Source organism: Geotrypetes seraphini, chromosome 2 (genome assembly GCF_902459505.1).
Source record: "Geotrypetes seraphini chromosome 2, aGeoSer1.1, whole genome shotgun sequence".
NCBI lineage: Eukaryota > Metazoa > Chordata > Amphibia > Gymnophiona > Dermophiidae > Geotrypetes > Geotrypetes seraphini.
In genome coordinates this window covers 458,868,020-459,012,198 of record NC_047085.1, presented here as the reverse complement: position 1 = coordinate 459,012,198, position 144,179 = coordinate 458,868,020, and positions in this window count along the sequence as shown.

Genomic DNA, 144,179 nt, shown 5'->3' with positions numbered 1-144,179 from the left:
TCAGTGAATAGCTATCTTCTGAGCAGTGGAAGGGAAGAAGTCCCACTGGGCCAGCAGTAGGAAATGTTACCCCCTAATAGTATGGTGAAAGTTAAAACTCTGCCCATAAGTGTGTTTCCACCAGTGAAACATGATATGCAATTTTACAGAAGAACCCACTTTTATGCCACAAGAGCTGTTTGAAAAATTTGGTTAAAAATTCGGACTGCCCTTCCATACTGATTGATGCCATGATTGTAACAGCTATTATGCACTTTCTAAAAAATTGGAAATGAGCCTCCCTGCTGGACTACACCTTTTGGTGGAACTCACTGTGTCTTTATCACAAATATGAATCCTATGCTTTTGAAAAATGATGTATCTCCAGACTTTCCCTACAGATACCTCGCTATGATTCTCCTTGGATTTTCCTTGATCGTTTTATACAATCTGGTCAGTAGATCACTCCTGCCTCCCTCCTTCCTCTTCTCCCCTTTCTTCTCTCTCTTTGAACTCTAGCCTTCTCTTTTGTGACTTAGGTCGCTACTTGGGGCTAATTGTACAGTGGAATGTATACATAAGAACATAAGAAATGGCTTCGCCGAACAAGATATGAATGCAATTATGCGTTTATATTTCCGAAATCCTCAACAAATGTTTCTTGGAAAGAAAGTATGGATTTTTCCAGACGTCACGAGAACAACGCAGGAGCGAAAAAAATTATTCTTAGCAATGAGAGTAGAGACTTTGACCCTTGGAGCGACATTCTTATTAGCATATCCATGCAAATGTTTAATCAAATATCAAGGTGTTAAATATGTCTACTATGCACCAGAACAGTTATGCACCTTTTTAGATTTAAAGAATCTTGCTACCCGGAATGTTTAAGAGTAGGAAGAAAAGAGGGGGTTAAAGACTGTTAAGCCTTTCAAGAATATAGTTATTACTTATGCTTGTTATCTCTTCAATATATTCATCTCCTCTCCCTCCTGAGTTAGTGGTCTAAGAAAGAATGAATTTTTTTCTGATAGCAGTAATTGTGAGTTTATTTAATTTGTTTCTTTTCTGCTTTACTTGTACAAGAGGAATATTCTTGTGAATTATGTAAAATTTCAATAAATAAATAAAGAAAAAAAAAGAAATGGCTTCGCCGGATCAGACCCTAGGTCCATCCAGTCTGGCGACCCACACTCGCGGAGGCCAAGCCAGGTGTTCCCTGTTGAGAAACCTTGTTTACTCGTATCCCTCAATGTGATTTGCGAGAAGGTGTGCATCCAACTTGCCCTTGAATCCCTGATTTTGACTCTCTTGTGTTGATTGCCATCACTGTTTGGTGACTTATGTTCTTTGTTATTATACCCAAATTTTCAATAAAAAATTTGAACTATAAAAAAACAAAACCCTCTTTTACTAATATAATGGACACGTTATCATTTAGTGCACACTAAATCGGCTAGTGCGCCTTAGTAAAAGGACCCACAAGTTAAGCAAATTTCTTTTTTTTTTAATTTGACAAAACCTATTTTCCTGACGGGATGGAAAAACTGTATTGCTTTCAATGGAGACTATTCACCTCTTCTATCAAACTGCGCTGAATGGCCCGCGCTGCTCCTGATGCTCATAGGAACTCAATGAGCGTCGGGAGCAGCACGGGCCATTCAGCGCAGCTCGCTGAGCTAAAAACTGCTATTGCAGTTTGATAGAACAGGACCTATGTTGAGAAATATAACTCTTTTTTTTTTTTACCAAACTTTTCAAACCACCCTCATATATTAGTAAATTGTTATAAAAGTTGTAATTGTATATTTATGAAAATAATATCCACGCTATGGGACCCATTTAATAAACATTAGTGCCCATTAATCAGAGATAAAACACTGATCTAATGGGCTCCTCCAGGGACAGGGCTTACTAGCTGTTGCCACAAAACAAATATTTTGGCTTCTGCCTTGACTATGTCACTCCTTTGGCTTCAGTTGGCTTCAGTTAATTTCTAGCCAACAAACCCAACATTCATGGATATAATCAATAGTGTAATAAAAGAAAACAAAATAAGTGCTGTTTCTTTGGTACCGTAATCAAAAAGTATGTTTTTAAAAAAAATCATTCAGACCATTTGGTTTGTTTAAAACAGGGGTGTCAATTGGCCTCAAGGGCCGCAATCCAGTAGGGTTTTCAGGATTTCCCCAATGAATATGCATGAGATCTATTTGCATGCACAGCTTTCATTGTATGCTAATAGATCTCATGCAAATTCATTGATACACAAACACCAATGGGACTTATAAAATATCTTCAATAGCTCTGGTGAATTTACAATAATTCAATACATATTATAATAAATATTTATATTTTATTAAATCATATTTTATTACTCCATATACTTTAAAAATCAATTAAATAACATCTTTCATACAATTCATTCACACCATAATAATACATGAGAAACCCTCCCAATCTACCCTATTTATCCCATAACTTAAAAGTCCATTCATTATATGAAATACAGTAAAACCTTGGATTGCAAGTAACTTGGTTTGCAAGTGTTTTGCAAGACAAGCAAAACATTTTATTAAATCTTAACTTGATATACAAGCAATGTCTTGCAATACAAGTACTTACAGTATACACACATCACAACTGAACCGATGGCTCTTCTTTCTCTGACAATGCAAAAGTGTAGTGATTTTACAGTCTACAGCCCAGAAATATCAAAGAAGAGACAAGTTAATCTAATCATGTATTTTTTAATAAGTATAACTTATGGGCAGGTTCAGGTCTTTATTTGCCATCATTTACTATGTTACTATGACTGTTCTAATCAAGCAAAGTCTTGCAATACGAGTACATACAGTCAGTGATGTACCTAGCATAGGTGACACCCGGGGCCCATCATTTTTTGACTCCCGCCCCATCTGTATGAAAAACGTGATTTTTAGTAACAATCCACATGCCACACAAGAGTGTACCTAGGAAAAGGCAGCATATTACATACATCAATAAACCCATTGTAAAACTAAACGAGCCATACTAGTACATATCAATCCTACACAGTCAATCCTAACAGAAAACCATGTCTTTTCGAACACACCGAATACAGAAAACACCTTCGCTTAGTATGGAATATGTAATCACAAACTAACCCCTCCCCCTTTTACAAAACTGTAGTGTGGTTTTTAGCCATGGTAGTAACAGCTAATGCTAAAAAATGTTCTACTGTTTTGTAAATGGGGAGATAGAATAAAAATACGTAGACAAAGGTTAAACTGAAGCACCAAGAAGCTGGACTCTGCATACAATGCAACATCACAGAAACAGCAATGCATCTCCCCTAAAGCAAAAAATAAATAAATAAATAAAAATTTTTTCTACCTTGTCTTCTCTGGTTTCTGCTTTCCTCATCTTCTTAGCACTATCTTCCTTTCATTCACTGTCTACTGTCTCTCTGCCCCTTCTATATGGCATCTTCTCTCCTTCTATTCCCCTTCCAGAAACTTTATGCCTCCCCCTTCCATCTCTCCCATCACCCCCATTGGTCTGGCATCCATCTTCTTCCCTTCTCTCTTCCAATAGTCTGGCATCTCTCTCCTCTACTCTCCTTCCCTCCCCCACACCCCCATGGTCTGGTATTTCACTCTCTCCTCTCCCTTTGCCCCACTTCCATCAGCATCTGCTCCCTTTGTCACCCTTCACCATGCTTCCATACCGCCCTGACCCCCTTTTTCACCCTTCACACCCTTCCTTACCATCCTGATCCCATTTCTCTCCCTTCACCACCCTTCCATACCACCCTGACCCCCTTTCTCACCCTTCACCATGCTTCCATACCGCCCTGACCCCCTTTTTCACCCTTCACACCCTTCCTTACCATCCTGATCCCATTTCTCTCCCTTCACCACCCTTCCATACCACCCTGACCCCCTTTCTCTCCCTTCACCACCCTTCCATACCACCCTGACTCCCTTTCTCACAATTCACCATGCTTCCACACCACCCTGACCCCCTTTCTCACCCTCCACCCCCTTCCTTACCATCCTGACCCCATTTCTCTCCCTTCACCACCCTTCCATACCACCCTGACCCCCTTTCTCACCCTTCACCATGCTTCCATACCGCCCTGACCCCCTTTTTCACCCTTCACACCCTTCCTTACCATCCTGATCCCATTTCTCTCCCTTCACCACCCTTCCATACCACCCTGACCCCCTTTCTCTCCCTTCACCACCCTTCCATACCACCCTGACCCCCTTTCTCACAATTCACCATGCTTCCACACCACCCTGACCCCCTTTCTCACCCTCCACCCCCTTCCTTACCATCCTGACCCCATTTCTCTCCCTTCACCACCCTTCCATACCACCCTGACCCCCTTTTTCTCCTACCACCCTGCTATGCTCCTTTCTCTCTCCATCGAAATCAGCAAGGTCCCGCGTTGACTACTTCTGCTGCCTCTGCTCTGGAAGAGGTAAGTGACGTCGGAGGGGGGCTGGGCCGGCAGACAAAGGGATTTGTGGCAAGGTCCTGTTATTACTGCGGCTGCCGGTTCACTCCCCCCCCCCCCAACATCACTTACCTCTTCTGGAGCAGAGGCAGCAGAAGTAGTCATCGCAAGACCTTGCTGCACTTCAGCGCGGCTGCCGACTCATATTTCAGAGCAGAGTCGGCAGCCGCGTTGAGGTACCGTTTTGAGCAGCGCGGGAACTTCCGGACCCGGCCGGCTGTGCACCCCCTTGAAGTGTGCATCTGGGGCGGACTGCCCCCCTCCGCCCTCCCCTTGGTACGCCACTGCATACAGTATAAACGCGTCACATCTGAGCCAATGGTTCTCTCTCTGATGCTGCAGGAGTGTAGTGACTGTTCTAAATGAGCGAGGTTTTGCAATACAAGTATGTATAGTATTTTGTATTAAAGTTTTTGGGTTGTAGAACGAATCATCTGAATTTCCATTATTTCCTATGGGGAAATTTGCTTTGATATGCGAGTGCTTTGGATTACAAACATACTTCTGGAACGAATTATGCTCGCAAACCAAAGTTTTACTGTACTGTCCAATTAGAAAATCATTAGAAATCTTCATCACTGTGCCAACTTTCACTTTTCTTGTCTTTTCATTCCATTGTTAGCTGTTCACCATCTTACATCCTACTTGATCATATTGAGCAGTTAAGCCCAACACAGTTCTGTGTTTCGCCCTTCAGCGTCATCAGGGGCTTTAGTTTACTGACGGCTTCACTTCTTCACAACCTCTTATCCTTCATAATACTTTGTATTTTAGCAATCCTGAAATCCTGAAAACCCGATGGGATTGCGGCCCTCGAGAACCATATAACATCCCTAATTTAGAAGGAACAAACTCGAAACTCATTCATTGCAATTTACCACCGATTTTCAAACACATCCTTCCTTTTTCCCCAGAGTTTTTGAATTAAAACAGCAATACAAACCTATTTTCTGTAATTTGTAGCCTTGCTTTTTATCTTTTTGTTTAAATCGCAACATAAGGTTTCCTGTTCTGCTTAAGCGTGCTTTCATCTGCTAGTTAATACAATGCTTTGGTGGAATCCCATACTCTGGAGACTATTTGACTGTCAGGTTACATTTAAAATGTTTAATGAAAATTTAATGTACTTACAATTGTTTTTATTCTCAGTGGCACTGAATTACTTATGAATAACCTGAATCTATTCAAACAAAACATTGTTCATCTAATGAGGTACAGAACAGAGAGATCAAAATATACCTGCGATGCAATTACTAGGTGATAAATTGAATTTTACTTTGTGCTAATGTACAAGCTAGTGAGAGAGAGAGAGAGAGAGAGAGAGAGTGTGTGTGTGTGTGGGGTGGGGAGTTGGGAGGGGGGGGCTGGTTAGCCCTTCAGCTTCTTCTCTATAGTCTTTAGCATTTGTAGACATAAATGCAGCAACAGAAGCTTACCATTTTGGGAACTTTAGTTACACACATTGCTTGGAAATAAGATATGAATGTCAGACCTCATTAGTTGAATGCATTCAAGTTTTTCATAAAATCTTTAAATCCACAAGATCCCTTACCCCTACGTAGGGGTCCTTTTACTACGCTGCGCTTAAAAGTGGTCAGCGCTTTCACTAGCGTGGGGCTTCCCTATGTACTGAGGCCACTTTTAGTGCAGCTGTAAAATGCCCCCATTTTCCATTTACTCTATTAATGGCCATGCACTAATTTTCCCATTAGTATGTGGCTATTATTGTGAGAGCACTTACAGACATCTATTTTCTAGAGGGGATATGGGTCCCACACCAGCCAGGCCCTAATCGATTGGTGTGCCAGTCTAGCTGCTAACCAATTGCACTGGACACGCCTACTCTCCACCCCTAGTGGTAAAAAAAATATTTTCTGTTTTTTAGCACATGGGAAGTGCATGCCAAACCCCAGACTACAGCAGGACACCTGAGAGAACTCGAGGCACTGTTTCTTAATCTGTAGTAAGCATGTGTTAGTGTTTACCGCAGCTTAATAAAAGGATCCCAAAATGGTTTATACCTTCTGACCTTCTCTGCCACAGCATCTGCACACCTATAGATGTTGGCAAATATAGCGCATCATAAATGAATATCTATTAACCCACGATTTACCAGTGACAAGATTATTTTTTGAATCCTGGAAATCAGGATATATAAAAAAAAAAAATAAATAAAAATCTATTACTGACGCCAGAAAATGAATCAGGCTGATAGATTTCATGTAATAGTTAATTGAAGGTAGATGTTTGCATTGATATTGAAAAGATCGTTTATTATCCTCAATAACAACCCTAATAAGAACATAAGAATTGCCGCTGCTGGGTCAGACCAGTGGCCCATCGTGCCCAGCAGTCCGCTCATGCGGCGGCCCTTAGGTCAAAGACCAGTGCCCTAACTGAGACTAGCCCTACCTGCGTACGTTCTGGTTCAGCAGGAACTTGTCTAACTTTACCCCCTCTTTTACTAAGCTGCACTAGCATTTTTTAGTGTGCACAGAATATTAGTGCGCGCAAACCCCTGCGCTACGTGGGGGAAACTAATGCCAGCATTGAGCTGGCATTAGTTTCCCCCACGTAGCGCAGCTACAATGCTGGCATTAGTGTGTAGCGCGTGTGGCAATTCTGCACGTGCTAAGCGCACGCTAAAACCACTATCACAGCTTAGGAAAAGGAACCCTTTGTCTTGAAACCCTGGAGAGTATCTTCTCCTATAACAGCCTCCAGAAGAGCATTCCAGTTTTCTATCACTCTCTGGGTGAAGAAGAACTTCCTTACATTTGTACGTAATCTATCCCCTTTTAACTTTAGAGAGTGCCCTCTCATTCTCTCTACCTTGGAGAGAGTAAACAACCTGTCTTAATCGACTAAGTCTATTCCCTTCATTATCTTGAATGTTTCGATCATGTCCCCTCTCAGTCTCTTCTTTTCAAGGGAGAAGAGGCCCAGTTTCTCTAATCTCTCACTGTATGGCAACTCCTCCAGCCCCTTAACCATTTTATTCGCTCTTCTCTGGACCCTTTTGAGTAGTACTGTGTCCTTCTTCATGTACGGCGACCAGTGCTGGACACAGTATTCCAGGTGAGGGCGTTCCATGGCCTGGTACAGTGGCATGATAATATTCTCCGATCTGTTCATGATCCCCTTAATCATTCCTAGCATTCTGTTTGCCCTTTTCGCCACCATTGCGTGGACGGCTTCATTGACTTGTCAACCAGTACTCCCAAGTCTCTATCCTGAGGGGTCTCTCCAAGTACTGCACTGGACATCCTGTATTCGTGTATAAGATTTTTGTTGCTGACATGAATCACCTTACACTTATCCACGTTAAACCTCATTTGCAATGTCGTGGCCCATTTCTCAAGCGTGTTTATATCACGTTGCAGATCTTCGCAATCCTCCCACGTCTTCACTGCTCTGAATAACTTTGTATCGTCTGCAAATTTAATCACCTCACTCATCGTACCAATTTCCAGGTCATTTATAAATATGTTGATGAACACGGGTCCAAGCACTGAACCCTGCGGCACTCCACTCATGACGCTTTTCCAGTCCAAGTATTGTCCATTTACCCCCCACTCTCTGTTTCCTATCTGCAAGCCAGCTTTTAATCCACATGAGTATTTCACCCTCGATTCCACGGTGTCTTTAGATATTAGTAACCTCCTTCATATGCAAATTTTGTACCCAGGCAAATTGGAATAGGTAAAATCTTGCAAATGAACTTGGTACCAAGGAATACAAGTTGCCAGATTTGTGTATAGTTTTGATAATTGATTGTTTACATGCAATGATTGCTTGTTAATGGTCAATAACTAATTAAGTTGAGCATGCATCTCAGGAGTGCACCAAAATTTGGGCACCTTTTATAGAATCCAGGGGTAAGTGCTTTGCATTGTTTATAGAAGCCAATAGTTGACATTTACTTGCATAAGAGCTATGTTTTAGAATCAGCTCCGATCCCCATAGGGAGGAGCAATGGCAAATCGGCCGAAAGCCGTTGCCAAGAGTAGGCAGGGGGAGGGGGGGGCGGAGAAAGGGGGGGTAGATAAAAGAGGAGTGGGAGGGAGGCCGCCCCCCTTTTCAGCACGGCAAGAGCTTGGAGAAGGAGGCGGCATATCCTTTCTCACAGCTCCACCGCAATCTCTTCTGATTCCTGTCGGCTATATCGGCCTTTGGAGCCCCTCACCACCCTCCTGATTCACTTTAATTGTAAGTTATTCTACTTGGTTGCCGGGTGGGGGTAATTGCTCCCGCCGCGCGTCGGCCGCGGTCCTCTTCCGGCGCCGGCCGCGCGGTGCCCCCCTCCCCCCCGATTGTCACCTTTACCTCGTCGCCGTGGTCCGCCGCTGGTGCCTCATCCGCCTTCGTGCGGCGGCCAGCCACGTGCGCCGACTCGACCGCCGCCTTCCACCTCCGAGGGTCGCCTCCGTTTCGTCGGCTGCCCGGCCACAGGCTGATTCGATGGGGCGGACCGCCCCACCACCGCCCCCTGCTTGTTAATGGTCAATAATTAATTAAGTTGAGCATGCATCTCAGGAGTGCACCAAAATTTGGGCACCTTTTATAGAATCCAGGGGTAAGTGCTTTGCATTGTTTATAGAAGCCAATAGTTGACATTTACTTGCATAAGAGCTATGTTTTACACTATATGGTATGTACCAAAGTTATGGCATCTAACTTCAGAGGTATATACTATGGTATGGTCTGGGCTCACTCCTTCAAAGTTTGGGAAAAACCCTCACAGAACCTTACCTGGTTCCTGTACCAGTCTTAGGGCTAGATTCACTAAGCCCACTGATCATGTCCCTACCACTTAGTGACCCCTTTGTGACACGGACCCGATTCACTAAACTCTGTGCCAATCATCATCCGATCAGTGCATGCAAATGAGGGGAAATGGCATGCAAAGTAGGAAGGACGTGATTCACTAAACTAAAGAAGGAACACCGACTGAACTGGCCGATCCAAAAACAAGCAACTGGTGGGGAGCAGTCACTTGTGCAAAAACCCTGCTCAGACCGCCCTGCTTTCTGCCCAGACTCTCATGTTCCTGCTAGTTTCAGAAGCCGTGCGGGCTGAGGCAAAAATTTAGAAGCCGTGTGGGCTGCTACTGCTCTGCCTTTCTGCGAGCCTGTGTCCTGGAGCGTCTTTAAATAAGTGCCTTTTATTTGAACAGAGCTCGCTGCTGTCTTCTACTGCCTCGTCATCGAGGGCTCCTAGGAGGAGGAGGAAGGGGGGAACCCTAGTGTCGAGTCGGCGAAGGGGAAGAGGCTGCTGCCGCCGGGGATCGCCCTTCCCTAAAGTGTGAGTCCATGGTTTTAACCTGCTTTAAACCCGCGGGTTAAAACCACGGGCTCGCATTTCAGGGAAGGACAGCAGTGAGCAGGAGAGCTGGGGCCAGTAAAAAAAAAAGTTTTAAAAAACGGACAGCAAACGCATGCGCAGACCATCTACAGGCAAAGTAGATGGTCTGTGCATGCGTTGGGATCGTTACCCAGCAATCCTTGTCGTCGGATGGGGGCGTGCCTCTGATCACCCTCATTTACATGCAGAGGGTTGGAGAATTGGTTGGCCTGCCACGGATCACCCACGGATCGGGTAAGATTGGTGGGCTTAGTAAATCTAGGCCTTAATGGGGTGAAGGGTATCAGGACCTTTCCTGACCTTGTACTGGCTCAGCCACTTCCCCAAACCAGTAGGCATTACTGGTCAGCCATTTATTGAAAGAGTCCTTGTCTCAGAGACAAGCTTTGTTAGCACTGTTGTATTTATCAGAGGTCTTTATCTTCCGGTACTAATACATTCAGGGTGAGTACATTGTAGTACACTGTATACTGTTAAAATTCATTTTCTTTTGAGAGGAGGCTTTCTCCTGAGCAACACCAGCTCACTCATTCACTTGTTCCCCATTTCAAGTTTGAGAACAAAGCTTTGTAAGAATAGTCCACTTAAGCCCTCTTTTACTAAGGTACGCCAACCGATTAGTGCGCACTAAACGCTAATGCGTGCATGGTAGTGTAAGGACGAATTAACATTTAGCACGCGCTAATTCGATTGGCGCGTGCTAATCCGTTAGCGCACCATAGTAAAAGAGGGGGGTTAGTCTCATTACCATATGCAAATGAACTCTCTTAACTTTCCTCTCAGGTTCAAGGCAAAGGGGTTTCTGTTTGATTATCTGCCTCCACATCCTGGATGACACTCTTCATAACATTTTTTCATATGTCATCCTGCACCTCAGCTGATAGTCAAAGGAAACGTTTAACAGAAAAGATTGCTGGGCTTTCACTCTTCCCTTAGCCCTATTGCATTAATCTTGACCCCTCCCCCCCCCCAAGCCCCCCCACACACAAATTCATCAACCACATGTAAGTTAACATTCTCCTCATTGATTATAGGTGTGTCTCCCACCAATGAAATATGATGTGTAATTTCTAAGAAGAAACTGCTTTTTTTTATATTTAAATCTTTTATTATTTTTCAATTTAAATTCCAAGTATTACAATTGTACAGAAAGCAAGAATAGAATAGATATCGAATACAATACAAATGTATATCCTAAATTAACAAATATACTATTTATGCTCAAGTCCTCAAATTAAGATCCAAGAATTAAAGAAAATTGGCGAAATAATAAAGAAAAATAGTAATAATACATAAGAAACTGAGAGCTATAGCAGTGAGATGAGGTCATCAATATCCAAATTATAGGGCTCAAATTTGTCAATTGTGATGGTTCAAAAAACACATATTTGAGAGTACGGTAACACACAATACATTTACACGGGTGTCTCAAATAAAAAGAAGAAACTGCTTTTATTCCATTTCTATATAATTTAATTGTAGGCTTGTGTAGTTATGAAAGTAATATCCACCCTTTGGGGCCTGTTTATTGATGCCAGATGAAGATCATACTCCCATTTCTTACCAAAGTACTGCTATCAACTACCTCCTAATATCAAATCCCTTGATGGGCTTCTGAGCTTTAGAAAAGCAATAAAACCTACCTGCTCACCTAATTCTTCAGGATAAACTAGCATACAGACTGTAACTCCCAAACCACTGTATTCCTCATATATATTCAACTGACTCTCTCCTTGTGCATGCTTCTTACGGCTACTAGTCCAGAACAATTGAACTAGATGCATTTCACTGTAGCCGTATTGACTTAGTCTTCTGTGCTTTGTTTGTTAATTATTATGTATGTTACTAAACTAAACTTAACCTTATATACCGGGCCTTCAACCAAAGGAAACTCTAAGCGGTTAACAATAAATTTAAAAAAATAATAAAGTACAGTGAAATACAAGAGTTAGTTTTCAAAATGTTTAGCGAATAAAAAAGTTTTTAGAAGTTTACGGAAGAGTTGGAAGGAACTGGGACACCTCAAAATTAGGGGAAGTTCTTTCCATAATTGGGGAAATTTAAACACCAGAGAGCTGCTAAAATTCTTAACTCCTTGAATTCCTTTCCTAGAGGGAAAAGAAAGTTTAAATCGCTGAATGCCTCTCGCATATGAAAATCTATAAACATTCCACAGCAGAGGAACAAGAGGAGCAAAGATACCATGTACGATCTTAAAAACAATACATAAACACTTAAACTGAATTCTAAAATAAACCGGGAGCCAATGGAGAGAGAAAAGCAAAGGAGTCACATGGTCGAATTTGCTCTTTCCATAGATCAACCCATTCTGAGCTCTCTGGGGAAGACGAGGTAAATAAATGAGCATTTGCATGTGTTATCTGCTGCTGTACTCGTAGGAATTAGAGAATGACATGGTGACAAAATTCATCACCGTTCCCGTCCCCGCGGATAACTGCGGGAAATAATCCCATGTCATTTTCTAGTGTCTATTTCAACCTCAGTCCTTCTACACCAGCATTCTTCAAAGCAAAGCTTGCGGGTCAGTGGTTGTGGCCATTCATACTCTAATTCTTATGTGAGCCAAGGATAATGAAGCCACTGTGACATCACTGATGTGATTGGCTCTTAGGCACTGGTGGAATGAGGCATTATGACATCACAATATCTGCTCTGGATACCAGAGACTGTCATTCTGTAGTGTCTATTTCAACCTCAGTCCTTCTACATCAGCATTCTTCAGAGCAAAGCTTGCAGGGCAGTGGTTGTGGCCATTCATACTCTGATTCTTCCCGCACCCATGTTATTCCTATGAGTGCAGCAGCAAACACATGCAAATGCCTATTATTTATTTATTTATCCTGTCCTCCCCAGAGAGCTCAGAACGGGTTACATGATAACATGCATGATAACAAACAGAGCATAGAAGACTAAGGCAATACAGCTACAGTGAGATGCGTCCAGTTCAATTGTTCTGGATTAGCAGACACAAGAAGCATGCACAGGGAGAGAGTTGTGCGATCAGATCCCAGTGTGCTCCTTTTGACCCTGGGGAAGTCACCCAATCCTCCAAAGCAACAAAAAGGCTGCATACAAGTCTCTCATTCCCTTTCCCTATATTTCTTATTTATAGTAATGGAAATAGCACAGACCTTTACCCAACTTCTTTTGAAGTCTTTATCTTCTGTAATAAGGCCAATAGAGTTTTACATTTCTTAAGGTGACCCAAAATCATCTCTCTGGGGTTTGTTTGTTTTTTTTTTTGGGGGGGGGGTTTGGGGGGGTTAGGAGGATTTATCCTTTTAATGCCAGTGAAAACATGTTATTCTTCAAATTGCACATGATATAGGAAAATTTACAACTTGTTCATATTAGAAACATAGAAACATAGAAATTGACGGCAGAAAAGGGCTATAGCCCATCGAGTCTGCCCATACCAATGACCCACTCCCTGATTCTTACTCTCCTAGAGATCCCACATGAATATCCCATTTTCTCTTGAAATCTAACACGCTGCTGGCCTCAATCACCCGCTGAGGCAGCTCGTTCCAATGATCTACCACCCTTTCAGTGAAGAAGTACTTCCTAGCATCACCCTGAAATTTCCCTCCCCTGATTTTCAGCGAGTGTCCTCTGGTTACCGAGGGCCCTGTAAGACTGAAGATATCATCTTTCACCTCTATACGCCCAGTAATATACTTAAAGGTCTCAATCATGTCCCCTCTCTCTCTTCGCTCCTCCAGTGAGTACATCCGCAGTTTTTTTAGCCTTTCTTCATACGTGAGTTCCCTGAGCCCCAAAACCATCCTGGTAGCCATTCGCTGAACCGACTCAATTCTCAACACATCTTTTCGGTAGTGTGGTCTCCAGAATTGAACACAATACTCGAGATGAGGTCTCACCATGGATCTGTACAGTGGCATTATGACTTCAGGTTTTCTGCTGACAAAACCCCTACGGATACAGCCCATCATTTGTCTTGCCTTGGACGATGCCTTCTCTACTTGATTGGCAGCCTTCATATCGTCGCTAATGATCACTCCTAAATCACGTTCCACTGTGGTCCTGGACAAGGTTTCACCATTTAGTGTGTAAGTTCTGTGTGGATTTTTTTTGCCTAGGTGCATTACTTTACATTTTTTAGCATTGAAGCCCAGCTGCCAAGTTGATGACCACTGTTCAAGCTGTCTTAGGTCCTGCGTCATAAAGTCAGGCACACTGCTTTTGCCAACTATGTTGCATAGTTTGGCATCGTCGGCAAACAGTGATACTTTTCCTCTAAGTCCTTGGGTCAAATCTCCTATGAATAAATTGAATAGAATCGGCCCTAAGACGGAGCCCTGAGGTACTCCACTCATCACTGCTGACGTTTTGGAGGGGGTACCGTTTACCATCACCCTTTGAAGCCTACCATCTAGCCAATCCCTTACCCATGTTGTGAATGTATCCCCTAATCCCATCGATTTTAGTTTGTTCAACAGCCTGCGGTGTGGGACGCTATCAAAAGCTTTGCTGAAGTCCAAATATATCACGTCAAGGGACTCACCGGCATCCAGATGACTGGTCACCCAATCAAAGAAGTCAATCAGATTAGATTGGCAGGACCTTCCCCTGGTAAATCCGTGTTGATGTGGATCACGTAAATTTTCTTCGTCTAGAATTTTGTCAAGTTCCTGTTTGATCAGTGTTTCCATGAGTTTGCACACTATGGATGTAAGACTCACCGGTCTGTAATTTCCTGTCTCCGTTCTGCAGCCCTTTTTGTGGAGTGGAATTACGTTAGCTGTTTTCCAGTCTAGGGGTACTTTTCCCGTGCGCATGGAAAGATTGAAGAGTACGGATAGTGGTTCAGCCAGAACTTCACTCAGCTCTCTGAGTACCCTGGGGTGTAGATTGTCTGGCCCCATAGCTTTGTCTACTTTGAGTCTTGAAAGTTCGTGGTAGACATTACTAGGTGTAAACTCGTAATCACGAAACAGGTCATTTTGGCTGTTTCTTATTTGTAGTTGCGGACCATCTCCCGGTGCTTCACAGGTGAATACTGAGCAGAAGTATTCGTTTAGCAGTTCTGCCTTGGTAGTATCAGATTCTGCGTAGTTTCCATCTGATTTCCTAAGGCGTTCTATTCCATTTTTGTTTCTCTTCCTGTCGCTAATGTACCTAAAGAAGGATTTGTCCCCCTTTTTTAATGTTCCGTGCTAGATCTTCCTCTGTTTGAAGTTTGGCTTCCCTGACTGCCTTTTTGACAGCCTTAGATCTGGCCAGATAGTCTTCTTTTGCCTCCCTTTTCCCAAGATGTTTGTAGGTAATAAATGTTTCTTTTTTCATTTTAATGAGGTCCGAAATTTCCTTGTTGAACCATTGTGGTTTTTTGTTTCTCCGGCGTTTGCTTACTGTTTTTACGTAGCGGCTAGATGCTTCGTTCAGGATGGATTTTAGGTTTGACCACATAGTTTCCGGATTGTCAGTTTTTGCATGGTTTTGCAGCTTTTGATGGACAAAGTCTCTCATGTGTATATATTGAAGCCAATATATACAAAAAGATCAGTTTGGAAGTCAGAACTGAAAGAACCCAGTATGAAAAAAAAAAGCTATGAAAGAGATAATCTTTGCATTATATGGACACCCTTGCAGATGAAAGAACATCTTCCACAGCCACAGAAGCAAACAAAGCTGGCCTAATGTTCTGAAAACAAACGATATTATATATTTAGGGGTTTACAAAAAAATTACTAATTTTTGGACTAAAAAAATGGGAGCACATTACCCCTTTTTATCAAAAACTTCGCTGGTTGCCAGTAGAGTCCAGAGTTCTGTTCAAGTTTTCCTGCATTTGTTACAAAGCAGTTTTTGGGATGTTACCAGATTATCTTGCTTCTCAGTTTTCTTTGAACTATTCTAATTAGAGTACACGTAGAATAAATCTATTTAACTACCCTTCTCTAAAATCATGTCAATATAAGAAGTTTTTTGATAGAATTTTATCATTCCAGGCCACTAAATTGAATACATGGCTTGGAAAACCTATATTAGAGGCTACTTCTTATTCTGATTTTAGAAAATCACTAAAGACACGCCTGTTTGACATGTTTACATCTTAGTTGTGGCACTGTTTAACTTCTCCTTGCTTTTTAACTTTTAATTGATGCATTTTTTGACTGTTTTAATGTACCCTATATATATTGATTGTATGTGGGTTTTTTTTTTACTTTGTTGTGAACTGCTTTGAACTTTTGGTATAGCAGTATACAAAAAAATAAATTATTATTATTATTATGAGGTGGACTTTTGTCCTGAAAAGAACAACCAAATGCTTGATCATATGATTCAAGTAAAGCATAAAGGTGAAAAAAGTATTTGTCAAGGTCCTTTTTCAAGAGTTGTCATCTATCATGAGCATGAGCAGTTGCTATGACAAAAGTGAAGTTCCTTATCAGGATGCAACTCAGATTCAACGTGTATTGACATCAAGCAGGAAAAAGGGGATTTTAATTACCCAAAGCACCTGAAGAGTAAATTGATGAATATCTATTACTCTCATATGCATCTTTTTAGACAATGCCAGAGCCTCACATCACATAGATACAAAGATAACAAAACATATCTTTAACAGTTCACTCATGTGTTTTGTATATCCATTTTGCTAGGGAGGACATTACCAAATATTTGCATTTATGAAGAACAGAGTCCAAAGACAATGTCAAAAAGCATCAATTCACTGAAAGAAACATTTTCTTGTGAAAGCATATCTGAAGGCAAATATTTTCCAATGCAACTCTCCACACCAAAGATGGGACAAATGAAGAAAACTACAGTATGTACTAATAAATAAGAAATCAATGTAAAGGGGAAAGAGTCCAAGAGTATAACGAACTGTCTAAAATGTTGTGGGTTTTTTTTAACTAATGAGTTCCCAAGCCAGAAGGTGGTGGTTAATGGAATTTGCTTGGAAGAAGGAAAAGTGAGTAGTGGAGTGCCTCAAGGATTGGTGCCAGGGCTGATCTTGTTCATTATTTTTGTGAGTGACATTGCCGAAGGGTAAGAAGGAAAGGTTTGTCTTTTTGCGAATGATACCAAGATTTGTAAGAGTAGACACCAAGGAGGGAGTGGAAAACATGAAAAAGGATCTGCAAAAGTTAGAGGAATGGTCTAATATTAAAATTCAATGTAAAGAAGTGCAGAGTAATGCATTTGGGGATTAGAAATCCAAGGGAGGCATATGTGCTGGGAGGCGAGAGGCTGATATGCACGGATGGGGAGAGGGACCTTGGAGTGATAGTGTCTGAAGATCTAAAGGCAAAGAAACAGTGTGACAAGTGTAACCTCACCCTCTTGAGTGACAAGTCTCACAGCTTTAACCCTTATAGTTGGCCTGAATTTGGGTACCTTAATGAGAAATGTCCCTCAAAAGGAGAAGAGATCACATAAAATATAATACCTCACCCTAACTTAAATTTACCGGGTGAAGACAAACAACACTTTGAGTAAACAAAATGCTGATTAAATAATATAGGTGAATTTATTAAAACAAATTTCAATCTAACAAAATTGTGTGTACAAATTTTGCAATAAATCTAAACACTAATTCTAAGCTTTCTTTTTCTCTTTACAGACATTTATCTAAACACTTTGGGGCTCATAATTGAAATGGAAATACGTCTAAAAACCAGCCTAAATCAGCACTTGGACGATCAGTAAGACAAATCGTCCAAGTGCCAATAATCCAACTGGGTTTTAGATGTATCTGAAAATGACTTAGGCCTTTTTAGTGCTGCTGTACGACCAGAGCTAAAAGGGGCATTTTAGGAAGAGTGGTGAGGGTGGGATTTAGGAGGGACATGGGATGATCTAAACTTAGTCGTATAACCGAAAGTATAACCAAAAGTTTAATGAGGACACCTGAACAGAACTTGTACATTGTGATTTAGGCCATGTAAAACCAGATCTAAGTGTCAAAAAGGTATTCAAAGTGACCAGATAAGCACTGCACATACAATGCCCCCCCCCCCTCACACACACACCATAAAAATTGGAATAAAAACATACATATCTGTTTCCAAAACATAAGCACCTGGCATAGCAAAGCCTAGTAGAGCAGCACAGAGATGGCTAAGTAGTGTGTGGGGTGGGCTAGTGACCCATAGAGAGGAGGACCCAGGCCCATAAGCCACTCTAACTACTGCATTTATGGTAGAACATGTGAAACCCCCCAACCCCCAACCCCCCAAACCCTACTGTACTGCCATATAGGTGCCACCTGCAGCCATGAGGACTATTGGGTTGGTAGACAGGTGGGTCTAGTAGGTTTTGGGGGGGCTCAACACTACTCTGTTGCCATGACTAGGTGTCCAGTCCATTACTTTGCTGGCCCCTCCCATGTCCAAAAGGTTATTTTCTAGGCGTTTTTGACTTGGACGAATTTTGGGACGAGAATGGGGTATAAAGATAGACGACCTAGTGGTCAGGGTGATCAAACGGCTGGATGTACAGTTAGACGACAATCGAAAAAAACAAAATATTTTGGATGTATTTTTCGAGAATGGACTTTAGACACTGCCGACTTTGGGCGACTAGCGACTTAGGCCCAAAACGGACTTAGACGTTTCTTTCAATTATGCCCCTCCACCTCACTAATCTTCAATAACATCAGATAAGTAAAAGTTTTTATTATTCTTTCAATATAATCTAATCTAGTGATTCAGGAAAATAGCAGTTCTTTTTGTGTGCATTTTGTTCTTACAGAAATCCTGTAGAAGATATCTTCAAAGACTATACTGGACTTCTTTGGATCCCGAGACAGGTAAGGTAGGTCGGTATGCCTATTGGATTCTTCTGGCAGCATCATACTGTCTCTCTCTTACACTCTCCATTAAAGTCATTAGTAGCACTTTTCTCCTGTCAGTCCCTCTCTTCCTTCAGTCCATCTGCACCACACTCGGTTCCCCCCATTTAAAAAAAAAATTCCCCAAATTTATTTTCCCCCCTCACTCCTCCTGGTCTTTTTCCCCCTCCCTAATATGTATAATTTGACATTTTATATTTGGGGACAAGGAGTTTAATAGCTCTCTTCCTTCTTCATTTCCTAAATGTTTTTAGCCTGTTCTGTTTCTCATTTTCTCTTCCACTGCCAAGCAAGTTCCAATGCATTTTTCCCTCAACAGCTGCTGTTTGATGCAGGATTGGCTCACCTATCTCTTTACTGATTCCCACTTCTCACTCTCTTCTTAAGGCAAGACTTTATAATGTTTGTAGATTTAACTCATCTTCAGTTTGTGACTCCCTATTAACAACATACTTGGCTAATTCCCCTGCTTTGACCTCCCTGGCTCTGGGCACATTCCTGTTTTCTGGGACTGATCCCCCTATCCCCTTTTGCAGTACTGCTGCACTTCCCCTGGCACTCACAGATTCCAGGCCAATGGCCATCTTCTGCCTGCAGGGTTCATCTCAGATTCATTGCCAAATGCTCACCCTGAGTCTGGGAAGCCCAGCAAGGATCACAGTTTGAAACCTCAAAGACTACATGCTGAGTGGGAGAGCATGTTCTAAAAGCCCAAGGCATAGGAGCATTCGCTTCAGCTCAATGAGCCGAGTTTTACCAAAAGCACCCGGGAGGTGGTTGTAGAGTTTTACCAAAAGCAAAAAGGGGAGCAAGGATTCAGCAATTACGCAAAAAAAGAAAATCAGGGAGCCAAACCAGGAAACATACAGAGTCTGCGAGATAGCATGTCCCATCTTCCCCATCCCCAATACTGCCAACGGCCTCCAGCCACTCTTCCTGCTGCATCTGCTATGCTACTTTAGGCTCACATAGCCCAGTTCCCCCACCATTTTTAACTCCTGTGGAATGTGTTAAGGGGATAATATAAGAACATAAGAACATAAGCAATGCCTCTGCTGGGTCAGACCTGAGGTCTATCGTGCCCAGCAGTCCGCTCACGCGGCGGCCCAACAGGTCCAAGACCTGTGCAGTAATCCTCTATCTATACCCTCTATCCCTTTTTCCAGCAGGAAATTGTCCAATCCTTTCTTGAACCCCAGTACTGTGCTCTGCCCTATTACGCCCTCTGTAAGCGCATTCCAGGTGTCCACCACACACTGGGTAAAGAAAAACTTCCTAGCATTCATTTTGAATCTGTCCCCTTTCAACTTTTCAGAATGCCCTCTTGTTCTTTTATGTTCTGAAAGTTTGAAGAATCTGTCCCTCTCTACTCTCTCTATGCCCTTCATGATCTTGTAGGTCTCTATCATGTCTCCTCTGAGTCTCCGCTTTTCCAGGGAGAAGAGCCCCAGAGTCTCCAATCTTTCAGTGTACGAAAGGTTTTCCAAGCCCTTAATCATTCATGTCGCTCTCCTCTGGACACTCTCAAGTATTGCCATATCCTTCTTAAGGTACCGTGACCAATACTGGACACAATACTGCAGGTGCGGGCGCACCATTGCCTGATACAACGGCAGGATGACTTCTTTCGTTCTGGTCGTAATACCCTTCTTAATAATACCCAAGATTCTGTTTGCCTTCTTCGAGGCTGCTGCGCATTGTGCCGTTGGCTTCATTGTTGTGTCCACCAGCACACCCAAATCTCTTTCAAGGTTACTTCCCTCTAATACTAAACCCCCCCCCCCCCCATTTGGTAGCTGAACATCGGGTTCTTTTTCCCTTGCATTTCCCCACATTGAAGTTCATCTGCCATTTATTCGCCCACTCCTCCAGTTTCTTTAGGTCCCTTTGTAGGTCCTCACACTCTTCCGCAGTTCTAACCCTGTATTTTAATTTGTGTATGGAATGGAAATAGTGCTACTCTCCATTCTCTCTTGGTTTTCTTCTTCTTCTTTTTTCCATTCTTTCTTGGTTTCATCTCTGTCTGTAGCTCCTCTCAATATCAGAGCTTCCAAGAGAAGTTTTGAAAGGGAGATTTTCAGTTCATGGCATTCCATCCTTCCACAACATTCTCCTTTATCCCCATCCTTCTAATGAAATACCTTATTTGACCCAGTTACAACAAGGTTGGTACAAAAGAGCAGATCCCCAGAACAGACCAGTTAGAAATATTATATCACCACCCAGTAATTCTTGGGCTCAGTTATGAGGAGCAATTGATAGTTTCAAACCATGAGCACAAAAATTTAAAAATGTTTGGGGTTTCAGGGGTCAGGGGGTCCAGCGGCAGGAGGGAGTGGGCATCCCTCCTGCTAAACTATTATATATAAAGAAATAAGAAAAGCAATTAGAAGGAATTGCATTTGAAGTTGCGTATGTTACATCCAGTTGCCATCAAAATGGATCTGTCCCTAACTCCTCAGTTAGATGTTAAGACAACAAGGCAGAAAAAAAGTACTTGCAAAAGCCAGTAGGTCAAACCACCGTAGGACAGTAAATAGTGGCTGAAGTGCTAATGCCTCTGGAGCAGGTCTGCTTTTCAGCTTCCCAGTTCGATGTAACTTCCAATTGCCACAGGAACGGATCTGTTCCTACCTCCTCAGTTAGATGTTAAGACAACAAGGTGGAAAAAAAAGTACTTGCAAACCACAGTAACACAGTAAGTAGTAGCTGAAATACCAATGTCTCTGAAGCAGGTCTGCAGGTTGTACTGGTGTTAGGTTAACCTATCTACCTCTTGGAGCAGGAGTTGTCCTGATGTAACTCAGGAAATCTCCTTAATGTGACTTGGGGGTGGGTGGAGAAGGTAATTCAAATATAGGGAAATTTCATCATATTTTCAAACATATAACATATGTCACAATTCTGTAGCTACCATCTCAAAGCTTAATAGTAAGCAAGGACTTCATAATGTAAATTTAAAAATGTCAGTGTATGCACATACCTAATTCACATAGATATTCAGAAACTTAGGTAGCAGGTATGGTGATAAAATAAGCATTTCCTTATTTAAGTATCTTATATCTGCCTATAAGCAATATTCATCCAGTGTTGAATATCTGTATATTTGCACTATCTGCTGATAACTATCTGGGCAATTGTGGTATTCCAAGGCATTCCAGGGGTGTGACCACAAGTTTAGTGAATAACACCGATTTTCAATGCTGCCATGTCAGATGAATAATGATGAATGGCTGGTTATATACAGGACAGCATTTTTGGCAGGTATCTTGTGGTGCTTTTAATATCCAAGGATGACTTTGGCATAACTCCTGCCATATTAAGCTGGCTCGATGAGAATCTGCTTTTCACTGGTGCAGTGTGGTTGAACTGTTTGGCCATTCAACAGAGAGTGATACTGTTGAGGAGGAGCAGGCACAGGAGACAGCAACAGGCTAATGCACAGCTCCTGACCCTGTGCAGGAGATATTGGTATAGGGCCCATTATGTCTACAGGCCAAGAGTGAGGTTTCTTTTTACAGCTCACAGAGAAAGAGGTACCACTTTAGTAAAACCTCTATCATCAACCTCTGTGAGCTGCTAAAAGATGACCCTAAAGCCTCGACCCTAAGGAGCCAGGTACATGGCTGGGTGCATAATGCTTCACTTAACACAAGACTATCCCTACTTCAGGAAGCAGGCAAAAGCTTGACTCTTCACCCAGGCCTTTAATGGAAGAAGTGACACGCCACATAGCAGGACATATTCTACATAATTTATTTTTTTAAAATTTTTATACCACTGATAATCCCAGCAGTTTCCAGATTAACACTCATAAAAACATATACAGTAATATAAACAAACTGTTACACAAAGACCCGATAGGGCATCATAAATTTATCTTTTAACATAACAGTAATACTCAGAGTATTTTCAACATCTTCTCATTAACCGTACTACAAAGAAAAATAGCATGATTTCAAAAAGGACAGTTCACATACTATATCATAAGTAGGCATCCACAAATAACTTAGTTTTAAGCAATTTTTTTTAAAGTAGAATGTTCCACACATTCCAGAATGTTCCAATGCACCAGCTAGATTATTCCACAGGAATATCCCAGCAGTCATAAACATTTTCATTCTAGTAGACATGTGGAGGGCCATAATAATAATAAAAAAGTCTAAGTCCCCTTTTGGCCTAGGCCCTAAACGCTGAAAGTAGAAGCAGGAAAAATGTCCATTCTCAAAAAAAAAAACAAAAAAAAAACAACGTTTCAAAGGGGGTTTCTTTTATAACGGCCTGCCTCTACATTCAGCTTTTAAACATCCACACCACCACTACGTCTACACTAACAACATATAATCAACCAAAAAAATGCCTAAGTTCCAAACGCCCAACACAAGAGCTTTTAGGCAAAAGAGGAGCCAGTCCTTTGCCTAAAAGCTGGATTCTGTAACCGATGTCTGTCAAAAAAAACACCGGTTACAGAATCCACACACCTTCCCTCCAGCAACGATCGCGGCACACATACACCCTCCCAGCCTGAGCAACATCTGTTCTTCCCTGCCATCCCACCTGCCCTCCCATGCCATATCTCTCCCTTTCCAACTATCCTATCCTCCTATTACATGCATCTCCCTCTATACCACCCCCAGGTCCACCATCTCTGCCTTTTTCTTTCCGTCTTCCCTTCACGTATCTCATTCCCCTTTCTTTCACAGCACCCCACATCCAACTACTCTCTTTTTCTATCCCTTCAGGCCATTGCTTACTTGTTCCTCCCCCCCCCCCCCCTGTTTCTGGCCGTATAAGTCCTTCCCCTTCAATCCTCACCTGGCACATCTTTGCAACTCATCCCCAATTCTACTTAAAAACAAACAAACACCCCCCTCCCCCAGTCCTGGGGGCTTCCTGACCTGGCATAGGTTCATAGACAAAACTGCGGAAGACAAAGGCGCGCGCCGACAACTGAGCGCAAGATGGAGGCGCGCGTCGAATAAAATGACAGTTTTTAGGGGCTCCGACGGGGGTTTTTGTTGGGGAGCCCCCCCCCACTTTACTTAATACAGATCTCGGCGGCGTTGTGGGTGGTTTGGGGGGTTGTAACCCCCCTCATTATACTGTAAACTTAACTTTTTCCCTGTTTTTAGGAAAAAAGTAAAGTTTTCAGTAAAATGTGGGGGGTTACAACCCCCCAAACCCCCCACAATGCCCCCACAACGCGGCACGATCTGTATAAAGTAAAGTGGGGGGGTTCCCCCCACACCCTCCATCGGAGCCCCTAAAAACAGTTATTTTCTTCGGCGCGCACCTCCGCGCTGCACTCAGTTGTCAGTTTGACCTGACACCCCTGGCATGTCCTCCCCCTTCACCTCCACTCACGTTTTTTGTTACAGAGGAATTGTTTAACCCAGCCTGCAGCCTTCCTCACAGCGTTCCTTTTGCCACGGTCTGTCCAGGCTGAAAAAGGAAGTTGCATCATTGGGGGCGGAACACAGCACAAGGAACCGAGGAGAGAGACCGCAGGCTGCGTTTCACAGCCAGTGTTGAAGGCGACGTTAGACCGGCACACTTAGCTGCCCTGCTCTCACTCCCCCTAACGCTGGCTCCGCAGCTCTGGACTTCCCCACACCTACTCCCTTCCCCCCCGGGCCACTATTATTTTTAAATGTTATGGCAGCCGCGGCGCTGTATCCATCAGAGGAGACTTCTACCATCGGCCTGCCCTGGAACTCTTCCAGCAGCAACCGCCCGCCTAGGCGGGAATAGGAAGTCGCTGCTGCTGGAAGAGTTCTGGGACAGGCCGATGGCAGAAGTCTCATCTGGTGGACGCTGTGCCACGGCTGCCGGAACATTTAAAATAATAGCGACAGGGGGTGGGAGAGAACAGGTGTGGGAAGTCCGGAGCTGCAGGGCCGGCATTAGAGGGAGTGAGAGCTGATGGTGCTGCATGGTCCCGCTGGGAAGAGGGAGGGAGGAAGGAAAGAAAAGGAACCGAAGCACTGCAAATTTTTGGGGAGCCATGGCCCCTGTGCGCCCCCCCCCCCCCGTTCCGACGCTTAAGTCTAGTATTCTATAATGGAAACTGGTGTCCAGTTATAGAAAGCATACTAATTTTAGAAATTGTCATGAGGTAATTGTGAAACTTTTCCACAGTTTACTACATATGGGCCTTAGAATTTGGAATGTATTTTCCGTAAAGAACGTGAAATACTAAGAGCCTGAAGTTCATCTATCACAATATAGAGTTAGTGGATATTAATATTGTATTTAGAAATTGACAGGTCTCAAGCCTCATCTGCTTTATAATTTTTTTGACAAGTGGAAGAATAAATAAGAAAGCTTTTCAGAGACTTTTGACATCTTGCCAATCTTGGTGTGACAAATGTAGCTCTATTTAAGAAACAGTGTAGAGTAAATGCAAAATATCAAAGCCATACAATCTGGTAGCTGCTCCAATTTTCTTTTGCCTGTTTCCTTTTCCTCTTGCTTTTCATAGCCATCAAAGGTATCCTTGGCCAGCTCTGAGTCATTTTAATGGTATTCTTATTGACTGTTATCAAGGATATTCAATAAATGGTTCTTTTGGGCAATTGGGCTTGTATGGTATCAGTATAACTTCTAAGCAACTTATTTAGTACCAAATGAAGAGTATCATTTTTGTCTGCTATTCAGGACCTAGAGTAGCCTCGTTTTTGCCTACAGATAAACAGCCTTAGCCACAATAATGGATATAGACGATCTCTCTCTTCTATTCTTACATCTAACACTTACAATTAATACAAAACACTGCCATAAAAATTATAACGCACAAGAAAAAATTTGATCACGTCACTCCTTTGTTAAAAAGTGCACACTGGTTACCAATCCACCACCGTATTACTTATAAAATTGCTTTAATCTCCTTTAAAACTATGAACACCAAGGAACCTGCTTTTATTCGTAAGTATCTTATTCCTCATGATCCTTTGAGAACTTTAAGATCCGCATCACAATACCTTCATGTCCCATCCTTAAAAATCATTAGTACCCGTAGAGCTTCTTCATTCACAACTATAGCCCCCTACAATATGGAATTCGTTACCATCACATTTAAGGGCTGAGAAAAATTTAGAGAAATTTTAAGGGCAACCTTAAAAGCTTCTTATTTCAAGATGCTTATGATTGCTAATTGATCTCTGGGTCCTTCCTTGTCAAATTCAGTTTTACTTATAGTCAACATTAATATGATTCCTCCCATTTCCCTCTTGTTTTTAACCTTAATTGTACTCTCTTCTTTTAAAATTGTATTTCTCCCTGCTATCCTGTTGTTTTCATGTAAGTAATGTTGTATCACTAATAAATCTGTTAATTGTTCAACATTTTTATTTTTAATTGTCAAACACTTAGAGCTCCTTTTCACGCGCTAACCCCCGCACTAGCCTAAAAACTACCGCCTGCTCAAGAGGAGGCAGTAGCGGCTAGCACGGCCGGCGGTTTAGCTTACTTCGATGTCTCATCATTTCGAATTCTGGTACAATCCCTTACACTGAGTCGACTCGATTATTGTAACATCGCCTACTTGGCACTCCCCCAGAAGAATATGCGGCGATTGCAACTGGTACAAAATGCAGCTGTCAGACTACTTAGTGGACTGAAGAAGTTTGACCACATAACACCTTCCTATCGACTTCTACACTGGCACGTGTGAAATTCAAATTTGGTTGTTTTTGCTTCAAGGTACTTTATGGCTTAGCCCCTAAATATATAACAGACCTTTTCTCTTTCTCAACCAACAAACATAGGCGAAGCTCACACCCGAACTTTGTTTCCCCACTGGTCAGAGGCTGTAAATTAAAAAGTCATCACCAACATCTTTTCTCACATCAAGCCGCTCTGTGGAGTAAAAACCTAGAACAATTACTCGCGCCCACTACCTATAGGGAATTCAGAAAACGTCTAAAAACACATCTGTTCCTGAAATACTTAGGAAACCAACCTATACAATCCTAGCCCTCAACAAATGATCTCTAGAACTGTCAATCACCAAGTCTATACTTTGTTGATCTGTAACATCTTTAATCATTGTAAACCGCATAGAACTTCGCGGTCCTGCGGTATATAAAAAAACTGTTATTATTATTATTTTAGCGTGCAGTATTACGCGCGTTAAACCGCTACCGCGCCTTCGTAAAAGGAGCCCTTAGAATTTATGATTAGCGTTTTATCAAATTTTAATAAAACTTGAAACTTGATTCTTCATGCTCTCTAATGCTACTCTTGTGTTGAAAACTTGATACACAAACTGGCAAAAACCATATATTCTCATAAAACATACCAGAAAAACAAACTATAAAATTGATAAAAGCAAAGGAAACGAGAACAAGACACTCCAAAGTAAATTTTTCCCTCTCAATCAAAACTTCTATACCCAATTGCAGCTGCTCTCTTTGCCCTTCATGCAGCACTGTCAGAGTACATGCTAACATCTTTTTAATAAGATTTTGAAGAGAGAGAGAGGAGCTTGGAGAAAAGTTTCACTGTGCAAATTTAAGCTAGCAAAAAGTGGTAAATAATTTTGGGGTTTAGTTACTAACCTCCTAATACTAAAGTTGTGTATCCAACTTTGCATCTATAGAATAGGGTCAATTATACAATGGGGTGATGAAAAGTTCTCAGCCCAAGAAGGGAAAGATGTGGAGCCATAAAACTTACACGTTATTCTACATAATCACCCCTAAGTTCAACATACTTGGCACATCACGTCTGAAGTTTATGTAACCCTTCCAAAAAATACTCTATCTGGTCACTGAAATACTGCTCCACTGTTGCAATCACCTCTGAATCACTCCAAAATAGTCAGAGCATGATCTGGTGAATAGGGTGGATGGTCTATGCACTGAAACGCCAACTGTGTCAAAACATCCATCATTTCGCCAACCTTACATTGTCCTGCAAAAAGAGAACTCCTTTCTGCAGCTTCCCTCTCTCTTTTTTTTTTTCTTTAAGAGGAACAGCCCCTTGCAAGATAGTCAGTCATTATATCACCTTCCTGATCTGAAAACACTGTAGCCATGACCTTTCCTTCAGATTTTTGAGTCTTGAATTTTCTTGGCCTTGAAAAACCTGAGTGCCACCATTGCATAGACTGTTGTCTCATGATAAGAACATAAGAATTGCCATACTGAGAGAGAGACCAAAGGTCCATCAAGCCCAGTATCCTGTTTCCAACAGTGGGCAACCCAGGTCCCAAGTACTTAGATAGATCCCAAGTAGTAAAACAGAGTTTATGCTGCTTATCTTAGGAATAAGCAATGGATTTCTCCAAGCCATCTCAATAATAGCCTACATGGACTTCTCTTTTAGGAAGTTATCTAAGCCTTTTTTAAACCATAGTGGTGTAGCCATGTTTCATCAACAGTAACTAGTAATTCCAAAAGGTTGGCACTAGCTCACTGAAAATGCTGTAAAATCAACTTAGAGGTATCCACTCAACATCGTTTCTCATCAGTATTCAAACATTTGGGTACTCACTTGGCTGACAGCTTCTGCATACCCAGCTGCTTGTGGATTATACAGTATACCCATCACATTCACTAGATATCTGTAGTGTCTAAGCAATTGTTTTAGCAGATATTTGCTGATATTCCAAAATCAGGTCATAGATATGATCAACAATTTCAGGAGTTGACACCGTTTAAGGCCTTCCAGACTTTACTGCATCTTTGGTCTCAAACGTTTGCACACCAGTTCTTTACGGTGGAGTATGATGGGCATTTGTCACTCAATGTTTGTATTATACATTCATGGATGTCCTTTGGAATTTTCTTCTGCAGGTATAGGAACTTCATGATGGCTCAGAGTTCTAAACTTAAAAATTACATACTTTTAATTAGCATGGTTCAATCAATGACCTGAAACAATGTCAAAACATAGCATTACAATTCTACAAATTGACAGTTTATAAAATAAAATAACATTCTTTTCGGCTACGATGGCAAAATAATGCTCAGAATTTAGGACATTGGTTGGACTGAACTTATCAGTACCCCCTCATACCCATAACTTCAGAGGTTCAAAGACAATCAGATACTATCATAGTTCCAACCATAAATGTTGGTGACTAGCAATAGGCGACTAGCAGCAGCATTATTTTCATGACCTGCCAAGCAGCTTCTGGGAAACCGAAGTTTTGGGTTCTGGGATGAATATGGTTGCAGAACTGAAACTTAAATAAATTGATGGAAGAGCATGACCAGGAGTGAAGCCTGCAGCTTAATTTGACTCAATACAGGAAACCTCAATAAGCCTTGACACTGAAAGGATTGACAGACTGATAGCTTTTTTTTGAATCTATGCGTGGTTGTGTGTGTCTGTTAGGCCCTGATGTTCAAAAGCTAATGCCAGCACTAAAGGTGATTAGAATTAACTGGATAAATGTCACATTAGGAAATGCTATGGAGTTAAAATTTGTAAATGACTGCTTAACAGAACAGCTTGTTAAGGAGCTAACAAGAAGGTAAGCTATTTTAGATCTAATCTTTAGCAGAATGCACGACTTGGAGCAAGAGGTAATAGGGCTGGTTCCACTTGGCCACAGTGTTAGGCTAGTGCTCACAGACTAGTGCTCACATTAGTGTATCCAAAGCACCCCACACTAATTTCCTCCCCCCCACCTAAAAAATAGTTTCTCAGGCATGTTTAGCACAAAAAAATCAATGCCAGATTCAGATCAGTGTACAATGGTTGGATAAGAGGAGCTGGTATCTAGTGGACCCCTTCTCTCCCTCTGACCAAACTATGTCAACATGTCATGACTTGACCCGACTCCCTCTCTCCCCTAAATAAAAAAATATTACCCAGTGGTTCGATGCCCCCTCCCTGACTTTACCTCCCTCTTGACCAAAAATACCTTGGTAGACTGTCAGCCTCCCCCACCTGGCATCCCCAGAAACAGGTCTGGGGGGGGTCTATTTGAAATAGAAATTTGTTAGTGACAATGGGTAGCGGGGAGATGTTTTGCGGCAGAAATGAAAACGTCTCAATTTAGACCTGCTATAAATGCAAATAGCTCGAGGTACTACCTGTCTTTGGACCTATTCTTGCTTTTGCTGATTTGGAGAGCAGAGAGGTGGATTTTATTGTGCTCTGAAGGAGAGTGGAGAGTTGCCGAGTGGTCTGTTATCTTTATTTGACTACCACAGCGGTGCGTGCGCTAAGAACATTAGCGCACCTTTGTAAAAGGAGCCCCAAGTTTCCCTGGGTACTATGCAAGTATTTTCTGAACAAAATTACAGACAAAAGCCATAGAGTAGCAAGAACATTCAAAATTTGCAAGTTTTTATTTATTTTATTTTTAATATTTATGTACCATTTCTAGCCTAACGTGGTTTATATTCAGGTACTCAAGTATTTTTCCCTATTTGTCCTGATGGGTTCACACTCTATCTAATGTACCTGGGGCAATGGGGCATTAAGTGATTTGCCTCCAATACCCCTCTCTTGTTCTTTCACAAATATAAATTTGCTTAGAATTATGAAGAAGACTCTTTCTTTTTTATACTGTCTCAAAATAATAATTTTGCTAATTAAAGGGGGAAAGAGCCTCAGATCCCCGTGTGCTGTAAGTGCCAAATTGAACAGATACACTCGCTAAAAGGCATTTCCCACACAGGAAAGCTAGGGACCTTCCTCCACTTCAAAATCACTGAGCTCTGGAACAACCTTACCTCCCCTCTTCGGAACTTGAGCTCCCTCCAAGTTTTCCGCAAACATTTGAAAACCTGGCTTTTCTCAAAAAATGTAAGTCTCCCTCCAACTTAGGAATCAAGGAAATTCTTATATCTTGGCATCCCAAGTCCTCTAAATTTTCTTCACACTTCTACCTCTAACCCTCTGTTGCAGTTCCTTCCTATTTCTCCTACTGTAAACCGCGTCGAGCTCTACGAACGTGGAGATGATGCGGTATACAAACCTAAGGATTAGATTAGATTAGATTAGATACACTAGAAAGGGTAACTACCTCATTGGCTCAAAAAAACCCTGTCCCGTCCAATATCTATGTGATTCAATATGTATGCGACGAAAAATTCTTATTCAAAGCAATAAGCAAAGTAAAGTGCAAACACTTAGGGATCCTTTTACGAAGGCGCGTTAGCGGTTTAACATGCGTAATAGCGCGCACTAAACCGCCGGCCACGCTAGCCGCTACCGCCTCCTCTTGAGCAGGCGGTAGTTTTTCAGCTAGCGCGGGGGTTAGCGCAATGTGAAAAGTCACGCACGTTAAACCCGCTAACGTGCCTTCGTAAAAGGAACCTTTAGCACGGTCAGGGCTCAGATGTTATGCGCAGGCATTCTGCTTTCCTGTTGTGTGCTATCTCTGCCGGTCCCTTCTAGCTGTTGCCTTGACACAGTTATTAAGCGAAACGCCAGCTAGCTAACGTCACATTTCTTCCCTTCACGTATAGAATTTCTATCCAAATGGATTCCACACTGCTATCTACAGTATGTCATACAGAATGTTGATTTAATTTGATTCAATTCTCTCTTTAACATATAGCATAAACCCTCCTGCCCCTTCCAATTTTATCTACTCGGTACTTGTGATATAATTAATGTGACCATTTATTTTTTTCATCAAAAGGGGACATCTATTAATTGTCAGTTCCGCCCCCAATCCCACCTTAGCTCCACCCCAAACCTGCCCTAGCCCCACCCCAATCCCTTCCATTCATTTTTCATGTACACGTGGAGAGGCATAATCGAAAGGGACGTCTAAGTCCGTTTACGTCTAACTTGCAAGTCGTCCAAAGTAAAAAAACAGCTTAAGACACATTTTCGAAAAATATAGCCAAAATTTTTTTTGTTTCGAAAATTGTCTAATTACATGTCCTGCAGATTTGATCGTCCAAGCCGCTAGATCGTCCATCTTTATATCACATTTCCATCCAACTTTTCAGCCAAGTCTAAAACACCTAGAACAAGCCCTGTTAGACATGGGAGGGGTCTGCAAAGTGATGGACTGAGCACCCAGACATGCTACCTAAATAGTGTGGTACCTTACAGGGCACTGCTGTGAACTTCACAAAAAGGGTGCCATGTCTTCATCTCACTACAGCTCCCTTATAGATAATGGTGAGCCCCCCAAACCACCTCCAGAATCCCCTAGACTCACCTATCTACCTCCTCAATAGCCCTTATGGCTGCAGGAGCCACTTATAAGCCAGTACAAAAGGGTTTTGGGGGTGTATAGGGGAGTGTACATTTTAAGTATCAATGCAGTGATTACAGGGGCTTATGGGCATGGGTCCTCCTCTCCATGAGCCCCTAACCCAGCCCCAAGATGTCTTAAGCTGCCTCTGTGCTGGACGACTAAGCTTTCCTATGCCAGGCGGCCAGGTGATGATGGTCTGGAGGCTGAATATTAAAGGTGTGATCAATATTTTTATGGGGGGGTTTCGGTGATCACTGGGGTAGTGTGTGTGGGTCTTTACTATGTGTTTGCAGTGCTTATCTGGTGACTTTAGGTGGGTTTTTGTGACTTAGACCATGTTTTACATGGCCTGAATCACAACGTCCAAGTTCCGTCAATCATGGGCTTATAACTTTCGGTTATACATGCTGTACAATTAAGTCTAAGCCGACCCACGTCCCACCCAACTCCAGCTTTCGACACTCCTCCCGAAATGCCCCATTTAGCGGCACTATGAAGGTCTAGGTCGTTCAGAAATACGTCCAAAACCCGTTTTTAGTATCGGCACTTGGACGTATTTGAGAAATGTTCGTCCAAGTGCCGACTTAGGCCGGATTTTGGACGTTTTTCTCTTTCGATTATGAGCCCCATAATATCTTACTAATTCATAATGGTAACCATAAAATTTTTTTAAAAACTACAAAGCACACTATATGCAGAGAAAATGTTAATATTCATTTTTATTTGGGGGGTTTCAAAGTTGTCAAGACAGATGACTTTAAAATATTCAATGTCATCTCAGTAACTAATAGAAAAATAGACAAAAATAGTGCAAAATATAGACAGCATATATAAATTCTCAAAACTGACACATCTTGATCACTAAATTAAAAATAAAATCATTTTTCCTACATTGCTGTCTGGTGATTTGTTGAGTCTCTGGTTGCATTTCCTTCTGACTGCGTATCCTTTCTTTCATTTCTTTCTTTCTGCACTCAGACCCAACAATTGTCCCTTTCTATTCCCTCCCTCCTTCTTTCCTATGTCCTTAGTGCCGCCAGTGCCTCTTCCCTATGTCTTTAGTGTCCCCCATCCTATGTCCTTAGTGCCCCCAGTGCCTCCTTCCCATGTCCTTAGTGCCCCCAGTGCCTCCTTCCCATGTCCTTAGTGCCCCCAGTGTCTCCTTCCCATGTCCCCCTCACTGCCTTCCATACTTTGTCCCACCTCCACCCTGAAGCCAGCCTGCCTGCCTACCTACCTCCCTCCCTGCCACGCCAAAGCCAGCCTGCCTACCTCCTTCCCTTACTGCCGCGCCAAAAAAAAGCCTTCCTCCTTCCTTTTCCCCTTCCCCCCAGTCCACCACCACTGTTGCTGATTGCCAGCTGATTGTCCTTACCTCCCTGCTGCTAATCACCACCCAGAAGCCTTCTTCCAGACATCAATTCTGACGTTGGAGAGGGAGTTCCAGGCCTGGCAATCGCTGCCTGGCTACCCCAGAATGTACTCTCCGACGTTAGAATTGACGTCGGGAAGAAGGCTTCTGAGTGGTGATTAGCAGCAGGGAGGTAAGGACAGCAGCAGTGGTAGCGGACCGGGGGGGTTTCAATCGGGCACTGGAGGGAGGCTTTTTTTTTTGCGTGGCAGGGAGGGTCAGGAAGCGATCGCCTGTCCCGTTGTCCCCGCGCACAGCTTTGGCACGCTGTCCCTTAAAACGGGACATTTCGGCATCCTGAAGCTGTGTGTGGGGACAACGGGACAGGGGATCTGAAAAAGGGACGGTCTCGTTCAAAACGGAACATATGGTTATCTTAGATATAATTTGTATCATGGCAAACCAGTGTCTCATTGATTGTCCTCCTTCCACCAGGTCATCTTTCAGTGCTTTATACTCTAACTCTCCTATTTTATTTTTTAGGCTTATAGCATTTGTATACAGACACTTCAAATTGTGGTTTTTTTTTCCCCTTGTATTTGCAGACTGCTGAGAAGATTACAGGGATAATTTAAGTCTCCTTTACTCTGCCTTCCTCTTAAACTATCCTGGCTTTCTTTTACCATTATTGAAACCTCTCTATTGGGACTTCCTAAATATCCTGTTTTAATAGTGTCCTTCAAGGGTACTCCACACCAAACCATCTGCTCCTGGGTGGCTGTTGGCTTCCCCCCATCTTAGTTTAAAAGCTGCTCTCTCTCCTTTTTACTGAGTCTGGTCCCAGTAGTGCAATTCAACACCAATGCTTGAAACACAGTCATGCGGGGTTTATTTTTTTATAAAACCTATTTATTCAATTCATTTACTGGATCATTTTGTTTTTATTGATGCACCTTCTTCCTCATTATTATATAAATTTCTTACAATAATAAAGCATACAGTTTCCTTTTCACACCTACCATTTTATGTAATAATCATGCTTTTCCCATCTTTTAACAAAATCATACATTTTTATTTCTTTCAAAAGTCACAAGGATGCCTATTTATGTGTCATATCTCCTATATTTTGTGGATGTTTATTATAACCACTCATATCTTTTATATTTCAAAAAATGCATATAATATAAAAAAAGGAAAAGGAGATAAAATTTCAGGCTTCAACAAAATGATATCCATTACCTTTTATTTTCTGAAGCATGTTTCAATAAAGCCATTTCTAAGCATACAATTTTTGTTTAATACATAAAGAATTTCTTTCTTTCTCCAGCTAAATGTTGGAATAAGAAGGAGGAGGTGTCTGTATGGTTCTGTGGCTGTGGGAGAGAGTTGTTCAAGACCATATTGGGTTCTATTTTATAAACATTTTTTATTTATGGAATAGTATTTTTACATTTTACCAAATGATAAACTTCTACAGCAAAGGAAAATAAAAGGAAAAAGGAAATAAAGTTCCATGTAGAAAGAAAATGTTTTTCAAATCTACAATATTGGAGGAGTATCAAGTGAATAAGGAGCTAAAAGAAGAACTATTCATAAAGGTGACTAAAGAATCCTGCATAGACAGAGACAAATAATACAATGGAGAATTATGGAACATTCTCAAGAATCCTAGTTGAAGGATCTACTGTCATTCTTCTGACTGACCAAAATGCTGATAATTGAGAGGACTCAAGAAATACATTTTTCTAAAATTGATATTTAGGCCCACTTTTATTAAACCACGCTAGCAATTTTTTAGCGCAGGGAGCCACGCTTAATGCCCCGCGCCGCGCTGCTCCCGACGCTCATAGAGTTTGTATGAGTGTTGGGAGCAGCACGCAGAATTCAGCTTGGCTCCCGGTGCTAAAAACCGTTAGTGTGGTTTAGTAAAAGGGGGCCTTAATTATACACTGGCAAGGAATTTTTTTTTTTTAATATCTTTATTCATTTTAAAGCCGAAAATAAGTGCAACATATTATACAGACATTTTACACTTTAACAGCACTTAAATTCTATCAAATTCTATTTTATGACAAATACATATATCATCCCCTCCCCCCCTTTCTACATATCCAACAATTGCACTCAAATTAAAAGTAGAAGCAGGGAAATTTAAAAAAGAAAAGTGCAACTAATTTAACACTTCAGGTTGCATGAGCAGAAATTGTTTCCTTTGCTGTGGGTCTCTCTTGCCCACATTTTAAAATTACAAAACAACTTCTGCTGTTTGTGAAAGTACAATCACAATAACCATTCTCAGTGAACCACCAAAGCATGTCGTTAGGAGCCATCGACTCGTGCTCGAGTCCTAGCGACTTGATGAATTGCGGATCTAAAAAGAAATCGGTTTTGTCCAGCGTCATCCCCATAGTTGTTTTCAACGTGTCCAATGCAAAGGTCACTAATAAAATTGCAAAAGTTAAAATAGGGCTCATTCTCAGAAAAGAAAAAAATGTGCAAAAGTGACAGATGAGGCAGATGGACGTTTTTCTCACCAAACCTTCTCATTTGCTATTTTCAAAACTCATTTTGCTGACTGATTTCTATGCTATTCATCGGCAGTGCACATGAATCTCAAAGGGGCATGTAGGAGGTGTCGTTTGTATGGTACTAGGGTGGGCTTAAGATTTCCCTCCTCTTTTACAAAGCCGCGCCAGTGGCTGCCGCACGGCATCAGCCCCAAAGCCCTTTAAATCTCCATGGGTTTCGGGGCCATTACCGCAGCGGCCCGCGCTAAACAGCTTCGTTAACCCTTTCAGGACCAAGGGACATATTTGTCCCATAACTTTAAAATCCTATAAATTTTGATTGGGATAGTCTACAGTTCTAAATTTGATATGTACGGATTCCATATGATACTGCCTTTATGTAAACAAACTGGTTCCGACATTCATTCATTAGCGTCGTTGCCAGATTGACAAGAAGATTCACTTGCCACACTGTCCATAAGCCAGAAGTTTGATTTTTTTTAAAAAAATAATGATATTTCACAAAAAAAATCAATTTTTTGGCATCTGCAAGCCCTTTTTACCATAAAAATGTCGTCAAAACCACAAAAATTGGCCTACGATCCTTATGGTCCTGAAAGGGTTAAAGAGGCCTTTAGACGTTTTCACAAAAATTGAACACTTTAGAAAACGTTCAGGGCACAATTTGAATATTTGTGGCCAGGCCTGTTTTAACAATTAATAAGTGCCAAAAAGGTGTCCAAACTAACCAGATGACCCCCCTCCCTCCCCAATACACACACACACTCCCCCAGTGATCGCGGAACCCCTCCCACCACCAAAGATATAAATGAACCCAAAAATGCCTGCCTGTATGACAGGTTCAGATGAAAAGGGCAGTCCTATTACAGTAGCTCCCGTTATCCCACTCTTCTGGAACTCCTCTAACCCTAATTCCATTAGATCCTTCCAAAAACTGAAACTATCATTCCCCTCTACAAAAGGTATATCCCGCGTAGGAAAACTAGGAACATCCCTCCCCTTTAGAACCACAGAACTCTGGAACAACCTCACATCCCTGCTCAGAATTTCAAGTTCCCTCCAATCCTTCCGCAAACACCTGAAAACTTGGCTCTTTTCAAAAATTTAACACCTCCCGCTCTTTGGTACCCTGTCCCTCTTTATCTTCCTAGCTCCTTTCCTATAACCCTTCATTATAGCTCCTTTTCAACCTAACCCTGTAAACCGTGCCGAGCTCTATGCTTGTGGAGATGGCGCGGTATACAAACCTAAGGTTTAGTTTAGTTTAGTTTAGTAGCTAGCAGATTCCTGAAGTAGCCTAGTACGTGGTATATTGACAGGGTTACCAGGCTTACGGATTTCCCCGGACATGTCTTTTTGAGCAGGCAGTGGGGGAGTGGGACTAGGGCAGGACTGGGGGTGTGATTAGGGCGTTACAGGGCAGGGATGGGTGGGCCTGAGAGTGGGTCTAGATGTCTGGATTTTCTGATTGGAAAATCTGGCAACCCTTTGTAGTGAACCATATAAATGGGGGTTCAGGCCCATATTCCACTCTAACTACCACACGTATGGTGGAATGTGTGTGCCTTCCAAACCCCATCCTAATCTCTTTGTAGCTATACTGTATATAGGTGATACCTGCAAGCATAAGGGCTATTGGTGTGGTGTACAGTTGGATCCAGTAGGTTTGAGGTGGGTTTTGGAGGGCTCACCATACACTGTAAGGAGGTTATGGTGAGATGACTACCTGGCACTTTTATGTGAAGTTCACTGCAGTGCCCCTGAGAAAAGACGAAGAAGGCAGGAGATACACAACGGCAGAAGGAAGTTAGAAGACATACAACGCTGGTGTCGTGTATATGCGGCAGCAGAAGGAAGTTGGAAGACATACAGCACTGGCGCCATGTACCCTCTGACAATGGTGCGCGTACCCCCTGGGGTACACATACTGAGTGTTGAGAACCTCTGACTTTGATCGCTTTCCAGAGAACCTTAAGCGAAGAGCAAGGTGAAAGATTTCACCAAAACATAAAAACAATGGAAACCAGATACCAAGGAAGGTGTGGTGCACACATGATGGCAGATTATTGTTGGAATTTTATGTTGGATTGTCCTGGCAGATCCCACTCTCAGAAGTCTTACAAAAGGAGCTTCGTGTTTAAAAGATATAAATTTAAACACTACATTAAAATATCCTGATTGTTTAATGGGCGAGCATAGTGAAGAGTGGTAAATGGCACATGTTCTATATCTCAAAACCTAGAGCTGATAGGAGAAAACTGGTAACATTTTTGGAATCAGCAGGTCAAATATACCCAGAAACAGGTCTAACATTTGAGGCACCAAAATGAGTGTTGACAAGTGTAATTTTTCCACTTTTGAATCATAGGCGCAAGTGGTCACTTTGAAGTTGTTTAAATTGCTATGGAAATTTAGAAGAATAAGATCTAATTTTGAAAAGGAATCATTTCAACTTATTGTTCAAGCAATAATTTTGAAACACATTGATTATTGCAATGGTATTTTTGTAGGCTGTAAGCAGACAATATTAAGGAGATTGCAGAATTTAAAAAATATGGCAGCCTGTTTGATATGCTAGGTGCTGAAGTTTGATAGGGTGACTCTATTAATTGAGGAGCCAACCCAGTTTAACTGGGTAAGTGATAACATTGTATAAGCCTGGCACCTGAAGGGTTAGGGATGAAGAGGTTAATTTTGGTAAGGAATGGGGGGTAAGATTTACAGGGGATTGTTGGGAAGGGGGAAGAAGATAGGCAGGGCCCGTTTTAGACCTGCTGGGGCCCCGGGCAGAAATTAAGGAGGGGCCACAATCCTTTGCACCTTCTTTCCCCAATCTTCCCATCTGCCATTTCTACCACACATAAAACAACTTTAAAATACTTCTTCACATACAAAATACAGATAGACCTTTACGAAATACAGAACCAGGGATCACAAATAGAAATGGGAACCCTAAGAAATTAAACTCTGCAAGTATTACAACAATGGAGAAATAAAAACAGATAAACACTTTTTTTGTACTAAACACACAGGTGTCCCAGGTCAAGGTTCACCAATAATTAGCCACCTCACTTGCTGTGATTGGTAGAGATCCCGAAGCCCTGAAGTTGAAGACTACCTCCTTCAGTGTGTCCCTGAGCTGCCACCAGCTGTAGAGCTTAGAGAGTTATGGCTGTCGGACTGGAGGAAGAAGTCTTCAGCTGGCATGGCTTTAGGATCTCCAACAGTTTAGTTATTTCAATTTAGCATTTTTGACAGGAAGCATAGGGAAAGGGTGGGAAGAAAATTGAATGTCCAACCACTTTGGGTTCAGGGCCATCTGTCTGATAAGCCATTGAACACAATACAAAAATCTGTTATGCACATATCCCAAAGCTAACATATTCCAGAGAAAGGAAAATTGGAAAACCAGAGGACATAATTTGAGGTTGAGGGGTGATAGACTCACGAGTAATATAAGGAAATTCTTCTTTAGGGAGAGGGTGGTTGATGCCTGGAATGTGCCCTGAGGGAGGTGGTGTAAAGGAAAACAGTGACAGAATTTAAAAAAAACATGAGATAAACACAGAGGATCTCGAATCAGAAAATAATGGTCTATGTCCATATATGGCCATTTGGTTGAGGATGGGCTGGGAAGGGCTTCAACGGCTGAGATGGTTTAAATGGGCTGGAGTGAGCTTTGACGGAGACTTCAGTAGATGGAACCTAAGCATAGTATCAGCCTGAGCTTTGGGTTCTGGCCCAGAAATAGCTAAGAAAAAGGAAAATTTAAATTAAATCAGTAATTTAAAGAGAGGGTAAGGATGAACCATTCAGGTCTTTTTATCTGCTGTCATTTACTGTGTTATTATGTAATAAATTTAAAATAAAACACTTTTTTCTACCTTTGTTGTCTGGACATTTTATTTTTCCATCATGTTGGTCCCATTTTGTCTTTTCTACTTCCCAGTGGTCCATCGTGCCCAGCAGTCCACTCACATGGCGATCCTTAGGTTAAAGACCAGTGCCCTAACTGAGACTAGCTTTACCTGCCTATGTTCTGGTTTAGTAGAAACTTATTTAACTTTATTTGAATCCCTGGAGGGTGTTTTCCCCTTTAACAGCCTCTGGAAGAGCATTCCAGTTTTCCACCACTCTCGGTGAAGAAGACTTCCTTACATTTGTACGGAATCTATTCCCTTTTAACTTTAGACAGTGCCCTCTCATTCTCTCTACCTTGGAGAGGGTGAACAACCCATCTCTATCTACTAAGTCTATTCCCTTCATTATCTTGAATATTTCAATCATGTCCCCTTTCAGCTTCCTCTTTTCAAGGGAGAAGAGGCCCAGTTTCTCTAATCTCTCACTGTACAGCAACTCTTCCAGCCCCTTAACCATTTTAGTCGCTCTTCTCTGGACCCTTTCGAGTAGTACCATGTCCTTCTTCATGTACGGTGATTAGTGCTGGATGCAGTATACTAGGTGGGGGCGTACCATGGCCCGGTCCAGCGGCATGATAACCTTCTCCAATCTGCTTGTGATCCCCTTCTTAATCATTCCTAACATTCTGTTAGCCCTTTTCACAGCCGCCGCTCTTTGCACAGACGGTTTCATTGACTTGTCGACCAGTACTCCTTGGGGGTGTGGGGGTCCTCTCCCGAGTACCGCACCAGACATCCTGTATTTGTGTATAAGATTTTTGTTACCGACATGTATCACCTTACACTTATCCAGGTTAAACCTCATTTGCCATGTTGAAGCCCATTTTTCAAGCATGTTTATATCACGTTGCAGGTCTTCACAATCCTTCTGCGTCTTCACCACTCTGAAAAACTTTGTATCATCCGCAAATTTAATTACTTTGCTCGTCGTACCAATTTCCAGGTCATTTATAAATATGTTGAAGAGCACGGGTCCAAGCACCGAACCCTGCGGCACTCTACTCATGACGCTTTTCCAGTCCGAGTATTGTCCATTTACCCCCACTCTCTGTTTCCTATCTGCCAACCAGTTAATAATCCACATGAGTATTTCACCCTCGATTCCATGGCTCACAATTTTTCAAAGTAGTCGTTCATGCAGGACCTTGTCGAATGCCTACTGAAAATCCAGATATACAATGTCGACCGGCTCACCCTTATCTATCTGCCTGTTTATTCCCTCGAAGAAGTGCAGCAAGTTCGTCAAGCAAGATCTTCCATTATGTGTTATCTCCTTTCTATTGTCTCATTCCCTCTCTAAACCTTTCCAGTGGTGTACCGGGGGGGGGGGGGGGGGAGGAGCAGAAGGGGCAGCAAACTTTAAATTCAGTCACCACGGGACCTTCCTGTACCTCCCCGTGGCTGCCAATCCACCCCCTCCAGTGTCACTTCCTGGTTTCAGAGCAGAACAGGCAGCTGCGGGGCATGGGAGAGAAGAAAGAGAGGGAATATGGTACACATGGATAGAGGGGAAGGGAAGGGCGGAGAGAGGGAGGAGATGGTGCACATAGATAGATGGAAGGGAAGAAATGGAATAGTAGATAGAATTGAAAAGAAGAAGAAAAATTGAAGAAAGTTGAATATTGAAAGTAAATGCCAAAGATGGATGTAGGGCAGAAACTGAAGGAGAGAGAAACAGCAAATTGATAAAAAGGTCCTGGAAATAGAGTTAAGGGCACAGACAGAAGGAAGTGCAACAAGAGACTGGGAAAAAATAATTAGAAAAATTAAATCTCCAGACAACAAAGGTAGGAAAAAAATGTTTTATTTTCAATTTAATGATTGAAATATGTTGGTTTTGAGAATTTATAACTGCTGTCTATGCATTTGTTTCTAATTCTCTGGTATTGTAATACATGCATGCAGAGACTGGCACTAGAATTTTGTTTGTGTATATTAGGACTTTTAGTTTGTGGTCCTGTATTTGCACAGGGTTGATCTGTATTCTTTATGTGTGATTGAGACCAGGTGTTCTGGTAGGAATGAATGATGAGAAACGTTATTGGTGTCATGGCCCAAAGTAGGAACATATTTGTTAGCTCTCTTTCATCCCTTTGGACTCAAAATGGCCCTCGCTTTATGGAGAGAGGGGGCAGAGGCAGGATGATATTTTGCACAGTACATTACAGGGGGACATATATTGCTTTCTATTTTTATGGTGTCAAAAACCATTCTGTGCAGTGTGGCACATTTATATACAGGTTTTTAAATATTTTCTTTTTAGTTCAATAGAAATAATTTATTTTCTCAACTTTTTTTTATATAATTTGACATAATTTTATTGGACTAATTGTAATACATTTTTGACTAATTCAGAGGCCAAAACCCCTTTCCTCAGGTCAGAACAGGATACCGTAACAGCAATATATTGACCTGAGAAAAGAGGTTTTGGCCTCAGAAAGTAAATTGAAAAATGTATTAGTCCAATAAAACAATATTATCTTATTTTGCATTTTTCATTTAATCCCCCCCCCCTTTTTGGTCGCGGCGATATTAGCTCCGATGCTCATAGGAATTTTATGAGTGTTGGAGATTTTACTGCCATGGCTTGCAATAAAAAACTCTAATGCAGCTTCATAAAGGGGGAGGGGAGAGGAGGGTTTATTTATTAATTTGTAAAGTTATGATTGCTATTTCTCTGTTCTTATCCTTCATTTCTGCCCTGGGCCCCAGCAGGTCTAAAGCATCACTGTTTCTGTTTTTGTGGTGTCACATTGTATGCAGATTCCAGCTTCTTGGTGATTGATTCAGTTTAACTTTTGTCTAAATATTTCTATTTTTTTTTAAATCTTTATTCATTTTTAAACTTATAATAAGTGTGATAACATATCCATAAAAATAACCATAAATATATCACTTAATAATCAACAATAATACATATAATATTTCTATTTTAATTTCCCCCCCTTTTTTTTTTTACAAAACTGTAGCGCAGTTTTTAGTGCCTGCCACAGCAGTAACAGCTCCGACACTCATAGAAATTCTGTGAACGCTGAAGCTGTTACGACTGGGCGAAGGTGTTTTCTATGTGTACAAAAGACGTGGTTCTCTATTAGCATTGACTGTGCAGGATCAATCTGTACTAATCGGGCTTGTTTATTTTTTATATTGGGTGTAATGATGTTCTGCTTACTTCAGTATGTAAAATGCTGCCTTTTCCTAGGTACGCTCTTGTTGTGTAATGTGTAGATTGTTACTAAAAATCATGTTTTTGTTTAGATGAAAGGGGGTGTCAAAAAGTGATGGGCCCTGGGTGTCACATATGCTAGGTACAAAAACACAGATGTGTTGAAAACCAATGTATGTAAAACAACACTTTCAATTGGAGACTAATGTGGTCATAAGACGTTATGGTAATAAAGTTTTGCAGAAACTATGTGGAGCAGGTGACAGCTCTAAATTCACTCAAAAAGAAGGAAAAAGCCTCAGAAAAGGCCCTCCCACCGCCACAAAGGTGGATATAAAGGTGGTTAGACGGTAACCTCACAGGCAAAACCTTCATTTAGAAATGAGCATTTGAGCAAAAAACTATGCTTCACATATGCAAAAACAGATTGAGGAAAAACCACTTATCTTAAGCTGATCGGCACACCGACGGAGGCCAGCGTTTCACCGACAGGCTACATCAGGGTGTGACCCGACCGATCAGACTGCAAAACAAAGAAGAAAACAAAAGGAACTTTAGCAGTTTCACATTGAGTTTCAACTTCTTAATATTACAAAACTAACATGTACCTTAAGAGAGCGAAAACAAACGCTTCAAAAGAGTCCAGAAGATGGCTTCCATGGGGCGGCTCCGGAGTTCTGAAATTTAAATGCTCCCGGTGGAAAACGTCACAACCGGAAGTGTGTCAAAAAATGACGTAGAGGCTGAGAGAAAGGGAATCTGACAGAGTCAGCCGGCAAAAACAAAACATAAAAGTGGATTACTAATGGAAAGAGTAAAAGGGAAAATAAAAAGTGTAAAAAACAAAAGAGAAAAACCAAAAATTTTTGAAAGAAAAAGTACATGCATTTTTTATTTGATTTTAAACATGTTAAAATCAAATCTTTCCATTAGTAATCCACTCTTTCCATTAGTAATCCACTAGTATTCCATTATTTTCCCTTTTATTTTCCCTTTTACTCTTTCCATTTTCTTTCAAAAATTTTTGAAAGAAAAAGTACATGCATTTTTTATTTGATTTTAAACATGTTAAAATCAAATAAAAAATGCATGTACTTTTTCTTTCAAAAATTTTTGGTTTTTCTCTTGTTTTTTACACTTTTTATTTTCCCTTTTACTCTTTCCATTAGTAATCCACTTTTATGTCTTGTTTTTGCCGGCTGACTCTGTCAGATTCCCTTTCTCTCAGCCTCTACGTCATTTTTTGACACACTTCCGGTTGTGACGTTTTCCACCGGGAGCATTTAAATTTCAGAACTCCGGAGCCGCCCCATGGAAGCCATCTTCTGGACTCTTTTGAAGCGTTTGTTTTCGCTCTCTTAAGGTACATGTTAGTTTTGTAATATTAAGAAGTTGAAACTCAATGTGAAACTGCTAAAGTTCCTTTTGTTTTCTTCTTTGTTTTGCAGTCTGATCGGTCGGGTCACACCCTGATGTAGCCTGTCGGTGAAACGCTGGCCTCCGTCGGTGTGCCGATCAGCTTAAGATAAGTGGTTTTTCCTCAATCTGTTTTTGCATATGTGAAGCATAGTTTTTTGCTCAAATGCTCATTTCTAAATGAAGGTTTTGCCTGTGAGGTTACCGTCTAACCACCTTTATATCCACCTTTGTGGCGGTGGGAGGGCCTTTTCTGAGGCTTTTTCCTTCTTTTTGAGTGAATTTAGAGCTGTCACCTGCTCCACATAGTTTCTGCAAAACTTTATTACCATAACGTCTTATGACCACATTAGTCTCCAATTGAAAGTGTTGTTTTACATATGCTAGGTACGCCACTGCACCTGTCTGATATACTGATCTTTCCTTTATAACTGTTTGTGCTTTTATTTTCTTGCATCTCCACCCACCTATACTCTTTGGCACCTACAAGTTAGGTGTCATTCATACAATCAGGGTCATAGTGTTTGTCTAGGTCTCTAGGATCTAACTCGTAGTATTATTCAGCCCTGGGGAGAGAGAGTACATGTCAGAATTTAAATTCTTAAAGCCTTGAACATAGTTTTCTACATGTACTTTTAAATTTGCTTTACGTACCTGCATTCATACAGTTTGAATTTTTAGAGGAAAACTCTTCTGGGAGTTTCTAGTTGAAAACTAGCTTGTAGGCTTTTTGCCCCCATAATACTCCTATTTATTTTTTGCTTGTATTTTGTTCATAACTATCATTAGAGGGTCAAGTTGAGTTACATTCAAGTACCCAAGGTAATATACTGTTCATTATTTGTATGAATTATAAATGCTTCAATCCTAACAGTGTATATTTTAAAAAAACTAAACTAAACTAAAACTTAATTTTACAGACTGAGTCATCAACCAAGAGGAGCTCAACTCGGTTAATATAAGAACATAAGAATATAAGAAGTTGCCTCCGCTGAGGCAGACCAGAGGTCCTTCTCGCCCAGCGGTCTGCTCCCGTGGCGGCCCATCAGGCCTATTGCCTGAGCAGTGGTCCCTGACAATTTCTATAACTACCTCTTGCTCCTATCCCTATAACCCACCTCTACTCCTATCTGTACCCCTCAATAACAATAATGTAAAACATAATACATAAATTTGACAAGAAAAAGTAGACTGAAATAGTTAATTTCCCATATGTTTAGCAAACAAAAAAGTTTTCAGAACTTTCTGGAATAAAGCAAAAGAACCTAAACTTCTTAATGTAAACGGTAAAGCATTCCAGAATTCAGTTAATTTAAAAGCAAAAGAATAACTAGGGGCTCCTTTTACTATGGTGCGCTAGCATTTTTAGCACACGCAAGAAATTACCATGCGCTATACCGCATGCTACATTTCTAGAACTAACACCAGCTCAATGCTGGCGTTAAGGCCTAGCGTGCACGGCAATGTAGCGCATGCTATTCTGAGCGTTAAAGCCCTAGCGCACCTTAGTAAAAGGAGCCCTAAATCTCTTAAAGGTTCTGTTTTTACCACTGAGAGAGGGAAATGTAAGTTTTAATTTTTGAGAACTTCTGGCAAGATGAGATCAATGAACATTCCAGTCTAAAGGAATCAAAGTGGCAAAAATGCCAAATAGGATCTTAAATGCAATACAAATGCACTTAAATTGAATTCTGAGATACACTGGAAGCCAATGTAATTCCTTGAGCAGAGGGGTTACGTGATCAGCCAAGGTGGACTGCAAGCAGCACGTGGTGACTGGAGAGTGAGGCTGCTTGCAGGGACAGTGAAGGGAGCAGGCTGAGATAGCGGCAAGGGCAGAGAGAGGAGCGTGAAGGCAGTTAAGCAACAGAGCTTGCAGAGAGGTGGAGGCAGTGGGAAAGAGGAGCAGAAAGCAGTCGGGGAGGCAGAGGACTGCTGTAGAGAGGAGCGGAGAGAAGCACAGCAGATCGGGACACAGAGAGGGAAGAGGCGGGTTGTAACTCCGCCCACCTCCCGACGTCACAGCCGATCTCCCCCTTAAAAGGGGGCGAGCCACCGGAGACTTCCCAGCGCTAGGCCAGCCAAGGGGGACTGCAAGCAGCACGTGGTGACTGGAGAGTGAGGCTGCTTGCAGGGACAGTGAAGGGAGCAGGCTGAGATAGCGGCAAGGGCAGGGAGAGGAGTGTGAAGGCAGTTAAGCAACAGAGCTTGCAGAGAGGCGGAGGCAGTGGGAAAGAGGAGCAGAAAGCAGTCGGGGAGGCAGAGGACTGCTGTAGAGAGGAGCGGAGAGAAGCGCAGCAGATCGGGACACAGAGAGGGAAGAGGCGGGTTGTAACTCCGCCCACCTCCCGACGTCACAGCCGATCTCCCCTTTAAAAGGGGGCGAGCCAACGGCGCGCAGCCATTCGGCACGCGGCAAAGGCGAGCGGCAAAGGCGCTCGCCTTAGCGAGAGCGCCTTTGCGAAGGAGCCTTGAGAAGGAGCCCAGGCAGCCCAGCAGCAGAAAAATCTAACTAAGGTACTTTTCTTCTCTTCTCACTCTTTTCTCTCTCTCTACTCTTTCAGCTAGCTGCACGCCAGGCACCGTGGGACATAGGAACCGGTAGAAGAAATTGAGGCAGTAGGAGCCCAGCAGAGCTACCCAGTATACTGCATCGAATGTCATATGTATGACTACCTCCCCTCCGGGAGGCGGGCATACATATGCAGTCGATGCCAGGAGCTGGATAGCCTAAAGAAGGAGGTCGGGAGACTGCAGGTTCGAGTACAGGAACTGGAGGGACTCTGCACCATAGAGGAGCAGTGCTGGGCAACGGAAGACACCGCCAGAGAGGACCACATCACAGAACAAGTAAGGGAACTCGAGAAGTTCATCGAGGAGGCCTGCAGGATGGTGGAGGCACAGGACCACAAGCACATCAGGAGGGAACAAACAGACGGACGACAAAATCCACCAGACGCCATGGGAGCAGGACCTTGCGGAGAATCTGGACAGGCAGATGAGGAGGAGACCCGACAGAACCCGGAGGAGGGACTAGAGGACTGCACCACTGACACAGACCTGAGACCAGAGAGACAGTTGAGGAAGGGGAGATCTGCTGTCATAGTGGGAGACTCAATCCTGAGAGGAGTGGACAGTCACATAGCTGGAGGGAGAGAGGACCGACTAGTGACATGTCTCCTGGGGGCAAGAGCGAAGGACGTCACAGACAGAATCGAGAGGATCCTGGAAGGGGCCGAGATGGAGGAGACAGCTGTAGTAATCCATGTTGGAACCAATGACGTCAGCAGGAGGGACTACAACAGGACTGCACTAACAGATCAGTTCAGGATCCTGGGGAGGAAACTGAAACTGAGGACAAGGAAGATAGCCTTCTCAGAGATTCTGCCAGTACCGAGAGCGGACGCAAGGAGGCAGAGCGAACTACAAGCAATAAACGGCTGGCTCAGGAGATGGTGCGAAGAGGAGGGCTTCCTTTTTGTACGGAACTGGACAACTTTCCTGGGAAAGAATAAGCTCTACAGGAGAGATGGACTGCACCTGAGCATGACTGGGACGAGGATGCTGGCACGCAATGTCCAGAGCGTCATAGATTTGACTTTAAACTGAGGAAGAGGGGAAAGCCGACAGTCGATCTGACACATCGGACAAAAGTATCAAGTAAGGATACTGAGCAGGGACATTGTAAAAGAGGGCTGGGGACTGAGTGGGAACTTTTGGGAAAAGGACCTAAGGATACAACACAGGGGCCCAGGGCCATGGACATAGAGCAAGGACATTGTAAAAAAGGGATCGGGACTGAGAGGGAACTTTTGGAAAAAGAACCTAAGGACGCAATGCAGGGGACCCGGGCCAAAGATATTGAGCAAGGACACTGTAAAAGAGGGCTCAGGTCTGAGGTCTGAGTGGGAACTTTTTGAAAAAGGACCTAAGGGAGAATTGCAGGGGTCTTGTGCACAAATAAAACTGGCAAGCAGCACTAATAGAGAACAACGGAATCCAGAGGGACAACCAAAAACAGGGGAACAGGCTGAGGACGAAACAGACACACCACAGGAGGAGGCTGACCGAGACGAGGCTTGGGGTCTGGCAACTCACAAGGGGGCCAGGAGCACCAAACCACGAGGAAAAACAGCAAGAAAGGTGAACAAACGGGACTTACTTTGCCTATACACTAATGCTAGGAGCCTAAGGGCTAAAATGGGAGAGCTGGAAATCCTAGCCAGCAAAAAGGGCCTAGACATAATTGGAGTCAAAGAAACGTGGTGGACAAATGACAATGAATGGGATGTGGCATTACCAGGTTTCAAACTCTACAGGAGAGACAGATCACACAAAAAGGGTGGAGGAATAGCGCTATATATAAAAGATTCCATACCTTCAACCAGGATGGAAACAACAGTAAGGGCGGAAGACTTGGAATCACTATGGGTTAAGCTACCAGGAGGAACTGGAGCAGACATAAAATTGGGTCTGTACTATCGCCCACCTGGACAAACGGAAGAAATCGATCAGGATCTGGAGGCTGAACTGAGGCAGGTATGTAACAGCGGAAGGGTGGTGGTGATGGGGGACTTCAACTACCTGGGAATAGACTGGAGTATCGGGCACTCAAACTGCATGAGGGAGACCAAATTCCTGGAGGTAACGAGGGACTGTTTTATGGAACAGCTGGTCACGGAACCAACACGGGGTGATGCCACTCTTGACCTAATCCTCAACGGACTAGGGGGACCCGCTAAGGAGGTGGCGGTGCTAGCCCCACTAGGAAACAGCGATCACAACACGATCCAGTACAGGCTAGAAATTGGACCATCAAAGGTGAAAAGATCTAAGACGATGGCACTCAACTTCAAGAAAGGGAACTATGAAGCCATGAGGAAAATGGTGGGACAGAAACTCAAAAACAACGCAAAGAAGATGGAGTCCGTAGAAAAAGCCTGGACCCTACTCAAGGGCACAGTGCATGGAGCACAGAACCTGTGCGTTCCCAGGTTCAGGAAAGGGTGCAAAAAAAATATAACAAAAAACCCAGTGTGGATAACAAATGCAGTGAAAAAGGCGATAAGTGATAAGAAAGCATCATTCAAAAAATGGAAAAAAGACAAAACAGAGGACAACCAAAAGGAGCATAAAATACACCAAAAGGAGTGTCACCGAGTGGTTAGAAAAGCAAAAAGAGAATATGAAGAGAGACTGGCGTGGGAAGCAACAAACTTCAAATCTTTCTTCAGGTACGTTAAGGGGAAGCAACCAGCAAGGGAGGAAGTGGGACCCTTGGATGATGGGGACAGAAAGGGAGTGGTAAAAGAGGAAAAAGAGATAGCCGACAGGTTAAATGAGTTCTTTACGTCAGTTTTCACGAGGGAGGACACAACCAACATTCCAGAACCCGAGGAGATCGTAAAAGGAGATCAGGATGAAAATCTGGTCAAACTAGAGGTGAGCAAGGAGGATGTCCTCAGGCAGATAGACAGGCTAAGGAGCGACAAATCACCAGGGCCGGACGGCATTCACCCAAGGGTACTCAAGGAACTAAGAAATGAAATAGCTGAGACACTTCGACAAATATGCAACCTATCCTTACAAACTGGTGAGATTCCGGAGGACTGGAAAATAGCAAATGTCACGCCCATCTTCAAAAAAGGCTCAAGGGGAGACCCAGGAAACTACAGGCCGGTGAGCTTGACCTCGGTCCCGGGTAAGATGATGGAAGCGCTGATTAAAGACAGCATCTGGGAACACATCGAAAAAAATGGGCAGCTAAAGTCGAGCCAGCATGGCTTCTGCAAGGGCAGGTCATGCCTCACAAACTTATTATACTTCTTTGAGGGGGTAACAAGCCAGGTGGATAAAGGGGAATCCATAGACATCATTTACCTTGACTTCCAAAAAGCCTTCGACAAGGTACCACATGAAAGACTGCTAAGGAAGCTATGGAACCACGGGGTGCAAGGGGAGGTCCACCGATGGATCAAAAACTGGCTGGCAGACAGGAAACAGAGGGTTGGAGTAAAGGGCCATTACTCAGACTGGCAATGGGTCATGAGTGGAGTTCCGCAGGGGTCAGTACTGGGACCGCTCCTGGTCAATATATTCATTAACAACCTGGAGGCAGGAACAAAATGTGAGGTTATCAAAATTGCGGATGACACCAAGCTATATAGCAGGGTAAATAACATGGAGGACTGCGAAGATCTCCAAAAGGATCTGACAACACTAGAACAATGGGCCAAAAAGTGGCAAATGAGCTTCAACATAGGGAAATGCAAGGTCATGCATATAGGGAAAAAGAACCCGATGTTCACTTACAAAATGGGGGGATCACCGCTAGGGGTGAGCAACCTTGAAAGAGACCTGGGAGTATTGGTGGACACAACATTAAAAGTGTCGGAGCAGTGCGCCTCAGCCTCAAGAAAAGCAAACAAAATGTTGGGTATCATTAAAAAGGGTATCACGACCAGGACGAAGGAAGTCATCCTGCCACTGTATCGCGCAATGGTGCGACCGCACCTGGAGTACTGTGTTCAGTACTGGTCACCGTACCTCAAGAAAGACATGGCAGTACTTGAGAAAGTCCAGAGAAGAGCAACTAAACTAATAAAGGGCATGGAGGATCTCTCATATACTGACAGACTGAAAAAGCTGGGGCTCTTCTCCCTGGAAAAGCGGAGACTTAGAGGAGACATGATAGAAACCTTCAAAATCATGAAAGGTATAGAAAAAATAGACAGGGACAGATTTTTCAAATTAAGGGGGACCACAAGTACAAGGGGGCACTCAGAGAAATTGAAAGGGGAGAGGTTTAGAACAAACGCCAGGAAGTTCTTCTTCACACAGAGGGTGGTGGATACATGGAATGCGCTGCCGGAGGATGTGATAAGCAGGAGCACGCTACAGGGCTTCAAAGAAGCCTTGGATAGGCACTTGGAGGACAAAGGGATAGAAGGGTATAGATAAGAATAGAGGTAGATTATAGGGATAGATTTAAATGGTAAGCTATAAAATTAGTCAGGGACCACTGCTCATGCAGTGGGCCTGATGGGCCGCCGCGGGTGCGGACCGCTGGGCGGCATGGACCTATGGTCTGCCTCAGCGGAGGCAACTCTTATGTCTTATGTTCTTATGAATTTACTCTTACCGAAGATTTGTTTAGCTGCAGTGTTCTATATTAATTGAAAGACCCAAATGCACTGAATTGCAGTAATCCAGCCTTGGCAAAATGATTGATTGAATCAATATAGAGAAGTGTTGGTGAAAAAGTGCTCTCACTCTTCTCAGAGCACAGAGGCTGAAAAAACACTTTTTAATAAGCGAGTTTAGTTGGTCCTTAAATGTAAGTAAAGAATTGATAACTATACCCAATATTAATGAGGAAAATAATAATAATAATAATCAGTTTATATAGCACAAGGCTGTAAAGTTCTATGTGGTTTACAATAGTTAAAAACAAACAAACAATAAAAGAAGTTGAACAGAGCTAAAAAAGTTAAAAGCCAATAATTAGAGACACTAAAATGATCAAAATAGTACATAATAAAATTGTTACGAATTAGCTGCCTAAATACTTCGAAAACAGATATGTTTTTAGATGTCTCCTAAATTCTCCATAAGTGTCAGTAAGCAAAAGCAGTGACATAGCGAGGGTGAGAGGTGCCTTGGTGGTAGCACCCCTCCTCACCCTCTTCTCTGCCCCCCTTGCTCCTTCCCCGCTCCATCCTGCCCCATTCCCACCTACCATGCGTGACCCTTCTTCCCTTCCCCCATACTTCTAGCTGAAGTTTTTGCTCATGACAGTCAACAATGTGCTCCTCGCGACCCCGTCGGCTCTCCCTCTGATGTCACTTTCTATGCATGGCAGGGGTTGTGAAGAGCGCATTGTTGACCGCCATGAACAACAACTTCCACTAGAGGTATGGGGGAAGGGAAAGGGAGTGCACATGTAGAGGGGAAGAATAGGAAGAGGTGGGGGGGGGGGGGAGCGGAGAGGAAGAGGGATGTCGGCAACCCCACCAACATGGCACCTGGTGCAGACCGCCCTCTTCGCACCCCTTACTACCCCACTGGTTATCAGTAATAATTTTTATATGCCTTATATTTTCCACAGCCACTCAAATTGTTTTTTGGTACGTTCCATTCTTTTCACTATCTCTATGGTAAGAATAAAGCCTATTACATCATTAGAGAAGGTTTAATCTTTCAAAACCATTTTTCAATACTGTTTACATGAGGGATTTGCTTGTATAAATCCTCTTTACACAAAACTAGAATGACACAGGAAGGAACTATTTGTCTCTCATTTCTGCCGAGAGGTGGGGAGAGCACACCAAAATCCTCAGGGGGTCTTCCATCACTTGAACTAATCAGGAGGGGATTAATCAGGTTTAGCTTTGCAGCAGGAGGTATGGCCAACTTTAAAACTACAATCTCACAGATCAACAGCTATATAACTGTACACTTCAGACTTATCTAATTACTCTGACTGGGATTAACATTTGAATGGGAAAATTGTGAAGTTCTAATGGTTATTTTTGGTGCTATAACTTAGGAAGAAGCAATATCAGATGTGATAAGGAACAAAGAAAACAGTGTAGTATTGGTATACCAATAAAAGGAACTTTTTTAAAACTTTAAAGCAGGAAAGAGTTATCAGTTAGATAACAATATGCATGAGTATTCTAAATTGTAAAATATTTACATTTTTTGATCTGTAAGCAAAATTCAACATACGTAGCTTGATGATACCCACTAGAGAGTGATACAGGAACAAACATTCATCCCTGTCCCCTCATCGTCCCCACATTTTTCATCCCCGTCTCCTTCCTGTCCCCACAGTCTTAATTTTCTTCCCTGCATCTATCTCCGCACTCAAAGCAAAGATGATTTTATGCAATTTTACGTACCTAAGGCATTGCAAATAAAGATTTCAAGCCTGTAGTGTTGTTTTTTTATTTTAATTTTTATCTAAAGAACATCAATAAAAGTACAACTTGTGAGGCATGCTGGGTTCTACATTGTACACAGAAAGCCAAACATGAGACCCCCCAGGAAAGAGACTTGGGAGTACTGGTAGACAAGTCAATGAAGCTGTCTGCGCAATGTGTGGCAGCGGCAAAAAGGGTGAATAGAATGCTAGGAATGATTAAGAAGGGGATCACAAACAGATCGGAGAAGGTTATCATGCCGCTGTATCAAGCCATGGTATGCCCCCACCTGGAATACATCAGCAACGGGGGACTAGATATTCAAATCCTCTTAGCAATTATCCAATGAATGTATGTGGAAGCTTCAGTCCCACCACTCCACCGCTATACCGTTTTCAAATGCGGGGAGAATTACGTGGTAACCTTCATCATTGGCTATTCTGCATTCATAAATATTCAAAATATAAATAAATAAATTTAAATATGTATATGTATAAAGTGCTATGTGCCATTCCTTTTTATTTGCTTATTTATAATACTGTGCACTTATCTCTGCGTCTCTGCGTCCACCCACCTGGAATACTGTATCCAGCACTGGTCACCGTACATGAAGAAGGACATAGCAATACTCAAAAGGGTCCAGCGAAGAGCAACTAAAATGGTTAAGGGGCTGGAGGAGTTGCCGTACAGTGAGAGATTAGAGAAACTGGGTCTCTTCTCCCTTGAAAAAAGGAGACTGAAAGGGAACATGATCGAAACAGTCAAGATAATGAAGGGAATAGACTTAGTAGATAAAGACAGGTTTTTCACTTTCTCCAAGGTGGAGAGAATGAGAGGGCACTCTAAAGTTAAAAGCGGATAGATTCTGTACAAACGTAAGGAATTTCTTATTCACTCAGAGAGTGGTAGAAAACTGGAACGCTCTTCCGGAGGCTTTTATAGGGAAAAACACCCTCCAAGGATTCAAGACAAAGTTAAACAAGTTCCTGTTGAACCAAATGTATGCAGTTAAGGCTAGACTCAATTAGGGCACTGGTCTTTGACCTTAGGGCCACCGCGGGAGCGGACTGCTGGGCATGATGGACCACTGGTCTGACTCAGCAGCAGCAATTCTTATGTTCTTATGTTCAATACCAGCAATATTTTTTGCCCAGGAAATAATTTTAGTTCTAATTTTTAATGTACAAAACATATCAAGAACAGCCCTCAGAATATCATACACAAATAACTTAGTGATTTTATACATTGTAAAAACAATCCAATACCACATGGCATAGTACTTTTCTCAGTGTAAAGGCAAACCATGAACACAAATAGACAATGTCCATTTCCGAGCAACAAAACAAGAAAAAAAGTCAATCAAATACAGCTCTCAGAATATCACATATAAGTGGTTTTCTCTCAGTCATTTTCATGAACTTTAAAACCTATACAGGCAATCCTTAACATTAATCAATAGTGAATGGCTTATTGTCTTTTCAGTGAGAAAACAAGCAGGACACAATTCAGAAAAAGGAAGACGTTTGAAACATCCGAGTTTTACTTCTATTTAAAGCAATGGAAGTAAAACCCAGATGTCTCAATCCGTCCTCCTTTTTCTGGAGCCAAATGGTAACCCTAAAGCGGTGGTCTCCACTAATTTTTAAGTGAGGGCCAATCTGGGTCCAAAAGGGATGACGGAACAGACAAATATCTTCCTACTTGGGGCTATGACAACAGTAACGCTTCTCAACCTTCATTTCTACTGGAACACCTGACCTCGGTCACACATGCTAAAAATTCATCTTAATTTTGGGAGGGTAAAAATTGTGCCATTTGTTTGTCTAGATTAATGAGTCTAATTTATGAGCCTAATATTGAAAATCCATGCTAAGCTCTCAGCTTCTTTTAAGAACATAAGGGTTGTCATACTGGGATAGACCAAAGGTCTATCGAGACCAGTATCCTGTTTCCAACAGTGGTTAATCCAGGTCACAAATACCTAGCAAGGTCCCATGATACCCAGTAGAGAATGACACGGGGAAAAAATCTGTCCCCGTCACCGCCCCGTCACCGGCCCACCATCCTCTGCACCGCCCCGTCACCGCCGATCCCTTCACCGCCCCGTCACCGTCACCGCCATCCCTTTCACCGCCCCGTCACCGCCACTGCCATCCCATTCACCGCCCCGTCACCGTCCCCGCTGCATCCATATAAGCCTTTTTCCTTTCACTCCCTCCTTCCAATTTGAGCCGGGAACACTAGCAATCGCACGGTCCCCGCAGCCACTACCTGCCTGCCCGGTCGATCCTGGTGTTTGGCCGGCTCTCTCCCTTCTCCTCACCTTGGTTTGTGGGTTTTCTTTTTCGGCAACCTGCGCTCTTTCCCAGGGAGCCGCACACGCGCGGCTGCTCAGTGTTCGATCTTCTGCTCTGCTGCAACTTCCTGTTTCCGGTTGCGTCAGAGCAGATCGAGGCTGAGCAGCGGCGGGTGTGCGCGGCTCTCTGGTAACGTGCGGGTCGCCGAGGAGGAGGATCTGCGGACTGGGGTGAGGAGAGGGGAGAGAGCTGGCTGGACACTGGAATCGATTGGGCGGGCGGGTGTGAGCTGCGGGGACCGCGCGATCCTTCATGCCTCACTGCGGGGGACAAGACCATTCACCGCCCCGCGGGCGGTGAATGACCTTTTCCCCGTCGCCGCAGCGACTGCTAGTTTTCTTCCCCGTTTTCGGCGGGTGACCCGCGGCTAAAATGCGGTGGCCGCGGGTAAACCGCCACCGTGTCATTCTATAATACCCAGCCCTAAATCCACCCTTGTTGACACCCAATTTTTATGCTCCTACATTTAAAAATGAAGTGAAATTTTCAGTAAAATATCTGTACACTTAGTCCTAGTAAATTTTCAAATAGGCCAGTTTATGAGCATAACTCTAAAGGAGCCCTTTTAATAAAGCTGCAGCAAAAGTGACCTTACTGTATCCCTTACAGTTTTTCCAGTGCATTAACTCCATTTTATAAAAACAGGGAGGAATGGAGGGAAGTATATTACAAAGATTCAAAAATATCCCTCCAAAACAAAAGCACCACACAAGCCAAGAAAGCTAGCTAGCTTATTACTTAAATGAAAGAAAAGTCTCAGACAAACAGAGAGGTGTACCCATACTCTTCTACCCAAGCATCATAGGCAAAAAAACTTTTGCACAAGTTTAAAGTTAGTAGGTGGTAGCAAAAAATAGCTAAGAATGATTAATGGTAAAAACCACTGAACACAAACAGGCCAGGCCGACAATCATTTTGTGGCCGGTAACCACTGCTTCAGGGCCTTAGCGCCAAATCTAGACTATCAGTACGCAGATCCTAACTGCTGCTTTCAACCACTTGTGCAAAAGTTTTTTGCCTATGATGCTTTGGTGGAAGAGTGTGGGTACACCTCTCCATTTGTATGAGGCTTTTCTTTCGCTTAAGTAATAAGCTAGCTTTCTTGGCTTGTGTGGTGCTTTTGATTTGGAGGGATATTTTTGAATCTTTGTACTTAACTCCATTTTTGCCACAAACTGAAAAATGGCTGATTTTCCCATTTTCTGAATTAATGGCCACAAGTTAATTTTACCTTTAGTGCCTGGCTATTGAAAGAAAGCTTACAATATAAGCCCCATTTTGTAAGCCATAAGGCCCCTACGTTAACCTTGCCTTAATCAATTAGCAGGCACCAATGCCCCAAGCACTAACTGATTAGTGCTTCACACCAATTCTCCACCCTCTAATAAAGCCATGAAAATAAAGAATATTGTTTAGCACATGGTGTGAGCATGCAGTTTGGCCATTTTACTGTGGGATGTCAGTGCATGTCCCACAGTAAGCTTTTTTTAATGTTTGGTATGCACACTAGTTTAATAAAAGGATCCCAAAATTAGGAGCATAAATACTTTGAATATCTGTTCCATTGTATCTTATTTAGGTGAATATTGAAATGATCTTAGGCATTTGGGGGGTGAATGCCAACAACATAAGCCCTAAAGTTAAAAATATAGCTGCTACCAGTGTTTGATTTGGGATGGGCTATGGGTGAAGAAGAAAGTTATAGGGATAACAACAAAATTCAGCTGCTATCAGCATAACTTATCCAAAACAGTTTCTCACTATAAATGTACTTATGCAACGCAGTCAGTCAATCAGAAGGTCCTTGAGGTTTCTCTATAGAAATCAGAAGCATTTGACCTCAACCTCTTTGCAGATCCATGTTGCATATGTTATTTGAAAAAAGGTCCCTTTTATATTTTTCATCAAATCTTATTTTGTGTTCTTATTCAATATATAACATAACATAAAATTTTATTTATATACCACGATGCACCCGCTAGTTCTATGCGGTTAACAGAATTATCTAAAGGATGAACAAAACCAGCACATAGAAGAACAGCGATCTAAAGACAGGGCAGAGTCGGAAAAATACAGATACATAGATCAATGTTCTATCAAGTACCTATTGTACAAATGGGTTTTTAGGTTATGTCTGAAGTTCATGTATGAGGAGGAGGAGGATATAATGGAAAGAAGCTCCCGGCTTAAATGGGCTGCCTGGAAGGATAACAGTTTTGACACATATGTTTTTCACGATTTCTTTTGCAAGGAGGGAAAAGAAAAGATGGTAGAAGGCCCTGCAGGGCTTTGTATATGAAGCAGCTAAATTTGAAGAGAGAGTGGGCCTCGTTGGGGAGCCAGTGAAGTTTTTTTTTTTTTTATAATAATAATTTATATTCCACATATCCTACAATTCTATGTGGATTGCAAATTATTCAGGTACTCAAGCATTTTTCCCTAACTGTCCCAGCGGGCTCCCACTCTATCTAATATATCTGGGGCAATGGGGATTATAATAGGGCATGATGTGGTCTGATTTCTTCAGCCCAAAGATGAGACGTACAGCCGAGTGTTGAATCATTCAAAGTCTGGTCCATTTGAATGTTCCATTAGCACTTGTGCGAATAAGAGATTTTCCAACATAAAGCTATGATTCATCTAGCGCCATTAGGGAAAGGTTCCATTAATATTCAACTGAATTCCAACTTCATAGCTTATCAGCGCACATTCCACATAACTTATATATTCAATTCTGAACATACTGTATTCATAGCTGGTAGACTTTTAAATATATAAAATCTGTTAAAAGTTATATGTGGATTTTCAGCAGTGCCACCTACATGGTTAACATCACTGAAAACTGGCAGATTTCATATCTATTTAAATCTACAAGCTGGCCAGCAAGCTGAAAATTGGCTTTTTTTATTCTATCTTACATGGACATAACCAGGAATTAAAAGTAATGGACATGTCAAGACAGATAAGTAAAATCTTCAGATCTTTAAACAAGCTGAATATATTTGCAATATAAAAGGACAATCCATTAGACAACTGTAATGTTGATGCTTTTTAAATATACTTTTATTTAATAAATTGGCAAAATTGACAACAAAATTGTTGTTCTACTGTCCAAGTATAATATGATTTGATTGGGTTTTTTTCTGTTTGTTGAAAGACAGCTTCCTCACATCCTCCTCCTCGCCTACAGGTAAGACAGTTAGGGCCGGATTCTCAAAAAAGCCACCAAAGTTTAGACACTGGCAAGCACCTATATCACATCTGCCAGCACCTAACTCTGGATTCTGCAACCTTTTTAAAGCAAAGTGTAACCTTTTTAAGGCAAAGAGTCATTTTATCATAAATGTTTGATCCAAAATTTACAAAGAGCCCAACAATTCTCCTCGTTCTTCTTTTCCATAGAAACATAGAAAGATGACGGCAGATAAGGGCCATATAGCCCATCAAGTCTGCCCACACTATTTACCCACCCTCTTAAGTCTTCTGACCCCTTAAGTATAATTGTAATTATACTGTCACTCTACTGACCCGCTCATTTAAGTCCTAGTGACCCTATCTCTTGGCATGACCCCGTAGGGATCCCACATGGGTATCCCATTTGTTCTTGAAGTCTGGGATGCTGCGTGCCTCGACCACCTGCACTGGAAGCTTGTTCCAATGCTCGATCACTCTCTCCGTGAAGAAGTACTTCCTTGCGTCTCCACGAAACTTCTCTCCCCTGAGTTTGAGCGGATGTCCTCTTGTGGTCGAGGGTCCCCTGAGAAGAAAGATATCCTCTTCCACCTCGACCCGTCCCGTGATGTACTTAAATGTCTCAATCATGTCTCCCCTCTCCCTACGCTCTTCAAGAGTGTAGAGCTGCAATTTGCTCAATCTTTCCTCGTACGGGAGACCCTTTAGCCCCGAGACCATCCTGGTGGCCATCCGCTGAACCGACTCAATTCTGAGCACATCCTTACGGTAATGTGGCCTCCAGAATTGCACACAGTACTCCAGATGAGGTCTCACCATGGCTCTGTACAATGGCATCATGACTTCAGGTTTCCTGTTGACGAAGCTTCTCTTGATACAACCTATCATCTGCCGTGCTTTAGATGAAGCCTTCTCCACCTGAGTGGCTGCTTTCATGTCAGCACTGATGATTACTCCTAAGTCTCGTTCTGCCGTAGTCCTGGTTAAAGTTTCTCCATTCAGGGTGTAAGTTCTGCAAGGATTTCCGTTACCGAGATGCATGACCTTACATTTCTTGGCGTTAAAGCCCAGCTGCCACATCAAGGACCAACTTTCTAAAGCTCGCAGGTCTTGCTCCATAGCATCTTGTAGATTATGGCCGTTTACTATATTGCATAGTTTGGCGTCATCAGCGAATAAGGTTACTTTGCCTTGAAGCCCTTGAGTCAGATCCCCAATGAATATGTTGAAGAGGAGTGGGCCCAGGACCGAACCCTGTGGTACTCCGCTAGTCACCTCCGACATTTTAGAGCGGGTACCGTTAACTACCACCCTCTGAAGTCTGCCATTAAGCCAATCTTTAACCCATGCAGTTAGAGTCTCTCCTAATCCCATCGATTTCATCTTGTTCAGCAGCCTGCGGTGTGGGACGCTGTCGAACGCTTTGCTGAAGTCCAGGTACACGACGTCCAAGGACTCTCCTGAGTCCAGTCTTCTTGTTACCCAGTCAAAGAAGTTGATTAGATTTGACTGGCATGACCTACCCTTGGTGAATCCATGTTGGCTGGGATCCCGGAGATTTCCCTCGTTCAGGATCGTATCTAATTTATACTTAATTAGTGTTTCCATGAGTTTACACACTATTGAGGTGAGGCTTACCGGTCTATAGTTTGCAGCCTCAGCCTTGCAACCCTTTTTATGTAGAGGAATGACGTTGGCTGTTTTCCAATCTAACGGAACTTTCCCCGTACTTAGTGAGAGATTGAAGAGCACTGCTAACGGTTCCGCCAGAACTTCTCTCAATTCTCTGAGCACTCTTGGGTGTACATTGTCCGGTCCCATGGCCTTGTTTACCTTTAGCCTTGCCAGTTCGTTGTAAACGTCCCCAGGTGTGAACTCAAAATTCTGAAACGGGTCATCCACGTCTTGTTTTATCATCAACTGTGGTCCGTGTCCCGGTGCTTCGCAGGTGAAGACTGAGCAGAAATATTCATTTAGTAGTTCTGCTTTTTCTGAATCCGCCACCGTGTAGTTCCCGTCCGGTTGTCTAAGGCGTACTATACCGTCTGTATTCCTTTTCCTATCACTGATATACCTAAAGAAGGATTTGTCCCCTTTTTTAATGTTCTTTGCCAGAGTTTCTTCCACTCGAAGTTTGGCCTCCCTAACTGCTGTTTTGACCTTTGCAGATCTGGTCTTATATTCTACTTTAATTTCTCTTCTCTGCGTACGTTTGTAGAAAAGAAATGCTTTTTTCTTTTCCTTAATGAGGTGCGAGATCTCTTCAGTGAACCATTGGGGTTTGTTGTTTCTTTGTCGTTTATCTACTGATTTTATGTAGCGATTAGTTGCTTCGTGTATGGATGATTTTAGGTACGACCACATAGTTTCCACATTGCTGGTCCCTGCATAGTCCTGCAGCGTCTGATGAACGAAATCCCCCATGCGTGCGAAGTCGGTGCCCCGGAATTGGAGCACCTTTGTTTTTGTAATTGATTTAGGGGATCCTTTCCCAAGGTTGAACCATACCATGTTATGATCGCTGGAGGCTAGCGTATCTCCTACCGAGACCTCTGAGACGCTTTCCCCGTTGGTGAGTACCAGGTCTAGGATCGCCTGGGCTCTAGTGTGTTCCGTTACCATCTGTCTGAGATGTACTCCTTTTATGGAGGTCAAAAGCCTCCTGCTGCTGCTGGTTGTTGCTGAAAATGTGTTCCAGTCTGCATCAGGTATGTTGAAGTCCCCTAGCAGTACAGTGTCGCCCCGTAGAGTTATATTCTCTATGTCTTCAATTAATTCTGCGTCCATGTCTTCTGGTTGTCTTGGAGGTCTGTATACCACTCCAAGATACAGGCATTTTTTGCCACCTCTTGCCAGGTTTACCCAGAGGGATTCCCCGGTATACTTGACATCAGTGATCCTGGTGGTTTTGATGTCCTCTTTAATGTATAGTGCTACCCCTCCACCTAACCTGCCCTCTCTGTCCTGACGAAGTAAATTGTACCCCGGTATAGCCATATCCCACCCATGTGCGTCCGTGAACCAAGTCTCAGATATTGCCACCACGTCCAGGTTGGCATCCCTTATTTCAGTTTCCAGTTCTAGAATTTTATTGCCTAAACTGTGTGCATTAACATACATGGCCCTCCACACTTTGTGTTTGCTGAGTCCCTGTAAGGCTATTCCTGACTGAGTCTGTGTGACTCCTAGAGAACTGTTTGCATATTGGGTCCTTACCTCGGAAACAGAGTGTCGACTCGTCCCATCAGGATAGTTCCTTTCCACACCAGTATATGAGTAGGTCCCCTCCCCCAACTTACCTAGTTTAAAGCCCTGCGAATCAGGCGGGCTAGTCGGTGTCCGAAGACGTTCTTACCTCTGCTGGTCAAATGGAGTCCGTCTGGTCCCTGTAGTCCCTGCAGCGCCTCTCTATGATCCAGGAATCCGAAGTTCATATCTCGACACCATCCTTGTAGCCATTCGTTCTCCGATGCATTCATCTCTGGCTCTTCCCTTGCCTCTAACTGGGAGGATTGATGAGAAGACTACCTGCGCACTTGTCTGCTTCAGCCTCTCACCCAAGGCTCCGAAGTCTCTGGTGATGGTCTCTGGGGTGTTTCCCAACATGCACCATCTCTCTTTCCTTCCATTCAGATACCTATGTCCAACAAGTCTCCCTTTCTATTCCCTTGCCCACCTCAGCATCTCTTTCCCTCCCTTCCACTGTCCTTCCATCCCATATCCCAAGTTCATGTCCCCTCCCTCCCTCCATTTTGTGTCCCAAGTTCACCTTCCCTCCCTTCTGTGTCCTAAGTTTGCCCTCCCTCCCTTTCTTCAGTACCCCAACTTCGTGCCCTCCTCCCGCAGTGTGTACCTGTCTCCTGGTGGCCTACTTCCTTTCAAGCAGTCACACATGTTTCTTCACAAAGCGAAGGTCAGTGGTTTGAATACACTGCTTGACCTAGAAGGCTTCCCTCTGATGCTGGCCCCCAAATAGCTGACATCAGTCAGAGGGAAGCCTTTCGGGTCAGCATGTCTAAACCGCTACCCACAGGTTTGTGAAGAAACACGTGCGACTGCCTCAAAGAAAGGAGGAGGAGGCCGCCAGGAGACAGGTATACATTGCAGGATTCCCACAAGAGAATAGCCACAGCCAAGTGGTGAAAGAGCCGCAAGTGGCTCATAAGCCACAGGTTGCCAACCCCTGACCTAACTTAAGTGTTTTAATGGGTTTTATGTGATGCAATAATCAATGGTGCCATTAAAAAAGTTTCAAGTTTCTTTATTTTTGATATATTGTCTATCAAAATACATGTCTAGACGGTGTACATTATAAAATATTATAGGAAACAATTAAAATAAGTAAATAAAAACAATAATTTATCAAATATTAAAAATACTGGACAAATTCAGATTAACATACATGAAACGGAAGGAAAGTAGGGGATGGAGAGGTTGTTTAAAATACATCGAAGTAAAATTAATAAAAAAGGACGGTAAGTGAGGAGTGGTAAAGACATTAACAATTTTAAATGGATTTAAAAAAAAAATTAAATGCCCCTAGGTGTCCTCCAGGACCGGCACCTGAATCCCTGGCACCTAGTGATGCCGAAGCCCAGAAGTGGGCATGTCTCAGGACAACGCTGGACTTCAGTGTCACTTGGAGCCACTAGTCCGCAATTCTACAAGGACCCTAAGCACCAGAAATGTAGGCCTGTAAAACTCTGGCCTACATTTCTGGCGCCTAGAGTCCTTGCTAGCCATGATTCATAGAAACATAGAAACATAGAAATAGACAGATAAGGGCCACGGCCCATCTAGTCTGCCCACCCCAAGGACCCTCCCCTGCCTTTCTCTGTGAATAGATCCCACGTGTCTGTCCCATTTGGCCTTAAAATCAGGCACGCTGCTGGCCTCAATGACCTGGAGTGGAAGACTATTCCAGTGATCAACTACCCTTTCAGTAAAAAAGAATTTCCTGGTGTCTCCGTGCAGTTTCCCGCCCCTGATTTTCCACGGATGCCCTCTTGTTGCTGCAGGACCCTTGAAAAAGAAGATAACTTCTTCCACTTTGATGTGGCCCGTGAGATACTTGAATGTCTCGATCATGTCACCCCTCTCTCTGCGTTCCTCGAGAGAGTATAGCTTTAATTTATCCAGCCGTTCCTCATACAGGAGATCCTTGAGTCCTGAGACCATCCTGGTGGCCATTCTCTGGACCGTCTCAAGTCTCCGCACATCCTTACGGTAAAGCGGCCTCCAGAACTGTACACAGTACTCCAGGTGGGGCCTCACCATGGATCTTTACAATGGCATAATGACTTCAGGCTTACGGCTGACGAAACTCCTGCGTATGCAACCTATGATTTGCCTTGCCTTTGATGAAGCTTGCTCCACTTGATTGGCAGTCTTCATGTTCTCACTGACGATCACCCCTAAGTCTCGTTCTGCTTCAGTTCTTGTTAGGATCTCACCATTAAGGGTGTAAGTCTTGCATGGATTTTGGCTGCCCAGGTGCATGACTTTGCATTTTTTGGCATTGATTCTGTAAGTGGCGCCTGTCCATGAGTGACACATTGCAGGCAGTACTTTTCTAGGCATCTGCCATGTAAGGCACCCCTTATGGAATTAGCCCCTTAGTTTCCATTCCTCTGGATCCCTTAAATTCACCTTCTCTACCACCTCAAACTGAAAACCTCCACATTGAAAGTTTGGATGTTCACTACATTTATGCATTTCTGGATGTGGAACATAAGAACTTAAGAATAGCCATACTGGGTCAGACCAATGGTCCTTGATTCCCAGTAGCCCATTCTCACAGTGACCAATCCAGGTCACTAGTACCTGGCCGAAACACAAAGAGTAGCAACATTCCATGCTACGGATCAGGGATCCAGGGCAAGCAGCAGACTATGGACTTTTCCTCCAGGAAATTGTCCATACCTTTCTAAAAACCAACTATGTGTTACCACCTTTTTGGAACAATCTGATAGAGAAGTGGCTGTTCCAGCCTTATTGACTGTAGCTCTAGCTCCAGACAAGGTGATGAGGCCTTCCTTTGTCAATTGTGTCCACCAGGCTACATATTTTTCTACCAGCACAGGGGAAAAAAAGAAAGGTGACAGTCTTGCTGTCTTCATTTCCAGTTTAGTCATTGCCCACTCACAAGACTATGGCCCCAATCCCCACTGAAGTATTTTGAACTGTGAATTACCTTGCCCTTCCCTCTGATGCTTCTTCTGATTTATAATCTACCCTCCCCCCCTCCCCATAACTCGCTCTTTCCACACTTTCATATTCTGACTCAATAAAAATCCTGCGTTACCCTGTCCTTCCATTCACATATTTCTAAGGTTGTCTCCTCATCTTTTCCGCTATATACATACTATTCACACATCCTTCAGTTTTTTTTTCCAAATTAGAATAATGGAACTCGCTCCTTATTGGTCTTTCATTTTATCAGCTTCATAGACTCCAACTCGTTTGAAACACCACAGTTCGACGATGATATTGCTCAAAATATGATGACATCATCCCCGCCTTAAATCTGAGCACATCCTCCCAATATCTTACAGAATATCATTGAAGTACAATATTCTCTCTTTTCAGATACAATCATCAGTCTTCCCTCATTCTTGGCTTGTCAGCATAAATAGAAGATTTAAGAATAGGCGGGACAAGAAAAGAGCTATGAAGAACAACACCGAGTGACCACTAACTTGCAGCCTCCATCATCAGACACTAATCCAGGCACCATTCCATAAAAGCGCAGTTCTGGTTTCAGTATCATAGCAGATATACAGTAAAAATGTGCACCTATTTTGATGACTTAAGGATTTATCGAGCCTATTCTATACCAAAACATGCTCCTTTTGTAGGCCCAGACTTCTCTGCATTATATCCTACGTATGTGTGGATTCTATAAGGGTTGCTCAAAGTTACGTGTACAAATCTGAGCATGATCCTGAGATGCATGTGCAATTTAGTTAGTTAATGAGACAAATACAGTAGTAAGAACATAAGAATTGCCATCCTGGGGCAGACCAAAGATCCATTAAGCCCAGTATCCTGTTTCCAACAGTGGCCCACCCAGATCCCAAGTACCTAACAAGATCCCAAGTAGTAAATCAGATTTTATGTTGCTTATTCTAGGAATAAGCAGCGGGTTTCCCCAAGCCATCTCAATAAAGGCCTATGGACTTCACTTTTAGGAAATTATCTAAACCTTTTTTAAACACCGCTAAGCTAAACAATTTCACCACGTTCTCTAGCAATGAAATAAGAATATAAGAGTTGCTATACTGGAACAGACGGAAGGTTCATCAAGCCCAGTATCCTGTTTCCAACAGTAGCCAATCCAGATCCCAAGTATCTAACAAGATCCCAAGTAGTAAACAGATTTTATGTTGCTTATCCTAGGAATAAGCGATGGGTTTCCCCAAGCCATCTCAAAAAAGGCCTATGGACTCCAGTTTTAGGAAATTATCCAAACTTTTTTTAAACACCGCTAAGCTAACTGATTTTACCACATTCTACGGCAATGAAATAAGAATATTAGAATTGCCATACTGGGACAGACCGAAGGTCCATCAAGCTTAGTATCTTGTTTCCAACAGTGGCCAACCCAGGTCCCAAATACCCAGCTAGGTCCCTTGGATGATAACAATCAACACTATTTGGCATTAATTTGGATTTATGCATGCATGCTGTTCTACAATCCTGGGCACCAAAATCCCATAGCATGCCACCCAAAAGGGGCATGGGCATGGGTGAGTCATGGCATTCCAAAAATTTACACATGGTGTTATAGAATAATGTATATGAAATGGCATGTAATGTACAGTATAATTCTGAATAGACACACAAACTGTATATGCAATTTCTGTGTGCACACTTGCCTTGTAAGTTTTATAAAATTGCTATCTTAATGATCTATAATGCCACAGAATATTTTTGATTGCCTCTTATTTTTAGATTGTAATATACTTCATTGATTTTAAATGAAACCTGAAGATCATTTGCTAGTTTTCATTATATGATAGAAAAAAAAAATTGTACTTTGAATGCAGACATGCTGCTAGTTTAAGTCATTTTGATCTCATCTGCCTATCAAGCAGAAAAGTGGAACAGATAAAGATCTGTTCATGGTTCAGACAACTATTTAAACATCCATTAAATCAATTTATTAATCATAGAGACTATATGAATTAATAGAAATGAAATTGTATTGATGCTATTTTTTTCCACACTGTCTCCTACTATTCTTTGCAATCTTAATAGGCCTCTTCTAGAAATTATAGATTTCAATTAGGATTTACATTTATTACAGGCATTTTCCAAATAAGAGGCCAAGGCAAGTTATAGAGCTACGAGTCTTCATTTGTAACTATCTGGGGAATTTCCCCATTTTGGTATAATTTAGGGTTCTGCCAGGTATGGTTTCTACTATTTGGGCTTTTGCTAGGTATTTATGACCTGGATCGGCCATTGTTGGAAACATGATACTGGGCTGACTCAGTAGGGTTATTCTTAGGTTCTTATATTGATCTCTCTCTCTCAATTCTATCTAGACACAAAGATATATGTTAGCCTTCCCTTCCTTTAAGGGAATTAAATCTTCTGGGAAGCTCAGTCGATCTTTTGTTTTCAATTTTGTAGAGATCTGGAATGAACTTCCTGACTCCATTAGGCTTTTAGGCCAGCTGCAATTATTTCGTAAATTCCTGAAAACTTTGTTGTTCTCGCAATTTTTAAATGGTTTAACTACAGCCTCAACGAAATGACAATATTATAGTTATTTTTCTTATGTACTTTAGTTTTTAATTAGTTCTTCCTTCTCCTAAACTAAACTAAACTAAACCTTGGGTTTATATACCGCACCATCTCCACGAATGCGGAGCTCGGCACGGTTTACAGGAAGAAAGATGAGAGAGGAACTACAGTGGAGAGATTAAAGAGTTAGGTGTAAAGGGGGAAGGTGAGAGGCCTAAGAGGGGGGAAGTGTTACAGTTTTGAGAATAGCCAGGTTTTTAGGTGTTTGCGGAAGAGTTGGAGGGAGCTTGAGGTTCGGAGAGAGGAGGTGAGGTTATTCCAGATCTCAGTGATTCTAAAGGGGAGGGATGACCCAAGTTTGCCTATATGGGAAATACCTTTTATGGAAGGGAAGGATAGTTTAAAAATTTGGGAGGATCTGGAGGAAGTTTTCTGCTATGTACTCTAGTCTTAATTATATGTGAACCAAGTGGAGCTCCACTGGGAGATGAACCAAAGATTAGATTAGATTAGACCAGCCATCAAAACATGATGATGCACATGATGCAGCTTACTTTGGAATCTGACACATCTACATTCTAAATTTGATCATTAAACAGGTAATTATAGAACAATTGTAGAGAATATATTGATACGGACTTATATTTTGACTCAAAAACAAAAAATGCTGGCACTGTCATCTTGATACTGGGACATTGGATCATTTACTGTACTACTGTCCCTTGATACTTAAATTTTGGAGATCCATCTGGGATCAAATGAACAATATATTGGAAAATTATATATATTATGTTTTTCCAATATATTGGAAAAACATTTGACCATCCTATTTGGTACGTCAATGAGAGCTAAAAGTCAAATATCTGCTAGGAATAACAAACTTCTCTTTGTAATGATAGGGGTTGCCATAGAACTTATTTTTAAGAATTGGAAGAACTGGGATAGGTTAAATTACACTTTCTGGTGGGAATCCCTTTGTTATACTTTTAAAATGGAGCGTCTGATGGCTATACAGCAGGGAAGGTACAGGAAATTTATGGCTGTTTGGGAGTCGTTGACTAAATTTTGTAAGGAATGATAACTGACTTTATTTTACTGACCTTTAAACACACACATCCAGGGTGGGAGGGAGGGGGGATGGGTTTATACTGGAATTGTTTTTGGGAATTTTTAGATAGTTTCTTGTGGGTATTTATTTTCTTGATTAATAGGTGGGAGGGTGGGGGGAAATAATTGCTTATTACTATATGTAAGTTTATTGTGCTTTTCTTGTAATATTATATGTCATGAATTATTTGTATGCACAATTGTAGTTGGAAAATTTAATAAAGAATATATAAAAAAAAAGAAAAAGAACTGTTGTAGAGCAAATATTGATACGGACTTATATTTTGACTCAAAAACAAAAAAATGGGGGAAATAATCTAGCAACATCTTAGGACGTCTAACTTTGTTCACCATTTTTGACTACAAAAACATCCCAGTTCAAAACATCCAAATCCAGACCATTTAGACATGGGAGGGACCAACATTGTAATGGACTGGCCACACAGACATACCCACAGATCAGTGGATTTTGGATTATCAACAGCAATTCTTCAATTTGTTCAGGATTCATTCTTTTGACTAAACTAAACTCCTGAGGAAGACACCTTATTTGTGTGTAAACACTCTCAGGGCTCCTATTACGAAGGTGCGCTAAGCGTTTTAGCGCACGCACTGGATTAGTATGCGCTATAGCACACGCTAGCCGAAAATCTACCACCTGCTCAAAAGAAGGCGGTAGCGGCTAGCGTGTGCGGCAATTTAGCGTGCGCTATTCCGCACATTAAGGCCCTAACGCACCTGAGGTAAAAGGAGACCTCAGTGTCAAGTGTCAATTCATGTAAACATTTGAATAAATCAAGTACTGTCTATGGACCTGGGTCCAGTATTGAGGTCATCTTTCCTTCCCTACTTTTTATTTATTTATTTATTTATTTTTTTGGGTGGGGGGTTGCTGTTCTAGAGACAAATATGTGCTGTTTCATTCAGATCTTTGTTGGGTGGGAGGGAGTCAGTGACCACTGGGGAAGTGTGTGGGGTCATCTGGTCAGTTTGTGTTCCTTTTTGGCACTTGGATGCTTTTAAAACAGGTCTAGTTCCGGACATTTAAGTTAGAGAATGACACGGTGACAAAATTCATCACCGTTAAAAACTGGCTCAGTGGTAGACATCAGAGGGTGGTGGTAAATGGTACCCCCTCTGAAAGGTCGGAAGTGCACAGTGGAGTACCGCAGGGCTCGGTCCTGGGCCCAATCCTATTTAATATCTTCATACAAGATCTGCCTCAGGGACTTCGGGGAAAAAATTACATTATTTGCCGATGATGCTAAATTGTGCAACATAGTGAGCGGAGACACCATGCCTGACGCTATGACACAGGACATACTTGTTCTGGAACACTGGTCTACTCTTTGGCAGCTGAATTTCAATGCCAAAAAGTGTAAGATAATGCACCTTGGTGGCAGAAACCCATGCAGAACCTACACTCTGAATGGTGAGATCTTGACCAGAACTGTGGCAGAACGAGACCTGGGAGTAATCATTAGTGATGATATGAAGGCAGCCAATCAGGTGGAGAAAGCCTCATCTAAAGCTAGACAAATGCTAGGTTGCATCCGGAGAAGCTTTGTCAGCCGAAGGCCCGAGGTGGTGATGCCGCTTTACAGGTCCATGGTGAGACCATATCTGGAGTACTGTGTACAGTTTTGGAGGCCACACTATCGGAAGGATGTGCTAAGAATGGAATCGGTTCAACGATTGGCCACCAAGATGGTCTCAGGGCTCAAGGATGTCCCTTATGAAGAACGACTAGGTAAGTTGCACCTTTACTCTCTCGAGGAACGCAGAGAGAGGGGTGACATGATAGAGACGTTCAAATACGTTACTGGCCGCATTGAGGTGGAAGAAGATATCTTCTTCCTTACAGGCCCTACGGCGACAAGAGGGCATCCGCTGAAAATCAGAGGCGGGAGATTCCATGGTGACACTAGGAAGTACTTCTTCACCGAAAGAGTGGTCGACCGTTGGAATAATCTTCCACTTCAGGTAGTTGAGGCCAGTAACGTGACTGATTTTAAGATCAAATGGGATCAACACGTGGGCTCACTTCAAAGAGGAACTTAGAGGGGAGGGTTATTTGAGTGGGCAGACTTGTTGGGGCCGTAGGCCATTTTCTGCCGTCATATTCTGTTTCTGTTTCTGTTCCCCGTGGATAACTGCAGGAAATAATCCCATGTCATTTTCTAGTGTCTATTTCAACCTCAGTCCTTCTACACCAGCATTCTTCAAAGCAAAGCTTGCGGGTCAGTGATTGTGGCCATTCATACTCTGATTCTTATGTGAGCCAAGGATAATGAAGCCATTGTGACATCACTGATGTGATTGGCTCTTAGGCACTGGTGGAATGAGGCATTATGACATCACAATATCTGCTCTGGATACCAGAGACCGTCATTCTGTAGTGTCTATCTCAACTTCAATCCTTCTACACCAGCATTCTTCAAAGCAAAGCTTGTGGGTCAGTGGTTGTGGCCATTCATACTCTGATTCGTCCCTCTCTCTTTATAGAATGACATGAAGATGGTTTCCCGCGGTTATCCGCGAGGACGGGAACGGTGATGAATTTTGTCACCGTGTCATTCTCTAATTTAAGTTCCATCCAGGACATCTAGGGAAACGTTTGATTATCACCGCAAGATGTCTAAGTCTAAACATACCCAAAAATTAGCACTTGGGCATCCTGGAGATTAGAATGTTCAAGTGCCGATTTATGCCATTTTTGGGTATCTTAGGCCCTCTTTTACTAAGGTACGTTAACCGATTAGTGCCCACTAATCGATTTAGCGTGCGCTAAATGCTAACACATGCATGTTAGTCTATGGACGTGTTAGCATTTAGCGTGTGCTAATTTGGTTAGCACACCTTAGTAAAAGAGGGGGTTAGTGTTTGAAAATGCTCCTAATAAACTCTTTTATTTAAAAGTATACACCAATTCATTCAAAAATAATTACAATCAAGGGAGGAAAAAAGACCTCAACAGGTCAAGGGCATTGTTGCTATTACACTATAATGCAGTAATGAAGACCCCCCCCCCCAGTCTATGACTGATCAGAAAACCTCTCAAATTTTTTTTTATTGCAAATTTTGATAAACCAATATATTCTTCTTTCACAAGCAAAAACAGTGTTCAAATGTCAGTCCACATCAAATCCTCTGTCCATACCTCTTAACTCTAGGCTTTGTATCATATCATCTTTCAATTAATCTTCACTCAAATTCAAAATTCAGAAGCAAAACTCTGAAATGTTTGGAAATCACAGCAACAGATGTTTTCAAACAGGAACTTATAAACCCAGCATTTATCTTGTAATTAAATCCCAGCGGGGACCTCCGTCTCACCTGCTGCTTCTTCAGGGGATGAAAGCAAGTGCTGACACAAAAAGTTTCAGTATGCATTGCAAGTCACTGCAAAAATAGCTTGTTATTCAAACCAAAAAAAAAAAAGAGGAGTCATATAGAACATAAAAATAACCTCAACAAAATGCATGAAGCAATATACAATATGCTCAAACAAAAATTAAACCCCAAACTTGGCAACATGCAAAGTTCAATAGTGCCAGCACAATTCAGAGCAATGCTGTAACACCCTACTATGATTCAAGATTAAAAATAGCATTGATTTAAAAGAGTGGCACCATCAACTGCCAACCAATCACAAAAAAGGATGTCACTCTGTAAAGAAATATCACCTTAGACTCATACATTAGAAGAAAACTGTCCATTCAACTGTTACATTGAGTCCTAAGATCTCCACCAATCTCAATTCATATAGCCACCATTGTTGGCGCTGGTCTAATCTCCTGTCTCTGTTACTCCTACATCTACTGACCAGTCTGTGTTCAATGGCAAAACAGGGAAAATCTGCTGTATCGTATTGTTTGTGCAGTTTATTTATATCTTGCCTTGTTAACATTTACTGTTTTTGCTGTATATAAAAATCAATAAAATCTTTGAACTGATGCCCCTGTGCAATAGAATGAGATACCAACGGGCTCCAGGTTTTTCCCACAAAACACAGGATCGGGGCTCATTAATGCACGAGTTTAAATCCCTGTTCAAGACCCATCTTTTTGCAGAATCTTTTGGAGCACTGCCCCATAATTTCCTGTCTCTCTCCCTTCTGTCTCTATCCCTAATTTAGACCTTGTTTTGTAAACCACATAGTTGCCATTGCGGATCCTTGGCGGTATATCAAGTGTCTGAAAATAAAATAAATACATTCTTCTGGTGGTTTTGGCCTTGTACAATTTTTCACATTTGCATTTCAACATATATACAGTACAATGTGATCCATTTTACGGTTTGTATATGCCTTGGGACTATGTAATCTTCCATTAACAGGGTTAACAAACTCATCTAGTTGCAAACACTGCAAAAACTGCACTTGCAATGACCAATAGGCAAACTCTGTACTGACAGGTGCGTCAGTACAGATAATGTAGCAAGATTCAATAATTCTTTTAAATTTTGTGTTCTAGAAAAAGCAACATGGATCCCATGATCTTTAAAAACAGGATGAGTTTTCAAAATGTCCCAATTTCTTAGTATAATTTTGGCCACCTTTCCCCCCCTCCCATCAAAAACTGCAAAACACATGTCGGCACTGACATGCCATATGATAAGGATATGATAGTTAAAGGTCTCAATTGTTATATTTAGCCTGAAGATATGAAGATAATTGGATTTATTGTTCCCTTTTTATTGATAAGGTCTTTTTACATTACATTACATTAGGGATTTCTATTCCGCCATTACCTTGCGGTTCAAGGCGGATTACAAAAGAGATAAAAAGGGTGTTGTACAAAAAGATTTCTGGTCCTTTTTGGGGAATAAAAGAGTAGAGCAGGTTGATTTGGGGGTTTGGTGGGGTTAGAGGGATGAAAGTAGGAAGCTTGAGAAGTTAGGACTTTTTCAGGGATTTTTTGAAAAGTATATACATTGACAATATTTTTATTATTGTCTGGGGATATGCAGGGGTTACATTAATTTATTACTTGGCTCAATTCTCACAAGGGATTTATCCAATTTACATATTCATTTTCTAAGTATCACTTTAATTTGGGGGGGATATGGATCTCAGTTTGTGCAACAAAGTTTTTCCACCAACGTTGGAATATGATAACTATCATTTTGTTAGACTGAGACAGTTTACCGCATTTCTTATGCCCTCTTTACAAAGGTGCACTAAGCGTTTTAGCACGCGATTAGTGCGCGCTAAAATCAATGTGTGCGCTAAATGCATTTAGCACGTGTTAGGCACGCATTAATCTTTAGCGTGCGCTAAAAAGCATAGCACACCTTTGTAAAAGAGGGGGTTATGTGCCTCAGACTTAGACAAATTTATACTAGTGATACCGACTTTAAATACAAACTTAAATATTGTTACAAGACTTCTCTGAATAGGGTTCTTCCAAGAAGGTTCTCAGCATGCATGTTAAAAATAAAATCAAGAACTTCTGCTATTGAGTATTGGTCATATGATGAATGATGATTCAGCACAGATGTGTTTTGCAGTTTTTGACAGGATAGGAAGTGGTAGCCAATATAGGAAGAAATGGGAATATTATAAAAACTCATCCTGTTTATAAAGATCATGAAGTTTTTTGGCATGGTTCACTCTTTTGTAGTGTTACGCTTTGACTCAACTTGACTACTGTAACTCTTTTTATCTTGATTGCGTTTGAAAGGTCCTCCTTTAACTACAAGCTCTTGGAAAGAATAAAGCCAGAATGTCATGTCGTACAGGACAGATCAAGAAAATGACTCCACTGCTTTGCAATTTGTATGGGCTACCAATCATTTGCTAAGTGAGATTCTCCCAAAACTTAGGCACCTGAAATGTAGGCCTTTAAAACCTTTACTCAAATTTCAGGTGCCTAAGATTTAAATAGGTGTTGCTAGCCACAATTCGTGAATGGCGCCTAAGTGTGACTGACACACTGCTGACCACCATTTTTCTAGGTGCCAGCTGTTTTATGCATCATTTATAGAATCAGCCCCTTGGGTTTTTTTATTTTTAAATATTTCATGGTCAATCTCCTTTCCTTTTGAGTCAGCTATTGACTTGTTCTCCATATCTGAGACATTTATATCAAAACATTTCCCTAATGCTAAAAACTAAAAAAAAAGAAATCTTCTCTTAAACTTTTGTATATCATATAGCCCTGACTTAGAATGCATTGTCAACAAAAAGTGGATCCAAAGCCATGCTTCCCCTCCCCTCCCCCCAAACATGACCCACGGTGACGCAAGGCCATGCTTCCCCTCCCCCCAAACATGATCCACAGTGATGCAAGGCCATGCTTCCCCTCGCAGCGGTATCGCATACGAGTGTTACATTTATTTATTTATTAACTGCTCATCTCCCAGATCCAACTGGGCCAAACCTCATTTTCCACCCCACCCAAAGCTGCGACCACCTCCCCCCAACCCCATAAGCTTTACCAAACCCACCCATGTCGACATATAACATGTACACCCCCCAGGGCCGCCATCAGAAATTTCTGGGCCCCTTACTGAGCAATCCTATTGGGCCCCCCATGCCCCCCTTCCCCCCCCCGAACCCCCCTTCTTCCATGGGCCGAATACACACATACTTTTCTCTGTCGCCGCACTCTTTGACCAAAAGATTTGTAAGCCTGCAACCACGTCAAGGTAGACTCTTTCAGCAGGGCCCTAACCTAACCTAAACCAAACTAATCTATACCTATCTATTCTAAACTAACATATGTCTAATACTGAACTAATAACAAACTAACAAACATCTGCATAATAAATAACTAATAAATAATAGTGCTAGTAGCTATAATTCACTTTTGAATGTAAAATCTCAGTTAAGGATTTATTTTGACCTTTGTAGGCCAGAAGTAGATCACAATTGCACAATATTTTTTGTAACAAGTATTAAATGTGTTTTATAAATACTGTAAACTTAATAAATATATCAGAAAAAACTACACATCTGAGCGCATATCTGAACATACACATCTGTATGATCCCATCCTCCTCTGCTTGCCTATAGCTGCATCATGCATGTTAAAAATGTACGATATGTTGATATGTGCACCTTCCTTCCTTCTCATCCATCCTCCTCAGCCTGTCCTTACACATCCACAGCTGCATGTTAATTATGATGTATATGTTATGATGATAAATAAGTGCATATGAGCACATCATTAATATGCAGCTATTGGATGAATATAAATGTAGACCAAATAATTACCATGAAAATATTTTCACCATATTCCCCTATGTTGTGCATTGTGTTTGCTTTGTAGTAGAGAATGATGCGGGAACTCATTTTCCCATCCTGTCCCAGTAAGTTCTTTCCTGTTCCTGCCCTATTCCTGCAAGCTCCGCCTTCATCTACACAAGACTTCAACACTTTAAAATCATAAGTGTTTGAGGTTTGTACGGTTAAGGCATAGCTTACAGGAATGGGGCAGGGACAGGACAGTGACAAAACTCACAGGGACGGAGAAATGTTTGTCATTCTCTACTTTGTAGACCAAGATTCAATAATTGAAAGTACCATAGCTCAAAACTACAGTATATGCTGAGATAGGTCAAATATGCTATCTTTGGTCAATAGGAGTTATAACAGGCTAAAATGGTTCATGACATTTGGTTTAATTTAAGCAAAGTACATAAATCCAGAAAAGTTAGTGTAAATACTGTCATACTTGGAATAAGTTATTATAATTTCTTGACATTTTAAAATACCATCACCAATTTATTCAAATTTTTCAGTTCCTCAAATGCATGACTTAATAGCATTTTATAGCCTGGCATTTCAAAAAGGAAGTTAGCTACAGACAGAGTAATCTGTAGCATAACTAAGATAAACCCTTTAAATACCTTTTCTATCTGTAAATATTAGTGCCTTGCCATATAGAGAATGTATATTTTTATTTTGTCTTATTGTTGTATGTACTTGACTAAGGCAGGAAGCCTAACTGTTGTATCTCACTGTTTTTTTTTCTTTAATAAGGGGATCTACGTACTCAGCTATTGCTAACCTCCCCCTTCTCTCACTGAGGTTATAGAGTGAGCTTGAGAATAAGTATGACTGCTTTGAAAGATTTACCAGATACCCCAAAGATGGGTCTTTTTGCCCTGAAAAATGAATTAAAGCCAAACAAGGCTCTCTTCCCCCCTATACTCAACCTTCAACCCCATTATGCTGTTCCTTCCTTATATAGTGGAACCTTGGTTTACGAGAGAACGAGAGCCAGAAGGCCTTGAGCATGCGCAGATGCTCAAGGCCTAGCCCAAGCAAGAGGCGGGAGCTCGCATTCACCCTTACAACGAGCAGAAGGGGTAAGGACCGTGTTTGGGAGGAAGTGCGGGTGGATGCTGCTTTCAGCACGGGGGTGCTTTGCGGTTCGCGTGGGGGGGGGGGGGGTTGCGATGCCGGTTCGGGGGGGTTGCAATGCCGTTAGAGCGAGGGGGAGGTGCTCGTACACCGGAACATGCTCGGTTTGCGAGGCAAAAGTTTGCCGAGTGTTTTGCTCGTCTTGCAAAACACTTGCAAAACCGGGTTACTCACTCAAGCCGAGGTTCACTGTATTAAGCTTTTGTAAACACGTGCCGAGCTCTATAATTATGGAGAGGATGCGGTATACAAACTTAAGGTTTAGTTTAGTTTAGTTTGAGTTCAAGCCTCCTCCAATTTTTACATGGCCATCTCAGGCCAGTCCTGTCTGTCAGGCTCAGACCGTAAGCTAAGAACCATATATGAATAAGAATTTTTTTTTTATTTCTGTATAACAATTAGGCCATCTTTACTAGGCCACGGTAGAGGTTTCTACCACAGCCCAAGGCACTAAATACTCTGATGCTATGAGTGTCAGAGTCAGTGTCAGATCATTAGCGCTGAGGCAGCAGTAGAAATGGGATGTTTGTTATATAATAGTGTCATACTTTAGTCATATAATAAATCCATATTATACATAAATTGGCCATCCTGACTTTTTTGTCTCCACTGCTGTTCATTTGTGTAGCTTTCATAGCATCCCATTTAATACTACTGCTACTACTACAGAGTCACAAAGAAGACAATCCCTGCTCGAAAGAGCTTTACAATCTAAACAGACAAGACAGACAAACAGGATGTTATGGATACAGTTAAGGGGAATGATTAATCTGCTGGCTGGATTGGTGGAAGTGGGGAGTAGAGTTATGGACTGAAGATTATATCAAACAGGTGGGTTTTCAGTCTGCTTTTAAACAAGGTAAGGTAAGGCAAACTCAAGCGGCTAGATCAGGGATAGGGAACTCCGGTCCTCGAGAGCCGTATTCTAGTCGGGTTTTCAGGATTTCCCCAATGAATATGCATTGAAAGCAGTGCATGCAAATAGATCTCATGCATATTCATTGGAGAAATCCTGAAAACCCGACTGGAATACGGCTCTTGAGGACCGGAGTTCCCTACCCCTAGGCTAGATGAAAGGAACAAAGTCTGGAAATGGGCACAGGATCATTGAATAGAAAAATATTCTTTTGAGGAAGGATCCTCCAAACATGGGATCTTCTAATAATGATGAATTAAACCTCTGTCGAGGGGTAAGAGCTTCTACATTATAAAAAACAATACGAAGAAGACTAATAAAGCATGGTTAGATAAAATAATACCATGAATCTTTGTCAATGTTAATCCAGGACCTAGTGAATTGGAAATCAGAAAACAATCAATAAAGGAATAGGAGGAATGTGGAGGAGAAAAACAAGTATAATCTCACTGGGTAGGACTGAGGAGTCTCCAAGGATCAAATAACCCTAGTTTTCCAATAATGGAACGTAATACCGGTCTACTTATGGAAGGTCCGACTCTTGTAGTCTGACACCTATCTAGGATAGGATCTAGGCAGAGATCCAATAATGAGTGTAATCTGTCCAAACAATTCTGGAATTTGAGAGTGTTTTCTAAAAAAGGTGGTCCAGCGGTGAGCAGGGACAGGAGGGATCCCATCTGCCTCCTGTCCAAGCTGACTCTAAAACCTCTCAGACCTCTAGAATGCCTAGAAAGCCAATGTGAATTAGGGCAGGAGCAATCTTCCTATGCTCTTGCTCCGTGCAAGCCGCTATCTAAAATGGGTTGTCATCCTTCAAAGTTTGGCACAGAAACTCGTGGTAGTCATTTTAGATAAACGGCTCGCATGGAGTTGGAGTGTGAGAAGATCACTTCTGCCCTGGTTCACCCACTGGACCACCAGGGCTTTCAAGGTAGGCTTTCAAGAGGTCTGGGAGGCGGAAGGTGGCAAGTTTTAGAGTTGGCTGTGGCAGGAAGTGGGAGGGATCCATCCTGTCCTGGCTCACAGCTAGACCACCAGGGCTTACGCAAGGCCTGGAGAAAGGCCAGCAAGGCAACAGGGGAGGGAGGGAGGGAGGGAGTGGGGGACAGGGTGAAGAGCCTGTCAGTGTCGGGAGGGGGGAGAAGAAGGGAGGGGGAGGGAGGGAGAAGGACTGGGTGCAGAACCTGGCAGGGTAGAGAACCTGAATATAAACCCTCAGTTTATATTTGAGTTAACATTTTCACACCCCCATTTTTAGGAGAAAAAAAGTTACCTCGATTTATAATTGATCAAGGTTTATTTTTAAGTATATAAGGAAAAATCTGCCTGAGACATGCCCAAACCCACTCCACAATGCCCCCTTGAAAATCTCTCTGTAGTGTTGATCTCCAATAGGTAAATTAGTGGCTATGCCATACGCATGTAAACACCACTAAATTGCAAGATGGAGATAGTCTAAACCAACCATCTATATATTGGAAAGATCTTAATGGGCAAAATCTTTCAATCTATGTTGTAAAGAAAATCCAAGCTGTACCACTCACCTTGAGATCATCAACCACCATAGTAACGATAGTAACATAGTAGATGACGGCAGATAAAGACCCGAATGGTCCATCCAGTCCTGCCCAACCTGATTCAATTTAAATTTTTTTTTTTTTTTAATTTTTTCTTCTTAGCTATTTCTGGCAAGAATCCAAAAGCATTATACCCGGTACTGTGCTTGGGTTCCAACTGCCGAAATCTCTGTTAAGACGTACTCCAGCCCATCTACAACCCTCCCAGCCATTGAAGCCCTCCCCCTGCCCATCTTCCACCAAAGCGCCATACACAGACACAGACCGTGCAAGTCTGCCCAGTAACTGGCCTAGTTCAATATTTAATATTATTTTCTGATTCTAAATCTTCTGTGTTCATCACACACTTCTTTGAACTCAGTCAACCACCTCTTTCGGGAGCGCATTCCAGGCATACCCTAAGACATACCCTAAGACTACATCAGACATTTATTACAGTAATGTGAAATGGGTGAGAGGTTATAACAGAACTTAAAAAAAAAAAAGTGTATTATAAAATGAAAGCAAAGTTTACTCAGGGAACGAAATATTTATCATGTCTACCAAAGAATTCATTAACATTTTCTATTCTTAGGTGTTTATAAATTCCAACTATAAGTGTCCTTTTACTAAGGGCTCCTTTATTAAGCCGGCACTTAGCGGGGTTAACACGCACGACTTTCGATCACGTGCTAACCCCCGCGCTGGCCTAAAAAAACTACCGCCTGCTTGAGGAGGTGGTAGCAGCTAGCGCAGCCGGCGGTTTAACGCACGGCATTACACACGTTAAACTGCTAGCGCGCCTTTGTAAAAGGAGCCCTAAGCTGTGGCAAAAAAAAAAGTGGCCTTAGTATACTGTGCAGTACCTTTGCGCACATTTTCCCCACAAGCTGAGGACATTTTTGCCTCAGCTGTAAAATGACCAGTTTTTCCCTTTTTTGGGTATTAATGATCCTGTTCTAATATTCAGCAAGGAAGACAGTGGGAACGGACAATGAGCACTCTGCAAGAGTCAGTAAGATGAGAATAGTCTTGTTTATTCAATCTGGGATGTACAATAACATAGTCCCTGACCTCTGTTAAAAAATCTGATCAAAATGTGGATCTCTTTCCTATAAAGTAGAAGTTTCTGTCTTTGCTAAAACATCCAGTTCTTCAGCTTTTGCTTGGAGGTCTCTGCCAATAGGATCATAAGATCTAAAGAACACGTCTTGTTTAAGATGGCAGTCCAACGATCTAAAAATGTCTGACTATCTAAAAACATAGTGGGTGCCTTAACTATCTGAAGGCCCCTAGGTATCCTCCTGGCTCATTACGAACTACATTCTTTTTTTAAATGTACATATTCAGACCACTGTTCTCCAAACTGTCATTATTAATTACTTCTTCAGAGTTTTCAAAGGGTGGACATTTTTGTAGAAGATACTGTAGATGGTCCTCTGTATATGTGAGAATATTGTCCCACGGTTGGAATGTCATTGTCCACTGTAGACACAAAGTCCAAACGGCCACAACAGGTCCAACAGGACGAGATCCCACAGGTACCAAACAGCAAAGAAGATAGTGAGAACGGACAATGAGCACTCCGCAAGTATATAAGGGTCTATGTTATTGTACATCCCAGACTGAAATAAACAAGACTCCTCATCTTACTGAGTCTTGCAGAGTGCTCATTGTCCGTTTCCACTGTCTTCTTTGCTGTTTGGTACCTGTGGGATCTCGTCCTGTTGGACTTTTGGTGGCCGCCTGTGCAAATATTGGCATTAGTGCACTGTTAATAAACAACAAAAAAAAAATTGACAGCATGAGAACTTAGGGCCCAGATTCTATAAACAGTGCCTAAGTGTGGCAACAGCACGGCACCATTTGTAGATATAATGCCTAGTGGAGCCTAACAGATTTAGGTAAAACCTGGCCTAATATACTAGTGCCTATCTCAAGGGACATCCTAGCGACACCATGCCTATCCGGTGTGCTTTGTGAAGTTTAATTTTATGGTTACTGTTATATATTGTTAATAAAATTTTACTGCTTGTACGAGAGGCCACTGAAAAGTTCTCAGCCCCAACCAAGAAGAGAATGATGTCAAGAAAAGTGTAGAATAACTTGTACGTTCATGGCTCTGCATCATTTTCTTGGTTGGGCTATGACCTTTTAAGCGGCCCCTCATATATGAAGAATGAATGTAAGAAATGACATACAGTTAAGTACTATTATTATGGGGGGTGGAGTCTGGAGCAGAGTTAGGGTTCCCCAAACACAAAGGCATTCCGATGCCCAGTTCTGACTGCTATGGAACTATGTAGTTAGTGATGGGGTGGTCCATAGGTGGAGCCAAGGTAGAATCAGAAGTTATGCATTCAATGATCCCAAAGGCCAACATCTTTCCTCTTTTCCCAAAGTCCTGGCATTTCTTTCTCTCCTCCCCCTTCCCCCCCCCTCATTGGTCCATCATGTGTCCTTCTGTCCCCACATGTGCAGCATGCTCTACCTCCTAGTCCTGAAGGCCCTACATCTCTTCCTCCCTCTCTCACTCTCCAACCCCTGTCTGGCCAGGCCTGGCCCAGTCTGAAATCTTTCACTCTCCCCCATGTTTTCTTTGTTTTCCTCTTAACTTTTCTTATCTTGATTTCCTGTCAGTTTGCCGTTTTTCTCTTCTTTCGTCTCCTTTCCACTCAGCTTTCTTCGGTTTATTTTTCTGCCTCTGTCCAGATTTAATTCTTTCCTACTATACTGTGCACAGTTCCCCTTTTGTTTTAACTGTGTCTATCTACAGCTTGCCATCTCTTTCCCTCACTCTGATAAGGAGGGACAGGGCAGAAGGAAAAAGTGCCTGCACTGGTTGAAGGCAATGTGGCTACAATGCTAGAAGCTCTACAGCAGTGTTCCAGCAAACGTTTTGGCCGGCGGCGCACTAAACTCATTGCCCCCGGTTGGAAGGAACCCGGAAGTGCGTGGAGACGCCATCTGGCTGTGACCCTGAGCTGTCACTTCAGTGGGGAATCCTGGAGGAGGGGAGGTGCAGGAAGAAGAGGAGAGACGCCGGTGAGGAGGAGAGTCATTGGCGCCTGCTGTCTACAGAACGTGCCTCTCACCACAAGAGGCACGTCCTATAAGCAGTCAGCCAGCATCGGCGCCTCTCCTCCTTGCCCGCGTCTTATCGGGCATACCTGGAATCTGCTCCAAGGGGGAGAGGAGAGTGAGAGATGGCAGACTAGGGTCAGAGGGAGAAAGATGGTCCACGGGTGTGGGTAGCAACTGGCCACTGATGCATGTAGGGGGAGGGGGGGGCTTTATGCGCGTGAGCCGGAGAAGGACACAAATCATGTGACTTGGAAATGTCTGCCGGCATAAACTCTGCCCAGTGAAATAAGACTCTGTCAGGCTGGGCTTGATCATTAGCTTTAAATGGTGAGACATAAGAATAGCCATAGTGGGTCAGACCAATGGTCCATCTAGCCCAGTATCCTGTTTCCACAGTGGCCAATCCAGGTCAAAAAGTGCCTGTCCTGGCAAAAACCCAAATAGTAGTAACATTCCATGATCTGTGTAGCATGACTAAACCTTCTACTTACCCTCTTGCTTCTAAACAGTCACACTGTGACACTAGCATCCGCTCCAGGTGCTTATGAGGAGCATAGGAAGAAAGTATAACTAACTTTTCTCTGCAATAGCTCTTGACAGCACCCACTGTGGTTTCCCGGTTACCTGGGGCTGGCAAACAATCCGTAGCAGATTTAAATTCAACCTGCTTCAAAGATCTACGGGTAACCCAAAGACTGCTCTTCCCTTGCCCCTGCTCTATCCCCTCTCCATCCAGATCTAAGATGTAGGGGAAAGGGGATTGGACTTGTATACAGCAATTTTGTAATTACACATTCAAAGAGGTTTACGTATATCCAGGTACCTCCTTTGTACCTGGGGCAATGGAGGAATAAGTGACTTGCCCAGGGCCACAAGGAACAGTGCTGGGATTTCAGACATAGTCTTTGTCTCTACCACCTCTTCTGAGATAGAATCATAGGGGTCCTTTTACTAAGGCGCGCTAGCTGTTATAACGCACTCTAAATATTAGCATGCGCTAAACTCTAACGCATCCATTACAGTCTATGGATGCGTTAGCATTTAGCATAAGCTAAAACGACTAGCACGCCTTAGTGAAAGGACGCCATAGAAACATGATGGCAGATAAAGGCCAATTGGCCCATCTAGTCTGCCCCATCCGCAGTACCCATTATCTCTTTCTGTCTCCGAGAGATCCCATGTGCCTATCCCAGGCCTTTTGACCCCACAACCTCAGGGTGCTGAGTCAGCCGCTCTACCACTAGGCTACTCCTCACATCCATTTAAAAAAAAACAAACCATATATAATTTGAATTACAGTAAAACCTTAGTTTGCGAGCATAATTCGTTCCAGAAGCATGCTTGTAATCCAAAGCACTCGTCTATCAAAGCAAATTGCCCATAGGAAATAATGGAAACTCAGACGATTCGTTCCACAACCCAAAAACTTTAATACAAAATGCTATACGTACTTGCATTGCAAGACCTCGCTCATTTAGAACAGTCACTACAATCCTGCAGCGTCAAGAGAGAGAAGAACCATCGGCTCAGTTTTGATAAGTGTATACTGTATTTTATTGCAAGACATTGGTTGTATATCAAGTTAAAATTTAATAAAATGTTTTGCTTGTCTTGCAAAACACTTGCAAACCAAGTACTTGCAATCCAAGGTTTTACTGTAACTAGTTTCATGTTGAAAATTATATTAGAATTGCATCTTCTTGTAAATGATGCAGTATAGGTAGGTGAACATTTGAAAGGGTTACTAGAAGGATGGAAGAAAAATCTAATTAATCAGCGTCTGGAAATTCTGTAGAATCTGAAATGATAGTATTCCCAGTAAGACTGATAAAAGAAGCCTGTAAAAAAGTGGAATCAAATCAAGAGGGCAAAACCGAAAATCCCAATCTGTTTGTTAGCACTATTTTATGTCATGTAATTATGTCTCACAGCTACAGTATGTAGAGAATATAAGAACCAGCTGGTAAGGGGAATATCATTGCTACAATTCCATTGCACACTGCTGCTGTGTTGTTTTAAATGAAAGAGGCTGCCAATTGTAGCTAATTGACTGTAATTTGTTCTTTTCAAGAAAAGAGGAAAGTTACAGGTAGCATGTACGGTCTGCACTAAGCTGAAAGAAATGTTCACTGTGGGTAATCATATGTATCCTGAATAAATTTAATATAAACAAGTCATTTAGGGATTCATAAAGGATACTGTGTTTGATGGCAGTTCAATACAAAATAATCGTTTTAATAAGACATAAATGAATGTTACACTCTATGGGCCAGACATGACCTATGCAATTTCTTAATATCTCTTTCTCAAATTAGAGGGTAAACCATGTGTATTTAGCAATGACCCCTTCCAGCATCAGGCTCAAAGTGTTAGTGGTTGACCCCTAGTAGTAGTCTCATGGTTCTGTATAAGTACCATGAAACTACCACTAGGGGTAAACCACCACCATTTTGAACTCAGTACCAGAAGTGGCAAGAAAGACTGGAGATTGCTTTTGCTCTAACCCAGGGTTGTCCAACATTGGTCCTGGAGGGCCGCAATCCAATCAGGTTTTCAGGACTTCCCCAATGAATTTGCATGACATATATTTGCATGCACTGCTTCTATTATATGCTAATACATCTCATACATATTCATTTGGGAAATCCTGAAAACCCAACCTGGTGGGTTGGAGGTAGGAGACCCCCAGTGAAAGAGTTGAGAGTACCGGTCTTAATCATGGAAGCCTGAAGTAATTCAAGGGGTGTTGTCTTGGGGTTAAAGGAAGAAAGATCACAGCTAAAGCTATTGGGGGAGAAAAAATTTGCTGGTATAAGTATGCTTGCCTAAGTTCCAGTGTTAATGTATAACATTGCATTCTTTAAATTACTTACATACAGTAAGTATGAATCCCTCCTATGCTCTGTTTGCTTATTTGTAACATATACGCTATGTATGATATGTGTATTGTATATCAAGGAGCAGAGCAATCGTATCAGGAAGTGAGCAATTTATTTCAAAACCTGTTTTGTAATAAATATCTCACTTCCTGATACGAATGGCTGCTCCTTGTTATTGCAACTGGCAGATCACCTTCTCTTCTTGCATGTTATCTACTGAACATTTCCTAAGTGGAATTTTGGTATATAAATGCATTTATCCACATATACGCATGAAAATGCCACAGTTCTAATGAAATATACATGCCATCAGCACATAAATTTATAGAATTGTTGTGTCAGTACATTGTTGTGTTATACTGAGTACGAAGAAGCAATAGGATGGGGAGCAAGCCTATGGTACCGAGGTTTCTAATTAGTGTCAGAGAGTCAATGTGTTTAATTTGTGAAGGGAACAAATATATTTCCTGAGACAATCAAATTCTATGATGACACAATAGCATAAACTGTGCCACCCATTCTCACCCAGATGCTGCATGTTATGTAATATGTTTTATTTTGTCATGATTATATTGTCAGTCAGGTCTCAAACATATTGTCAATGTATCTTGTATCCCGTTCTGTTTTCCTTTGGGAGGACGGGCTAATTAAATGAGGAAATAAATAATGGTGAGTAGTTGGCAGAAACGATTCAACAACCACATCAAAGAATAAATAAAATATAAGTGAATGTACAAGAGTAAATCACTTGCATTATTTACCTGAGTGAGTTCAGCAATATGTAGGTCTAAAGCAACTTAAACAGAGTGATGAATTGCTTAATACTGTAGGAAAAAAAAGAAAAAATAGCTGTCAAGATTAGGAGAATGGATAGTAAAAAGAAGCTCAAGAGAATAGCTACATAATGTTATTCAAAAAAGGAAGATCTTTATTTAGAAAAAATAGTTATCAAAAATCCCAAAATTATCAACTGTTGTAGAATAGAAAGCTCATTTGTGAGGTAAAACCAGTCAGTGCACAAAAGGAACAAATCCCATATTGAAGTAAAACAAAGAATTATTAGTCTCATATCCATTTATTTATTCAATTTTCTATAACTGGTCTCCCAGGGGAGCTCAGAAAAGTTTGAATTTATCTGTCCTGGTAGGCTTACAATCTGTCTAATGTACCTGGGGCAATGGGGGAATTAGATGACTTGCCCAGGATCACAAGGGGCAATGGGGGTTTGAACCCACAACGTTGGGGGTGTTGAGGCTATAGCTTTAACTGTGCCACACTCTCCCCTAAATGATGCTGACAAAATGGGCAATGCAAGGATTGACAGAAAAAGATAAATAGTCCTGGGTCAAGAGAGGTCACAAAGAAAGTTTTGGTGATCAAAGAGTGAAAGAAAGATGATCAAAATTTTGGTAATCAAAGGGTGTTGTGCAAAAAATAAAGTGGATGGCACAACTTTGGCGTAAATTAAATGAAAATCTAGGCAACAGTTTATGAGAAAGGAAAGGAACTAACCTTCAAACACAGTCATATGTCAAAGTGACTGCAAAGACTGTTTAGAATTATGAAGATTAATGTAGAATGTCTGTTGAATTAAAAGAAATCTGCACGACAACATAAGACATAAAAATTCAATTAAATAGTGATGTGATAACACCCCCCCCCAAAAAAAAAAAAAAAATCTCAGGAGGAGAAGGAGCTTCAAGACAGCTATCAATGCCAATCCCTACATAACAATCCCAGAGGAAGAGTTTCATTTTTGAAGGGCTAAATTTCCTAAGCTCTGTCAAGCTTTGTGACCTTTGGACTTTGAGGAGGACCCAGAAGGAGGGACGATAAGGTCTTTGATTAGACAGTTCTCAAGGACAGAAATTTTGTTTGACTCGGTCTGTCTCCACTAGAATCTAACTCATATCCACCCATACCTGCTAAGATCTATTCTATCCTCACCATTGTTGCAATTCATTTCATCTATCTCCAACATTACCCAGCAAATACTTCTTTAATACCCCCACCAAAATCTTCAGATTCGAGAGTACAAACAATATAAGCCAGCATGCTGAATGCTCTGCATTGCCTCCGAAAAGCGTCAGTATAGCGCAGAACATTCAGCCCGCCAGCCAGTGCTAAAAAACCTCTTTCGTGCTTTTGTAAAAATAAGGGGGGGGGGGGTTAGTTTGTGATTACTTATTCCATACTGTGTGAGGGTGGTTCTGTGTGTTTGAAAGAACATAAGAACATAAGCAATGTCTCCACTGGGTCAGACCTGAGGTCCATCGTGCCTAGCAGTCCGCTCACTGCGGCGGCCCAACAGGTCCAAAACCTGTGCAGTAATCCTCTATCTATACATCCTGTATCCCCTTTTTCCAGCAGGAAATTGTCCAATTCTTTCTTGAACCCCAGTACGGGTACTCTGCCCTATTACGCCCTCTGGAAGCGCATTCCAGGTGTCCACCACACGTTGGGTAAAGAAAAACTTCCTAGCATGGTTTTCTGTTAGCATTGACCAGCCTTGTTTGGCGAAATGCATCAGGCATGGTCTCCTGGGAGCACCTTGAATAAACCTGATTTGAATCTTCTTATTGTCTGTCGATCTTTTGTTCCAACGTTGGATTCTTTGGTGGACCGCTTGCCTTGTTGTTTTGTTACAAATTAACATACATGTGGAACACACCAGAGGAGATTACAGATTGGTTGTTTATACATACATATGGGTTAAAGTTGGATGACATAGAGAGTGAGGCAGTTGAGAGGAGTTGCAAACTTGGTTATTAATATAGACTTATACAATTGAACACTTTTATATACATATGGAAAGGATTCAGAGTTAAACTCCTGGGCAAGTAGGTGGGAAAGGAAGGAAGGAGGGGTTTTGTTTCAGAGATGTTTGGGGCTTGCATAGAACTACAACTGTGCACTGGTATGGTAATCTTTGTTTGTTTTGAATTTTATAATAAAAGAAATACAAGTGAAAATAAAGAAGTAAAGAAAACAGGTAAAATAAATGGGGCATTGGCGGGGCAGGGCTAGGGGGCCCCAGTATACTTGTATGCCTAGGGGCCCTCGATGAATTAATCCTGTCCTGGGGGTCACCACAACGTGAGGAACTGTATTAAAGGGTCGCGGCATTAGGAAGGCTGAGAACCACTGCTGTAGAGGGTCATAACATGGACCATGTTTCACAAGCAGCTGCCTCAGGAAACATTCAAAGAAAAATCTGTAGCTCCATTGAAATCAATCCCCCTCTTTTACAAAGCCGCGCAGCAACAGCCCGAAGCCCTTTAAATCTCTATGGGCTTTGAGGTCGTTACCCGCAGTGGCCCACGCTAAACAAGTTTCAAGTTTAATTAATTTTAATATACTGACCATCGAAGTGCTAAAAATGAAAGCTTAAAATAAATTTTTGTAGTGGGGAGAAAATGTGAACATTAAATAGAGAAATTACAAATACGAACATGAGCTTGAGGGGAAAGGGGGAGGGGAAAGTCAACAATTACATCATTAAAAACAAATTAATTAAAGGGAAGGGTGGGGAGAGGAATAGCAATAGAGATCGCTTCTTAAAAGCGGTTCGTGTTTATTTTGCAGACTGTTGGAAAGGAAATATTTAGACGCTATGGTATGCGTCTTGGAATAAGAACGTTTTAGTAAAAAGAGGCCCAAATGGGTATTTCCAGTCTCTCATGCCATAAACACCGTTCACCTTAGTGAGATACACCTCCCTGAATATTCCTCCTTATTCAAATCTTCAAATTCTTTAAGAAACATCATGATAAGTCAGGTTGTTAAAATAATTAATGATTTGAATATGAGAAATAATCATATGATTTTGGAACACTACCTTAAGCACATATTTTTTTATTTGTTTTGACCAAACACACTTCTACTTATCATCAGAAACAAAACAGGTATATGTGTGTATCACAAACACGAATATCATTTATTTATAAAAAAAATTTACATCTATGCGGTTTCCGTACCACATACATCAAATTCTGTTTCCCTCCGATTATCACAAATAACATAGACATGTCTAAACAACATCATTTCCTTGCATTCAATTACCTTGGCAAAATCATGCTTTTTCAGCCTCCACATGCTGAGAAAAGTAAGATCCCTACTTCAGCCAACAACATTTTGCCGTCCTTGTCCAATCCATCATCCTATCCAAACTAGATTACTGCAATGCCATCTACTTAAATCTGTAAAAAAAAAAAGTCTTCAAAGACTCCAACTAATCCAGAATACTGCAGCCAAATTGATCTTTTCAAAACGCAAATCTGACCATGCCTCCCCACTCCTTGCCAAACTACACTGGCTCCCAATGATCTCCAGAATCCATTTCAAATGTTCCTGCCTGGCTTTTAAGATCATTCACGGCATCCTTCCTCCCCTTATCCACTATCTTTCAACTCCTCCAATCCTGACTCTTCCAGAACCGCCCAAAGGATAAACTAGCCTTCCCCTCTCTATGCGGCATTCACTATGCAGGCAAACTGGGAAAATCCCTTCTTTTCAAAATCACAGGACTATGGAACGACCTCACCATCCCGTTGCAGAACCTGGGCTCCTCCAATTATTCCGCAAACAACTGAAAACTTGGCTTTTTACCAAATTGTAACTCTATCCTCCCCCCTTTTTCCTCCTCCCTTCTACACATAAGTTTCATGTAAACCTTACCCTTCTCTTCCTATTATTTAAGTTCTTGTAAACCGTGTCGAGCTCCATATTCGTGGAGATGATGCGGTATATAAACTTAAGGTTTAGATTAGATCATTAATCATTATAATAGGGATAGAGCACAAATTCAATCAATTCAGAAATAGAAGCATGCTTTAAATCATACATTGATGTCAGAAAAATTCTAAAAGACAATAATCAACTGAAATATACCGTAGCATAAAAAGGCATTGGCAAATAACTGAGTTTTCAGCATTTTCTTAAAATTCTAGCCTCCCCATACAAAACTGCAGGGATACCAGGCTAAGGCATTCCATAGTTCTATGCCAGCCACAGATATCACTGATGCTCCGATCCTAGAACAAGTGCCCAAAGAAACAGAGCAGCCAATAACATGAAAAATGAGGAGGAAAAAAGCCTTAGATCCCAACCTCCACCCTACAGAGACAGATGACAGATACAGCAGGGTAAACCTCATAGGAATAAAAAAAAAAAAATGTCCTCATATTCAAATTAAATCGGTTCTCTGTACAATGCAAGTAAGTCCACTAAAATTCCAAAGATTAACAAATAAAAGGCTTATCTGCAACAGGAAAGGTCTGTCAACCCCGACGATGGCCACATTTACATTTATGGCTGCTTCAGGGTGTGATCACACTGCACAGACCTGTATTGTCATAAGAACATAAGCAATGCCATCTGCTGGGTCAGACCTGAGGTCCATCGTGGCCCAGCAGTCCGCTCATGCGGCGGCCCAACAGGTCCAGGACCTGTGCAGTAATCCTCTATCTATCCCCTCTATCCCCAGTGGGGTCTTGCTGCTCAGTGGTTTCTGACAATACAAGTACATTAAGATTGGTCATGGTTTAGACTTGTTTTGAACACAATATGGGCTAATGATAAGTGATAGTCTACAAGCTAGACAAGTTGAACTCCATTCACTAAGAGCATAAGAATTGCCATACTGGGACAGACTGAAGGTCCATTAAGCCCAGTATCCTGTTTCCAACAGTGGCCAACCCAGGTCCCAAGTACCTAGCTGGATATCAATTGGTAAAACAGATTTTATGCTTCTTATCCTAGGAATAAGCAGTAGATTTCCCCAAGCCTTCTCAATAATGACCTATAGACTTCTCTTTTGGGAAATTATTAGCCAAACCTTTTTTTAAACCTTGCTAATTGATTTCACCACATTCTCCAGCAATGAATTCCAGAGTTTAATTACATGTTGTGTAAAAAAAATTTCTCCAGTTTGTTTTAAATCTACTACTTAGTAACTTTAATCGCATGCCCCCTGGTCCTAATATTTTTGGAATTCACAATCTACCCTTTCCATTCATTAGTTTATAGACCTCTCTATCATGTCAACCCTGAGCCATCTCTTCTCCAAGCTGAAGAGCCCTAGCTGTTTTAGCCTGTCCTCATAAGGAAGTCTTCCAATTTCCTTTTATCATTTTCATCGCTTTTCTCTACACCTTTTCTAATTCTGCTATATCTTTTTTGAGATCAGGAACCATAATTGCACACAATATTTGAGATGTGGCTATACCATAGAGTGATGCAAGGGCATTACAGTAAGAGAACTGTAACATTTTCATCTTTGTTTTCTATTCCTTTCCTGATAATTCCTAACATTCTATTTGCTTTCTAGCTGCCACTGTACATTGAGCTGGGGGTTTCAATATATCTTTAATGATGACACCTAGATCCTTTTCTGGGCAGTGAATCGTAATGTGTAACCCGGCATCACTTAGCTATAGTTTGGGTTCAGGTTTTCTCTTTCACTATTGTGATGGACCGAGTGGTCACCTCCCATTACTTCATCAACACCAGGCTCCTCTGCCTTATTTTCCTTCTATCACCAGGTTCTTCTGGACACACTTTACTACCAGACTCTTCTAAAAACATAACCAGCTCCTCCAAACACACTTCCCTGGTCAATCTGGCCACCAAAGATCATTCCAGTCTCCACCATTCCCTCTGGTCACCACAGGTTTCTCTTCAACCCTCACTGGACTTCTGGGTCTTCTGAATGCTTCCAGTACTATTACCTGTCTTTCTACTGGTTGCTACTGGTTCCTCCAGTCCCTCTGCCAGTCACTCACCAGTCACCATCATCTAGGGATACCATTGGTGCACTGGTCACCATGAACCTTCCTGGCACTGGTAAACTCAGAGCTACAATGCCCCCCGGTGCATAGGTCCCCACAGACCATTCTCATCACCAGTCACTCAGAGACACAATAATCCTGGTACATAGGTCCATGCAGACCTTCCTGCTACCAATTACTCAGAGCCACAATACCCTGATGCATGGGTCCCTATGATCTTTCTGCCACCGGTCACTGAGAACCACAATACATCCCGTCACAACCACATTTACTAACATTTACATTAATGTTCTATTTTTGACACTTGGCATTATCATTGATAGTTATTGCATGGTCAAATGTAAAAAAGGAAGTGGTATTATAATTTTGTAAGCACATGGTAGCATCCTGCATGTGCAACTTGCGGGAGCAATAAGGGCTCTTGCCCAGCAAATGACAGAGTATGGCTACAGTCTTGCAATACATCACAGGCAATACTTCGAAGCAGAGCTTGCTATGTGCTGTGCTCCCAAGAGCATATTACAACAGCAGCTACCTATCACTTTCATATGCTCATCTGAGCTGGTGTCAGATGAACAAACTTGTCTTGTACTGTGGGAACAGAAGTCAGCCTGACTTAGCCATCTTCTCAGAATTCTGGAACACTCCTTAATTCTAAGTTTATCTCCTAGACTGGGAGCAGCTTGCTTACCTTCAGACAAGGCCTGATAACAGTCTTCAAGGCTAGAACACTGGGTGGAGCTTGCCTATCTTCAATCAATGTTGTACACACAAAAAAAGTATCTTTTATCTTTCTGAGAGCAAGATTTTCAAAAGTTTAATGTCGTCGCTAAACTGTTTTCCAGAGGTTTAGCTTGTACGCAGTTTAGCAGTGGATTATCAAAAGGGCTCCATCTTTAGCGAGGTTTCTAGACATGCAAAAGGGCTCTTCAACATTGAAATGAGCCCTTCGGTAGATTCTTTAAAAAATGCTGAGCCATTTTCAAAAAGCAATGTCGGCTTTTGACGACATAAATAAGCAACTGGTCCAGAGGTTGCTGGTCAGTGTCAGAGACCGCTAGAAAGCCCTGTGTTGTAATGCAGGAGAAAGATGCCCACTCTCTCCTGCTGCCATACAATCCCTGCCACGGGGGATTTTTGGAAGACCCAACAACCTCTGACATCCCCGACTTCCCCCTGTTATACCCTGACATCCCTACCCCCTCTCCCACATCCCTCCAACATTCCTGGGCCTCCCTCCAACATCTCAGAATCCCCCATACCTTCTGATGAGCCAGATGCATTGGGAGGAGGATGCCCCGTCATTTGCATCTCTCCCGCAGTTGTAGGTTTCTTTCTTGACAGTTTTTTTCTGTGCATGTGCCCATCGCTATCACCAGTGATGGGCACATGCAAATTTAGCATACCTTCGCTACTGTCCACCGACCTCATTTGCACGTGAGATTTTTTGAGAATGTCTTGTTTTTTTAGATTTGCTATCAAAACAGCTGCGTTAGCAGACTGCTGCTTTTTAATGTGGGTTTTTGAGAATCCTGGCCTGAGTCCAGTAGAACTGTATTCCCTCCTAAAATCACACATGCTTTCTAAATTTGGTTGCTTTACTTCAATGTAAATAAATATAAGCTTTTATTTTACTATAACAGAACGTGTCCCACTGTTTATTAGGGTGCAGAGGTTAGAGCTTGAATCCAATAGAGAGAACATAACTAAATAGTTAAATACAAACAAAATAATCCAGAGTGCTATATCTAAATCCATTACACTGTTGCACTGTTCTCCCGAAGGAGACAGGGGCATCTGTGGGCCCCCTGATCTAATACCCAATATGCCCTTTATGACTCTTCTGTATGTTGTGTGCATTGCATGGTGACATAACTCACAGCCCACCCATGACCCTCCCACATAAACAACCCCTTGCAGATACATAGTAGGAACACTTGAAGGCCCGATATACAAAGGCTTTATGCTCCTAACTTTGAGAGTTATGGCTTATAAATTGGCCTCTTTGAAAATCTAATAGGGCTGAGTGCATATATATATATATAGTTACTCAAAATTTCACTAAACTCTTTAATTTACGAGCATAAAAAGTAGGTGGCAACAGGGGTGAAATTTCAGTATTAGGCTCATAAAATTACCCTTATAAATCTAAGAAAAGGAATAGGCAGGCCTGAATTTATTAGCGTAACTTTTATGTTCCTAAATTAAGAAGGAATTTTCAGCTGAAAACTTATTGTGGCAACGTGGCTGGCAGACAGACTGGGAGCCCATAGACACAGTCAGAATGCAGTGTAAAATCAGAAGGAAACTTTATTGCCGAACAGATGACAAAATAGGAGCCTGTTTCTGTCATAGACTCAGGGCTTAACATAGCAACAGTCACATTAACAACGGTTTTTCTTCTCTTCAGCAGTTTTATCTTGTCAAGCTTCTATAGCACAGCTCAAGTCAATCATGCATAATTCCAGTCCTGACTCTAGTGAGGGCACTCAGGTCTGAGGCTTGACTTTTTACCTTTGCATTCCTTCTCTTGGAAACCTTAGAAACTACCCCAGGTGAATATTTTGGGAATAGGGTCATTCATTATTTCCCTGTATCTCCCCCCACCCCCCCACCAAGTACTGCATTCCAGGCCACACCTTGAGAGGATTCCTTCACCCCCAGTCCTCCAGGAGACCTCTGTACTCAGGATCTCACTCCTGGAGACCTCTTCCCTTGGGGCCCCTCTGATCTAACTTAATTCCAGGGAATTTAACCACCTCCTGACCTGAGCCCTACCTCTGTGCCTCAGTCTCTGATATCTCCACAACAACAACAAAAAAAAAACAACAACCCCACTGTAAATGAAACTCTTCTCACAATATTTCATGCTTTAAATCAGGAGTGCCCATACTTTTTTTGGTTTGTGAGCTACTTTAAAAATGACCAAGTCAAAATGATCTGCTAACAATAAAATTATAAAAAAAACACAAAGCACACTGTACGCAGAGAAAATGTTAATTATCATTTATATTCAGGGTTTTTTCAAAGTGTTCAAGGCAGATGACTTTGGTCTAGATTCATGAACCTGTCCGATGAATTCTACAAACTATAATATGCAGATGGGGGAACGTCCCCATCCAACTGCACGGATCACTAAAGTTCTGACAGTAGTGACAGGAGAAACAGTCTCCTGTCACTGCTGTCAGGGCTTCTGCCAGCTTTTTTAAATTTTTTTTTAAAAATCGGGCAGATGTTTTGCATGTTTTACACACGCAAAATATCTGCCCGATTTTTTTTTTTTTAATTAACCTTCCCCCCAACAAGTGCCCCAAACCCTCCTCCCTCCCCGAACCCCCCAAAAAATTTGCCCCGCAGCCGCCATTTAAAATTATGGCAGGAGGGTTTCTACTCCCTCCTGCCATCGGTTCCACCCAACTCCTTCCTGCCACTCCCCTCAGACGCCCCCTCCTACCCCACTCCCCACATCTTTAATGGAGCAGGAGAGATGCTCAAACCCTCCTGCTCCAATATCTCCTGCGATAGTCTGAAACCTTAGGCCCTGCCTCAGTGCATCTTGTGATGCATGGGGGTGAGGCCTAAGGCCCTGATTGGCTGAGGCACCTCAGGCTCCTCCTTTGGGAGGGGCCTGGGGCAACTCAGCCAATCAGGGACTTCCTTAGGGAGGAGTCTACGGAAGTCCCTGATTGGCCAATCAGGGACTTCCTTAGTGAGTACTTCCGGTTGCATCAGAGGAGAAGCTTCCGCCCACAGATGCACACTATTGCTCGCAGGCTCCGAGGGCTTTGAACAAGTTAATCTTAAAACGCGCTGTGAAGGTAAGGGGGAGGGAAGGAGATAGATTCAGGTAGGTAGGAAGGAGTGAGGGGGGCCGCATGAGGGCTGCTGAAGGGCGGTGAGGTGGCGAGAGGGAAGGGTGGTGGAGGAAAGGAACAGATGCTGAAGGGGGGTGGAGAGGAACAGATGCTGAAAGGAAATGGGGAACAGATAGTGGGGAGAAGACACTGAAGGGAAATGGGGATGACAGAGTGGGGAGAAGACGCTCAAGGGAAATGGGGAACAGAGAGTGGGAAGAAGATGCTGGAAGGGAAGAAGACAGAGATGCCAGACTATGGGGGGAGAAGAGGGAAGAAGATAGGTGCCAGACCAATTGGGGGGGGGGAAGGGAGAGGCCAAGTAACAAAGCAAATGGAAGACGCAGAGAGAAGACAGACAGTGGATGAAAGGAATTGAATGAGAAGATGAGGAAAGCAAAAACCAGACAACAAAAGTAGAAACATTTTCTATTTCTATTTCTATTTTTATTTATTTTATTTTATTTTATTTTTTTTTGTTTTAGGATAGTAGTATATTAGTTGTGTTTATAAAAATTTATAAACAAAGCCCTGCCAGCTGAACATCTCTTTCTCTAGTTCAGCAGCCAGAACTTTGATTTATAAGGAAGGAATAAGCTAAATATTGCAGTACTGAGGCTTGTATGGATGTTGCGGGAATAGTAGTCACGGGGACAGGGCGGGAACAGTGGTCACAGGTATGGAGATGGAGCAGGGATAGTGGTTGCGGAAATGGGACAGTGACAGAGACGGTGGTCGTGGGGACAGGGCGTTGATGGACAAATTTTTTCCCCGTGTCATTCTCTATGGCTGATTACTGGAATAAAGTTTGTTCATCCATTTCTAAGATACTTTCCATATCAGTTCCTTTGTCTTATAGATTAATTATTTTCAGCACTACTGATACAGATGTTGATCTGGATACTTATATAAACCAGTTACTGAAGAATCTATTTATGATAACTATTAACTCAGTCTTTGTCCACTGGAAGGATTCTTCTAAGTTGGATAACAACTGATGGAATTTGGTGTGTTAATATGCTAAATATGAAAAAATATGTTTGCAGTTAAATGTGGCAATTTGAAGAGATTTTAACGAATATGGGAACTTTGTTTAAATTCTGTAATTAATATAGAGGGCGTTTTACTAAGGCGTGCTAGCCGATTTAGTACACGCTAAATGCTAACGCGTCCATAGAATATAATGGGCGTGTTAGCACTTAGCTCACGCTAAATCGGCTTGTGCACCTTAGCAAACGACCCCCATACTTATGGCAGTTATTATGATTCTCTTACAACCTCTCACGACAAATGATTTATATTTATTGCATTAGTATTGTTCACTTGTTCTTTGTTTTGTAAATATATATTATGGGGCTCATAATTGAAAGAGAAAAAAGTCCAAACACCGGCCTAAGTTGGCACTTGGACGAACATTTCCCAAATACGTACAAGTGCCGATAATAAAAACAGGTTGTGGATGTATTTCTAAACGACCTAGGCCTACATAGTGCCGCTGAATGACCAAACGGGGCGTTTCGAGAAGAGTGTTGAAGGTGGGAGTTGGGTGGGATGTGGGCCAGCTTAGACTTAGTCGTACAGCATGTATAAAGTTATACAGCCCACGATCGATGGAACTTGGATGTTGTGACTTAGACCATTTAAAACATGGTCTAAGTTACAAAACCCACCTAAAGTGACCAAATAAGCACTACAAACACATAAAACAGATCCCCACACACTACCCCAGTGATCCTCGATCCCCCCCACCCCTATAAAAATATTAATCACACCTTTAAAATTCAGCCTCCAGACCATCATCACCTGGCCACCTGGCATAGGAAAGCCTAGTCGTCCAGCACAGAGGCAGCTTAAGTCATCTTAGGGGTGGGTTTGGGACTCATGGAGAGGAGGACCCATGCCCATAAGCCCCTGTAATCACTGCATTGATACTGAAACATGTGCACTCTCCTATACACCCCCAAAACCCTTTTGTACTGGCATATAAATGGCCATAAGGGCTATTGAGGTGGTAGATAAGTGGGTCTAGGGGATTCTGGAGGTGGTTTGGGGGGCTCATTGTGACCTATAAGGGAGCTATAGGGAGGAGAAGCCATGGCACACTTTTTGTGAAATTCACAGCAGTGCCCTGTAAGGTACCCCACTATTTAGGTGGCATGTCTGGGTGTTCAGTTCATCACTTTGCAGACCCCTCCCATGTCCAACAGGGCTTGTTCTAGGCATTTTGGACTTGAATGAAAAGTTGGACGAAAATGTGGTATAAAGATGGATGATTTAGCAGCTTGGACGATCAGATCTGCAGGACATATAATTAGACGATTTTCAAAATGAAAAAAAAGTTGGACGTATTTTTCGAAAATGTGTCTTAAGCTGTTTTTTACTTTGGATAACTTGTGAGATGGACGTAAATGGACTTAGACGTCCCTTTCGATTATGCCCCTCCACATATTTATTATGAAACCAAGGGGAATATTATAATGAGCCTAATTTTAGGTGGTAAGAACATGCATACACTTCTCCTTCCGTATTCGCGGTTTCAGCATTCACGGTTTCAATTATTCAAGGTTAGAAAATCGATGATTCCCAGCACTTTGTTCACCATGTTTTGCCTCTCCTTCAGGAACAGGCCAGGTCTCCCACCATGTTATTCGCAGTTTCACCATATTCACGATGGTTTTTAATAGAAAACAGCAAATAACATATAAAAAAGTTATTCACATTTTTTCAGTTTTTGCGGTTCTGTTAATCCCCTATCACAGCGAATACAGAGGGAGAAGTGTACATGTCAGTATTGAAGTGGCGCTACATAAAATAAAATCTAGTATGAAAGTAGGCACATAAGTTTCATGGTGTGTACTTTTACTGTGGGCATGCATAGAGATGGAGTTTAGATGGAGGAAAGAGTAAAAAGCGGACCTCATGGACCTTGCAGATCTAAAACCGCACATCCTTAAAAATAAGAGGTCCGTGAATTGACAAGTCCGCCTTTTAGCTTATTCTACCGCTTTCCCTGCAGCTCAGCTCAGGCCCCTGGCTCTGCCTTCTCTAATGGCTAAGGAGGGAGGAGGCACACCATGGCTTTTGCTAATTAGCCCGATCGTCCCTTCCTCCAGATCTCTCCCTCCGCGCTGATTCCAAGAGCCCCCGCGATATGACACTGAATGGCAAATAGCTGCGTTTGGTGGGTGGGGGGGGGTTAAAAAATGTGTACAAAGGTCTGCAGTGCAGTGCTTTTCCCTCCCTATGCTGAGATTCAAAGTGGCACAGCCCTCAGGGTAAAAGTTTTGCCGCTAGTCTCAACATAGGGAGGGAAAAGCATTAGGATCCGTCAGAGCTAAATTGTCATAGAGGTCTGTCAGAGCCAGAAACTACGTGGCACGGACCTCAGATTTCTAAGGACATGCGGTTTTAAATCCGCGAGGTCCGTAAGGTCCGTGAGATCCGTGTTTTACCCCTTCCAGTTTAGATGGAGCATAGCTAGAATCAGTACATACAAAAATGATAAAACTCCTTAGTTTACGCGTTCTCTTGGAAAGTATGTGCTAGTATTTAGACCAGCCCTCGCTCTTGAATAAGTACTAGCGCTTACATATACCGTACTCATATTCTTCACACCTAGGCTAGTATTTTATAAAGACAGGTAGGGGTATACGTGATTATTTAAAATAGGCAAGCAACAATGTGTGATACCCCACATGTGTTTTAATATTTTTATTTTGGTTGTATTGTTTTTCTTAAATTACGTGGGAAAAATAATTCATACACTTAGGAATATTTTTATTTATTTATTCATTTACATTCTCTGGTTCCACTCTAGCTGTTGCTGCTAATGCTGGTGCTTTACTGAATACAGAAAAAAACATCGCCTTATAGGCAGACCCTGTAAAATGTCTTTAGAAAGTGAAATTGCCTGATCTGAGAGTCACATCAAGATTCCCTTCCCCCTCCCATTTGGAACCCTTATCTGTTGGAGCACCTGCCATTTTCAAAGTACTGAGGCCTGTTAATGGAAAACTTGTTTATTCAATATGTCTAAAGCTTTTTAAGTCTAGAAAATGTGAAAATGTGACCCCCCCCCCACCTCCCACAAAAAAATAAAAACTTCACAGAGCACAATTAGATTCCTTGACATTTGAAACCCATGGCCAAGGCTAATATAAATGTGTTGAGGGAAATTTACAAGGGGGGGTGCTGAAAAGTTCTCAGCCCAACCAACCGACTACCTAAATTAGGAGCGTTATTTTGCCACTATAGCTGAAAAGAGTTATCTTATTTCATTAAGGGCTCCTTTTACAAAGCCGCGCTAGGGCCTTAAAGCGTGGAATAGCGCACGCTAAATTGCTGCATGCGCTAGCCGCTACCGCCTCCTTTTGAGCAGGCGGTAGATTTTCGGCTAGCGCGCGCTATAGCACGCACTAATCCGGTGCATGTGCTAAAACCGCTAGCGCAGCTTCGTAAAAGGAGCCCTAAGTGCCAATTTGCAGAAATGAAATTCTATTTTTTTTTACATTGTTTGAGATCATGGATTAAACCATATCCACATCATTCTCTTATTGGTTGGGCTAAGAACTTTTCAGTACCCCCCTCCCCCCCACACACACTCCATAGTACTATGCATGTGATAAATATCCCAAAATAAATCCTTGGAAGACCATACTAATCTGTTATTTTGAATTAGTGAGTCTAAAGTAACCCAATAATTGGCATTAAATTAAGGGCACACACTTACCGTATTTTTCGCTCCATAAGATACACCTGATCATAAGACGCACCCTAGATTTAGAGGAGGAAAGCAAGAAAAAAATAACATTCTGAACCAAATTCTCCCTGCTAGGCTCTGTATCCAAACACACACTCTTTGCCAGGCTCTGCACCCTGTCCTCCCCTCTGGTGGTCTAGTGTGGTGGGCTGGGACAGGGCACAGGGCAGGCAGCCCCCCCCCCCAATAGAACTCAGTATTGTAAAACTGTTGGATAATGTCCCACATTCATTATATTAAAAAAAGCCCAAAACATTTAGCAGTGCAGGTGTTTAAAGCCTGTTCTAACTTTCTTCTAGAAAACTTTGCATAATTTAGAATACAAGGTAATTAAGAATTAAGATGTACTAAAAAATGTGATAACCTACTGTATCTCAGACAGATCTTTAGAGCAACATCTCTTCTCTCCCCATTCACCAAATCCTTTCACTTTGTCTTAATGCAAAAAGGAAGCGACCGTTAATCTTAAGTTAGATATTTCTGTGGGAGCACACCGATCACAGCCCAGAAAAAGAACAAGAGCACATTTATCACTCCCAGCAACACAAACAAACTCACTCTACAAATCAAAACTAAAGCAGTCAAAGGCAAAAGTTAATAAACAATATGCATGCTGTCAAAGTAAAGCAAAATGCAGCAAGGAGCATCATTCAAGTAACTGGGGGGGGGGGGGCACCAAAAGTTTTTCTTCCCCCCTTGCAATTTACCATAGGGATATGAATTAAAGCTTTTGCAGCACATACACGGATGCTGCCTACTAGCCAAGGATATCGGCGGGGACGCGGCTCAGTCCCAGGTGGCTGCAGTTCACCAGCAACTCGATGCCAGAGCAGCCGGGGGGAGGCGGAGCCGAGCAGTGAAAGCGAAAGTTGAGCGAGCAGCACTTGGAGAACTGCGGTGGACAACGGCGATAACCCAATCCTGTCAAGCGGGGCAGGCATTTTATATCGGGGAGGGGATTGTATTCGCTCCATAAGACGCACCCTTATTTCCACCCACATTTTGGGGGAAAAAAGTGTATCTTATGGAGCAAAAAATACGGTATGTCACAGTTTCAAATTTGTATAAATATTTATAGTGCTCAGATCCACAACCTATTAGTGTTCAAGTGAACTGAACCACACAGGCTGCCATCAGACCATCATCGCACATATGGGGCTTCTTTTACTAAGGTGCGCTAGCGTTTTTAGCACACGCAGGAAATTACCACACGCTACGCTTCTAGAACTAACGCCAGCTCAATGCTGGTATTAAGGTCTAGCGCGCGTGGCAATGTAGCGTGCGCTATTCCATACATTAAAGCCCTAGCACACCTTAATAAAAGGAGCCCATAGTGTCTGTACCTCCACTCTCAAACTTCTATTTATATCCAGGATGTTAATAAATAAATCCTCTTATCTTTGGAGGTGGTGGTAAAACTCAGATGGTCACGAAACAGGTAGCTCAGTGGATTTTTTAAAATATATATATATTTTATTTATCAGATTTTCTATAACATATCAAGTATCCACTTATGCTCAGTGAATTTAAAGTGCTAGTGAAACACCATTTAAAACTCCTGAATCCGTGAAACACAAGTGTTCCCCCCCGACTCGAGTTTCGTGACAAATGTGCTTCCTCAGGAGGGGAATTCTTCTAACGGCTCCATTCGTATTAACAATCCTTTCTGACCAAACTTAGCAGGCAGCAACTGAAAAACACCACCACCTCCAAATTTGAAACTGTGACATAAATGTGTGTATTTGGATAAGAATATCAATTTCTCCCTTAGTGTATATTATTAAATTAAGGGCGTCATACTTATCTTGATAATGCAATTCCTTGCAATTGTGTTGTTACAGAAAATAGACTCTGCTTCACAAAATATAAATGCTGTTTCAGTTTCTAGAAAATTTGTTTTTTTATTGCAAGCATGCAGAGGAAACGAACAATAGGGCAAATAGTTTTCCAGATATTATTTCTAAGACAATAAAAGCAAGATACCAAATAAATAAGTTTTCAAAATTTAGGGGCCCTTAGGGTTACCAGGTGGCTCTAGTAAAAGGAAGGATGGATTGAGACATCTGGGTTTTACTTCCATTACTTTCAATGGAAGTAAAACCCGGCTGTCTCAATCCATCCTCCTTTTTCTGGAGCTATATGGTAACTCTACCTTTTACTAAACTGGGTGAGATATTGCACTTACTGCAGTTTAATGCAGGAAATTAATACAACGTAACTGCAAAACTAATGCAGCAACTATTGGGTGCATTCTCTGCGTCTTTCACTACAGGTCCTGTGTTTAAAGTTCCCTTAATACAGGGGTGTCCAATGTCGGTCCTCGAGGGCCGCAGTCCAGTCGGGTTTTCAGGATTTCCCCAATGAATATGCATGAGATCTATTTGCATGCACTGCTTTCAATGCATATTCATTGGGGAAATCCTGAAAACCCGACTGGATTGCAGCCCTCGAGGACCGACATTGGACACCCCTGCCTTAATATATGATACTGAGCGCAGAACTACTTAGTGCCTCATATTTAGGCGGTAGCAAGTGGTCTTGCACTGTAGCTTTGCTTTATTTAGCATGCAATAAGGGGCCATGTTATATATATGACACCCAAATAAATCATTGCTGACTAGAACATCACTTGTAGGATCATGCTAAGTGCCAGTGCACAGCATAAGTTTTAAGTGCACTCATTTAAACCAAGAAGATCCGGGCCTTAATACCTGCACCTAACTTGTGCACAGATTGGGAATATTCTATTACAGTGCACCTAACTTTTAGAAATGCACATGATCCGCTCATGCTCTTTGTCAGATTCACGCACTAGGATTATCACACAGGATTTAAAGAAAAAATACACCTAGAACAACAAGTGAACATAGGCCTCATTGAACGCGAAGGGCAGCTGTCAACAGCACTAAAGAGAGTTGTGATACGCTCCCTGCTGAAAAAGAGCTCCCTCGATGAGGACAAGCTCAAAAACTACTGACCAATCTCTAACATTTGTTTCCTGGCAAAACTTATAGAGCAGAGAGTAGGGTGGTCTAAGGTAGTATGCAAAAAAATCAACCTTGTCAAATCTTGTCTCCACAAGGTTTATTTTTTTAACCATTTGGTATGTCTTACTCATGTGTCAAATTTCAACTTGATAATATTTAGAGGTCACCCAAACATGTACTGTTGTGTACGTACGTGATTGTGCATAGTTAGTTTGTATGGTGTCATCTAGTTTGCGCTCTGCACCTGAAAACTGGCTCCTTGGGAAGTCAGTCTATCAACTGTCAACTTCTAGACTGCCACATGGACTGGATGTTCTTTGACTGGTCAATTTTCATCACTACGACAAAGGAAAACATTTTCCAGAAGGCTAAAAAAAGGCCGGTGAGTCAGTGATGGTGGTATGGGTTCGAGCCAGAATACCGACACAACGCATAGACTCTTGCATTGGGAAATTGAAGAAACTACACAAATAAAAGTCTTGCAAACAAGGAGCTCACATCTATTTCCACACATCTATGGTTTCTGTCTGAGCACCTAGCAGCACTCATATTGAAAACAGCAAAACAATATAATCAGTATAGGAGAAATGTTGTATCCCTTGGTTTCAATTTAACACCCATTGCACTAACATACAGATTAAAAAGAATAGGTGAAAGATGAGAGCCTTAGTGAACCCCTTGCTTCATACCACAGGATCCTGATAATCCACCCTACCAAAGACCCTGAATGACTCTATATCATAGAAAGCTGCTGAACCACATCCTCCAATGCCTATCTCACTAAGCCTACCCAATAAAATATCTTGGTTGGCCATATCAAATACCACTGACATGTTGAGCTGCATCAGAACAACTTGGGTTATCTTCTATAAAGAACTTCTACAAGGGGCCACTGAAAAGTTCTCGGCCCAACCATCAAAGTTGGGGCAGTCTCTATCGAGGGCTATACACTTACCCCCTGTTTTACTAAAGGTGAGCTAAGCGTTTTAGTGCACGTCTAGTGCACGCTAAATCTACGCACGCGCTAACCGCTAACGCATTCATAGACTAACATGCACACATTAGCGTTTAGCGTGTGGTTAGCGTATGCTAAAAAGTATAGTGCACCTTAGTAAAATGAGCCCTACGTGTATAGCCTTCGATGGACACTGACCCAGCTTTGTTGGTTAGGCTCAGAACTTTTTAGCGGCCCATTGGAACTTCCAATAATAATGCTGGAAGAACTTTCTTTCTTCCTGCTACTTAATGCATTAGCTCTCCAAACTCTCATATTTACCAGTAATACTCACTGTAGTCATTTTAGCTCTTAATTGCCTGAGGCACAACCTAAGGTTATTAGCTCTCCTATGACAGGAAAATGTTTACCATACTTAAATGTAACTTGGCTAGAGCTATAAGTGAAAAAGGCATTAGCCAAATCTAAACAAATAAATACATACGTGCAAATATAACAAGTATAAACAACTTATCCAGGTGTGCTCAAGTCTATTTAATAAAGTCTGTGTCTCCCTATACCAGGGGTAGGCAAATCTGGTCCTCGAGAGCCGGAGCCAGGTCAGGTTTCCAGGATATCCACAATAAATATGCATGAGATAGATTTGCATCTCAAGGAAGCAGTGCATGCAAATCCATCTCATACATATTCATGGTGGAGATCCTGAAAACCTGACTTGGCTCCTGCTCTAGAGGACTGGAATTGCCTACCCCTGCCCTACACAATGGGTAATATTTCTTACTCTCTGACTAAAAATAGCAGTATCATACATTATCACATCATTATCTGCAGGAGTCCACTTAATTGTAGTTAATCCTCTTAACTTTTCTGGTAACTTCTGGTTTATCTCTTGTTGTTAATAGGTCCATGAATCACCACTTGATCTGCAAAAGGATTGTTCTTTTCATCTACAGTCTCTCCACTATCACTACTGTCATCTCTTCTCAGGGGTCTACACAGAAAACCATGAGGTTCCATGAGCTTTCTGCAAAAAAAAAAATAAATTGGCCTTTGGATACATTATTCAATGAGTGTGAAAATTACTACCATGTATAAAAGAAGCAGTATGTGCAGCTAATTACAAAATGTCACCCTGCCTGTCATTGCATGAATGGTGATTAGCTCACACACCAACAGGGTGACATTTAAAAGACAAGCTGCTGGCATATTTTTTTGTGTGTTTTTGCATCTGCTCTGGTAGTCTAGCTGCTCCCCCTCCCCCTGAACCAATGCCCCCAACAACACCCACCACACTCCTCAATTTTCCAAATATGATTTATCTATAATAATAAAACCCTAGCCGCGCATGCGCACTTGAAATGCCATGCCACTGCATGCGCAGTAGAAGAACTGCCAAGCAGGGAGGAACGCCAAGAAGAGAAGTGTTTCAGCGCACTGGCAGCAGTCCTAACCTGCCAACCTCCCATTCCTTACCCAAAGCGGTAGTGGCAGCCCTGGAAACAGATTGTTCGCGGATGCGGTAGAGGAAAGGCCGCAAACAGCCTGTTTACAGCTCTGCCACTGCTGCTTTGGGTAAGGAATGGGGAGTTGGCGGGTCAGAACTGCTGCCACTGCTACTGCTTTGGGGCACAGAGGGAGGGAGGAGGGGTTGGTAGTTCAGGACTGCTGCTGCCACCTCGGGTAAGTAATGGGGGTCCAGGAGGCCAGACCCACGTGGAGGGAGGGAGGGCGGACCTGTGGGAGCGGTGGACCAGGTGTGTGTATGTGTGGAAGGTTCATCAGGATGAAAGGCTGGGGAGGGGCAGCCTGCTCAAAGATTCAGTGCAGTGGCCAGGGAGGAGATAGGTGGGGGAGGGGGTGGAGTTTTAATTGGTGCAGGCTCTGGTGTTTGGATGCGGTTGGGTGAAGAGGGTAAAATGGGGAGGGGGAGAGTTGCAGTACTGTGGAGAGGGGCAGGGGAGAGATGAGAGAGAAATTGGTCCTGGGGTGGGGTGCAAGAGAAAGGGTAATAAAGGAAGAGAAGCTGGATGGGGGTGGAATATTGGGACAGGAAGAATGGCCTTGGAGGCAATGGAAGGAAGGATCGATAGGAATGGAGCTGGGACTGATAGTGTGATAAATGCAATGGAGGATTGATGAGGGCCAAAAAGGTACAGAGGAATAAGGAAATGGTGATGGATAGCACCGGGAGCCAATAGAAGAAAGAAAGACATAAAGACAGACAGGGGGCAGAGAGAGAGAGAAAGAAAGAAAGAAAGAAAGGGGGTAGGGAAAGAGAGAGAGAAAGAAACAAAGATAGACAGGGCAGGGAGAGAAACAGAAAGAAAGAAAGGGGGTAGGGAAAGAGAGAGAGAAAGAAAGAAAGATAGACGGGGTAGGGAGAGAAACAGAAAGAAAGAAAGAAAGAAATAAAGGGGGTAGGATAAGAGAGAGAGAGAGAGAGAAAGAAAGAAAGATAAATGGGGCAGGGAGAGAGACCGAAAATAAAAAAGATGGGGGCAGGGAGAGAGACAAAATGAAAGAAATTCTACACATCTATTCTAGCATCCATTAATGTAACAGGCTTAAACACTAGTATATGTATTGTGACAGGGAAGTCCCTGTCACTGGTTCAAAATCTGCTTTAAACCCTGCCACTAAAGCAAATATGCCTATTCCTAAGCCAAGGAAGCTGCCCATTAACTCTGTTCATAGTGCTAAGATCAGACAAGCAGAGAAGAACAGAATACCGGTTTCAAGCTATTATAATCCCTTTTATAACTCATCTGTTAATTCTCCAGTTAAACTTCTGGTCAGGCAATCTGATACAGCAAGGGTTAAGGAAAGGGGTGGAGCTGACAGGCATTACCTGGTTAGAGCACCAGTGAAAGTTCCACAGCAGAATAAATCAAGGCCAGCTGAGAGCACACATAGGCAATCAGGAACCTGGAGAGAAGGACGTTCCTCACAGAACAAGGAACTGAAGGCTAGGAGCTCTATCTTACTGCCTTCTGCTAAGAAACCTCCAGTCCCACAGCACTGCCATGCTGACAAAACTTTGTTTTCCAAACAGAGGCTAATTGAAAGAGAAAAGCTTCATGACCAGGTTGGCCAATTGCTGCTCCCGAAGATAGCTTGTATCCAGCTTCAAAGAGTGAGGAGTCTATTATGGAAGTAGAGGGATATGTCTCTGTGGGGAACGAAATGGACTGCAGCCCATAAGCCCTAGACCAGGAGTGCTCACACTTTATGGGCTTGCGAGCTACTTTTATAATGACTAAGTCAAAATGATCTACCCACAATAAAATTAAAAAAAAACAAAAAGCACAATGAAAGGCAGAGAAAATGTTAATTATTCATATTCCGGGTTTTTTCAAAGAGGTCACGGCAGATGACTCTATGCAATGTCACCTCGGTAACAAAATACAAAAATAGACAAATACACCCCCTCCCTTTTTACTAAACCACAATAGTAGGTTTTAGCACAGGGAGTTACGCTGAATGCCTCGCGCTGCTCTCAATGCTCATAGGCTCCCTGCGCTAAAAAACGATATTGCGGTTTATTTAGTAAAAGGGAGCCATAGTGCAAAATATAGACAACAGATATAAATTCTCAAAACAGACACATTTTGATCACTAAATTGAAAATAAAATCATTTTTCCTACTTTTGGTGTTTGGTGATTTCATGAGTCTCTGGTTGCACTTTCTTCTTCTGACTGTGCATCCAATCTTTCTTCCTTTCTTTCAGCCTCCTGTATGTTTCCTCTCCTCCAGACCTCATTCTCTCACCCAACTTTTTCTTTCTGTCTCCCTGTTCCCCCTTCTTTCTGTCTCCCTGTCTGCCCCCTTTCTTTCTTTCTCCATGCCCTCCCCCAAGCCACTCGGTTTGCTGCCACTGCCATCGGGGAATAGCCCCCAAGTCACCGCCGTCCCAAGCTTTCCCTGCAGAAGCGTCGCGCTGACCAGCATTCTGCTCCTTGACGTCAATTCTGACATAGGAGAGGAAGTTCCGGGCCAACAAGGCATTTCTCCTCATTCCATCCAGCCTGAGCCCCATCTCTCCTTGATCCAGCATTTCCCTTCTGTGTTTGTCAGAATTACCATTTCACCTATTTTCAAGCATCACCCTTCTTTGTGTCCATCTCACCTATATCCCTATCTCACCACTTTTTCAGAATCTTCATTTGTCTCTGTCCTTGTCTTTACCCCATGTTCACCATTTGCCCTTTCAATGTCTTTATCTCCCACCCCCCCCACTTTTTCAGCATTACTTCTATGTCTCTATTTCACCTCCTCTTCATGTCCCCTCTGTATCTCTATCCTTATTCAGTAGGTCCTGCTTACTCTTTCTCTTCTTTGTGTCACTATCTCCATTTTCAGCTTTCCCCCCTTTTCCTTTGTTACTGCACCCGGTAGCCAGAATCTTTCCACCCTCCCTCCACTCCGGCCCAGCCTAGTATGAAATATTTCCTTTTGTTTCCCTCCCCTCTCTCTTTCTCTCTCTCTTCTCCTCCCTCACCGACGAGTCCTGCATCTGGCCCTCTCCCTTCTACCTGCACCTGGCAACACCCCCCTGCTCCGCGGCTCTCTTCAGCAACTCGTCAGCAGCGTTGATCAAGACAAGCTGCCGACATCGAGGCCTTCCCTCTACGAGTCCCGCCTTTGTGGAAAAAGGAAGTTGAAACAAGCGGGACTTGCAGAGGGTAGGCCCCGACGTCAGAAGCTTGTGTCGATCGCTGCTGCTGAGTTGCCGAAGAGAGCCGCGGATCAGGGGGTGTGGCCAGAAGCAGGTAGAAGGGAGAGGGAGATAGGAAAGCTGTAGAAGCTCCGAAGCATGACACCGACCCCGGCCAGGATGATTTCTTTTTCAGGCTGCTGCTGCTGCCGCTGCCACCCCCCACCTGAAATGACAAAAACAGCCTAATGCCCGCGTCAGCGTCTTTGATGTCGGGGAGAGGAAGGCTGATAGGCCCGGTAGATCTGGACGGCAACACGAGTCTATCACGGAGCCCGGGATGGGCTCTGCGATCGACTCACGTTACCTTCCTGAGCTACCGGTCGATCGCGATCGATGTGTTGGGCACCCCTGCCCTACACTATATGTCTGAATGCAGCATGAGTCAGTAAGGTACTGTGTGGGGGAAAGGAATTAAAGTTTGTTCTATAACAATGGTCTAAAATACTTAAAAGAAACATTTCTGTTCTTATGGGGGACTGTAAAATGAATGAGTGTTTGATGTGTGAATGTTAGGATTGGTTAGCAACCAAAATTAAACCAGAATCTCTGTATGCAAGCAAAGCATAATGAGTGGGGGGATGGATAATGCTAACTAACCTAAGAAGGAAAAATAACGCCTGGAGTGGATTCAGTGACCTGACATTGCACATCCCTGATAGTGGGAACTTATGGGAGGAAATCTTAGACCACAGTTCTTCAACTGCCGGTCCGCAGAAAATTTCTGCCGGTCCCCGCAGGGCCGGCGAGATCAAGTCGGCAGTTAAATTTCCTGCCGACTAAGGTTCCTGCTGATTAATGTTCCTCCCAGCCTCAGGCGATCAAGATAGGCTGCCAACGTCGGGGCCTTCCCTCTGTGAGTCTCGCCTGTTCGGAAACAGGAAGTTGAAACAAAATAGGCGGGACTCAGAGAGTGAAGGTCCCGACGTAGGCAGCGTGTCTTGATCCTGCCGAGTTGCTGAAGAGGGCCGCGGGGAAGTTGCGATTATACCGGAGAGAGCTGCAGATTCAGGTGCAGGTGGAGGGAGATGGTCAGCGTGTGCAAACAAGATCCTGGGGAGCCTTCACAGTGGCTGTCTCCCCTCCCACCAGCTCTCCAATTTGCCAGGGCAGTGATTTACCGGCAACTTCCTGCAGGCAAGTACCGAGAGCTGCTGGAAGGGGAGGAAGCCACTGTAGGAGGCTGGGAAGGTCTGGAAAAGGGAGAGCTGTTACTGGACTTGAAAGGAGTTAGAAGGAGAGATGCTGCTGGGAGGGGAGGAGGGAAAGGGATGGGAAGAGAGTTAATGTTGGATAGAGGGAGGAGGGAAGGGAGAAGAAGGAGAGATGCTGCTGGGAGGGGAGGAGGGAAAGGGATGGGAAGAGAGTTACTGTTGGATAGAGGGAGGAGGGAAGGGAGAAGAAGGAGAGATGCTGCTGGGAGGGGAGAAGGGAAAGGGATGGGAAGAGAGTTAATGTTGGATAGAGGGAGGAGGGAAGGGAGAAGAATGAGAGATGCTGCTGGGAGGGAGGAGGGAAAGGGATGGGAAGAGAGTTAATGTTGGATAGAGGGAGGAGGGAAGGGAGAAGGAAAAGAAGGAAGGAAGGTAGGGAGAAAGAAAAAAGGAAGGAAACAGCTGGCAGGGAGATTACAGGAGGGGAAGGGGGTCAGGGTGGAATGGAGAGATCAGATGAGAGAAAGGGGAGAGAGAGGAATGAGAAAGTAGAGAGACATTGATGCTGGAAAGGGGGTAAGCAGAGAAATAAGAGAGGGATAAAGATGCTAGATCTGGTGTAAGAGAGATAAAAATGAAGAAGGCAGTGAAGCTGGAATGAATGATGTAAAAAGGAGAGAGGATGATGGACAAGGAAGAGGGGCATAGAAAGAAGTCAGATACATATGGAAGGGGGAGAGGGCAGACATTGGATGGAACGGGCAGATGCTGGAAGGAAAAGAGTGAAAAGAAGATGAAAGCAGAAACCAGAGACAACAAAAGGTAGAAAAAAATAATTTTATTTCTATTTTGTCATTAGAATATATCCTGCTAGAGACATAACTGGGGACTGCAGTATTCTGTTAGCATTATATTTCTATGTAGTATTCTATAATAACTTGGCTTGTTCAGTTTTCTTGGTAGTAGAGGGGATATATGTGAAGGGGAGGGGAGACAGGGGTTTTGTTGGTCTATGCTCTGTATATTTGTATTTATAAAATCACAATTGTTCAGAATATTGTTTCTTTTTATACTTTAATAAAATACGTTCAATATAAAATCATAATTGCGGCTTGTGCAGATGGGATCAGATGGTTTGCGGGGACCGAGCTCGCGGAGATGGGGCGTAAACGGGGTTTTTAAATTTTAGTCCTAGTAGTTTGCCGGTCCACAAAATAATTCTTTTATTTCTGCTGGTCCACGGGTGTAAAAAGGTTGAAGAACACTGTCTTAGACCATTAAAACAAAGGTGGATGGTTCCTAGCCCACTGCCCAGAAATAAGAAGGGGCAGTGGGATATTCATACTTCAGGTAGTCAGATGGGGAGAAATTACTGAAGAAACACAGGGCTCAATACAATAATTGAGCCAAGCCTCAAAAGGGTGGAGCTAAGCTCTTGTTCTTAAAACCAGAATGCTGCCCAGAACTGTGCAAAGCATGGCAGCAGAACTATAAGAGAGAAATCCTGTTTAAAAGGAAATGTTTTGGTGTTTTTTTTTCTTTCCTGATTGAAGCAAGTACTGGCTGTAGAACTTTTGTTTGCAATAAATCTTTTCCAAGCATCATCAGCTGGTATGGCTGTATTAGAACCAGTTAGCACTAATACTTGCGCCTGAGGCGGGAGCCATGTTGCCAGCACTAGGCTTACTCTGGTTCCGTCACAGAGTGTATATATATATATATATTGGTCATGTTAAAGATGTGGAAAATATATATATATATATATATATATATATATATATATATATACCGTATTTGCCGGCGTATAAGACGACTTTTCAGTACCTTAAAATCCTCCCCAAAGTCGGGGGTTGTCTTATACGCCGGGTACTGTTTACGTGCCGGTCCGCAGAAAATTCCTGCCGGTCCGCACAGGACCGGCGAGATGGACCCGTTAAATTTTCTGCCCCGATGGTGTTTGCAGAAATCTTCTGTTCCTCCCAGCCTCGGGCGATCAAGACAGGCGGTCATTCCCTCTGTGAGTCTCGCCTATGCGGAAACAGGAAGTTGAAACAAAATAGGCGGGACTCAGAGAGGGAAGGTCCCGACGTTTGCAGCCTGTCTTGATCGCTGCCCCTGCTGAGTCGCCGAAGAGGGCCGCGGGGAAAGTGCAGGCAGAGAGAAGATGGTCAGCGTGCGCGGGGAGGTCAGCGTGTCGATTGGGGCCATCAGCAGCGTTTGTGGTGAGTCTGCCCACGTGCAGGATGCGGCGGGTAGGGGCCTCCGACTCGTCTTGGGCGGCTGGGCCTGCGGTGCAAAGCTGTTTTTGCCGGCTTGGAGGGGGAGGTCGCGAATCGGAAGAAGGGGTAGTCTTATACGGCGAGTATATAACAAACTCTATATTTTAACTGTAAAAGTTGGGGGGTCGTCTTATACGCCCAGTCGTCTTGAAAGACACAATGTCAGAGGCGTGAAGAAAGTACAAGTTTTATTCACAGCATGCATGCTGGACCCCTGAGCTCCAAGCTGGCTCAGAAGTGCCGAAACCAGGAAGTTACAGAGATATTTATTCATTTTTCTGGCTATACAACTGAATTCTAGAAAAAGCTTTTCACGTGTTACTTTTCTTAACACTCATTGGTTCTAAGCTCACACTAGCAGGTCACTAGCAGGACACTTATCTAACTCTTACAGTTAAATGTACAGAAGGGCAGGGTACATCATGGCTCAAACTCTTATCTATTCAGCTTACAATGTGGTAAGGTAGGGACATACATTTTAGGCAGATGAAGTCAATAGATTATACACTGTTTTCAGCTATGTAGCCAGAGCAATATTTTAAACAACAGTTAACTATTTCATGACCCTACATTCCCCCCTTTCAGGCTGGCGTACCTAAGGAGCCAAGCCTGACAAAATAAAGTTAGGGGTCAGGAAAGTCTGGGTCCCCAGTGGGTAAGGGACGATACTGGGAGAGGGCAAGGGCTAATGCAGCAGTGGAACAGTTGACAAAAGAGTCCATAGTTCAGTGGAGCAGCTTTATGGCTATGGGGACCATACAGGGCAGGCAGCAAAGGAGCAGAGAAGACAGGGCAGCAACCAGCAAGATGATCTTCAATGCTGAACCAGAGGGCAACCAGGAGCTGAAGGTACCAGAGATCCAGTCTGCAGTAAGGTCACGCCAGGTCTGGTCAGGAACATGAGCCAGTTTGGTGATACGATCCACATCGTTCTCAATCACTTTACTCAAGTTCAAGGCAGCAGTTGGAGAGGTTGAATTTATCACAGGCACAGCAGCTAGTAAATAGTCCAAAGCTAGACGATTCTGATAAATAGCAGTGCACATTTTAGCATTCGCTCTGCCAATGGTACTCAAAGCTCGGGAGGTCTCATTGGTTATCAGTTCGAGTACAGCTTGTAGATAAATAATGCAGTTCAGCATATAGATTGGGGTCCGATAGCCCCAGATGTCATCCTCGGTCCATGTGGCAGGTTCATAAGCAGCAATGATCCGTTCTGCAGGCCAGTCATCACCCCATTCACCTATTTTAAGGGAATTGGTGGAAGTAGACCGCTTTTGGCGACCTCTGGTGTTGAATACAAGGGCTCCCAGGTGTTCACCATCGGGAAGAAGCTGGTACGAATCATGCGAAGCACACGTACCAGTCTAGTTAGCAGGCAATCAAGAGTAGGCAGACAGATCACAGAGCCAGTATCAACTATCAGGAGCTGACCATCATTCATAGGAAGTTCCATTAAGCAGTGTCTGAAGGGCGCTGAAGACAGTGGGAAGCAACAATGGAGGTTCACAAGGCCCATCGTGAAGGTCGTGGACCTGACGTAAAAGTGAGGGTCTGTGAAGTCAGGTTTAACATGTCCAGCTGCTTTGCCTCCCATAGCCACTGTTCTCCCATACCAGTCCCTCCTCATACAAAATAATTGCTAACATTAAGAGTCTGACCTATAGTTTCAGCAAACTATATAAACAGATTTCTAGTGATTACAGGATATCAGTATCTACTTTCATAAAACTGGGGAAACACCAAAGAGTGATGGACAGGAGCACATGAGCGGGATACAATTCAGACATATACATCAGTACCTGAGTCTCACCTTTTACCATCAATATACAATGCCATGCAGTCTCTGGCCTTCTGGACTTGGACATTGGCATTCCAGTTATATGGGTCAGTGATAGTGAAAACCATGGGATTACAGTAGCCTGTAGTACACAAGGGGCCGGAGCTAGGACCTATAGTAAGGGAGGCAGACGGGGTATTCTTTCTCATAAAGGACAGGCTCCACCATTAGTGAAGGTTTCCTCATAGGGGCAGTTCTTAAAGGCATCAGGTTATAATAACACAGTTAATCTAGGGAGCCACACAAAACTGTATTAGGGGTAGTACCATGACCTTGAGAAACATCAAATAGCACACATGTATCACAATACAAAGACACCGGGCGAGTGGGGTCTACAATAAGAGTCTAGTTGATAAGTGGACCCTCAACATCATCAATGCAGATTTCCGCCCACTTTTAAACTTCATCACCAGTAGGTTGGAAACAGAAAATACCCTCAAATGTTTGACATTTTCTGTACTTAACTCCTTCATGCAAACAAACATCAGGCAAAGGGGCTGCACTTGTTAAGTACAAAATACAGAAGAAAGAAACATAAGTGAGGGCAACACAAATATCATATATATATATATACTAACATAGGAAATTCATTTTTCTTTCAGGCACAACTTAGAAAACTTCAAACAGTTATACTCAAGACACTTGCTAAAGGCAGTGGTGAACCACAGGCAGTCAATTAAACTCAAACACTTATAAAGAATTATATTCAGAACACCTGCTAAGTACAGTGGTAAATATTCAGAACTTTTGAGGTCTTAGAAAGCTTCAGCTGAAGATCCGTGTTGTAGTGGAACCAAGTTTCATGTCCGGACACCTTGACAACTGTAAGAGAAGAAATTATTACAGTAAAAGGACCTATCCACCTAAGTTTCAGGGGGTCTGACTTCCAAGTTTTAGCCATACTGTATTTCCAGGGAATTACCCATGGACTTGTGTAGCTATCGGTAGTGGGGCCCTTTCCAGGACCCATTTGTGGAGCTCTTAAAGGGCTTTAGCTAAAGACTGGACCTGACTCTGGAGGATATCTGATCCCAGAGTAGCAAAGGAACCAGGATCTGGGTTCACAATGGGTGGTGGCCGGCCGAACATGAGCTCAAATGGGGCTTAGATGGGATGCATCTAATCTGAAAAAGAACAGAAGGCAGCAGGACAGGCCAGGACAGATTAGTTTTTTCAATTCATTTTGTGAGAAGGGTCTTAAGAGTTCTGTTTATTCTTTCGACCTGACCAGAGCTCTCAGGATAGTAAGCAGCATATAATTTCTATTCAATTTGGAGGGCCTGAGCAATTTGTTGGACAACATTGACAATGAAAGCAGGGCCATTGTCACTGCCTATAAAAACAAGGAGATCAAGGCACGGAATTATTCAGGAGGTGTTTGGTTACGTCTCTGGCGCGTTCAGTGCAAGTAAGGAAGGCTTTGACCCATCTAGTCAGGGTGTCTGTGAAGACTAGGAAGTGACTGAGGGAACGGAAATGGGCATGTGGGTAAAATCTACAGACAGAACCTGCATCGGATATGTTCCAATAGGTTGGTATCCAAGAGGTGGCAGTCATCTGATTGGGAATTTTATTCTAGAACCGACAACACACTGTCGGACAATATTCCGGACTAGCTGATCAAGGTGATTGATAAAGAATTGTCTCTTGAGAGTCAATTTTCATAGCGGGTTCTCCAGAGTGTGCCAGATCATGGCATCTTGTGACAATCGTGAGGGCCAGGTGTTGAGGAATAACTATGAGGGTGTTGTGCCATTGGCACTTGAATTGGCGCATTTTGTATCCACCCCCCTTTCAGGACAGACTGGCCCAAAATAATGCATGTCCAAGTCTGTTCCTGAGAAGCGTACTGGGATGTAAGGGAATCCAGAAAAGGAATGATTGTATACAGAGGGGCCGAAAGAGGGGGCAGAGACTGGCAGCTCGGGCTGTGCGGTCGGCAAGGGCATTGCCACGAGAGACAAGGTCCGTCACGCATCTGTAAGCATGGCAGTGCATAACAGAAACACGTGAGGGTAGTTGTACGGCCTCAAGAAGGTCAAGAATGAGGGGAGCATGATGGATCAGTCGGCCGGAAGCTGTAATGAAACCTCGATATTTCCAGATGGCCCTATGGGAATGCAAGTTAAGGAAAGCATATTTGGAGTCAGTATATATATATTGCAAGACTGAGAGGCAGAGTGGCGCAGGGCAAAAGTGAGGGCATAAAGCTCAGCTTCTTGGGCAGAAGGGCCAGAAGGCAGGGGCCTGAGTCAGAAGTTTTTGGAGGCAGCGAAAGACCGCTCCTGAAGTTGGGTCCAGACAAAAGGGGCTGAGTCAGCGCCTTTGGTGGAATCATACAGAGGACGAGCAATAGTAGAGAAATCAGGGATCCAGATGGGACAGAATCCTGCAATACTGAGAAAGGTGCTCAGAGCCTTGCAGTTATCAGGGACAGGGAGACTACAGACAGCCTGGACACGGGTGTAGGAAGGGACCTGGTACCCTGGGAGATTTGAAAGCCAAGGTAGGTGACATGAGGAAGGCATACTTGAAATCAATGTAAATATGGCCACAGGAAAATTTAAAAGGCAGACCCACTATCTGAAAGACTCAGATAAATAATAATAATAACAGTTTATATACCGCAATACCGTGAAGAGCTATGTGGTTTACAAAAGATTAGAGAAGGTACAAAATAATTGAACTTAAGATGTCTACTAACACATAAGAATTGTTCTCAATCCCTATTCTATATCAGGTTCCTACCCCAAAGAGCTGACTTATAAAATTAAGCTAAATGCAGTTCTGGATCCACCCACTAAGCAGGGTAGTCTGACACAAGTGCTCTCTAAAGCAGCAGTCCCTTCACTATCAGCTGACTGGCAAAAATATTTACTTCAATACAAAAGCATTCCTAAAAATTACATTCTTACCTAAACTTACATTTTTATACTAAGCTTACATGATTTATAAAAAGAAATACATAACAAAGATTGGAATATACAGTAAAACTTTGGATTGCAAATAACTTGGTTTGCAAGTGTTCTATAAGACAAGCAATGATTAAATTTTAACTTGCTATACCAGCAACGTCTTGCAATACACGTACATACAGTATAGAAGCATCACATTTTCACAACTGAGCCAATGGTTCCTCTCTATATGACGCTGCAGGAATGCAGTGACTGTTCCAAATGAGCAAGGGCTTGCAATACAAGTATGTATATTTTTGTACACTAGTGCCCTGGAATACAAGCCTACTTCTGGAACAAATTATGCTCCCAAACCAAGGTTTTACTGTACTCACAAGTTTAAACACTGTTCATTTTTATTTTTTTTTACAATCAACATGGGTCTCAGTAGAGACTTACTCCCCCTTCCTACAGAATTTCACAAAGGAGAGAGAGTTGCTTAAAGATCAAAGAGATCAAATTACAGATGTAGTCCTTTTCAGAACTTTTAAATTTAGACAAATAACTACTAAATTTGGACAAAGAACTTCTTTTTAGCATGGAATATAAGTTCCAGAAATCATATTTTTCGTTTATATGCATTTCTGAATATGCATATACATTTTATAACATAGCCAAAAACTTCAAATGCAAAACCACTTATCTGTTTCAGGAGAAACCACATTGGAAGTGCTACACACTTCATGGCCCTTATCAGCACAAAAGGAAAAGTACTCTCCTCTCATGCTGTGAACAACTGACAGTTTAAACTTCACTAATACATTTGGACAGACAGAACTCATAAAAAACCCGGGATACTGCAGGACTTGGGAATCAGATGAAGGGAAGAATTTGGCAAGGTCTGAAGCAAGGGCAGTGCTGAATAGAGAGGGGCTAATTTTAAAGCCCTGGGGTAGACGGGTCCAGGTTACTTAGGAGGTTTGTCCAGTGGAAGGGTTTTCCCATTGGAATGCAAAAATTGGCTGACTGGAAGAGGAACTGACAGCAAACGAATGCATAAAAACCTGACGAGTTATGTCCTCTTCCAGGGAGCCAGAGGGGGCCAGCCCACACCAAATATCGGCCATTCTAACTGGCACAGACAAATAAGGGTTGATTTGTTAAGTATAATCAAAGACAAATTCCTTTTTTAAAATTAGCTAACATATCAAGGGATCCCCACAGGTAGACAGACATCCCCCCATTGTGCAATGGAGGACAAAAACACTTCCCTGAATTCCTGGCCCCGCCCATCTCTGGACTAGGGAAACGCAGTACTAACAGGTCCACACTCGCTTCGTCCTCAAGGACGTCTCAGACACTCTCAAACACACAAAACACAACAGATTTCAGTTCAGTTACTCAACCAGAAAATAACAGTTCCTAGAATCCTTCCCCACAACTTTTCAGCGACAGATCACGTGGCTTACTAGGCAGGAGACGAGAGACAGGATAGGGATGATCAATCCCCACTTACCAGATAGTGGCCACTCCAGGACAGATACAGATACAGATTCTTGTACTTTAAACTGAGACTAGATAAGTCAGTTGAAGCGGTCCAACGTCCTGAGGTCTGCCAACCCCCCAAAAGGAAGGCAGCCAGCTAAGCAGACACATCAGCCGTAGGACCAGAAACAAGTGACCAATCGAGTAACCAGTGGTCAAGAGACCTTCAAGTCCCTGTTCGGAAGCCAAATGAAAGGTCACTTGGACACACAATGTCAGAGGCGTGAAGAAAGTACAAGTTTTATTCACAGCATGCATGCTGGACCCCTGAGCTCCAAGCTGGCTCAGAAGTGCCGAAACCAGGAAGTTACAGAGATATTTATTCATTTTTCTGGCTATACAACTGAATTCTAGAAAAAGCTTTTCACGTGTTACTTTTCTTAACACTCATTGGTTCTAAGCTCACACTAGCAGGTCACTAGCAGGACACTTATCTAACTCTTACAGTTAAATGTACAGAAGGGCAGGGTACATCATGGCTCAAACTCTTATCTATTCAGCTTACAATGTGGTAAGGTAGGGACATACATTTTAGGCAGATGAAGTCAATAGATTATACACTGTTTTCAGCTATGTAGGCCAGAGCAATATTTTAAACAACAGTTAACTATTTCATGACCCTACAGTCTTATACGCCGGCAAATACGGTATATATATAAAATTTCCACATCTTTAACATGACCTATATATATATATATATATATATACACACACTTTGTGACGGGACCAGAGTAAGCCTAGCGCTGGCAACATGGCTCCCGCCTCAGGCGTAAGTATTAGTGCTCATCTTTAACATGACTAATCCTCCTTCTGCCATTCCCCATGATTTTACAAAATCCTTGATATCCCATCCCCTGAATTTACCCCTCCCCTCAAAAATAAAAATTTACCTTTGTGTCTAGTGCCCCAGGCCCTCCCAGATCTTGAAAGAGGGAATTAAGGGAAAATATTTATTTATTTATTTAAAAAATTTCTTACCAGCTTATACCTAAGCGGCTCACAAAATTCAATCATAATATTGGAACATACATACATGTGGAGGGACATAATCAAAAGATACATTTCCTCTTCACATAATCTAATCTAATCTTTGATTTTTTTTTTTTAATACCGATTCATCCCAACAGGAGGGCTCGACTCGGTTAACCAAATATTAATAAAATTATACAGGCGATTAAAACAGAAACTATCCCCTGTTTTGCTAAGATGCACTAAGCATTTTAGTGTGTGTTTAGCGCATGCTAAATCAAAAGACTAACATGTATGTTAGCATTTAGTGCGTGGTTAGCACGCGCTAATATTTAGCATGCGCTAAAAAGCATAACGCACCTTAGTAAAAGAAGCCCTTGATATAAGGAGCCGTATGTTATTTACGATACATAATATTTATGTGCTTAATATTCTAATATATTTTACTGCGAGTTCTTTCACATGGTGATTTTGAACTAATACACTATGATAGCCTTTGTTTATTGCTGTTTCTCTGGATGGTGGGAGTGTGTGGTGCAGTGGTTAGAGCAAAAGCCTCAATGCCCTGAGGTTGTGAGTTCAAATCCCATGCTGCTCCTTGTGGCCCTGGGCAAGTTACTTAATCCCCCATTGTCCCAATTACATTAGATAGAGTGTGAGCCCACCGGGATAGATAGAGAAAAATGCTTGAGTACCTGAATGTAAACTATTTAGGCCAGGGGTCCCCAAAGTCCCTCCTTGCGGGCCGAATCCAGTCAGGTTTTTAGGATTTCCCCAATGGATATGCATGAGATCTATGTGCATGCGCTGCTTTCAATGCATATTCATTAGGGAAATCCTGAAAACCCAACTGGATTCAGCCCTCAAGGAGGGACTTGGGAACCCCTGACTTACGCTATAAGTGGTATATAAATACCTAAATAAAAATAAATGATCTTTCTGCGCTTGTAATGTTAATTGCTCTGTTAAAATAATTAAGTAAACATGCAGTATACTCATAAAAATGTGTTGTGGATGATATTTTATAGGTACACCTAATATATGAGCCTGTGAATAATGGCCATAAGAACAAGCATGTGGATCCAGATTTTCTTGTACAATGTGAATACAGACAGCGGATGTGCAGGAGTAAGTTGGAATAGGAGGTAAGAATATGGTAAATAAAAGTGCTGGGGTGTTCAAATAGGATGGGGGGAGGGGAATCAAAGTACCTTACTAGATGGTAAAACTTTCAAAGTATTTAATTAAGTGAAAGTGTCTAAATGAAAATTCCCTTCCTCATATGATACTAAAAATAAGCATGGCTTCTATAATGCACATAGTTTGAACTGATTTAAAAAAGCATTTCAGTAGGCATAGTTAAGTCAGGAGAGGAGCATAATACACCCACATATAATTTTCAATTTATCTAACCTGACCCCAAAAGCCTGTTGGAAGAAAAACATTTTTAACTGAGCTTTAAATTTCTGAAAGCTCAATGGTAAGTTATTCCAGAACATTAGACCAGCCAAATAAATCACTCTTTCCCATGTAGATCTCCAATGAGCTCTAGAGAAATGCAGTGCCACAAATCTATAGTCTATCAGTGATCTAAGATATCTTGTCGGAGTACAAAAAATGGTTAAAGCAATTTAAGTACAGTGGTTGATGTTCATATAGAGATCAATGCATTAGACAGAAGAATTTCACCCTGTAGGCCATCGGCAGCCAGTAATATTTAATATACAACATTTCCATAATCTAATCTTGAGATGAGAAGGGCATGCAATAAGGTATGTAGTATGGAATCATCAGAAAGTGTTTTTATTAGTCATGCTTTGTTTTTACACTGTTTTCCTTAAACATTGATGGGACTGTTTTGAATTGGTTCAGTTCTTTTCTGGATCATTATTTTGTTAAAGGAAAAGAAAAATCAGTGGTTGGTTTAACCACTGGTGTTCCACAAGGTTCTGCTGCGTCTGCCACCTTATTCAATATCTTCCTCTGCCCTCTATGTGTTTTGTTGGGTGGATTAGGGCTGCACTAAAGAATCTATGCTGATATACAATTTTCCTTTAAAGATGAGAGAATTTTAGTTAGCTGAGAGTATTGATTTGTTATGTTTTTATCTGAGAATTATCTAATCTAAAACTAAGGTGCGCTATGCATTTTAGCGCACGCTAAATATATGCACACGCTAACCACTAATGCGTCCATAGACTAACATGCATTCATTAGCATTTAGCGCATGGTTAGCGCGCGCTTAAACACATAGCACACCTTAGTAAAAGGAGCCCTAAGTTTGTATACCTCATCATCTCCTATAAGGAGCTCGATTCGGTCAACAAGTAGCTGACAAGATTAGTGTTGTTTGAATTGAGTATAAAGATATAATTTATTAATCCAAATAATTTCTGCCATCTGATAAATAAGGAAACTCAGACTATATCCACGGATCAAATTATAGATTATCTAACCCACACTCAAATGTATACAAATTCTCCAAATAGGGGGGGTCTAAAGGATAACTTCTAAATACCTGTATTCAACATTTTTTCTTTTGCACATAAAGTGCTTTAAATTCTCAGTAATTTAAATTTTTAAGCTCATTCATTTTAAACATGTAAACTGTCACCTGGTTTCTTCTGTGCTTTGGCACTCCGGCTCGGTGTTCAGCTGCTTCTTTGACTGGCTCCCACTGCACCTCTTGATCACCAAGGATAAAAGTAAGTGGCAATTTTTTGGGAGGCCACAACCCCTGTGGCCCCCTCCATTCCAGCGCCTATGACTTATTCCATACTGGGTGAGGGTGGTTCTGTGCTCTGTATGAAAGACATGGTTTTCTGTTAGCATTGACTAGCCTTGTTTGGCATGGTTCTTGGGAGCACCTTGAATAAATTTGATTTGAATCTCCTTATCTGCCGACCTTCTTTTGTTCCACGTTGGATTCTTTGGTGGACTACTTGCCTTGTTTCGTTACAAGTTAACATACATGGAGTAGAATGCAATAGAGGAGTTATAGATTTGGTTGTTCTTGCTCCTGGAGGTGAAACTAAAAATGTTGTTTATAATCAAGTTTTGTGTTAGTTGTATTGTATTCATTTTGTCAAATATTTTACATTATAATTTGAATATTGTACTTTTTATAAAGCTGTAAAAAAATAATTTCATTCACCACTATAAAGTATCTTTATTTGAATCCATTTACAGTGTTATTGCTATAATTAAATACCCGTGCAACGCCGGGGCATCAGCTAGTTTTAAAATAAAAGAAATACAAGTGTAAATAAGAAAACAGCTAAATGGGGCGGGGCATGGGTCAGGGGGCCCAGTGTACTTGTGTGCCTAGGGATCCTTGAATAATTAATCCTGCCCTTAATCTGTGTGTGAGAGAGGTGATGGGGGAAAGAGAGAACCCAACTACATCAGCGTAAGGACAGAATGCCTTGTGGAGCTTTACCTCCAGTACCGGAGGCATCTCATCGAGTACCCTGACTAGACGTCCGTCTGTCGTGACTCCACAAGGACCTGGAGTGCACTGTATAGGTGAGTGTCACCCAGTGCCCTCTACTATCAAGGCAAGTGTAACATCAATGGCCTCCTGATATGAGGGGGCCCTAATTAAATGGGACCCATCATGCCCTGCCTCTGCAAGCAGCCTCTTCCCAGTTGTCTAATTCCACATTGGGATCAGTGCACATCCCCTCATTGCAAAAGAACTAAAATGTGACCCTTCCCTGTCTCTTTGACATCACTGAGATGGCACAGGACAAAATAAGTCAAGAAAAAGCTATTTTTAAAACTTCCAGCCTTCTCTGGAAAGAGTCAGAACTTGCATCTGTCAACCACTAGTCTGCATGCATATCGATGAAGATAGATTAAAAGTGATATTCTGTTGGTGGTTTTATAATAGAAGCACTGAAAATTCAGGCAAGTGCTTCTCACTGCTGAATTTGTGAGTCGGTTGCCTCAAAGAGAAAATTCTAAATGGTTAAAAGACACAGTTAGTAAGGATAGTACATACCTGAGGGCATCACATGCTATATGAGAACACCGGCATCCACAGTTTCAAAGGAAATCAATATAATATTAATAATAATAGTGAGGGAGCACCCTCAGTGTGAGGTTGAAAGCTCTAAAGAGAAGCTCAAAAGAGCGACTCTGATGCTTGCTGGAAAGCAGAGCCGGCAACACTACGCGGGCCAACCGCACACCATCATCTGGGTACTCCCGTGTGCAAATTCGTACCCAAAATATTCACATAAATATGTGTAGAGTGCCAGAAATAAACTGCAACTCAAAATAGCATGTAATGCCCCACGTGCCAAGCCCACAGACCTGAAGCCAAGAAACAGATGTAAAATAACAATCGCAAGACGCTCCGGGTACTTAGCTGAATAAAAGTCCGCTTGATCAATCAATGCCGGAGGTAGCCAACTTTCTTACTGTTCTTGGGCTGCAATTAAAGTCCTATGTCCACTCGGTTCAATCCAGCAAGGTTTTAGAACAAAAGCCCCTTCCTCAGGAACCAGAGAGGGTCGAGCAAAACAATAAGAAAAGCGGAGTATGGTTAAGTGGGTGAGGGAAAAGGTGAGAGAGCCAGGATGAAACCAAGCACCTCTGGGGGTGGTGCAGACAGAAGAAGCACTACTTAGAAAATTGGTTAAATAAAAGACAGAAAACACAAGGAAAAAAAATTAGACTTATGCCTCAAGATAAGTGACAGTGAGGGGATACTGTCCTTCCTTAGGCTGTTCTGTCAGTACATTTCCAACTAAAAATGTTTGTTTCTTATGCAGTGGAATTTCACATACATAGATTGTATAGATTTGTTGAAAACAGAATGTTCAAGAGAGCAGTCATTTAAAACATTTGGCAGAAATAACAAGTGTCTCAAGGTTATGCCCTATCTGGGGGTTTTTTGGTTTTGTTTTGTTTTTTTCCTTTACGTCATCTGTAACAACTGTAGACTCTGACATTTAGTTAATTAAATTTGCCCACACTATCCAACTTAGTTCTGCTATTCCTCTTGAGGATGCAAGTTTTGAAGGTAGGCAATGAGAATGGATAACCTTGATGAACTGGTTTGCTATAGTGACATGTTGCTCAAAAGAAAAAGCTCAGGAAATGACATCTGCTCTGCAAATAATAAACCTCCTGACAGTGCATAGCCATAGGATATTGAAATAGTTTGTTTTTGTATCAGGCATTAGATACCAGAAAGAAAGAAAAAAAGTAAGTCACCAATATCAATATTTTTTTTTTCTAATTTAGTTTAATCGGGTTTAAAAACTAACTATTTTAGATCAAAAATAAATTCAGGACTTGATAATTAAAAACATTTACGTTGTTGGGGTTATCAAATATATAAATGCTTTAAAAAGTATCTAGGGAACTTTTATGGTTAAGTCTGGCTGATCTAGAGTGTGTGTATGTGTATGTGTATGTATAAATATATATATATATATATATATATATATATATTATATGTATGTATGTTTTAGAATGACCAAATGTACCACTCTGGGGGTTGATAAGAATGATGTCTAACCTAGAAGACACACAAAAAGGCAACCTAGTCACATCAAGGTTTATGTGGGGGATGCTCAGGACGCCAAAATTGGCTCGCAGCTTACAGACCAAAATGGAATAAATATAATGTATTGTATTATAGGGCGCTCTCAGTGTGAACCCTCAGTGATAGGAGCACAGCTCCGACACTTCACTTCTGGGTCAAGGCGGTACACACCATCATTGAGCACCCTGGGTGTGCTGAAATTTAAAGGGACAGAGTCCACTAAATCAAACCAATCAACCAATCAAAGTGAGTAAATCAAACTCAACACAAACAACCTGAGCGACCCCCACACAAACCCTGCCAGCCAGACCCCCCGAATCACACAGCAAAATCAAAAATCACCATACAAAAAATGTCAAATAAACACGATACTTATCTGAAACTATCTCACAGACTAATAAACGCAAAAAACCGCGCCAGGAGAAGAGGTTCGACCGCGCTGGTTTCGGGAAGAGCCCTTCTTCAGGAACCTAACCCCCGACGAGACACAAACGAAGAGGTCGGCTGGAGGGCGGGGTGCCCGGGCGGGAGAGCACGCCGCCTAAAATGGATCTACAGGTGACGTCATACACAGACCAACCAATCATACAACCCTAACAGACCAATCACACACAAGGGCGGAGACCCGCCCATGAATACACAACCATACTGAGCAAAAGACATGAAACATGCTGAAAACAAACCGATGACCCCAGCCAAAAATCCCCACTAGAACCTAAAGTCCAAATAGAATATGATAAACCCTGTTAAATAATGGTATTCCATTCCACACCTTCATTGAGACCATTGGGATGGACAGATTGTAATTGGAAAATCCAATATTGTTCCCTAAGATTCAAATGGGACTGTCTATCCCCCCTGAAATCCCAAGGAACTTGCTCAAGCACGAACCAAGACAGCTCGGTGAACCGGTGACCGAGTTCAGCACAGTGCGGCACAAGTGGAGCAGAGTGAGATCCAGTGCGAATCCGGCTCCGGTGTTCTTGCAATCTGACCCTAATTCTTCTGCTGGTCCGCCCCACATAGCACAACCCGCAACGGCAGATGATGACATAAACTACCCATTCAGAATCACAAGACGTTTGAGATCTGAGGTAGTAGGTGCGTTGAGTCCGGGGTTGTTGCCAGGTAGAAATGGACAAGGATAGAGGGCACATATCACAATGCCCACATGGTTTATGACTGCCCCCAATATGAGCCCGGCTCCTCGTGGCCAATAAGTCCTTCAAGTTTTTAGGACGGGCATAAGCTATGCAGGGAGCCTCCTTAAAAACAGAATGGTGATCCAGGACGTGCCAGTGCTTTCTCACAATGTTCGCTATCTGGTGGGCTTGGTTGGAAAATGATATAACACACACCTGCTGATCTAAAGGTGGCCTGGTGGCAGGACCCCGTAATAGCTCAGGGTTAGCATAGCGTGCTCTGCGGTACGCTCTTCTGATGGTCCACTCAGGATAGCCGTGGGCCTTGAAACGCTGGAATAGTAACTTGGCTTGAGCCTTGTACTCCCTCAAAGAAGAGCAAATACGTCGGATACTGAGGAATTGCCCCACAGGCAACGATTGGCGCAACCTGACAGGATGACAGCTGGTGTAATGTAAATATGAAGTCCGATCCGTGGACTTCCGGAAAACCGTCGTAACCAATTGCCCATCATGCTTGCTAACCCTGGTATCCAGATAGGTGACACTAGTTGCATTGACAGTGGCAGTAAACTTCAAATGCCTGTCAAGGGTGTTAAGCCAGATCAAAAATTCATAAAACCTGGCCCTAGTGTCGGTCTATATGAGGAACACATCGTCAATAAAACGGAGCCATGTGGCAATGTGCGACATCCACCCAGACGGATATAACAACTGTTCCTCAAAATTTGTAACGTAGAGATTAGCCACACTGGGGGCCATGGCTGTGCCCATGGCTACCCCGTGCGTCTGGAGATAAAACTCCCCACGCACCTCAAAAAATTTTTTTTGTAACACCAAGGTGGCTAATTGCATGAGAAAAGCTTTGGTTATACGATGGTGAAAAGACCCCCCAGACAGATGATGTTCAACGATCTTTAAGGCTTCAGTCTGGGGTATATTGCTATATAAGGCTTCCAGTCTCCCAGCCGCAACCCTCACTTTTACACTGTACCCAAAATTCATAAAACTCTCAATAATCCCCCGGGCAGACCTATTGTGTCGCTCCGGGGCACCATTCTTGAACCTTTATCCAAAATGGTAGACCACTTCTTGAAACTCAAGGTTGCTCAGGCTCGGTCCTTTGTATTAGACACCACCAACTTTCTCAACAGAATTGAGGCCATCCAAGTGCAACAATCTGATCTACTGATAACCATGGATCTGGAAGCCTTATATAGCAATATACCCCAGACTGAAGCCTTAAAGATCGTTGAACATCATCTGTCTGGGGGGTCTTTTCACCATCGTATAACCAAAGCTTTTCTCATGCAATTAGCCACCTTGGTGTTACAAAAAAATTTTTTTGAGGTGCGTGGGGAGTTTTATCTCCAGACGCACAGGGTAGCCATGGGCACAGCCATGGCCCCCAGTGTGGCTAATCTCTACGTTACAAATTTTGAGGAACAGTTGTTATATCCGTCTGGGTGGATGTCGCACATTGCCACATGCCTCAATGAAGGTGTGGAATGGAATACCATTATTTAACAGGGTTTATCGTATTCTATTTGGACTTTAGGTTCTAGTGGGGGTTTTTGGCTGGGGTCATCGGTTTGTTTTCAGCATGTTTCATGTCTTTTGCTCAGTATGGTTGTGTATTCATGGGCGGGTCTCCGCCCTTGTGTGTGATTGGTCTGTTAGGGTTGTATGATTGGTTGGTCTGTGTATGACGTCACCTGTAGATCCGTTTTAGGCGGCGTGCTCTCCCGCCCGGGCACCCCGCCCTCCAGCCGACCTCTTCGTTTGTGTCTCGTCGGGGGTTAGGTTCCTGAAGAAGGGCTCCTCCCGAAACCAGCGCGGTCGAACCTCTTCTCCTGGCGCGGTTTTTTGCGTTTATTAGTCTGTGAGATAGTTTCAGATAAGTATCGTGTTTATTTGACATTTTTTGTATGGTGATTTTTGATTTTGTTGTGTGATTCGGGGGGTCTGGCTGGCAGGGTTTGTGTGGGGGTCGCTCAGGTTGTTTGTGTTGAGTTTTATTTACTCACTTTGATTGGTTGATTGGTTTGATTTAGTGGACTCTGTCCCTTTAAATTTCAGCACACCCAGGGTGCTCAATGATGGTGTGTGGGTGGAGGCTTACCGCCTTGACCCAGAAGTGAAGTGTCGGAGCTGTGCTCCTATCACTGAGGGTTCACACTGAGAGCACCCTATAATACAATACATTATATTTATTCCATTTTGGTCTGTAAGCTGCGAGCCAATTTTGGCGTCCTGAGCGTCCCCCACATAAACCTTGATGTGACTAGGTTGCCTTTTTGTGTGTTTTTTCCATAGTAGGATTTTTGGGCAAATTTGGAGTGTATTGTTGTGGTAACCTAGAAGACAGACAGGAGGAGATAGAGGAGGGAATGGGGTATGGAAGGAATAAAAACATCTGTGCGACTCACGGGGAGCTTGATGTGAATTAATTTTGCTTGTGAGAATCTGCCCCCTCTCCTCCTTCAGACCTTTGAAAGCCTGAAACAAAAGAATTGTTAAGTGGCCAACCAGTGGCTAACAAAAAGGCAGGAGAGAAGTGACTTACGGGAAGATTCTCAAAACTTTAACGTGGTCGCTATACCGATTCCAGCCGGTTTAGCGTTCATGTATTTTAGCAGCAGATTATCTATTTATTTTATTTTATTTATTGATTTTGAAAAACATACAGACAGTGCAATCAAATACAATAAACTAATCTCATAAAAGCACTTATATATAACAAATATATATTAGAATAAACCCTATATCTTACAATCCCTCCCTTTACTGGAAGTGTATTTAGCTTGTAATATCAGATCTGGTAAAATAGATTAATTTATGACAACTTCAGTTACCTTGAACATGTGTTACAAAGAGCGGCAGATTATCAAAACAGCATACTGTGGTCTTTTTCTGAGCTTCTTAGTAGTATCCAACACTGCCATGCAAATGTACTACAATGAGGAAATTAATATTTAAACGAGCACTCCGGGCAATTCTCTATCACCGAGTGATTCCCTAACATCTCTGTCCTACATTTGCAAGCAAAATTTTCCAGCAGGTCTCAGCTGTCCTAGCCTTACTTTTTGGTCAGTGCTTGAGCGCTGATTGGCTCCTCCTATGACCTTAAGCGACCTGGGCCAATCAGAGCCTTAGGCCCCTCCCCAGAGCATCCCAGGATGCACTGGGGAGGGAAAAGCCCACCATTTTGAAGAGGCGGGCCTGCTGGCCGAAGATAGGAGGCATCCTTCTGGCTGGTCTTTGTAAACAAGGTAAGGGGGGGTGGAAGATCATCAGAGGTACGTCAGGGTCACTGGGGGCTACGAGAGCCGCGGCTGGAGGGAATGGTCTTTGATTTGGGGTCTTTTTTATTTTATTTATTTGTATGTTTATTCTGCACGTGTGCCAATCACTATCACCAGTGATTGGCACATGCAAATTTAGTTACCTTCTGCGACTCTTCACCAACCTCATTTGCATGCTTTATAAGAATGACTCGCCTTTTTGAAATCATTACAGCACGGATTCTGTAAGGGAAGGTCGTGCCTGACAAACCTTCTGTACTTCTTTGAGGGAATAAGCAGTCAGGTGGACAAAGGGGAACCCATAGACATCATTTACCTCGATTTTCAAAAGGCCTTTGACAAGGTGCCACATGAAAGGCTACTTAGGAAGCTGTGGAACCACGGGGTGGGCGGGGATGTACACAGATGGATCAAGCACTGGCTGTCAGGTAGACTACAGAGGGTCGGAGTAAAGGGCCAATATTCTGACTGGCGGGGAGTCACGAGCGGTGTGCCGCAGGGATCGGTGCTGGGGCCGCTACTCTTCAACATATTTATCAATGACCTGGAAATGGAGGCAAAGTGTGAGGTTATAAAATTTGCAGACGATACCAAGCTCTGCGCCAGAGTTAGGACCAGGGAGGAGTGTGAGGAACTGCAAAGGGACCTCGATAAGCTGGAGGACTGGGCAAACAAATGGCAAATGCGCTTTAACGTAGATAAATGCAAGGTCATGCACATAGGGAAAAAGAACCCGTTGTTCGAGTATAAAATGGGGGGGAGATTGCTGGAAGACACCGGACTTGAGAGAGACTTGGGTGTGCTAGTGGATCCATCCATGAAACCATCCACACAGTGTGCAGCAGCCTCGAAGAAAGCCAACAGGATGCTGGGCATCATCAAGAGGGGCATATCAACCAGGACGCGGGAAGTCATCATGCCGCTGTATCGAGCGATGGTGCGCCCACATCTGGAATACTGCGTTCAATATTGGTCGCCGCACCTCAAGAAGGACATGGCAGTTCTTGAGAGAGTCCAAAGGAGGGCAACGAAACTGGTAAGAGGGCTGGAAAACTTCCCATATGCTGAGAGGCTGGATAAACTGGGGCTCTTCTCTCTGGAAAAAAGGAGGCTCAGGGGGGATATGATAGAGACCTTCAAAATACTTAGGGGCATAGAGAGGGTGGACAGGGACAGGTTCTTCAGACTAAAAGGGACGACAGGTACAAGGGGGCACTCAGAGAAACTGAAGGGAGATAGGTTCAAATCAAATGCAAGGAAGTTTTTCTTCACCCAAAGGGTCGTGGACAAATGGAATGCGCTCCCGGAGGAAGTGATCCGGCAGAGTACAGTACAGGGATTCAAACAGGGATTGGACAGATTCCTGAGGGAAAAGGGGATCGTGGGGTACTGAGGGAGGTGCTGGGGTGTTGCATAAGTATAGACAGCTCACCAGGTCGTGCAGGTGCAAGGCCGGAGGGTTAGGACATTGATGGGAAGATAGGACTTCGATGAGAAACCTAGGGGGCAAGGGGGCCCCTTCTGGTGATTAAGGCAGGTCATGACCTGTTGGGCTGCCGCGGGGGCGGACTGCTGGGCGGGATGGACCTCTGGTCTGACCCGGCAGAGGCACTACTTATGTTCTTATGTTATATTATGGCCGTGACAGCAGTTGATCTGATTTTACTGCAAACATTTTACTGCAAGCCACTCAGGGGAGAATCTTCCCCTGAGTGGTTAGAGCAGCTGAGATGACACCCTGAGGTTGCGAGTTCAATCACATTCTGCTCCTTGAGGGCAATTTGCATAATTACCCATTGTCCCAGGTACCACAGTTAGATTGTGATCCTGGAAGGGCAGATAGGGAAAATTCTTAATAGTTCCTGATTTCTATTCAATGTATTGTAAACCACTTTGTGAATATCTTCATGAAAATGTGGCAAATAACTAAAAGAGGGCTGGTACAGCAGAGTTGCAGTAACTACCTCCATTCTTCGTAAACAGAATCTGTATATTGACAGCAATCAAAGAGGCTGGAATGTAGCTTCCAGACAAGAACCCTCTTCATCTTGTCAGGACTCTGTAGCTGGTCAGCCGGGAAACATGTGACCAACTGAATACAATTTTGCAATGCCTCCCAGAAAGAATCAGTTTGAACTATCCCATGATTGTGATTGGGGCTACTACACGCCAGGTAACCTCATAAAAATTATAACAGCAGACTTCATTGTTTTGCTGTGATGTCTGCAGTGGCGTGGCGAGGGTGAGTGGTGCCCTTCCCCCCACCCTCTTCTCTGCCCCCCCATCCCATCTGCTTCTTCCTCGCCCTCTCCTGCCATGCGTGCACCCCTTCTATTCCCCCATACCCCTTTTAACGTTCCCAGCACAAGCAGCAATCCCGACCTACTGCTCGCACCAGCGCTGGCTCTTCCTCTGTCACTTCTCAGGTGTGGGTTCAGGAAGTGACATCAGAGGAAGAGCTGACGATGGCATGAGCAACAGGCTGGAGTTGCTGCTCGTGCCCGGAATGTTAAAGAGGTATGGGAGAAGGGGCACATGTGCGTGGTAGTGGGGGAGGAGAGAGCAGGGGGTGGGACAGAGAGGATGATGGATACCAGCGCCTCCACCAAGATGGCACCCAGGACGGACTGCCCACCTCTTACTATGCCACTGGATGCCTGTGTGACCAGTCTACTAAAAATGCAGGCCCCCTCCTACTCCCAATGTCTTGTTTAGTGCATTTGTAGTGCGGGGGTTTTTTTCTTAAAAAAATATAAATGCGCAACTGAAAAATGGCCATTTTTGATTTAAAAAAACCAAAACCCTAGACATTTTGCAGTTTTGAAAATGATCATGTTCGCTATTGGATTTTGGTGCATCTTCCACAAAACGTCCAAACTCAGATTTGGATATCATATTGAAAATGTTCCTCTTTGCCCACCAAATTTGATTCTGTTCTTTAAAGAGATTTGAGTTTCCTCATCTGCTATCATCTATTTTGTTGCTATTTTACCAAATACATAACAAATGACTATAAATTATAATGGGTGATATCAGTAGAAATAAATCTGAAAAGAATTAAAATGATACATTTGGAAAGGGGGAAAAATAGATATCTACTAGTCTCCCAGTGCCATACATAGTTCTTTGCCAAATGATTATGGTGCCAGAGAAGCCCTGGGAATATTAGGGCTTGGCATACTTTCAAAAGCCATAAAAATGAAGACTTGTTTTAATCAAATCATTGAAATGTAATAATCATGGGCTTTAACAGGCCCAAGAATACACTGCAGAGCTTGTAATAAATTATTATGATGTAAAACCAGAATCTGTAAACAACACAGCTGCATCTCTAACTATTAATAAACAAAATGCTAAATCATGTAAATGAAATACAGTCTTAATTCATATGAACCCCCCTCCCCCCCCTTCAGTTTGAGGAAGATGTGACTTTAATTCATATAGAACAATCAGAAGTGTTTTCCTCTATTAGCATACAGCATACCTGGTAAAGGTGCCAATTTCTAGGGGTGTGTGGCCATTACATACTTTTCAGTGTGAAAGGTATGCAGGTATGTAATTAAAGTTATATTTAGCTTCCAATCATTACAGGATCGTCTTCAAGATCCCACGTTAGCAATAAAATCCTTTATACAGGATTTCCTAGAATTTTGATAAACCACTTAAGCTCTAGGCCATGCATTGTGATCAACACAAGAGAGCCTTCTTGCAGTCCCTTCTAATACCAAAATATGATTGGACATAAGCAGAAGTTTCTCATTTATTTATGAACTGCCTTTTTACATTACATTAGAGGATTTCTATTCCGCCTGTGCCTTGCGGTTTCTAGGCGGATTACAATATAGAGGAATATCTGGGCAATTTCAAGTTGAATTGCATTACAGGAGAAGAGTAAATTACAGGTTAACGGTAAAGAATTACAATACATTCAAGATTACAGAATATGTTTACATAACAGCAGATTCAAGTTACAGCGGATGTAGGGTAACAACATATACATGTTGGCGAAGGTGGTTACATAGCATTGATGATTACATGACGTTGGTTACATAATGTTGATGATATAGTCTGTAGAGGTGTTTAGTTTGAGGATTGGACAAAGTGTTACTATAGGGGTGGTATTCCCAAGGGATTGATCGTGAGCTCATTAGATGGAGGTTAGAGTGATGGGAAGTATTTTTTGAATAGAAGTGTTTTTATTTCTTTTCGGAACACTTTTATGTCTGTTGTTTTGATTAGTAATTGTGAGATGGCAGGGTCAATTTTAGCTGCCTGTGTCGCTAGAAGGTTGTCGTATAGTTTCTTACGTCGAGTACCATTGAGAGTTGGGTAGGTGAAAAGGTTCTGTGTTCTCCTTCTTCTGGGTGAGAGGTAGTGGTAGAAGCGGTTGTTTAGGTAGCTGGGTGCAGTTCCATGGGTTACTTTGAATAGAAGACAGTAGAATTTAAATTGTGTTCTTGCTTTTATCAGTAGCCAGTGAGATTCTAAGTATGCGTTGGTAATGTGGTCAAATTTGCTTTTTCATGAAGAGATTCACCCAAAGTGGTGTATAATATATTGACTAGTAATCAGGTACTCTTAGGTATTTTCCACAATCCGTCCTGGCAGGCTCACAATGTAACTGTGATACCTGGGGCAATGATGAATTAAGTGACTTGCCCAGAGTCGCATGGAGCAGACTAGGATTGAACTTGAAGCCTCAGGGTGCTGAGACAGCAGCTCTAACCACTAGGCCACACTCCCCTCCTTGCCCAGAAACAAAACATAAAAGAAACAAGGTGATACCATGAAATTATGTGTTATCATGTTCTTATTAACCATCCATATCTCTGTCTCTCACTCATCCAACCCTCCCTGTTTCTCAACTTGCACTTGCCCAGCCCTCCCTCCCTCCCTATGAGACTGTCTGTGGAATTATTTTATATAATTATTATATATATATATATATATATATATACTGATATTTGGAGGCTCTGCTTATCAGGGATCAGGAAGAATCATTTGGGGAGGAGGGGGATAAGGAGCATAAATGCTATTACAGAGGCAGAAATCCTAAGATATTCAAATCCATAAGCAAATGGGTATCTGCATTTCCTATATTCATGAGTGTCATTGTGGAAAAGGAGCCGGAGATCAGCACTTTCTTAATAAAGTACCTTGATACAATTACCAGAGCCCTTAAATGATATAGAGGCTGGGCATGCTTAAACTATGACATCAAATTTAGGAAGAGCATGTCAGAGGACCCTTCCATAGCCAGGTGCCATAGAGTAGTAGATAGGGTTACCATTCATCCAGGTTTCAACAGACATGTCCTCTTTTTAGAGGATTGTCTGGGTGTATGGGTGTTTTTTTTGTTTTAATTAAGCAAATTTGTGTTTGTCCAGGTAAAAAAAAAAGAGCCACCCACAAGCCCACCCACCCACTTTGGGATCAGCATATTAATGCATCCCACCTACCCTACCCTCCCACACATACACAAATTCTGGCTTGTCTTCCTCTCATCCCAGCACTTCCTTTCTAGTCTCCCCACCCCTCACTCCTACCCCCTCGGTATTCTAAGCCGCCAATTCATTGCTGGCAGTTTCAGTGATTGATTCACTTGTTGCCGGCTTGCTCTTGAAATCTTCTCTCTACTGTGTCTGACTTCCTGTGATGCAATTTCCTGTTCCCATGCAAGCATGGCGTGGCAGAGGAAAGAGTTCAGGATCCAGCCAGTAGAAGGTGAATCAATCACTGACACTGCCAGCAACCTGTCAGAGGAGTGGAAGACCGTGGGGAGGGTGGAGAGAGAAATACTGAACCACATGACAGGGAAAGACATTGCTTGGAAGGGGGAGGGGAAGAAGGAAGGAAACAGAGAGCTGGTAGGGTGATCAAAGGAGAGGGGAGGGGGCAGGGTGGAATGGAGAGATCAGATGAGAGAGAGGAGAGAGGCAGGCATGAGAAACAGATCGATACTGGGAAGGGGTCAGCAAAGAAAGATGGAGAGAGGGACAAAGAGAGTGATGCTGGCTCTAGTATAGATGAGATAGAAAAGAGGACGCAGACACTGGGTGGAAGGAAGAGCGTAATGAGAAGATTAGGTAAGCAGAAACCAGAGACAAGTAAAAAAATATTTTTTTATTTTTTGCTTTGGGATAAAGTAGTATTGTAGCTGTAGTGATAAACATTTATAAATAGACTAATTGTAATATATTGTATTTTTGTCTAACGTTTGGAGACCAAAACCCCCTTCGCCAGGTCAGGGCATGATACCATAACTGCAGTATACTGTACTGACAAATGGAAGGAAGTTTTGGCTTTTAAAAGCTAATTAAAATTGCCATGTTAACATTTATTGTACCTTTTTGTATGTTAAAATCAATAAAAATCTTTGAACTGAAAAAGGTACTGTTTTATTTTCCATTATTTGTTTTATTTCTATTTGTTAATTTGTAAAGTGGTGATTCTTGTTTGTCAGTTGTTTCAAATTCTTAGAAAAATACCAATATAGAGATGTATATATATCTGGGGAGAAAACCAAAGAAAAGGGGAGGTTCAACTCTATCTGCAGTGAAAAAACCAACCAGGAACAAACAAACCAAAACTGCAGATATGTACAACAACGTAGGCAAAATTTATTGTGACAACCAAAAAATATATATTAAAATCTTTTTACCAAACAGGGGACCCAACACGGTCCGTGTTTCGGACAACCTTCATCAGGAATCCATGGTAGAAAAGGAAAGAAACAAATGTCACAAAAAATTGCAGTGGAAAAAATGCAGTAGAGAAAAACGGACTGTATGTATCGCCGAGCGTCACAGAATATCGTGAAATCTCACTAAAGTCACTTTAGTGAGATTTCACGATATTCTGTGACGCTCGGCGATATATACAGTCCGTTTTTCTCTACTGCATTTTTTCCACTGCAATTTTTTGTGACATTTGTTTCTTTCCTTTTCTACCATGGATCCCTGATGAAGGTTGTCCGAAACACGGACCGTGTTGGGTCCCCTGTTTGGTAAAAAGGTTTTAATATATATTTTTTGGTTGTCACAATAAATTCTGTATATATCTGGGGAGTTATCTCTCAAATAAAATTACTGTGTTACCAAGCAGAGTAATAAGTATTAATTAGTGCTATGAATATTTAATAGAGGTAATAAGCTCTAAGGAACAAGAACCTGAAACAGGAACAAGCTCCAATGCTTAATCCCGCCGCAGTTATACCACATGAGAATCTTTCTCACTAATTAGGTCGCACACCATCATAAGATTTCACGTGTGCTATCAAAACCATAACAAAATGTGAAATAGCAGTGAAAAAATTCTTAACACAAATAGTGTAAAATTATTTTCAAAAAGAGAGGCCCCCCAGATATCAGCCAAAAAAGACAGAAATCATTAATGGAGAAGTCTGAACTTATCGTGAAGATGAAGTGCGTCAAGACTTACTTATGGGGGAGCACCGTTCAATAAACTTTCTCAACTCCTTTAAAGAATCACAGCACTGTATTTTAGGTTCTACCCAGCTCAGTTTCAGGGATGAGCCCCTTCTTCAGGAACCTGCAGCAATCACATGAGTGAAGTGGCAGCATCTGAACTCAACTAATATACTCTTATTTTAAACACACAACTGCTGCTGGTTCCTGAAGAAGAGGCTAAAGATAAGAGATTACTCTCAGATTGATTGCCAGAAGTCCCTAGCACCGCCCTAATTAATCTACTGGCAATGATACCCTGGCTTGCACAATACCCTAGGCGTGAACAAGCCAAACACATATGAATGGGTTTTCTCCAGGGTTTTTAGATTTCCTCTTCAGGCTCCTTGCTTGGTAGGCTGCCATTCCCCAGAAATGCAAAATCTATTCATACACATTGGAAGATTGTCAAAGAAAAAGCGAGCAAGAAAGTAGCATTAGACAGGATAGGATGCCCATTTACAATTATGCACTTCCACGACCTCATAGTATCCCCTCTGGATGCTGTGCCAAAGAAAGACCCAGGAAAATTTCACATTATACGCAACCTTTTCTACCCTGAAGGAGATTCAATTAATGATGGCATAGATCCCCAACACTGCACGCTATAATATGCTTCATTAGATCAGGCTATTCAGCTCCTAAGACAACTGGGCATGCAATCGCAGTTAGCAAAGGCAGACAAAGAGTTGGCTTTTAGGCTTTTAATAATAATAATAATAATAATAGCTTTATTTATATCCCGTCATACCTTTTAATGTTCCCAGCACAAGCACTTGGACACTCTTAAACTGCTAGGCTTCCATCTAGGTGAGGCATTTTATTTTGGCAAGTGCCTTCCTATGGGCTGCGGGAACAAGGTCATTCACGGCTATTCCGGGAGCCTTCTTGCCACCGAAACCGGAAGTTACATCGGAAGGAGGGACTCAGTGACAAGAAGGTTCCCGGAGCAGTGCTTCTTGTGCAGGAAGCTTCCAACTGGTTGGTAAGCCGCCCCGGAAGGCAAAAGGGGGGCTGATGCAAGAGAGTTGCGGGTTTGTTGTTTTTGTTTGGGTTTTTTTTGCCACCGGCATTCAGGAAGGAAGGGTGCAAGGGCTGTTGGATCCACCATAGGGAGGGAGGGGGCTGCTGGACTCGCGAGGGAGGACTGCTCCTGTACCCATGAAGGAGGGAGAGGTTTGCTTGGGCTGCTGGATGACTGGAGTTGAAGGGAAGAGAGGCAGTTACTGGATCTGGTCTGGGAATTGGGGGGAGGAGGGATACAGGTGCTGGGCCCATGTGGTGGGTGGAGTGGAGCTGAAGGGAAGGGAGAGGTAGAAGGAAAACAACGAAGATGACTGGTGTTTAATCTCGTTTATTGGATAGAAAGACTCATAGACTCGACACGATCGTGTTTTGGCCCTAGATGGGCCTGCCTCAGGAGTCTGTATCTATGACAAGATGATATTGGGATAGGTATTCAGTCTTCAATGTTTGTTTCTGTATGTCATTATGCATGTACACTAAGAGCGGCACACATCAAAGGCAGTAACAGAGGGGTATTACTGGTTGCCACTTGTTTTTCTTAATCTCTCGGTACATGCATATTGATATACAGAAACAAACATTGAAAACTGAATACCTATCCCAATATCATCTCGTCATAGATTCAGACTCCTGAGGCAGGTCCGTCTAGGGCCGAAACATGATCGTGTTGAGTCTTTCTATGAGTCTTTCTAACTAATAAACGAGATTAAACACCAGTCACCTTTGTTGTTGTCCTTCTGCTTTCACATCCTGTGAAGGTACTATCTCCAGTACTTCCTGCAAGGAAGGGAGAGATGCCAGACGCACACCTGAGTGCTGAATTGAGGGTATCGAGGTGTTGGACCCACAGGAAAGGGGCTAGAGGGAAGGGAGAAAGGTTCAGGACCTACAGGGAGGAAGAGAGAGAAGGAAAGGGAAAGAGACAAGCTGAAACAAGGGAATGAGGAAGAGTGAGTGAAATATTGAATACAGTGTTCCCCTGGTTGTTCGCGATCCTAGTCATTCATGGTATTTTCGGACCGTTAACCGCCGACAAGGAGAGGGCAGCGGGAGAGGCAGGAGAGAGCAGCTGGAGCACTGCGAGTGCAGGAAATCACTCGCGGTTCACTACGACCGCCTCTTCCTGCACGAAGTCGGGCCTTATCCAATCAGGAGCTGCTTTGACATGCAGCTCCTGATTGGATAAGGCTCGACTTCGTGCAGGAAGAGGCGGTCAGAGCGTACCGCGAGTGATTTCCTGCACTTGCGGCACTCTGGCTGCTCTCCTGCTGCCCTCTCCCACTGCCCTCTTCAGGCTCCCCCATGAAAAACCGTATTCACGTTTTTTTGAGATTCGTGGGGGTTTCTGGAACGGAACCCCCGCGAATCTCGGGGGAGCACTGTATAGTGGAGGAAGGGAGGATAGAGAGATTGTAAGAAATACATTGGTGTGAGGGAGTAAGAGAGGGGAGAAGCTGGACAGAAGGAGATATACAAAAAGAGGGGAGATGGTGGGCATGGATGGGAGCATAGGAACAGGAACAAAAAGGGGACTGCTGCATGGGGGTAGTATATGGACACAGAGGGGTAATGCTTGAAACTTAAATAAATAAAACTTGATTTGCATGCTACTTGTCTTCACAAATGTACAGAATACCAGCATTTTTACACCCAATTTTATACAGTATTTATGCATGTACAGTGGTACCTCGGTTTACGAGTGCATCAGTTTGCGAGTTTTTTGCAAGACGAGCAAAGCATTTGCAAAATCGGTGCCTCGGAAATCAAGCATGCCTCGATTTGCGAGCGGCGCCCCCCCGCGATCCGGCACCCTTCCCCGTGATTCGGCACCCTCCACCACGATTGGGCACCTCGGAGAGAACGTGAACTCACAGGCCTTGAGCATGCACAAATGCTCAAGGCCCAGAAAGAAGAGGAGGCCAATCTTTGGGCACCGGCACCAATGCACAGGACATGCCGGTGCCGGTGCCCAGGCCCAGATGACAGTATGAAGCGGCGGGGGGGGGGGGGGGTGCCGGATCGCGGGGTGGAGGGTGCTGGATCGCAGGGGGTGCCTTCGGGGGGAGCAATGCCGGTTCTCATGTGTGTGTGTGTGGGGGGGGGGGGGAATAGAGCAGCGCCGCTGGCCTCGGGGGGTGGGAACGCATCAAAGTGAGTTTCCATTATTTCCTATGGGGAAACTCGCTTTGATAAACGAGCATTTTGGATTACGAGCATGCTCCTGGAACGGAATATGCTCGTAATCCAAGGTACCACTGTAAATTACAGCAATGCGACTAAGAGCTGTTCTGTAAAGGCTTGTATAAGTGGCATAATGTCTATACATGGAGGGTAAAACACTACTATGTATAGACACTACTGTTGTACCATCAATCAAATCATGTATTTAGTTGTCTATATCTTTATCGATGTCATACCAAAGGCTGACAATACAACTTATCACTTCTCTTCACCATAAATGTTTTTCTTCATTATTGATATATTTATTTTGCTTCATTATTAATATTTTGTATGGACCTTCAGAAAGCAGCAGGAAACACATAGCCGGTTGCTTCAACTCTTCGTCGGTCCACCCTTTATTAATAATTTTATATTTTTTTATATGTATTTGTGCTGTAATCCAATGGAGAGGTGAATACAGGACAAATTCACTATAAGTTAAGTGAGGTTCCCTTAATTTCAATACATAGGAAATTTAAGATTATAGCACAAATACATATAAAAAAATATAAAATTATTAATAAAGGGTGGACTGACGAAGAGTTGAAGCAACCGGCTATGTGTGTCCGGCTGCTTTCTGAAGGTCATAAGAACATAAGAATTGCCATCTCCGGATCCGACCCTGGGCCCCACCAGGTGTACCCTGGCATAGTTTTAGTCCCCATATCACTGTATGCTTCTCAAGGGAGATGTGCATCTAATTTACCCTTACCCGTATCACTCTATGCCACTCTTAAGGAGATGCGGATCTAGTTTACCCTTAAATCCTAGAACGGTGGATTCTGCAATTACTTCCTCTGGGAGAGCATTCCAGGTGTCCACCACTCGCTGCATGAAACAGAGCTTCCTGATATTCGTCCTGGACCTGTCCCCCCTCAGCTTCAGTCTATGTTCTCTTATCCTTGTCACACTGGACATTGTAAATAACTGCTTTCCCTGCTCCATTTTGTCGAATCCTTTCAGTATTTTGAAAGTCTCGATCAGATCCCCTCGCAGTCTCCTCTTCTCAAGGGAGAACAATTCCAGTCTCCTAAGTCGTTCCTCGTAGTCCAGGTTCTCCATACCTTTCACTAGCTTTGTTGCTCGTCTCTGCACCCTCTCTAGCAGTTTTATATCCTTCTTTAGGTATGGAGACCAATGCTGGATGCAGTATTCCAGGTGCGGTCTGACCATGGCTTTGTAAAGCGGTATTATAACTTTCTCTGATTTACTCGTAATTTCCTTCTTTATCATGCCTAGCATTCTATTTGCTTTCCTCGCTGCTGCTGCACATTGCGCCGATGGTTTCAGGGTCTTATCTATCAGTACACCCAGGTCCTTTTCCTGTTCGGTCTTTCCCAGAGTTACACCTGATACTTGTGATCTTTATTTTTTCTGCCTAAATGCATCACTTTGCATTTTTCCACATTAAAATTCATCTGCCATTTATCTGCCCACTTCTCCAATTGATTCAAGTCGCTCTGGAGTTCCTCGCTGTCCTTCTGCGATCTTAGCTTTGTGTTGTCTGCAAACTTGATGATTTCACTGGAAGTTCCTTCTTCCAGGTCATTTATGAAAATATTAAATAAGATCGGTCCAAGTACTAAGCCCTGGGGTACACCGCTAGTCACTTTTTCCCATTCTGAGAACTTCCCATTTATGCCCACTCTCTGTTTTCTGTTCTCTAGCCATTTGCCTATCCATCTTAGTATATCTCCCTCTATTCCATGGCCTTGTAATTTCCTGAGAAGTCTTACAAGTGGAACCTTGTCGAATGCTTTCTGAAAGTCCAAGTATACAATATCCACCGGTTCTCCACTATCAATTTGTCTGTTCACTGTCTCAAAAAATTGGAGTAGGTTTGTCAAACATGATTTCCCTTTCCTGAAGCCATGTTGACTGGCTCTCATCAGGTCGTGTGTGTCTAGGTGCCGGACTATGCTATCTTTGATCAGCGCCTCAACCATCTTTCCAGGGACAGACGTGAGACTCACAGGTCTGTAGTTGCCTGGCATTCCTCTCGATCCTTTTTTAAATATCGGCGTGACGAGAAGTGATAAGTTGTATTGTCAGCCTTTCGTATGACATTGATAAAGATATAGACAACTAAATGCATGATATACATGGAGGGAACATTCACATGGCTGGAGCATGTAAGAATAAAGGAGCAGTGACAGCTAGGAAATGAATGACAGTCACAAGAATTCCACAGCAAACACTTTATTCAATTCCAAATAAGTCTGTATCTGATATCTAGCTGACCCCAGCATGGCCACGTTCTAGTAAAATGCCTCCTCAGGGATCCAAAGGACTGAAGAAATACAGCCAACAAGGACAGAGTATCTCGGCAAACCATATATTACATAAAGAAAATGCATTATTTATAATGCTGCACTAGCTTGCCAAATGCTTGTGTGATTTTCTGTGCTTGTTGGACCCCTGACATTTTGCTGAAATGTAGCCATGGTGGGGCAACTAAACCTCAGATATATTCTTATTAGGAAATGAATAACAGTGGTTGGCACCTGAGGGGGGAGGGGGGCAGCGTTGCCAGGACGTGCACCCCTTCCTCCCCCCCTCTTCCCTGCTGCTTGGGATCTTACCCCCCACGTACCTCTCAAAATATTCACTGGTTGAAGCGACATCTTCCACCCACTGCTCACACCAATGCTATCTCCCTTCTGATATCACGGCCTGGTCCTGCAACCAGGAAGTGACATCAGAAGGGAGCCTAAGCCAGCACAATAAGCAAGTGGAAGACGCTGCTCATGCTAGTGAACATTTAAAGCGATGCGCAGAAAGGAGGAGAGGTGCTGGTGTCCCCCGTGAAGATGCTGCCCAGGATGGTCCACCCCTCCTACCCTTACTATACTACTGTTGCTATGTAACTCCTGTGACTGGCATTCATCTCTTGTTGTCACCGTTCCTTCATTTGTTCTATGTGTTTACTTGTGGAGGCAATTTCACTTTTATTTTTGTGGAGAATGGCAGGGGATACTAAGCGTTGTACAATAATAATAAAAACTATTATAGACAAACAAAAAAGTCAGACAGTTTTTCTTACTTAACTATTAAGACCACAGTGGTACAGTAGAAGGGGAGGGGGGGGGAGAACTACAATATTTATCGAGAAAAGATACATAAAAGGGAAGTACATTAGGGTAGGGAAAAGTTAACAAATTTGCTGGACTAAATCAAATAGTCAATTAAAGGCATCTTTAAAAAGAAAACATTTTAGATTGCTTTTAAACTTCTATATATTTTGTTCAGATCTTATATATATAGGAAGAGAATTACAAATCATAGGGGCAGTTACCGAGAAGATTGTGGTACGGCGAGTGCCTATTATCCTTAGGGATGGGAC